Source organism: Micromys minutus, assembly GCF_963924665.1.
Source record: "Micromys minutus genome assembly, chromosome: 6".
In the NCBI taxonomy this organism is placed as follows: Eukaryota; Metazoa; Chordata; class Mammalia; order Rodentia; family Muridae; genus Micromys; species Micromys minutus.
In genome coordinates, this window is record NC_137975.1 from 51,604,836 (window position 1) to 51,749,014 (window position 144,179).

The following is a 144,179-nucleotide window of genomic DNA, read 5'->3' on the forward strand; positions in this document are numbered from 1 at the left end:
TGTGGTTCTACATATTACAAAACCATGTGAGGCATGTCTTCCTGACTCTGACTTGTTTTGCTTAGCACGAAGATCTTCAATCTCATCCCCCTTCCTGAAAACAAGGAACTTGCTTCCTTTTTTCTTCTTAATGATGGAATGGATTGTTTTTCTACAATGTGCTTATGAGTGGTGTGAACCCCAGGACACTTTAGGTCAAGGACTCATGAATAATGTGAATGGTGCCCATAAAATCTGCAGCTTCTTGACACTATAATAATAATAATAATAATAATAATAATAATAATAATAATAATAATAATAATAATAACTTGAGGTGATATGTGTTTTCTCTAACACAAATCAAGCAAGCAGAGCAAACATGCTGGGTTCAGTGGGGCCTATGTAATCATGACATGATTGCAGACTTTAACTAGCTGATGGATTTAGCTAAAAAGCCCAGTTGGGGCCATGGGAAGCTTTGAAAGGGTCTCAAAGGGTGGGAGATACGGGAGAGCGCATAGAATTCAGAATCAAGCTGAGACTTAGTTCTCTATTTGGGTTTGTATATCTGATACCTATTATATAACCACCGAGCTATAAGACCTGTCACCATCACACCCAAAAGCAGTTCTTTTGTGTAGTTTTCAGAGAGTTTGTAGAAAAAACAATGTAGGACGTGTGAGGGCAAAGACAGAAAATTGCATCAAGGTCACTTCTGCCCAAAGCCTCAGTCTGGAAGACTGCCACCCAGATGACAGAGACAACAGCGCCCTCTAGTCGGGCACCCTAAAATGACAACACTGTTCTCGTATGTGCATGTGTGCATGTGTGCATGCCTCTGTGTGTGCTTCTGTGTGCTGTATGCATGTGTGTGTGCTGTATGCATGTGTATGTGCTGTATGCATGTGTGTGCTGTATGCATGTGTGTGTGCTGTATGCATGTGTATGTACTGTATGCATGTGTGCTGTATACATGTGTGTGTACTGTATGCATGTGTGTGTGCTGTATGCATATGTGTGTGCTGTATGCATGTGTGTGTGCTGTATACATGTGTATGTACTGTATGCATGTGTGTACTGTATGCATGGGTGTGTGTGCTGTATGCATGTGTGTGTGTGATGTATGCATGTGTGTGTGCTGTATACATGTGTATGTACTGTATGCATGTGTGTGTGCTGTATGCATGTGTGTGTGTGCTGTATGCATGTGTTGTGTGCTGTATAAGAGTGGGTGTACTGTATGCATGTGTGCTATATGCATGTATATGTACTGTATGCATGTGTGTGTGCTGTATGCATGTGTGTGTGCTATATGCATGTGTGTGTGCTGTATGCATGTGTGTGTGCTGTATACATGTATGTATGTGCTGTATGCATGTGTGTATGGCTGTATGCATGTGTGTTTATCTGTCTGTATCTGTGTGTGTCTTTGTGTGTGTGTGTCTGTATCTGTATCTGTGTGTGCATGCACACATGCCACAACATGTGTGTAGAGGTCAGAGGTCTATTTGGGAGTGCTGGTTCTCTCCTACCACTCAGGGCCTGGGGATAGAACTTAGGTCATCGGGGTTGGGGGCAAGCACATCCCTTCCCCTTCTGGCCCCACTTTCTTTTTGAGACGACATCTTTCACTGAACCTGCCAAATAGCCTAGGCTGGCTGCTGAGCCCCAGAGATGCCGTGTTGAGAGTTCCAAGTGCAGACGTCATACCTGTCTCCGGCTAAAAACAACAGAACACACAAACTCTTGGGATTAAATTCAGGCCTTCGAGCTTGCAAGGTGAGCTTTTCACCAGGTGAGCTGTCTCCCCAGCCCCCAAGCGGACATGTACAGATTTCCTCGGGGTCGTTTCTCCAGCTGAACCGGGGAAAAGGCCACAGGTTCCTGAGGCACATCGGCCACAGCTTTGACTTGAGTTTGGGACGTGGGAAAGTGCCCTGCTTCACTCACACTAGACCAGTCCTGCGTTATCTCTGACCTTCTGATGAGGGGCACGTAGCTCCTTAGCAATAAAATGAGGACGATAACAGCTCAGCTGTGGGACTGCGGTTAGCCAATGAGGTCAGGGCCTGTCAGGGATCGATAGCCATCAGTGAATTAATGATTGGTGTCTTAGTGTCTTAGGACAATGAGGAGACACGGAGTAAAGGGACAGAAAAGAAGATGCCACATGTTTAAAGGTTGTACAGAACTTCCTGATAAATTATGACAAATGAAAACCATTCCTGATGGTTGAGTCTGGTTCTAATTAGCCTCTTCAGAATGTGACAGTGTTTGTTGGAAGAATTTGCTGTGGAGGGATTGCCTCGCTTCTGGAAGTGTTGGGTTCTGGGAAATGTCTACCAGCAGAACCTAGACACCGAGCCTTCTCCTAAGGTCATCCCTGGTGCTCTGCCGCCGCCGCCGCCGCCACTGCCACCACCACCGCCACCACCACCACCACTGCCGCCATCCAGCTTGGTGCCACACAATCACTGTCTCCCAGCAGTTTTGTTTCCAAGTCGACCAGAAGTACAGCTAATACCAAAAGTAGCCTTTGTAAGTTCGGTATAAACTGCCCAGGTTGCCATGGAAACAAAGGGAGCAATGGTGGAGGCCTGAGGAGGAGGTATCTATCCTTTGTTTAATTGCCGATGAAGATACGTGAGTGGAAAGAACATTTCAGATCTGGGGAAATAAGAGATCTGTTGAACAAGAGGAAATGGAAACGGGACCCTGGGGGTGGGAAGCGACCCCAGACAGCGCTGTTGCAATCACTGGCTCTTTGGAGGCATTTTGATTAGAGAGTTTAATGAACAGGACTGTCAGATTTCTGCTAGAGTGGAGGAAAGGCTCGGGTTACAGCCACTATTAAGAGATTAAACAGAGGCTGGGGGGGGGGTGGCGTACAGAACGGTCAGTGTATATGCTTCTTGGCTCCATTTTAAATCCCTTTAGATGTATTACCTGTAGTTCCATTAAGGATTAGATCAGAATGTAGAGTGTTTCCTACATTGGAGAACGTAAGTCAATTCAGGTTCATTGCTCCCGTCTTGGGTTTGCAACCCCCCCCCCCCCACTGCACCCCAGGTATCCAACCACAGCACAAACTGCACAGTTTCCTAACACCCGTAGCACCAACACTCATTTAAAGCTTAACCATGTGTCAGAGAACAAAATTATACTCGATCTGAAAACCCAGCTCTCGTTCAAAATGTTCTGGGTAAAGACTACAGGCCCCTAGAATCAATTTCTGTAGAAACGATGGCAAAAAAAAAAAAAAAAAGGCAATTTATAAAAGCTGTAGGTTATTAGGGCTTGACAAGGAAAGTGCTCTGTATATAATTTCAAGACACACCTAACTGTAACCATCTAGTTACAGAGCTAGGGAGAGAGTGACCTTAATTCTTAAAGATTCAGAGGACAATAAAATAAAATGCAATATTCATCAAGACTGGTTGGTGCTTGGTGTTATTATGATGCTGTTATTTCCAGTAACTGGCGGATCCCGAATTCTGTTTTATGACTCATTCCTCCTCTGCAAAGGGCTCTTGACCTGTCGGCAAGACTCAGAGTGCAAAAACAGAGCACAGGCTCTCCCCCGGCCGGAGAATAACCGGTGCTAGGAAAAGACCACTCATCCCACGGCCGCCCAATGCGCGGGCGATGGGTCATGGCAAACAAAATAAAACACACTTGATAGGTCTAGCTTCTGGAAGCCAAAATGAAACAAAAAAAATTATTACTTGCTTTACTGCTAAGAAAACCCTCTTGTTTTTATCTTTGTAAACGTGTGTGTTTGTGTGTATTTGCTCTGGCATTTGGATGTCTACAAAATCCAGAAGAGGGTATTGGATCCTCTGGACCTGGAGTAAGAGGTGGTTCTAAGATGCTGGGACCTGAGCTCCCCCACAAAAGCGACAAGCCACTCCCAACTGCTGAGCCTCTCTCTAGCCTCAACAAAAGGGTTTTAAAAATGACAGTGTAATGTAGATCATTTATTCAATCAAAAAAAAAAAAAAAAAAAATCCGGCTTTATTTGAAGGACGGTGGAAGTCTCTGGTGAGTCTGCGCAGTGAGCCTCATTCTTCGGTGTTTGCACTCGTGGGTCCTGTTCCGTGTTGACCCGACGTGGCATCGACAGGAGAAAACACATTTGATTGATGCATGTCCAGCCTTCATGAGTTCTTGCACATGGAAGCTTCTCTTTTTTACCATTCCTCCTCCCTCTTCCTCCTTATGCGCTGCCTCCTCTCCCTCCTCTTTCCCCTCCCCCTCTTCCTCCTTCTCTTCTCCCTCCCTCTTCCCTCACCCCTCCTCCCCTGGCCCTTGTTGTTGGGATTGTTTGAGATGGGTTTCTCACTATGTGATCCTGGAACTCACGGTGTAGACTAGTCTGTCTTTGAGTCATAGAGATCCTCCTGCCTCTGCCTTCTGAGTGCTAGAATTCAGGGAGTGTGCTACCATGCCGGGTCTTCTCTTCTTCGTTCCGTCTTTATCTCCTTCCGCCTCCTCCTTTGCTCCGTCCTTCAGTTCCATCTTGCTGTACATTCCAACTTGGCCTAGATTTCAAGATCCTTTATTCTCGGCTTCCAAAGCTGTGATCACAGATGTGCGCCACCATGCCGGACTCATATGGCTCTTTAGGGAATCTGTCTGCCATGTCATGAGAAAGCTCAAGAAATCATGTGGAGAATCCTACTTGGAGAACTGAGGCCTCCTTCATCAGCACACTCAGTGTTCAGCCATATACAGAAGCCCGTTTGGGGTGGTCTAGAAACCCCGACTTTAAATCAACAGCATGTAAAGCCCCACCACCTATGAACCAATCAACCCACAGAGACACAGGAGGGATAATTAGTTGTTATAAGCCATCAAACTTTGCTGTAGGCTTCTGCAGCAATAGGTAAGGACACTAGAAACATAACTAAGAATAGCATCCTGCCATAGAGTGTGGCATTTGCATGGCTTAGAGAAACAGGAGGGGCTGCTATAAGGAGCAGTGAGGAGATTTCCAGCTGGAGAGAGAGCCAAAGGCATGCATTAGCACTTTTCACAACTGTCCTTTTGCTAACATGGGAAACAGGAAGTGATGAAGTGGTACTAGCTCAGGAGATCTCCCAGCAGGATGTGGAAAGGGTTGGAAAAATACAGAAGAAGCACACAGAACTGTTTAGATTTCAAAGAGAATTTAGAACGGAGAAGCAGCTTACTTGCACTGAGAAAACTTACAGAATAAGAATGATTCTGAGGTCACTGTGGTGGGAAGCTCTTTAATCCCAGCAGAGGCAGGCTTAGCTCCATGATGCGGAGGGCAACCTGGTTGGATCTATACAGTTTCAGGTCAGCCAGGGCTACACAGTAGGACACTCTCTCAAGAATAAAATAAAAACAAAATAAAAGCACACACTCCCCAAACAACAACAACAAAAAAATCCCAAGCAACAATAACAAAAAAGAGAAATGGCTGGTTTGAAATGGAACCAGAATTCTGTTGTGCTGGGGGTATATCTGAGTGGCAGAGCACTTGGTAAGTGTTCAGAAGGCCAGGTGTTCGGTCCCCAGCACTTCAAACAGTAGATAGATTGATCGATAGGTAGATATGATTAGTCAGTAGATTGACTGATAGATGGGATGCTGGCACGAAATACAGCTTCCCTGTTAACTCTGTCAGGAGATAATGGACACATATCAAGATTTTTATCTCCCCTAAACAGGATAGTCTTAAATATTTTTTTTAAAAAGATCATGTTTATGTGTGTGAGAAAGGAAGAATGTATATGTATGGGTCGGTGTGTGCTATCAGGATACAGTGTTTTCTGTTGCAGCTGCATGTTCAAATATAGACACAAAAGGCTATTTTAAAATCTTACTACCTTTTGTTTATCTTGTGTGTGTGTGTGTTAAGTGGGACACATATGGATGGCTTGCTGCAGTGTGTTCTTTCCTGATACCACGTGTATCAAGTGTATGCTGTCACACTTGATAGCAAGCCCCTTTACATGCTGAGCCTTCTTGCTGGCCTAGGCTAATGTTTAGAACATTATTACATGTATGTTTATTTAATTATGAGTGTTTGCCTGCATGTATGTATGTGCACCATTACCATGCAGTGACAAGAGGCCGAAAGAGGGCATTAGATACCCCAAAATGGAGTTATAAATGGTTGTGAACCATCATGTGGGCACTGGGAATTGTTTTTTGTTTGTTTGTTTTTTAAATTATTTATTCTTTTATGTTATGAGCACACCGTAGCTGTCTTCAGACACACCAGAAGAGGGCATCAGATCCCATTACAGATGGTTGTGAGACATCATTTGGTTGCTGGGAATTGAACTCAGGACCTTTGGAAGAACAGCCAGTGCTCTTAACTGCTGAGCCATTCCTACAGCTCCCTTTTGTTTGTTTTTTAAACAAGAAGTACCCAAGGATTTTAATGAACTTTTCTTCTGTGCTTAGATTCAGCAACTGCTTTCTGTTCACATTTGCCTCATGCTGCGTCCGTTCCCTCCTCTCTTCAGTCAACTGCTCAGGTGCTCTACCCTTACTTCTCCATGCTTTGGTATATGTGCCACCTTACATCTGTCTCAGTACCGAAGGTCGATTTCAGCAGTAGGCTTCCCTGTAGGTAATTTTACTCTCTGCTACAGTGTTGTTGAGATGCTTTTGAGAGGAGGAGTGTTTGCTTAATTTAAAAGCTGTCCATTCTGAATAGACAGTGCTGAATTGCAGCACTCTGTCTGGCTGAGCAGGCTCAGCACCAACTGGTACCAGGCTTTCCAGTCTGAGCTGAGTTGAAGCAAGTGACTTAGGTTCTTGGTCTAAGAGAGGCAGACTTCCTACTTTTCACCTGAAATCCAAAGCTTGGTACCAAATCTGAAGGAGATAGGAGATGGGGGGGTGTGGCTCTGAGTCAAACAGCTTCTGCCCAATCCATAGGAGCAGGCTGGAGGGAGGATAGCATTGTCCTAGCTCAGCGAGCCTGTCCATTGGTGAAATGACCTAGTTGGTGGATGTCTTGGGTGGGCACCAAGGAGTCAGTCTCATCTTTTTTGGGGGGAGGAGGAGGAAGAGGAGGAGGGAGAAGAAGAGGAGGAAGAGGAGGAGGGGAAAGAGGAAGAGGAGGAGGAGGAGGAAGAGGAGGAGGAAGAATAAGAATAAGAATAAGAAGAAGAAGAAGAAGAAGAAGAAGAAGAAGAAGAAGAAGAAGAAGAAAAAGAAGAAGAAGAAGCAGTGGTACACAGATGAAACAGCAGTAGGAGGGACTGGGGGCAATAGTTGGGAGAGCGCTTGCCCAGCCTGCACAAAGCCCTGGTTTCAATCCCCAGTATCTGGAAGTGCACACTTGTATTCTCAGCTCATGGGAAAGTGCACACAGGAGGGTAGGAAGTTCAACATTATCCTCAGCTACACAGTGAATTTAAAGACAGTGAATTTAAAGAGACTGTAGCAAACCAAACCAATCTGGGGGTGGAGGTGGGAGTGTGGGGGATAGGGGATCGGGTGGTTGTTGGGTTGGGGGGGGCAGGAACCACCACAACAGAGAGGGCTGGATAGTTCTATCCCTCCATGAAACCTGTCTTGCTGGAAAGAAACCACTCACGGCAGGTGGGAGGCCGGGAGGCCGCTGAGAGCACACGGAGGCAGGTTCAGCTGCAAACCACTCCTCTCTCCCACAGATCACAAGATAACCAAGCTCTCGAGTGACTGCTCTTGCATCAGGCGAGGATGGGGGCTGAGAGGACTGAGCTTGGGTCTGAGCTTAGACCCAGAACTTACCACTGAAGTAAACATCCAGTCACTGATGGGGGAGGGTTCATGGGGCTCAGTACCACCCGGGCGAGCTGATGGCATTGGGGAGGAGAAACCACTACCTCCAGTGATGTAGCCACTGGCGAATTCTGTGAGGAAGGCCCTGGTGGGGGAGGATAAAAACAACTTAATTTTTTTTTTTTTTGAAGGCGACCTCCTTTCAAGTCTGTCATTATAAGGAAGAGGGGGTTAATTTCAAGAGAGGCCTGAGTCATACAGAAGAGCTTTAGTTTGAAGATGAAAGATGGTAAGCTCAGGGAACAGATGGGGTGTGGCTCAGTGGTGGAAGACCAGCTTAGTTTGCATGAAGCCCTTGGCTCTCTGCCCTCACAAAAGAGATTAATTTGTAAAGTGTAAATTAATAAAGTATAAAGTAATCTCCATAGTATAAAAAGATGATTCTTGGAATTGGCTATTTTTTTTTTATGTGAGTACACTGTAGCTGTCTTCAGACACACCAGAAGAGGGCATCTGATCCCATTACAGATGGTTGTGAACCACCATGTGGTTGCTGGGAATTGAATTCAGGATCTCTGGAAGAGCAGTCAGTGCTCTTAACCGCTGAGTCATCTCTCCAGTCCCAGAACTGACTAATTTTTAAGGGATCAAAAAGGCAAATCTACTTTGAAAAAATTATTTTATTTTTATTTCATGTGTATGAATGTTTTGCCTGCTCTTATAATGTAGCCCTGGCTCACCTGGAACTCACTCTATAAACCATGCTTTAGTTACGATCCCTTTGGGGCTTTGTTATGAATGAACCATCTGAGCTTTTTCTTTGTACCCTCCCCGCCCCCCAAAAACTAGCCCATAGCATAGTTTAGTTTTATTTATGTTCCAGTCAAATTATCATTAACCCTTTTAATGCATTAAACATAGGGATGCCAAACTTCTTACACACTTTCCATTCATTTCATTCTTTAAATTACTTTTTACATTGTGTATGCATATGTATATGTATGTATGTGTGTATATATGTATGTATGTGTGTATGTATGTATGTGTGTATATGTGTATGATGTATGTATGTATGCATGTGCATATATATTTATGACATATGTATGTGTGTATGCATATATGTATGTATGTGTGTGTATATATGTATGATGTATATATGCATGTGTGTATTTATTTATGATGTATGTGTGTATGCATATGTATGTATATGTGTATGTATGTATATATATGTATGTGTGTGTATATATGTATGGTGTATATATGCATGTGTGTATATATTTATGATGTATGTATGTGTGTATGCATGTATGTGTATGTATGTATATATGTATGTATGCATGTATATATGTATGATGTATGTATGCATGTGTGTATATATATTTATGATATATGTGTGTATTTATGCATGATGTATGTATGTGTGCATGTGTGTATGTATGTGTGTATGTATGTGTGTATGTATGTATGTGTACTGGCTGGTTTTGTGTCAACTTGACACAAGCTGGAGTTATCACAGAGAAAGGAGCCTCAGTTGGGGAAATGCCTCCATGAAATCCAGCTGTAAGGCATTTTCTCAACTAGTGATCAAGGGGGGGGGCCCAGCTCATTGTTCGTGGTGCCAACCCTGGGCTGGTAGACCTGGGTTCTATAAGAAAGCAAGCTGAGTAAGCCAGGGGAAGCAAGCCAATAAATAACATCTCTCCATGGCCTCTGCATCAGCTTCTGCTTCCTGACCTGCTTGGGTTCCAGTCCTGACTTCCTTTGGTGATAAAGAACAATGTAGAAGTGTAAGCTGAATAAACCCTTTCCTCCCCAAGTTGCTTCTTGGTCATGATGTTTGTGTAGGAATAGAAACCCTGACTAAGACAGTATGTATATATGTATGTATATGTGTATATATGTATGATGTATGTATGCATGTGTATATATATGTATGATGTATGTATGTGTGTATGTATGCATTTATGTATGAATGTATGTGTGTATGTATGTATGTGTATATATGTATGATGTGTGTGTATGTATGTGTGTATATATGTATGATGTATGTGTGTATATATGCATGATGTATGTGTGTATGTGTATGATGTATGTACATGTGTGTATATATATGATATATGTATGTGTGTATGTATATATTTATGTGAGCTGGTATTGGTGGCATCCGTGTGCCACAGCATATGCATGGAAGTCAGTGGACAACTTTCAAAGTCAGGCCTCTTCTTATGCCATGTGGGCCCCAGGGGACTGAACTCAGGAAGTCAAGCTTGGTGGCAACTGCCTTTACCAGGTAAGCCATCTCAACAGCCCTTTTCAATTTAGCTAATTAATAGGTTTCCTATTCACAGCTATACATTTTCTCTATAAGCTACAGCAGATAATCCTGGGAGATCCTCCCAGAAACACTCTCCTTTACGCCTGTCCACAACCCTCTGTGCAACTGGCAACCAGGGAAGCAGTCGATGGAGTCTTTGTAACTTTTGCTCAGAGTCTTTTTAAACTTCCTCTGTGTTACTCATGCTGCCTGTTACCTCCTCCCTGAGTGGACGGACGAAGATGCTCGGGACCTCAGGCGGCTCTGGAGGTGCACACTGCCTCCCGTGTAGCTTGTGTCAGCGAGTGAGCCAGCTGGGGCTCTTCCCTCCAGTAGGAAGACTGTGCCCCTTCTGTCTTCCAGTGGCCGTGACCTCTGTCAGACTCCCCCAGGAGACTCTACTTCCTATGGGAAAGAGACTTTGTTGACAACGTGAGGCGCTCTGTGATAACCATGTGTGCTTCTCTGGCCTGCCCTCTCGAACTTGAACTTCCTTTTCCATCTCCCTGCAAGGACTAGGATATGAAAGGTTAATGAGACCTTTCCTCTGGGCTTGGGACTTTGTTTATGCTCCAACTTACTAGGGAAGTTCCCTTCTTGCCAGTTATGTGTCTTTTTTTTTTTCTTTTTTCTTTTTTAAAGGCAGGGTCCCATTATGTCTTCCTGGCTGTCCTGGCTTTCACTGTGTAGACAAGGCTGGCCTCAAACTCAGTGAACTACTTATTTTTGCTTCCTGAGTGCTGGGATTAAAGGCTTGTGATACTATGTCTGGTTTGCTTTCTTTTGTTAAATAAACAAACAAACAAACACAAACACTTTTCATCTTTTATTTATCCTTTGAAAATTTCATGTGTGTATAAAATGTATATTGACCATATCCACCTTCAATTCTTCCCTCTCATAGCCCTAAAATTTCCACCCCTTCCTGCCTTCATGGACTTTCCTTTCTCCTCCTCCTTCCCCTCCCCTCCTCCTCTTCTTCCTCTTCCTCTCTCTGTCTCTTCCGGTCTCTGTCTGTCTGTCTGTCTGTCTCCCTCCCTGTCTTTCCCCCCCCTCTGGTGACCCCATCAGTGCTGCCTGCTGGAATGCTGACTGATCCAGTTGATTTTATTATGTGTGGGTGAACTCACCTCAGTGAGTTCATGTGTACATCGGTTCTGTCCTGTGCAGAAGACAGAAAGCATTTCGTAGCACTTGTCTCCATCTTCTGGGTCTTGTGTGGTTCCTGCCTCCCTTTCCACAACATTCCCTGAGTCTGAGGTTGATATAAATGTCCCAGTTAGGGCTGAGCACTCAAAAGTCAAGTGTTCCCAGCATTTGACCATGTTCCTGACCAGTTATGACTGTCTGTATTAACAGCTGCCCACTCCTGAGAGAAGTTTTTCTGGTCAGGATTGAGGGTAGCACTAATCGATGACCTCTCTCTCTCTCTCTCTCTCTCTCTCTCTCTCTCTCTCTCTCTCTCTCTCTTTCTATTATTTTTTTCTTAAATGGTTTTATTAGCATGCACTCTTTGTACATGATAATGGGTTGTATAAGGACATTTTATACAAGTATATAATTCACTTCAGGCCTCTTTCCCTGTATCCTCCTTGTTAGTCTTAGACTGTTTAGCTTCTGCTTTTCAGTCATATATACATATGGTTATGTGTGTCTGTGAAAAATTTAGGAACTACAAATGGGAGAAAATATGTGATATTTGCCTTTTTGAGAATGACTTAATTTATTTAACATGATGATCTACAGTTGTAACCATTTTCCTGTGAATGCCATAATTTTATTTTTTAAGGTTGAAAAAATGTCTACTCTATCTATCTATCTATCTATCTATCTATCTATCTATCTATCTATCTATCTGCCTGCTGCCTGCCTGCCTTCCTGTCTGTCTATCTGTCTACCTATCTATTTACCTATCTACCTACATATCTCACATTTTTGTTACCCAGCCCTCTGTAATGGATACCCAGTCTTGTTCTTTAACATAGTTACTGTGAACAGGACTGTAGAAAGCACTGATATACAAGGTCTCAGTGACACACTGTTTTAGAGTCTCTCATGTAAGTGCCCAAGGGTAGTAAGCTGGGGTCATATGGTGAATTTATGTTCATTTCTTTCTTCTTTCAGGAAACTATTGGTTTTCACAGTGGCTCGTCTAGGGTGTGGGGCAAGTAGACCCTGCCACCAGACAGAAGAACTGGTAACTTTGAGCAGGCTCAGACTGCAGGGGATCTCGGAATTGAGATGTGGTTGGGAGGCCTTCAACATAAACAGCCTTGCCTTAATCTCCTGGAGGCCTCCTCTCTCCCAGCCCCTCAGGACACGTGCCAGTCACTCGGAACCAAACCGGGTCCTGCCTCTGTCCTGAGCTCAGCTTTCCCCTTCCTGCCTGGTACATAGACACCTTGAGGGAAAACATGGACCTCAGACCCCTGTTCCCAACTCCCAGCAGTACCTCAGAGGTATCTGGGTACACAGGAGACTGGGAACCACAGCAAACATCCCAGATCCTGCTGTTTCCCAGCCAAGAAAATACAGACCGAGGACCTCAGTTGTGGACCGTGTTCTTCCTCCCCTGATAAGTTTGCTGGCTCTTCTCTGGTGGTGTTCTGGGCACCCCAGTGGCGAGACAGACACACGCAGCCAGGCACTAGGGTACCTTTCTGTTAGCATAGTTCAAGGGTTCTCTTTGTTATGACCTCATAGCCTAGTTTTAGCCATACCAGTTTGACCAATGAGGACAGCATCTTTACATTATTCTTAGCTGTGTACCCAGGGCCTGGAACCAATCTCTGCACCTACACACTGAAAGGTAAATGCTAACAGTCATTTGTTTGAAATAGAAATGTTGAGTGATGGACAGAAAGGTCAAAATGCCAAGCCTGTGCCACCTAGTTCCATTTAATATCTAAAACCATGAACAAGGGATTTGGTTTGATGGGCTTAAAATGATAGCGGACATTCTTGGGACTTCATATTTCCTCCTTGAAAAACTAGCCATCCCTGTCTCCATTTGCTAGTGTAAAAAGGCTTTGACCATGTTGCTATCCTGGCTGGTGAGCACGGAGTCCAGAATGATGCTTAGCCGAAGTGCTGTCAGCGGCTAACAGAACAGTTACTCGGTGCCTGTCAAGTCCAAACCTCAACTTTGGTAGCTGGAGCTGTGTTTCAGTGGTACGGTGCTTGCTTGGCACGCATAAGGCTGCAGGTTCAATGCCCAGTCCTGTTAAGAAGAAGAAAAATAAAAGATTATATTAGCCAAAATATTTATTTTTGTTTTTGTTATTATCCTCTCTTGTGGACTCAGCAGGGGACAGGCATTTAATCATTAGACGAATTTGTAATGACCGCAGGTAATCGATACCACCTCCTGTAAATGTCTTACTATGCAGGGGAAGAGATATGCATGGGCTTCTCTACATTCCCATAATATTCCTTTTGGCAAACAAGACTCCACTGGACACTTCACACATGAAGATTTTTCACATCTTAGGAAGGAGGCCCCATTTGGGAGCTGGGAGACCTCAGGCAGCGAGTCCTAACCTAAGCCCCATTCCCAGCATCTCCAAATGCCTATAGTTACATGACCCAGGCAGGCATTTGGTCTCTGGGGATTCTAGTTCTTTATCTGTGAAATAACTCTGGCTTCCTGCCTCCCAACGATACCAGAAGGAAGACTGAGTTGAGGTTTACATTGCACACTGGGAGCCTTCCAGAGAAGCCCTGCAGGGTTAGGAAACATGATACACTAAAACAGGAAGAATGTCCCTCATTTTTGATTGTTGATCTCTGTTTGGGCTCTGCGAGCCATCACTTTTTACACAGATGAAGACAGCAGAAATATAGGAAAGAAAGCTCTGAAAACCTTCTGGGTTTTCTTTGTTTTCTTGCTCACTTTGAGGGGAGGGGGTTTGGAAGCAGGCGGCTTGGTTGCTACCAAGAAAATGTATATGGCTCTGGTCTGTATTCAGATAATAGCATTCGATGAACTCTATGTTGAAAACAGCAGGAAGCTGAGTTGGAGTGGTGTGAAGGTGAAGTTTATCATCAGGATGGACAGGTTCTGGAGGGCAGGAATGGTGTTGAACGGGTCATCACAGCTTCAATACCTTTCTAAGGATGGGCACACGGTGCCACCAAGTTTGGTCCATTTAATGAGTGGATGACCTAAGATGACCTTTGCAGCTAGGAGACTCGGGAAATGGCTCCGTCAGTAAAGGGCTTGCCTTACAAGCACGAGAACCCATGTCAAATCGAGAAAGTTGAATATGGCAGTGCATGCTTATAATTCCAGTACTGGGGAGGAAGCAGAGATGGGGGCTCCCTAGGCTACTAGGTGAGTTTCAGGACACACACGGACACACACACACACACACACACACACACACACACACACAGAGTGAATGGCATCTGAGAAATGACTCCTGAGTTCTGGCTTCCACAATCAAGCACACATACATGTACAACCCTCCCTCCCCCTCACACATAAGCATACACAAACACACAGAGGACAAAACAAAATTTAGCTTTGTTCTTTACCACTGGGGCAGGAGCACAGGTACAGGGCTATTATTGTGTTTGTACCAGAAGCGACACACATATATCGATTTGCTCATGGGGCCTTCCAATCTTAGTGACGGTTATATGATGTTAGCTTTTCTATTTCTACTGGAGGTGGAGAGGGGCAGGGCTTACACAGGAGTACTGAGCCTTGTCCTGTGTAAACTTCAGGAGAGCAATGATGTAAGCCTTTTCACTCGGTCCCTTATATGAATGTCAAGGAGACAGATCTGAATCTACTTGCCAGATCAATCACTTAACTATAATCCAGTTTGATAAAGAGACTGTCCTGTAAAGATTTTTTGTTGTAACTATATGAAGAAAATATGTAAAAATTATATTTATGAAACAAAGTGAGTAACCAAGGAACTGTTACCAAGATCAAGCACGAAGCCTCCTATGTGTCCCCAAATAATCCATACTCTTTGTTCACCGATCCAATGAGCATGCCCTGTAGAATGTTTGAAAATGTAACATGCCAGTCACACCAGTACAGAGCAATTTATAAACCACTCCCTGAGTGGTGGCAATTTGAGTTCTTTGTGTACTATATGTTAAATTCAGCGACAAAAGGTCTATTTTGTTCTCAACATATGGCTACTGAGTTTTCACAATGAGCACACTATTTCAAGCACTGTATTTATATCATATAATTTTTAAAATATGAAAGGGCAATGTGTTGGCTAATTTTATGACAACCTGACACAAGCCAGAGTCCTCTGGGAAGAAGGGCTCTCAATTGAGAAAAAGGTCACCGTAAGATTTGCCTGTCTGTAGGCAAGTCTATGGTTCATTTTTTTAATTAATGATTGACGTGGGTGGGTCTAGTTCACTTGGCAGGTGTCTTGGATGATATAAGAAAGCAGGCTGAGCAAGCCATGAGGAGCCAACCAGGAAGCAGTGTTCCTCCATGGCCTCTGCTTCACCTCCTGCCTTCAGATTCCTGCTTTGAGTTCCTGTTCTGACTTTCCCTAGTGACAGAGTGTGACCTGAGAGTTGCAGTCTGTAATGAACCCCCAGATAGCTATTAGTCAAAATGACACAGTCCCTGAGCAGCGACTCATTGTTTGGATGGATGGGAAATTAGGAGAATGGCATCAGAAAATAGAAAACAGGTAAGAACGTCATCTGGGGATGTTGCAGAATGGTCACTGATTGTCCCGACATCTGTGTCTCATGTGAGTGATGACCATTGAAGGGGTTCTTAATAATTAGATCGGCAAACCCATCCTATATAGTTTCTTTACCCATTGCAGCCCTGTGGAAACGAGAGACTCTTCACAGTTCAGTACTTGCTTCATCAGGGTTGGCCTGTGAACTGCTGTTGAGAGCTTAATGTGCCAAAAAGAGACTAACACTAACCCCATAAGAATGAATCATTCACTCAGAGACTAGTCAGCCACCTAGTTTATTATATGAAACTTTTTCCATCTTAGAAGGGACAGAGATTAGGTACTTCCTCAGCCACCTAGTTGATTATATTAAACTCTTTCCATCTTAGAAGGGACAGAGATTAGGTACTTTCTGGACATAAATATGCTTTCCCTTTCCATGTTTCTGCCAGCAACACCATCAACAGCTGTAACCTTAACTTTTAGCAGCAGCAGCGACAGGACTCAGCCAAATTGGGCAGGAGTCAGTAGGAGGGATTTGAACCAACAGGGACACCAGGAGAAGTCCTTTGCTGTGCCTCTCTCAGTGAAGCCAAGAATCAGGACGAAGAAGCACTGCACAGCTAGCTCCACAAGCCAGCTCCTCTCACAGTCTGTTGAGTCCTATTTCTACTCCCTCCGAACATTGTGTGTCCTCCACAGGTCTTGCTTCAGAATGTTGAGTCTCACTTAGCGAAACTCCCTGTGAATCTGTCTCAGCTGACATCACCCTGCCAATCGGTCCAAGTCCTCAGGTTGGAAGTGGTAAGAAGCCACAGCGCGCCACCAGAAGTCTTTTGGTGGATTTCTCTGTGTGGAGTTCCTGGCAATGTAGCTCAACTATGCAATGTAAGGCGAACCAATACATGCATGCAATTGACAAAGAACCCTTCATCACATGCTTGCTTTAGAAGAACATCCTCTCACTTGTGTCTGCTTCAGCGAAATGTTCCTTAATGTCTCTGCTCTAGCAGAGCATCCTTTTTCCTGTGTCTGCATCAGGAAAACACTTCTTCATGAGTGTGCCCAAGCAAGATATCATCTGACACAACTGACTTTCCAAAGACCCTTCAAGTTTCCACTTCAATTGGCCTCCTAGAACACACTGTCTTCATGACATTTCCCAGAGCACCAGTTCCGATCACTGTGTCCTATTGTTCCCTTCATAGCCATGGGCTCATGGTCACAAAATCAACTGGTCTTACCATGTGTGCCATCACCTGGAAACACCCAGACACATTCTGAAAGGTGTGAGAGACTAAGGAAGACTCGGTTATAGGGTGAGTTGACAGTCAAGCCCTGAAGCGATGGGGTGTCTCCCTGCCTCACAGCTTCAATTGATAGGCCTTGGAATCAATGAGCAGAAATGACTTACCTTGATATAAAACCCGATAATTATTATATGGAATTATTATTATATGAAATTATATGGCATTTTCATTTTTTTCTAACTATCTCGAGCTCTGCTTATTTTGAGGATCTTATTCTCCAAAGATTAGCATATCACCAGGGAACACATCAGCAACCCAATCAGGAAGAGAAACCAAATGGGGACAGCTCTCTACCAGATTCTACAGAGAAGAAAAATGTAACTGACTGGTCTGAGAACCCATGAGGGCAAGTTCTGGGGTGGGGGGGCTTCAGGAAAAGATGTTTTGGGTCATATTGGAAGGGCTTTGATTCTGCCAACTTCCTATGAGAAAAGTAGCCAGGCCTACTTTTATTTATTAGTAGTAAAATATTAATTATTTATTAATATTTATTAATATTTATTATATATTAAATATATAGCTGTTTATTTATTGAAGGAAAAGCCAAGGTTTTAAAGGTAGTGGAGGTAGATAAAGCTTGTACAGCCAGCCCCCTAGGCGCTTGAGGATGAGATTTAAAAGACAAACCTTTAAGTGACCTTGTCTGCATAAGTTATAACATCCGAATGAAACAGAAAAGGGCTTCAGGACTGAACAGTGAACACCAGGTCAGCTTCACACTCACTAAATCTTCCCTGTGTGTGCTGATTTGAAAAGGTATGGCCCCCATAGACTCATGTTTTTAACTATTCGTCTACAAGGAGGCATGGCCTTATTGCAGTAGGTGTGGCCTTGTTGGAGGAAGTATGTCACTGAGGAATTGGGCTTTGAGGTCTCCTATGCTCACACAGTCTCCTTTTGCGGCTTTCTGGTGTAGAACTCTCAACTCCTTCTCCAGTACCATTGGCTGCCTGCATGCTGCCATGCTTCCCACCATGACAATAATAGGTTAAACCTCCGAAACTGAAGCCAAGCATCAATTAAATGTTTTCCTTTATAAGAGTTGCCTTGGTCATGGTGTCTCTTCAAAGCAATAAAACCTGATCTAAGACACTGGGGTTGGTGCTAAGTTTTTATTAACTCTACTAGTACTTCTGAGTAGCTGTGTCCAAAACACACAAAAAAAGTGACTCATGGGAAAGATTATTTGTTTTGGCTCAGGGTTTTAGAGACTGCAATCTACAACCCATGGTGTGGTCAGTTCTGGGCCTGTGGTAAGGCAGACCATCTGGGTGGTGGAGGATACGTTGGAAGGGCTGCTTATCTTGTGGTAAACCAGAAATAGAAAGAGGGATACAGAAATGGGCCTATGGTGAAGTACATCCCTAAGGGATGTGCCCGAGGATGCTGATTTCTCCATCTACTACTTCCTGAGCTTCTATGACTTCCCCAAACGGCACTGCCAGCTGGGGACCAGGCAGCCAACAAGAGAGCCTGTGGGGGACAGTTCACATGTAAACCACAGCAGTAACCATATACTTGACATAGATGCCAAGGAAAGGACCACCTTGTGCCCTTATACCGCCTTATAGTGTCTTGAAGTGTCTTTCAGTATTCACTTTAAGTGAACATACCTCAGGAGACTTGATTTGCATGGTTGACTTCTGGCCCATTTGTGTACCTGCTAAGTCATTTAACCTCCGTGTGCCCTAATGTCCTTATCTATACAAATCATGACAGCAGGTCTAGAGAAATGGCTCAGAGAGTGAAGTGCATGCCCTGCAAATGTGTGGACCTGAGATTGGAGCCCACAGAAAGCTGGTGATTCCAATGATCGGTTGGTGAGATGGGAGCTAGCCTGGGAAACATAGTAGCAAACAGCAAAGAGATCCTGTCTTAAGGTGGAAGGGGAGGACCGCCTTCCAAAGCTGTCCTCTGACCTCCACATGTGTGCCCATAATCACACACTCAAGTGTGTAGGAGAACATGTATGCATGCAGCCACACACACACACACACACACAGACACACACACACACACACCACACACACACACACACACACACACACACACATATACATGCAGAGATTTTTAAAATGAGAACAATAGCAGTATCTATTCTGGGATGTTGTTTGGCAATCGAGTTAAGATAAAATATGCACAGCCCATACAACAGTACTTGGCTCATACTTAGCGGCTGTTAATACTGTGATCTGACAATGCGTTCTCTGAGTCTGTTTGCCAGGAATATAAATTATGTCACGCTCCCTGTCTTTCTCAAGCAAACCTTCAGAACACCTGCTGAACAACTGTTGTGTCTCCAGTGGCTTCTCCTGCCTACTCCCCACTCACGGATCAGAGCTCTCTCCTGGCCCTCTGTGGGACTGTATTTGAAAATAAGGCCTTTATGGGGGTAACCAAAGCTAGACTAGTTGGTAAAGATGGGCTTGAATCCACTGGCCTGGTAAGAGAAAGACAGAAATGCACAGAGGAAAGGCCAGCTCTTGCTGCAAAGGCGCAAAATGGCTATTTACACACACTTCAGGGACAAAGGTCTTGAGAGACGCCAGTCTTGGCATCTGGAGACTGAACTTTTTAGTCTCCAGAACAGGGAGAAATAAATCTCTGTCCTGTAAGCTTCCAGCCTGCAGTATTTCATCCTGACAGTCGGAGCAGTTTGTACAGTAAGGAAAGTTCACAGCTTAAATGGCCAACGAGAGACAATGAGCCTGACAATGAGCCTGTGGTGATAAGCAGACCCTGATGTTTGGCCCGAGCGTCACTACTATTGTGTGGAAGTTTGGTATTTCCCATGGCAGGTAACTGCAGAGAGCCATCTGTCACCCATATCCTTGGCACTGCTGTCCCCTGGATTTATTTTGCCTGTAACTAAGATTTTCCTACATAATTTGTTTAGGTCTCACTGAGCATGGTGCACACTTGGCTCGTGAAGGTCCTCTTTCTCACACTTCTTTCTGCTTCCATGAGGTTTACTGCTCAGTGACAATAGTTCTCCCTCAGGTTCCTTCTACCCTATCTTCCTCCTGAGACCCTTCTGCGAGGTTTGGGGTGTGTAAGAGCTGCCTGTCAACACCTGTGGCCATCCCAAGTGGTCACAAAAGGAACCATCCAGCTGGAGTTTCAGGACTCCCTGGACGACCTGGGGCCTTTGAGGTGAGGCCAGCCTGAACTCTTCCTTCCACATCAGTATAGTGTCTTCACATTGTTCTGGGACCACGCTTCTCTCCAGATCCCGGAACAATTCCTGGTTCCAGACCTGCAAACCCCAGTAAGAAGCTCCGGACAGTTTTCCATTTTAAGGGCAACCTTGCTTATAAATCTGTTGTGAAAATGCACTAAATACAGTATGTATATTATGATAATGATATACATATAGCACCCATAAATATATGATTAAAACATTTACAAACAGGTATTTTTATTTTCTTTCTTTCTTTCTTTCTTTCTTTCTTTCTTTCTTTCTTTACGTCTTCCTTTTCTTGTTCTTTTCTTTCTCTACTTCTTCCTTTTCTCTTTCTTTACTTCTTTCCTTTTCTCTTTCTCCCCCCCCCCCTTTTTTTGAGAGAGAGTTTCTTTAGCCCATGCTGGACTCAAATTCCCTATGAAGCCTCCCCATGTAGGTGAGACTAGCCCTGAACTTTGACCCTCCAGCCTGCATCGCCCAAGTACGGCGTGTTTGCCACCGTGCCCATCTGACGAGGTGCTGGGGATTAAACTCAGGGCATGATGCATGCCCAGGAAGTACTCTGGTAATGGAGCTACACCCTCAGCCCTCTTGTGATTTATTCTCATTACACCAAGGATATAAAGGAGACTGGGTTTTGGTCTCTTCCATTTCACTCACTAACTAGGGAAACGCTTTTGTGAGTTTACGGATGGATTTGCTTCCCAGGTGTAGGACTTTCTGAATATGGGGCTGTATAAAGCAACTAAGCTTAAACCAGTCAATCAATCAAATCAATCAATCAATCCATCCATCATCCATCCATCAATCAATCCGTGAACAACAGCTTTTGAAATCTTTGTGGGGATTCTTTTAACATCATTAGTACAGAAAACGCAGTGTGTGTATGTGTGTGTGTGTGTGTGTGTGTGTGTGTGTACACAATATCGATGAGGGGGGAGGAGGGGATGATGAAGGAGGAGAGGGTGAGCGGAGGAGAGGAAAGGGGTGAGAAGTGAGAAAGAGAGCAGGAAGGGACAAGAGAGGAGGAGGGAGGTGGAAATGAGGGTAATGGGAGTAAAGGAAGGGAGGGGCAGAGAAAGAGAGACCGAGAAAGGGAGAGAGAAGGGGGATATGTTTTACACGAAGTTCTAGGACGATAAAATCAGATTTGATTTCGAGGTGCTTTGATTCTAAATCACTTGCAGAGAAAGCTTAAAGACTTAGGCAGAGTACTCCTTCACGCAAACTGAGAGCAAAAGTCGCGGTACACCTGCGTAGGGAACAAGTCTACTCCAGGCAAGCTCAGATCTAACCCAGAGAGGCAAGCTACAAACCAACTGGGTCTAGCGGTCAAGACCTAGTACACAGGTCTCGTCGACACCCTGGAGTCCAAGGGCGCAGGGGTCCGTCCCTTCCTCCGGGGAGCCCTACAAGGGCCGGTTGCAGGGTTGGCCGACTCCCCGCCCCTGCCGCGGTCCACGCCCCAGTCCCCGCCCGTCCCGTCGCGTCCTCTCGACCCTTTTTAAGCGTGGCAGGGCGAAGACCGGGGCATGGTGATCCGGGCCAGAGAGCTAGCCACGCACCCAGCTCTCCGGAGCGCGCGCAACCGAGCACCCAGGCCGCGGTCCCCAGGCAGGCGCTGCGGGCTCCCCGGCTCCCCGTCCCCCTCCGCCCCCCCACCAGGCACTCGGGCGGGCCATGCGCCGGGGCTAGAGCGTAGCCGCCGGCATGCCGCTCCCGCTGCTGCTCGCCGCGCTCTGCCTCGCCGCCTCCCCGGCGCCCGCGCGCGCCTGCCAGCTGCCATCGGAGTGGAGACCCCTGAGCGAAGGCTGCCGAGCCGAGCTGGCAGAGACCATCGTGTATGCCAAGGTGCTGGCGCTGCACCCCGAGGTGCCCGGCCTCTACAACTACCTGCCCTGGCAGTATCAAGCTGGAGAGGGAGGGCTCTTCTACTCCGCCGAGGTGGAGATGCTGTGTGACCAGGCGTGGGGCAGTATGCTGGAGGTGCCCGCCGGCTCCAGGCTCAACCTCACAGGTCTGGGCTACTTCTCCTGCCACTCCCACACGGTGGTCCAGGACTACTCCTATTTCTTCTTTGTAAGGTGAGCCTGCCCTCCCTCTGCGGGCTACCTGCCACAGGTCAGGAGCGCCCCCGGGGGCTCGCTACTCCCCCAAACTAAAACATGCCTTAGGTTCTTTTCATTCTCGCCTTGCTCTTTCCTCTACGAAGATCCTGATCACCCCTTGGCTAAAGATGTTTAAGACAGAGATGCTTTTGGGGTTATATGCACAGACGGGGTTAAAGGCAAAAAGGTCAAAGTGCTTTTGTTTATGAGGCGGGGGTTTTATGTTTTACCCCGGGTGATCTTCCTGCCTCAACCCCTGAGTCCTGGGATTACTAGCTCCTGCCACCACACGCAGCTATTAAGGTGCTTTCCAGTCACCCATTTGACATTTTGAGAAAGATGACCTTTGCAATCAGTTGTTGGGGTTCTTTCTGGCTTCGACCTTCTGGAGTGTAAATTTCCAGCCAGTTCTCGGAGTCCCCTCTCACGCTCCGCCCTACCATCAGTTTCCAGCTGGATAAAAGCGAGAAGCAAATAGTGAGAAACGCTCGCGAAGCACCTGGGAATGTTCCGTCGTTCAATGCACACTCAGGTTCTCCTTTCCTGCCCACCCCATGCTAGAATGCCCCGCCCCCCGCTGCCCAGTAATTCAAATTAGCAGCATTGGGAACCCACTGATGGGAAAGGTAAGGACCCCGGGCCACAACGTTTTGAACAGTGCAGAGGGGCATCAGGCAGGTGGTCCTCACTAATCTTGTGATGTTCCACTACACTTGGCCCGTGATCAATAGCAAATACCAAATTTAGTTTATTTTTATTGACTACTGAATTCAACCTAAATCACAGGTAGAGAACAGTAGGTGGATACCCAAGTTTTGTGGGTTGTTTCTAATTCAATTAAGATGGATCTAGAACAGCTGAGAGAGACAGAGAGAGAGAAAGAGAGACAGAGACAGACGAACGCGCGCGCGCGCGCACACACACACACACACACACAGAGGGAGAAGCATAGGATTTTAGCCAGATTTTAAGATAGTCAGTGGTTCAATCCAAAGGTTTATGATCAGCAATAGTCTCAGTCTGATTAGTTGTAGAACAGCACCGAGGTTCTGACCATGGGCTGAAGTCTCTGCGCCGCGCAGAAGGGGATCTATAGCTGCAGGCCACATGTGCTTTCCATATTGAAGGCAGGCTGGGTTTAGAGTGCATGTTCTGCTTTCTGTTGGCATGAGCTGCTCAGCCAGATTAGGTGGATTTTTTTTAAATTTATTTTTTGTAAATGTCTGGAAAGTACAGTTTCTAAATAAAATCAGCCTGGACTGTGAGGGTGCCTTTTCTTGATACGGAGGAATCTGAGTCGGCCTTTTCATGATTCTTGTTTAGGGAAAACACGGAAAGTCCAGCTACAAAACAACTGGACACCGCTGGATAAAAGCTCAAGGAAAGAGTGGATGGTGTTGGATTTTTGCCTATTGTTATACTCTTTAATCACAACATGGCTCAGTGACCGTGGGGTGGTCAGCCAGTGCTTTCTTCTTTTGAGATGATCTGTTGGCAGAAAGTCACACCATGCTGTGACCGACTGTCTTTTCACAGGGCTGTCTTGCCTCGAAGTAGGCTAATGACTGCGCAAAGCATTTCCCCTCTGGCCTGGCCTCTGCCTCTCGCTCATGAGCCCTGACTGACAGCTGGGACGGAGGGAGGAGTTATTTTGCTCCTGTATACTGAGGCAGATGATTATGGCGGTGCACGGGCAGAGGCTCTTCTCCTCACAGCAAACAGAAAGAAGGAATATAGAAAGGGCCCAAAAGTGTACCCCAAGTGATTTATTTCCTCTGGGTAGATCCAACCTCCAGAAACTTCCCACCCTAGTTGGGTACCAAGGGTGAAACAGAGAGGAAGGGAAACACCTCGAATTCAAACTGGAACACTTAGGTTATAACTCTCACCTCTTTTTTCCCCCCTTTCTCTTTCTAATAAGTATTTTACACTTGAGCATGTGAAAATGTTCACCAGTACTGCATTTGCTCTGTGCCAAGTTCTTCATTATCCTTGTGTGTGTTGGATGCGTGTGTGTTATGTGTGAATGTGGTGCATTTGCTAGAGTGTGTTCACATACAGAGGCCAGAGGAAGATGCTGGACACCTTCCTCTATTTCTCTTCACTTTATTTACCTTGAGATAGGATTTCTCATTAACCTTGAAACTTGACCTTTGGGCTAGTCTGGGCTAGCAGGCTCTCAAGATCTGCCTGTCTCTGTCCCCCAGTGTTGGTGTTACTGGCATGCGCAACCACGGCTGACTTTTTGTGGGGCTCAATGGATTTGGCCTTGGGTCCTCACACTTGATCAGGAAGAGCTCTTACCCAGTGAGTCACGTTTACAGTTTTCCAGTGTAATCCCCAGGATGTGACCTAGAAAGTATATTTTACCACAGTCCTTATAGCAGACAGGAAGAGGATGGCGCTTAAAGGAGAAACTTGTTTCATGTCACAAGCCCAATGTAACAGTGAGGCTTGAGTCCAGGTCACATTACAAGTGCTGCCTATTAACCAGGAAGCAAGGGACACTATGAGGCACAGGAAATAGACAGATAGGTGTGCATACATCTCCCTTCCCTCTTGTCTAGACTCCCTGCTTTAAAAAACCTTAAGCTAGACTCTAGCAGTGGAAAGTGGAAAACAATGAGACATGTTAAGGGTAGTGGCCCCTTCCTGAGAACCGTGCAGGACTTCACAGTGACAGTAGCGAGAGCATCTCTGTCTTTTGTAAACCAGACTGAAGCTGGCCCATTTCCAGTAGCCTCACCTACACCTTTGCTTTGACCCTTCCCCCCCTAGGATGGATGAAAATTACAATCTCTTGCCACATGGAGTCAATTTCCAAGACGCCATCTTTCCAGACACACAGGAGAACAGAAGGATGTTTTCCAGCCTTTTCCAGTTTGCTAACTGTTCCCAAGGGCAGCCCCTGATGACTTTCTCGAGTGACTGGGAGATCCAGGAAGACAACAGGGTAAGAACAGGCTACAGCCTGTGACTTGGCAAAATAAACAGTGTGGTCAGATTGTCTATGAAGATACCGCATCATGACCAAAGGCGCCAAGAATGCTCTTCTAAATTATGTATTACCCCCCTCTCTCCCAGCTTGGCACAGGGCAAATACAGTGCAAATACTGGGGGACATTATTACATGCTCCAAGGGTAAAGTGCATATAAGTAATAGAAGTCAGAAAAAAAGGCAAGAGTTATAACCTAAGTGTTCCAGTTTGAATCTGAGATGTTCCCCTTCTTCCCTGTTTCCATCTTGGTATCCAGCTATGGTGGGAGGCTGTGGAAGTTTCAGAAGATCCGTCTACCTGGAGGAAATAAATCACTTGGGGTATGCCTTTGGGGCTTGTTCCTATATTCCTCATCTATTTCCCATTTGCCCCAAGCCAATGCTGCTCATAGGCATTGGATTCCCAACGGTTAGCACTTGATACGGCATTCTTCACAAAGTAGGAATGAAAGGGGAAGAAGGCACACATGTCGCAGGTTCCCCTTCTTCAAAAGGGAGGCAAAAGTCAAAGCCATACTGCACTCATTTGATTTAAATATGTAAACCTCTTGGCACAGCACTCAAGAGTGTTCAATGTCTGTAAGCCATTATGGCTATTCTTGTGACTGACAGTCTTAGGCTGTAAAGCCTCAGTCTGTGTGGGGTGTTGCATGTCAGATATCTTGTAATGTACATTTCTGATATATGATTCATAACAGTGGCGAAATTACAGTAACAAAGTAGCAACAAAATAATTGTATGGTTGGAGTCACCACAACATAGGAGCTATGTTAAAGGGTCACAGCACAGGGAGGCTGAGAACCGCTCACTTAAGGAATTTTCTTGGAAGAAAAGGAAATAAAAAATACCCTCAGGGCTAATATTTCATGCGTTAAAAAAAAATCTTTATTTTTAGATTTGTTTTGTGTGTGCGTGTGTGAGTATTTTGCCTGGTTGTATGTATGTATACCATATGTGTACCTGGTGCCTGGGGAGGTTAGAAGAGGGTGTTTGATTCCCTGGAAGTGGAGCTTTTGGATGTTTGTGAGCCACCAGGTAGGTCCTGGCACTCTAACCCAGGTCCTCTGGAAGAGCACTTAATCTTAACTGCTGGGCCTCCTCTCTAGGCCCTAGCCTGTGATTTTTAAAGTGATGCTGTCTTCAAAGCTCGCAGGGTAGCCAAAGTGGCTGGGGTTAAGATTTCTCTGAGTATGGAAATATAGAAATCTCCCACTCTGAGCCAATTGCCAGTGAAAGGGAACTTTTAGGGCTCATCACTTTTTCTGAACGATGGCAGTGCCACAATGGCACTGATGAGATAAGGTCAAGACAGGCCTGTGGGCTGCTGGCCCTTCACTTCCTATCCTCTATGCAAAGTAGACTTGAAGTTAAAGGACCGATATCCGAAGACAGGTCTGATATGGCTATCAAATCAAACAGTTCTTTATGGTATAAAGCACCACCTTGGATGCATCTTGTGGCTCCGTTCTTTCTATCATGCACAGAAGGGTTGAGAGGCATGCCATCTTGTCTGGTGGCTTAGCCTAGGGGAGTGCCTGTTCCTATAAACTTCATCATCTTCAGCTCTGGGATCCCTTGCTCTAAGAACCATTGCTCCTATTCTAATGGAGAAGCTGTACCTGTGATGGGCAAGGCTGTCCAGACAAAAGAAGTTACTCATTTGCCTTTTCACATGGTGAGGTTCCTGCTAGAGATCTATTGTATTGACAGCATTCTGGGGAAAAGTCCTCTTCCCCTCCTGTTTTTGTGTACAGACATAGGTGTGTGCTGGTGCCCTTGCCTGCGTGGATGGAGATACATGGAAGCCACAAGACCTCTGGCTTTGGTTTTCAGGCCCGATATTAGTGGCTTTCCTATTGCTGTGCTAAAACATTATGATGGGGCAACTTATAAAAGACAGCATTTAATTAAGCTTATGATTCTAGAGAGTTGGCGTTCACAATGGGCAAGGCAAAGGCATGGTGGTAGAAATGCTATGTGGTATTTCAATCCCAAAGCAGGAGACCAAAAGAACTGGAAATGGTGTCAGACTTTTGAAACCTCAAAGCCCACCCCTGCTGATACACTTTCTCCAACAAAGCCACACCTCTCAATCCTTCTTAGATAGTTCCACCAGCTGGGAACCAAGTATTTGAACACAGGAGCCTGCGGGGGGGGGGGGGGGGAGAATGCTCATTCAAGCCACCCACTCTGTTCCTCTGTATTCTGAGACAAGGGTCTTATTGATGTGGAAGTTACCCAACAGGCCAGGCTGACTGGCTGTCAAGGCCCAGGTGTCCCTGCCACCTCTGCCTCAGCTGTGCTGGGATTAGAGGGATGTGCTATAATACCTAGCTTTTTAGATGTGGGTTCTGGGGGATAAAATTCAGGTCTTCATGTATTCATAAACACTTTGCCAACTGAGATTTCTCTAGTCCTGGTTTCCTCTCTGTGTGTGAGTGTGTGAGTGTGTGTGTGTGTGTGTGAGTGTGTGAGTGTGTGTGTGTGTGTGTGTGAGTGTGTGAGTGTGTGTGTGTGTGTGCGGGTACACGCTTGAACAACTTGCTTTGTCCTCTAGTGACTTGAGGCAGTATCTTTTATCCCTGGAAGTAGAATGGCAATCATCAAACCTGAAATATCTTCCTATCTCTACCCCCGTGAGCCCCACAGTGGGAGCCATGGATCTGCATGACTATGATTGACTTCTTACACTTCTTACACAGGTATTGGAGATTTGAACTCAGGTCCTCATGCTCTTGCAGCAAGCTTTTACCCATGGAGCCATCTCTGAGTCCTTGATTCTCCCTTCACATTTTTATTGTTCCCTGATTCATGGGTGATACATAAGATGTACTCAGGCCTCAGAATTCCAGACTCCAGTCACACCTATTCTACCAGGAACGGAATCAGCTTAGCTTTGGTTTACTTTGTGAGAACTTTGCACACGTATATGACCCACAATAGCAATAGATTTATGTCAAGAGATCAAATATTACTCCACAAAAGCTTAAAACTTTTCAGCTGCATAACTTATTAGCCTTTTGCTCACATGATGAAGCTATTAACATTTGTTTGAAATCAGATTTTCCAACATTAGAATCGGGAGAGGATAGAACCACAAGACCACAGAGAATAGCTTCAGCGTGAAGGCAGATCTGTTGCTGTTGGTCAGAGGCTGATCTCGGGGAGAGAGCTTTTCCCTTTTAGTGACCCTGGCCTCTTAGATAACGGAGTGCGGGGGTGCTGGACATATGGAGGAAGAGTAAATCTGAAGTTTGTGTGTGTGTGTGTGTGTGTCATTCCAGAGTGCTACCTGGTGCACAGTAAATTTAAAAGTTTGATTTAGAGCACTAACAATTCCGCAGATCCTTTTCTTCATTCCATTACTATTCCCCACCCTCTTTGAAAGGTACCACATCAAAGGTCAATGAAAGTGTCTGTCTGTCCATTTGTCTGTCTGTCTGTCTGTCTATCTATTCAGTGTATCTGTGCACATGTGTGTGTGTGTGTGTGTGTGTGTGTGAGAGAGAGAGAGAGAGAGAGAGAGAGAGAGAGAGAGAGAGAGAGAGAGAGAGAGAGAGAGAGAGAGATACCCGCACTCATGCCAGGGTCTCATGATGTGGATTCCCAAGCTGGTCTTGAACTAGGCCAAGCTATACTCAGATTCTCAGTTCTCCCAAGTCAGCATCCTAAGTGCTAGAGTTGAAGGCACGTGCCACGATCCCTATATCTTGGTTCCACAACAAGCACTACAAACACACACACACACACACAACCCTCAGAAAAACACATACAAAATTTAACTTAGAATCATATTTACTTTAAAAAAGTCTATTGTGAACCTTCAGTCTTTCTCTGTAGTGTGGAGTGAATCATATGGTTGTGTTGTGTGATTCAAATGGTGTATGTGGACGAAGAGCTTCAGAAAAAGTTACAAGCAGTTCCTTCCTTTCTTCCAAAACAAACCAAAGCAAACCATAAGTGAAAACTGAAAAGAAAACAAGCAACAGCAGGTGCCTTTTCTATGGACAGGCTGGTCTCTAGGTGTCATCCTCCCAGAGCACGCTTGCCTTTGATCTCAGACATACCTGTTTTCTCACAACTTCCTGACAGTTCAGAATTGTTCAGATCACCTGTCCTCCAAGTGGGAATAAATGCTGGGCTGGGAGGCTTTTGTGAATGAGAATCCACTAATCCCTGACATGCTTGGAGAGCAAGCAGCCCCGGACTTTGTTGTTCTTCTGTGTCTTATGTGTAGCGTAGGTGTGTAGCGAGCTCTTACACATCTTGCTGATACTGTTGCTCTCCAAGCTTTCTTGAAGCCTGGACAGGTGACCTAGACTCCAGTCATGAAGGACTAAGGGGATCTGGAGGTCAAGGGATTGGATAGTAGGGAAATCTTGCACGGGGATACTTTTGTGCCACACACTCATGGTGCCATACCATTCTACTGGAGCTGAGGGAGCAGAACCCTCCTCACTCTGGTTTCTTCCAAGCACTTGGCTTTTTAAATACCCCATCTACCCCTTAGTTCTTAGAGACACAATCTTGCTTTTAAGAGTTGCCAAGACATCGGGAGTGTAACTAAGTGTTCAGCTCCTCTCCACTGGTGTCATGGTGCTAATGGCACTTGAGGGGATGTCTTTGGCAATCAGTCTTTACTGGCAGGATTCTCTACACTCCAGCCAAGAATATTTTTCCTTTCTCCCCCCCCCCCCGCCCTCACTTGGATGAGTGTAACAGTCAAAACAGAAGTTGGATATTTTCCCTTCTCTGCCGGTACTAGCTCCTAGGACCTAGTCTGACCTTACTTACATCAGTCTGTCATAAAATGTCATGGGATTAAAATAAAACCTGTGAAGGTCAAACTGCCCCCACGTTCTTCTTTCCTTGTTTGGAGTGGGGAAGGAGCTGTCTCACAGAAGGAATATAAACTCTTCATCGGATCCGGATGGCTCTGTGTCAGGAAGAATGACCCTGGGCAGGCTCCTCCATTTTTTTTTTTTTTTTTTTTTTTTTTTTTTGTAGCTGAAGTGTTCTCATCTAAAAACTGAGACCCACAGAAGCAAAACTTGCTGTGCTGGGTATGTATCCAGTGCCTTTTGTAAATGATGACCATCATGACTGTAGTCATCTCAAAGTTTTTCAATACTGCATTTTTATAATTTAAAAAAAAAAAAACAAACTTTCTGGGGCTGGAGGGATTGCTCAATGGTTAGGAGCACATACTCCTTTTGCAGAGAACCAGAGCTCAGTTCCCAGAAGCCATGTCAGACCTGAGAGCCACCTGTTACCCCAACTCCAGGGAAGTGAGTACTTTATGACACATTACACACACTCACACGCACACACGTAACTCAAGAAAGCTTCCTGCAGGGCTGGAGAGATGGCTCAGTGGTTAAGAGCACTGACTGCTCTTCCAGAGGTCCTGAGTTCAAATCCCAGAAACCACATGGTGGCTCACTGCCACTTGAAATGAGACCTGATGCTCTCTTCTGATGTGTCTGAAGACAGCTACAGTGTACTCATATACATAAAGTAAATAAATCTTTAAAGAAAGCTTCCTGTTACCCCACCCCCATCCACCAGGTAACTCCTAAGACTTACTGGGACTGGTGACTGCTAATCCCAACCCAACTCTCTTGATTGATGAGAATATGTATTAGTCAGGTTTCACTGCTGGGAAGAGACACTATGAACAAGGCAATTCTCATAAGGACAACATTTAACTGGGGCTGGCTTCCAGGTTCAGAGGTGCAGTCCATTGTCATCAAGGTGGGAACATGGCAGCATCCAGGCAGACATGGTGCAGGAGGAGCTGAGAGTTCTCCATCTTCATCTGAAGGCTGCTAGGAGAAGACTGGCTTTGAGATAGCTAGGGTGAAGGTTTTAAAGCCCACACCCACAGTGACACACTTGTGTCACTCCAACAAGGCCACACCTACTCCAACAAGGACACACCTCCTTATAGCTTCCTGGGCTGAGCATATACAAATCATCACAGAACAGTAGAGGACTGGGAATGAATAAATAACTATTCACATTTTCTTCCGTTCAGCAGCATTTAATAACTTCTGGGCAGGAGCACTTTGAAAACGTATGTTAATTGAATTGCAAAGAGACAACACATTCATGTGGTATCAGCAGATCTCCCTCTCCAACGTTAGCTCCCCAGTCCTCACCTACCCCACAAACAGCCATGACTCTTAGTTTCTTGTGCAAACATTCAATCTGTGTTTTGATGCTGCAAAGCCGGTTCAGCGTGTATTATTTCCTGTTGCCTTTGATAGGCCAGTGGAGCACCGAGTACACTTACCTATGAATTGCTTTATTCACATATAGATTTTGAGGCTCTTTCCATATCTGGAGATGTGTCAAATGGCTGCACAATATTCCACTGTGTGGATATAACATGATATGTCACATTTAGTGGAGCCTACTGCTATCGGGGTTTTGAATCATTTCTAATACAACATCATTACAAATAGTGCTGACATCAATATATATAACTAATCTGCAGGACTCAGTATTGGATCTAATCCTTAGTAACTATTTCGGTACCTCCCATAATGCAGCTACTGTGTGAGATGCTAAAGTTTCAATGCATAGCAGAATCCAAAGGCCCTGATATATAGCCTTATAGTCCTAGTTAACAACAGAAACAATCGAAAGACCATATTGATCAAAATATTTTAAGCAAAAGACTATTGCACAATGTTAAATGGAAATAATCCTTCCAACTTAAGAAATTAAGCAACTCAGGGTCCTTTCCTGGAACAGAGGGGAGGGAAAACCTTCTCAGATGAACAGATACAAGCTGAGATAGGACCTAAAGTGTAGAGAGGAATTCAAGTCAACGTGGGTTCCAGCTGTTCAGAGATAGAAGAAAATGCACAACAGCCCTGTGGTGGTAGGGCACGTGAGCGAGAAGAGCCTTGTAGTGCAGCAAAGGGTATGAGTTACAGCAGGAGCCAGACCATGCTGGGCTTGATAGATCTTAAGAGGATCCAGACTTTGTTCCAGTAGTGGTGGTAAATCTTTGACTTCTTGAATGGAAGGGTAAAGAGAGATCAAGCAGACAGGAGTGGGACCTGTGGCTGCGGGGGTTAGAATGATTCCCTGTGGTGCATCTGAGTGTAATTGAGGTGATGTGAAGGTTCTGGACCAATGTTGGGCTAGGCTAGAAACAGCAGCAATGATCAAATGTGAGAGATACTTGGGATTAAAAAATTAGTCTTTTTCTTTGTCTCAGAAGAGTGGCGGTAAATTCTCACCCTGTCCTGACAGGGCTCCAAGATTGGCTGTGGGCATTTACAATTTGCCTTTTCTAGAAATTTTCTTTCTTTGGAGGGTGACTCAGATTCTAAGCACCTGAGCTGTGATCACATTTTTCACTCATAGAAATCTTATGCATTATGACAGATGCCCTTGTAGCTCTTGTCTGATATGTATCTGGTTTATTCCTACAATCCCAAGCAGGGTTTCTATGTATAGTCCTGGTTGTCTAGAAACTTGCTCTATAGGCTAGACTGGTTTCGAACTCAGACATCCATCTGCCTCTGCTTGGGAATGTCATGGGTTTTTGGAACTTGCAACACAGCCATACCTTCTAATTCTTCCCCTGAAGTTCTATCAACCAGGGACCAAATATTCAAATACATAACCTTGGAGGGGCGATTCTTATTCAAGTCACTGTGGTTTCTCTCAGGGCATTCTAATTAGTAAAATGTAAAGCATGTATGCATGACAGAGTTCCATGGAGTCACCTGTCACTGAGAGAGGCACTGCAGGACATACAACTTTGTCAGTTCTCTCTCTCTCTCTCTCTCTCTCTCTCTCTCTCTCTCTCTCTCTCTCACTCACTCTCTCTCTCTTCATCTCCTTCCCCAAAGTAGTAGTTTAGGCTTGTCTTTTTAAAAACATATTCACATAAATTTTGGAAATATCTTGATGATATACAAAAGAAATCCAGAGGCTGTAAGATGGCTCAGCAGTTTGAGCTCTCTTGGCTCTTCCAGAGGATCAGAACACCCACACTGGACAGCTCCCAACTGCCTACAACTCCAGTTCCAGAGGCTTCAAATGCTGTGTTTGCCTCTTAGCACCTGAATGCTTATATACACACAAACACACACACACACACACACACACACACACACACACACACACACACACTCACAGCCCCCCTCACACATGAGAGAGTTAGGGAGACAGACACAGACAGAGAGACAGACAAAGTGACAGGAAGTTGGGGCAGAGATAGAGAGATAAGCAAATAATAATAACATAAGAATAAATAATAACATCTTTAAAAAATTTGATTTGCATTTTACATTATTGCATCGAATTTACAGATCAATTTGCAAAGAACTAACAAACTAACAATACTAAACCTCCCACTCCGTGAACCATGTATATTACATTATCTTTGTTTCTGGAAGGTTCGACTTCTTTACTTAATGCTTTGTAATTTTCAGCATATGTATTCGATAGGCACTTGATTTATATTTCTGCCTTTTATATTTGGTGCTGTTGTCTCAGACACTGCATTAGTTATTTCTTCAGTGCCATGAGCAGCTGAAGGTGTGTGTGAGATTTAATTTGCCCCCAAGATTGAGGGGGTTTTAGTCCATTGTGGCAGCGAAGGGATGATGGTGGTGGTGGTGTGTACGTGGTGGTGGTGTGTGTGTGTTGTTGTTGTTGGTATGTGTGTGGTGTGTGGTGGTGGTGGTGATGATGATGATGTGTATGTGTGTATGTATTGTGTGTGGTGCTGGTGGTGTGTGTGTGTGTGTGTGTGTGTGTAAGATGGTGTTGTGGTGGTGTGTGTGTGTTGTGTGGGTGGTAGTGGTGTGAATGTGGTGGTGTGTGTGTTTGTGTGTTTATTTGTGTGTGTTTGTGTGTTTATTTGTGTGTGTTTGTGTGTTTATTTGTGTGTGTGTGTAATGGTGTGTGTGTGTGTGGTGGGTGTGGTAACTGGTAACAGTTTATGTAGCAAGTGCTTTAGCCTCTGTGCTATTTGACCAGCCCAAGAGGTGCCGTGTTAAACCTTTATGGCTAACCTAAGGAACACAACTCAGTTTTGTGTATTAATCTTACAACTGACAACATATTGAATGCACCAAATTCTAAAGGAATCAGTAGATTCCTTGCTAATTTCTAATGTAAATAATCATGTTGCCAATAGGGTACAGTTTTAATTCTCCCTTCAAATGTCTTTTATCTCTCTTTAAAATCCTCCTGCACTGGCTAAGACCTTTAGTGTGAGCATGCATGGGAATGGTGAGAACACACAGTGTGCTTTAAATATGATAACTACAATTTTTTAGATGTCCTTAATCGATTAGAGAAGTTATCTTCTATTAGTTTGTGGATAGTTTTAAAAATATTCCTAAAAACATTTTTACTGTGCATGTAGACAGCATGCATGGTACTGGTTATAGAAGAACTCTTGTAAGCACACACGCTGAGCACATTTGTACCCATCAGTTATCTGCCTCCCCATCTCTCCGCAGTTTTTTGCTTGTCTTCTTTTTCCCCACAGAGAGTTCATTTCTACTTTCCTGTCATGCTTGCATACATACATGCATACATACATACATACATACATACATACATACACACATACATACATGCTTATATGCAGCACTATAAAAAAGTAGGAACCACAAATAAGAGAAAATTTGTTTGTCTTCCTGAGAATAGCCTAATTCATTTGACAAGATGATCTCCAGTAGCACCCATTTTCCTGCAAGTGACATAATTTTACTTTTCATTGTGGCTAAAAGAATTCTACAATGCATATGTAGTTAGGGAGAGTGACACAATGTAGTGAATTTGTCAGGTGTTCTTTCAGCATCTATTGGGAGATCATGAGTCACTCCTTTTAGCCTGTTAGGACAGTAAATGCTCAAGCAGAGGGGACAGTCTCTCAACAAATTCCCTGAGAAACCTGAAGTCTCTTGAATGAACTTTTACTATTCCTGTATGAAAACCCATCAGTTTATCATGTGTTTGGGATTTCTTTTTGTTCTTTCTCTCTCCACATACTTTCCCTCTCTTTTTCTGATGTGTGTGTGTGTGTGTGTGTGTGTGTTCGAGTATATGTTCTTTACAGCACCTGGGGGTCAGAGTGTCTGTTGTCTTCTGCCATGCTCTACATTATTCCCTTGTATAATGTATAATCAGCCAGCAAGCTCCGGTGATCCCAATGTTGGGGTTACAGATGCTTGTGTGGCCATACACGGGTTTTTATGTGAGTGAGAGCTACTGATTCAAAGTTGGGTTCTCATGCTTGGATAGTAAACACCCTGACACACCAAGTAAGTTCTTCAGTTCTACACTTTTAAAAACTGTGTGTGAATTTGCAAAATGACACGCAGAAAGCATTGGGTCAGATTGCATAGATCCACAGGTTCTTGGCTACCTTATTTAAGAAATTATTTAATATCAATGTCAGTTTTATCTGCAAAGTCTAGAGTATTGGGAAAGCTCAAACATACAGTGGCAGTGTTCTGAAAGTGCTGACTTTTGGTGACAGCTCAAATGTTATTACTGGCAACAACAGATACAGCCCCGGTTTTCTTTGTCATGGCAGGCTTGCTTTATTCATTCTTTAGGGAAGTTGAGCCAATAGAGTTTCCCTTGAGGCAAATATAGTTTGCCACTCATTCTTTCAAGTAAAACCAGTATTTTTGTGAACAAAACAAAGCAAAACAACCCCAAACAAGCAAACAAACAAGCAAACACCCCTCTACCTTGGCGCAAAGCTTTGTCAGGTGAGCACTTGACCTTGAGACACCACTGTACGGAGAAGCCTCAGGCCTGCAAGCACTGCTGCTTCACACAGAATGCTCAAAGTGTTGTATTCTGACCTTTAGAAAAATGAATATATATTTTTTACTCTTTCATCAAAGACTTGAAGGAGAACAAGTTCATTTTCTTACTAGCACAGTATGGTGAAGAATACAGGTAGAATTTGGTGTGCCTTGGTCTAGGCGAAGTGGGGAATAGTCTGACTTGCCCACGTTATTGTAACACTGTTCAGAAGCGATATTGTAGAGACTGGAGAGGGACTCAGTAGTTAAGTGTGTTATTGTTCTTCAGGATCAATGTTTGGTTCCCAGCACCCATGTCTGCCTCACAGTCACTTGCAGAGCTGGCTGCGGGGGACTTGGTGCCCTCTTCTGGGGTCCTTGGGTACCTGTACTTGTGGCACACAGACACAGACAGACAGACAGACAGACAAAAACATACACACACACACACACACACACACACACACACACACACTCACATACACTCAAACAATACAAATAAATCTTCAAAAGCCAACATGGTGAGAAAGACAAATGATATATTGATATCACTTAAAATATTTTTTCCTAAAATACAAAGCTCTGTTTCAGTGTGAAACCTGAGATACTTTCTTTTCAATAACTCTTTCTATTTCTGTGTGAAAATTCATCTGCTTATCTTGTGCTTAGGATGTTTTTATTTTCCCTATTTTTGTTTTTAACCTGACACATGATTTTTGGTTTTTTGGAGACAGGGTCTCACACTCTGTAACCCGGACTGGCTTGGAACTCACTGTGTAGCCCAGGGTGACCCCAAACTGCTGACTTTACTGGAACAAGCACCATGCCAAGTTCAGAAAATAGTTTTGATCTCATGGGCCACCAAAAAACCATGACTTTTGACCTCATGGTCCCCAGGACTCTGCAAACTTTTAGATTTGCTGCCCAGACCAGGTGGTGGAGGGCAACCAAAGAGCAGGCAGTAGCTCCATCTGCGTGACCGGGAGCCAGCAGTTTTTAATGGTCTTAGTGGTTCTCAACCTTCCTAAGGCTCTGTACCTTTAATACAGTTTGGCATGGTGTGGTGATCCCACAACCATAAAATTATTTCATTGCTACTTCATAACTGTAAGTTTGCTACTGTTATGAATCCTCATGTAAATATCTGATACACAAGATCTCTGATATGTGACCCCTGTAAAAAGGTTGAAAACCCCTGGACACAGACAGGCACGTGGGGCTTCAATGTGGGTCTTAGAAGTCACAAGATCTGGAGGTTAATGCTGGACTTGAAATGGCTTCAGTGGCTGGTCTTTTCATTCGGAACAGTGGGAAATGGGAAGGCAGGTCGAGTGTGGTGTGGGAGGGATAAATTATGAGACCTGATCCAACCACTAGTGGAGTTCTTATGCAAGTCAATTCACCACAATGGATCATCTATGCCCAGCACAAAATCAATGTTAAGTTCAACATACATTTTATTCATTGAAATTAAATAATTCTCAATGCTGGAAGATAACAGACGCTGTTCCTTGATGGGTCTGTGCACATTGAACATTGACCGTATTTTAAAGGGGTATGTGGGTGTGCAGAGACTGGATTGAAATGGAGATGGGCTTCTTTGTGGCAAGAGCCTTGCCCTAATAAATAAAAGATTTCAGGGGACCAATCGCTGGGCGAGCAGTAGGCGGGACTTCCGAGTCAGAGAGCAGAAGAGGAAGGCAGGAGAAGATGAACTTTTGGGCAGGAAATAGGATGGAGACAAAATTTAGGTAGGGAAGGGCCCCAGGGAATGTGGGAGTACAGTGATTGGGTTGAAATGGGGATGGGCTTCTTGATACTGAGATTGTTCTCACTTCCTTTCTGTTGTGATAAAACACCCTGACCTAAAGGCAGCAAAGGGTTTATTTGACTTAAACTTCCTGGTCACAGTTTGTCCCTCAGGGAAGTCAGGGCAGGAACTTGAAGCAGGAACCATGAAGGAACATTATTTGCTGGCTTACTCACTCACAGGCTTCTGCCCAACTAGCTTTCTTAGCTTAGGACTACTTGCCAGGTTGTGCCATCAATACTGCTCTGATCTGGGCAGTGCCTCAGTTTAGACTCCCTTCTCAGGTAACTGGGCTGTGTCAAATCGATAGTTAGAGCTAATTACAACAGGGGTGTGCTGTCCCTGTGCTGGGTCTCTCAGAACTGTTCCATAACTCTTATGTTTGTGACATATCTGCTTTGTTCCTTTGATTCTCTGGTCTGGTTTTTATTCTCTAAAGACCTATCAGTAACACACGCCCATTGCTTGTGTCTCATATCATAGAATGCTTTTGAGACATTGGTCTAATATCTATGCCCCCACCTTTGTTGACAGGATAAAAAACTCTCCTTTATTTCTATGTTCCCAGGACCTATCTTGCTCCAAGGCCTTTAGTAGTAACCACTGCTGGTAAATGACAGAATTGATATGTGCTATCAGTGAATGGCAGGGAAGAGATGCTTGAGGCAGTCAGACCAGGAGCAGATTAGACCTCGAGTATTCTAGGAAGTTCTTAGGAGGGGGCTTTGTTGAGATTTATAAGATGACCTAGAACATACTGATTAGAGATATACCTAGAATATAGTACTCTTGAGATCAAGGGGCCATGATGCTGCTCACTAGTTTCGTAGTGAAGATTGATCACCTGTTTATACAAGGCCATTAATTTATCTAGGAAGAGCTGAGACTGTAAAGTAAGTAGCATGATGTGGTCTTCCTTGCCCTTTCATTTATCCATTTATGCAGACCTTGATTATATATATTATAATTTATATATAATTATTTATATATATTATATAATCGTGTGTGTGTGTGTGTGTGTGTGTGTGTGTGTGTGTATGTTCCATTAAACATCAGTCCAGGAATGCAAAATGAATCAGAGAAATGAGCTCTCTGCTCTCCTTGAGCTTAGGTAGAGGTAGTGTGAGGGAAAGACTGTTGATAAATGAGTAATTGCAGGACAGACCAGACCAGATGTTAGTAGGCGTTTGGCTGAAATTTAAGAGGGTAACATGGTGCAGAAGAGCTGGGAGTTAACCTGAGACTAAAACCATGGCCTTTTACCTGAAATCTGAGGGTCTGCCAAGCTGCAGAGAGAGTAAAGGTGCTCGCTGTCAAGCCCTGATTCCTGGAACCCACATGGTAGAAGAGAGTCCACTCCCTTAAGTTGTCTGCCCACTTCCACACTGGCTGTAGCAGGCGCCTATCCACCTTCACACAAAGACGTGTTTACAAAAGTAAACATGCAAAACTAAAATCTGAGTGTCCCATGGCCAGCCATACAGAAATCCGGCAGAAAGAAAACCCAGCCGGAAGAAGACGCCACGTGGTCGGGATGAAGACAGCTTCACACTGTTGGTTTTCCCGTCCCCATGACAAATAGTGCAGAGGAAGAATTTTTAGGAAAAACCGTTTCTTGGGTCCCCTTGTTTCAGAAGTATCAGTTGGTGATCGCTCGGCTCTGATATCCTGGTGAGATATTTGGTAAAGCAAAGCAACTCACTTCCGGGAGGACAGGAAGCAGAGACGGAGGCCTGGAACATTATACAGTCGAAGGACACGCCTCCAGCGATTCCACTTCCTTCATCTATGGCATGAAGTGCTTTTGAGCATCAAGCCATTTCTCCAGCCTCTCTGTTCATCTTTTATTCTAGTTTAGCTTTTGCCCCCCCTCGACCCCCACTTTATAAGCCACATAGATATTCCTGTATGGCCTTAGCTGGCCCCAGAGTACTAGCCAGTGATCCAGTATTTTAGACTTTTGGAGAGTATGATCTTAACATTTGTTTGGTCGACAATAAAGTTTTAGGGAAGCAAGTTGTATCCAGATTAGGCTTTGCAATAGAATTATGGGTTCTAATTTTGACTTATCACCAACTTTGTGATTTGAGTTATTTGTTGGTCCCTCTGGACTCGTGTTAGACTGCATAATGTATCTAATATAAGGTAATAGCTTAAACAGTTTGAGATCAAATGCTTCTCAGTTTATGATGTGGTTAATATTGATCAATACAACTGAAAATGTCTTAAATCACAATGAATTCAGGGGCTGGAAAGATGGCTCAGTAGTTGCATGCACATGCTGCCCCTGTGGAGGACTGGGTTTTGGTTCCTGGCTACCCACACTTGTGGCTCACAACTGTCTGTAACAGTTCTCAGAGAATCTGATACCTCTGACTTCTGTGGGCACCAACATGCAAATACATCTTTAAAAATACCAACAGTCTTAGTTTGGGTTTCTACTGTTGTGATAAAACCCTATGACCTAGAGCAGCCTTTTATGCTTATAGTTTCATATGACAGTCCATCACAGAAGGAGGTCAGAGCAGGAACCTAGAGGCAGGAACCAAAGCAGAAGTTAAAGATGAATGCTGCTTACGATAGCCTTCAGGTTCACCTGCCCAGAGATGGTACCACCCACAGTGAGCTGCCCCACCCCCATCAGTCAACAGTTGAGAAAATTCCCTGCAGACTTGTCTATAGGCCAGTCCTGTAGAGGCATCTTCTGAGGATTTCTTTCTTCCCAGAAGACCCTAGGTTATGTTAGGTTGACACAAAAACTATTCAGCACAGAAGCCCAACATCATAGCTTAATCATAACATGCTTTTGGAGTATAGGTTGTGTCCCGTGTGATCATGTGATTGGCTGGGACCTGCAAGTGGCTGTCAGCTGTGGCTGTCATTGTAAGAAGAGCTGATCAGACAGCATGGCATTAGTCTGGGATTGGATCAGAATTCAAAGTACCGTTTCTACTAAATTCCTATCACCTGTGTGCCATTGTGGAGTCAAAGGTCATAAATGGAGTTGTCATCGGGCCTGACTTTCCTGGGTATGTGTGAAACAGTGGGTCATGGATCTGAAAACCTGCTTATGGATACCAAGGCAGCCAGGCCAGTATTCTATTCATGAGGGATTTCAAGGACTTCCCTACAGTCTTAGCCACCATGTCAGGTATTGAGAAAATGCAGTAGAGGAATTAGATACTGGTCTCTGAATTCATGTAGGTTCCATTATTCCACATGGACAGAGGGCTAGGCTTGCAGCAGTGGGACGCCTTTGGTGAAAGGAAGATAAATTTGGGCAGAGAAGGACATGAATGAAGGCAGAGAGCCTGGATGCTCATAGAAGGACAGGAGAGCAGCATGCTGGGTGGGGAGTGGCCACTGGCATGCAGAGGTGAGGCTAGATCACTGCACTGAGTAGGTTCTTTTATTCTTCCCTGATTCACCCCACCCCTCCTTTTTTTCCCCTGTGGCGTTGATGATGGATCCCGAGGCCTCACACATATTAGGGAAGTACTCTATCACTGAGCTCACCCCTGGCCCACTTATCCCCCTCTTAGTACCCCCACCCCCTCCTTCAGGGTCTTATTGAAATATAGCTATGACTTCTAAGCACTGACTAATGCTTCACTAGTTACCACAAAAACCACTTGGAAGTATAGGTTCACATGCAGTTGCAAAGACAGGTTCTGGGGATCCCTTATGCACATGCTCCTGTGAGTATCAGTGTCATGGTAATATAAACCTAGTAACGACATTGATCACATCCACAGAGCCTATCCAGATGTTCCTAGTTTTACAATGTGTGTGTGTGTGTGTGTGTGTGTGTGTGTGTGTGTGAAATCCTGTCACATGTAGCACCCACCACCATCAAAGTATGGAAGTATGTCATTACTACATATTTCCTCATGCTGCCCATACCTTCTCCTCCACCAGTGCCATACCCAGATTTGGACATGGAGATTTGAACTCTGGTCCTTATGCTTGCACAGCAAGCACCCTGACCCATGGATTCACCTCTCCAGGCCTCATGCATACAGGTTTATTTTAGACGGTGCACAGCTGTAACAAAGCACTGCACACTTTGGAGACTATCTTCCTTATTCAGCTTTTCAGTAACCTAGAAGTTTATCAAAGTTATGTGTCTTCTCATTGCTAAGTCACAGCCTGAGGTATAGATGTGCTCCCATTGTTTAACCTGGGACACTAGAGAAAATTTGTACAATTGTTAGTTTCAGCTAGTATGACTACAGCTGCTTTGAATGGTCAAACAGTCCTTAAAGGTATTATTATTATTATTAATTTCTGTGACAGGGTCTCACTATGTAGCATTGGCTGGCTTGGGGCTTACTACGTAGACCTGGTCTCCAGTCCATGAAGATCTGCTTGTCTCAGCCTCCTGATTGCTGGGATTCAAGGCATGTGCCACCATACCTAGCAAAATTTACTTAAAATTTTTATGTGTATCTGCCTGTCATTGGGCATTCCTGCCCAACCCAGTTTTTCCATCAGCAAAATAGGTCATAAACTTAGGAAAACGAACTTTGTAAAATAAAAAAGTTATTTAGCCCTAACTCTGCCTAGAGATTACCTCAATTATGACATTTGTGCCTAGTCCTAGCAGAAGCTGGTACCCCTCATGGCTGAAGAGACGCCTCTGAGTGACCTCACTTCCTCCTTTGGTTTTCTTTCTATTGTTGGATGCTGAAGTTGACTCTCCCAAGGCTGTATTCCCAGCTCCACGCACACTACCTTGAAGTCATTCTGTGGAAATGTGCTAAGGCAATAGAAACAAAGGTGGATCCAGAGTCTTGCAGGCCTAGGTAGGAGTTCTACTCTCTTCCCCAAGTCTCCCACAGCTCCTGACTCCATGCAATTCTCCCTCAGTGTTTATCATCCCTGAGTGAACACCAACATGGGTGTGCCAGTTGTCTTCTCTGGGGCTCTGCAGGAAGAATGCAAGCTCCAGAAAAAAAAAAAAAAAAAAAAAAAACCAAAAAACAACCCAACTCTAAGCTATGTTTTTAAATAAGAAGTGATCCTTGACCTCTGCCCTGTCTGGAGAGCAGAAAGTAGGTCACAGTCTAAGCCCTCCTGGGGACGTCTCCTCTCAGCTAGTTTCTCTGGAGATAAGGACCTTTTTACTTACTTATTTTTAATATGTCACCTTAGTTTGCTTTCTGTAGCTATGATAAAAACGTCACGACCAGAAGAAACATGAGGAGGAAAGGCTTTTTAGTCAAGGCTGGAGGCAGGAACTGAAGTAGAGACTGTGAGACGTGCTGCTTACTGGATTGCTTCCGGTGACCTGCCCAGCCTGTTTTCTTCAACACAGGATCACCTGCCCAAGGGTGCCCAAGCTGTGCCCTCATCAATCATCAATGAAGAAAATGCCCCACAGATTTGCCTTCAGGCCAGTCCAATGGAGTCTATTTCTCAATTAAGATTTCCTCTTCTCAGATATGTCTAGGTTTGTGTCAAGTTGACAAAAACCAACCAGCACATATGTAATGTATGCTTCTCTGCGTGTATGTACCTGTGAGTTCAAGTGTCCAGTGAGTCCGGAAGAGGGTATCTCTTTGCTTGGCGCAGGTGTTCTAGGCCCTAGCATGAGCTGAGGCCACCCTGTGGGTTCTGGGAAGTCAACTCCGGTCCTTTGTAAGAGTAGAACTCAGTTTTAACTATAAGCGGAGTCATTTCTCCAGCCCTAGGAACCTTCTTTAGTTCTAAAAAGAAACAAACAAACAAACAAAAACCCCCCCAAAACTTTATTACCACTGTATACAAGTGGAGGTCAGAGGTCACTCTGTGAAGTCCCTTCCTTCCTCCTACCTTACGGGTTTCAGGGATCAAATTAAGGCCTCCAGGTTTCCATCCTCAGCTAGCACACGGGTTTTAGCCCCTGAGCCACTTTTCCAGCTCAAAGTCTTGATTTTATCCGTTCTTCTTACAGATTGTCCTTCCCTCTCGGAGGCCCTATGAGCTACCCTCCTACCCTGAAATTGGTTTCAGAGTCCAGCTTTCCCAGCATGCACTGTCTTCTTTATCTTAGGCCAGCAGGGACATTTCTGAGGTTGCTGGATAACAGTGCTTACAGATGCGGCCTGTGAACCTGGTGCTCAGGGAGATCTCCTGTCCCCCCAGGCAGTCTTGGCTTTGGCTGCTCAGACTCTCTGGGACACTGCCCAGCTGCAGAGGCCCTGGCTGTATCTCCTCTTGCTTTTAGTTAAATCAGCTGTGACACCACATCATGCACCCTCTGTGGGGGACTAAGCAAAGCCTAGATGCTGTTTGCCGGCACGTTCCAGAGGCTCAGGGCCCCAGAGGTGACCTGGGACTCTTGAGGCCAGTCTGCTAATTTTGTACAGATGTGGGATCAAGACTGTCTGAGACAGAAAGTGGTCTGGTCCAACCCTGCAATGCAACATCACAGAAGGATGTTGTGAAGAGAGGGACAAAGAGGTTAGGGAAGCCAGAAAGTAGGGCATGGCTTACCCATAGGACAGTCCTTTTAGCATGGGGCCTTTCTGCACTGCCTGTCAGCAATCCTCAGAGACTGGCAAGGGGTTTCAAAAGTGTACCGTGGGCTGTTTTGTTTGTTTGTTTGGTTTCGGATGTAGCTTTGTAGTCAAGCAAAATAGTGCTGTTGAAAGTTACCCAGGAGGCGGCTCAGTGGGGAAAGCACTTGCCTCGTCAGGCACAGTACCACTCTCTGCCTGCTGCTTGTAGATCTGGATATAGACTCCCCAGCATCCTGCCCACCCATTTGCTGCCATGCTTCCAACCGAGATGACAATGGACTGAACCTCTGAAACTGTAAGCCAGCCCCAGCTGAATGCTTTCCTTTGTAAGAGTTGCTGTGGTCACGGTGTCTCTCCACCGGAACACTGACTAAGGCACCCCCACTCCAACAGGCCCTACCGTTTCTTTCTGCTCCTTCACCATCTCATCCTCACCATCACAGGACCACACAGCTGGTGGAACAGAGCAACTGAAGGTACGTGCTAGAGGGCAGCAGTAAGAACTCGCCCCTTCCTTTTGAATATTTACACATAAAAGCCTTGCACCTTTCATCCTGAGATGAGAGTGGAACGGTTGTTGCCCGGATGATGTACTGGGTTCCTTAAACCACACAGCAGATACCACCCAGAACCCACCGTGCACGAGTCCAGGCCTGAGCTGGTTCATATGCACTGTGGCTCCAGAAGAAGGGTAACCCCATATTTATCCAGGCATGACCCCAATGGGTATTTCTATGAAGCAGCTACTGAGCAAGACTTTGGTCTTTTTATATCGGATTCTGTTGATGAACAATAGGCACTTAATGCGTGTCTGTTTCGGATGAAATATCGAGACTGCCAACGGAGGCATCAGTACACTGTTTAAAAAGCTGTTTGTGGAGTCTAACTGGGGAGGCCCCTGGGGAGCCTGGATCCTGTTATAGGAAACTCTAATTAACTGAAGCCCTCTGTGGAGGTCAATTCTTTAGCCTTGAGACAATCTCTGCCACAAATGGATCTCTCTCTGTTGCCTGGGGTGCAGCACTTTCTGGAGCTGCTGCCGGCCGTGGCTGTTAGACACTGTCTGCCACCTTCCTTTGAGATCTGTAGGAATGGCTGGTGCAGTGGGCCTGACGGACTGAGCTGGAAGAGAGAACAGACTTGGGCAAGTAGTTGTCTGACACCCACACGTGTGCTGTAGCGTGTGTATCCCCCATGCACATGTATGCATGCACACACACATACACACCAAATAAACGTAATAAGGAGCTTCATGTATGCCAGTGCCAGCGAGCATCAGGGACATCAGGACAACATTCAGAAATGACAGCCCCGTGCTCACTCAAGGTGGATGACATCTCAGGGTTTGGATGGGGACAGAGCTAGGGTAGCATCTCAGTTGTTCCTTATGAACTCCGCAAGTGTGTCTATGTCCTTCCACTTACGCCAAGCCTTAACTTTGGCTATGGGCTATAAGAACGCCCCCCTTTCTGAGTTTTGAGACCTAAGCGAGAGTTCCATACAGGGTTCAGCACAGACATTGACACATAAAAGAGGAAGTGGCCCACGGGAAAAGGGAGCTCTCAGGTTTGGTGAGTACCAAAGGGCCTGCCTTGTGACTTACGGGCCACTTACCAGCCATTGAAGAATGGGGTAGAGCTTGTGGTGGCAGAATTCGGACTTCTAGGTGGATGCCTTGTCAGAGCCTGGACTCCTGATGGTGGAAGGCGTGGGGGTGGAGTACACAAACACCTGCCGTGCTGTGCAGCAGCCTGTGCTGGTGTGACAGTCTTTGTCCGGGTTGGAACACAAGGTTGGTCACTGTGGAGGAGCATTGGTGTGGGGACAGTGTGGGGTGAGTGGGCTGACTCGGAGCCCACACCCCATTTAATCACTTTATGACTGAGAGGTAGCAGTGGTTTGGTAAAGAATAGGTTTGGGGGCTGAGAGTGTTCCGTACGTGACAGAGTGCTTGCCTAGCATGACCAAAGCTCTGGGTTTGATCCCCAGAACTGCGTGAACCGATGATGGTGGTGCACGACCAGCTGCATGGGAGGTCCAGAAGTTCAAGGCTAGCCTTGGCTATGTAGCAATTGGAGGCCAGCCTGGGCTATATGAGACATTGTCTCAAAAACAAATCAGGGGCTGGAGAGATGGCTCAGTGGTTAAGAGCACTGACCGCTTTTTTAGAGGTCCTGAGTTCAATTCCCAGCAATCACACAGTGGTTCACAACCATCTGTAACGAGATCCGATGCCTTCTTCTGGTGTCTGAAGACAGCCACAGTGTACTCATATACATGGAAGAAATAAATAAAATCTTTAAAAAATTAGATTTGGGACTGGGGAGATGGCTCAGTCAGGGGCTTTTGACAGGAGCTTATGACAGTGCTGACCACGGAACCTGACAGAGACCCCACGACCCATGTAAAAAGCCAGACATGTCTTGTGCACTTGTAATTCCCTGCTGAGGAGGTGGAGACAGGACCCTGAGGCTCACTGGTCAGTTTAGACAAACCAGTGAGTTTCAGGTTCAGGGAGAGGGAGGGAGGGGATGGGGAAGACGGACAGACTCTTGCTCTCTCTAACAAAGCAAAACCGAAGAACCACCAAGAATTAGATCAGACCTTGACCTCTACCCTCTGCACACACCTGTGCACACTCACAAGCCTACCTGCACACACACACACACACACACACACACACACACACTCCAAACTAGAAAAGAAAATTGATTTTATTATAGCACAGCAAGGTGGGAAAGAGACGCAAGAAGCTCCCACATGCCTCCTGCCTTCACATGTGCTCAGCCTCCCTGACTGTCAACATCCCCACCAGGGTGGGACATGGCTTTAAGGATGTGTCAGCCTACAGCTTTAAATACTGTTATCACTCAGGCTCCATGGATTACACTAGGATCCATGTTTGGTGTTACACGTTTGTGTGGGGCAGATACAGAATAGTCCGTATCTACCGTCAGTGTGTCTTTCAGAACTGTCTGCCGCAAGCATCTTCCATGTCCCACTGGTTCAGGATTCATTCCCCTCCTCTCTGGTCTTATTTTCAGCAGGGACTGAATTATTTTCGTAATAGACAGTAGTATGTACAGACCGGTGTGCCTGTTTTTATCTGTTTATGTGTAATGCTATGGATGAAGGCAAACCCAGGGACAAGCTGTAGAAAGCACGCTCCGCAAGATGCTGGCCCTAGAGACTGTGGAGTTTTGCTTTGATAAATCTCTTCCGATGGCAGTCTGTTTCTTAGAATTCTGGACCATCTCATTCCCCATAACAGCATCTTCCTTTGTTAGCCCATTCCCTCCTCTGAAGCAGTGCTCTTTGTAAAAGATTTTATTACATTTAGTGTGTGTGTGTGTGTGTGTGTGTGTGTGTGTGTGTGTGTGCGTGTGCATGCACATGTGTGTGCAAGCCATAGCATGTATACGGGAATTAGGACAACTTGTGCGACTCAGTTCTCTGCTCCCACTGTGTGGGTTCAACAAACTGGCATTGCCCACATAGCTCATTCTGATGCAAGGAGTCACAGAAGTTAGAGGCAAAACACAAAGTAACAATGTTGGGGTCGGCCACTCCTGTCCTGAAGGCAGTGTGGTGCACTGGGGTAGAGGACACCTTTAAGGACTGATCTGTGACCTGGCTTTTAGCCTGGCTAGTTCCAACCCACTGAAACTAGGAGAAACTAGATCTGGTGCCTATAGATTGGGAGTGGGCTAACTTATTCTTGCTAACATGGCTGGGGGATGGCGAAGCTATATGAACCCTTCTGTAAAAATCACTAGTTAAGTGCATAGTGTATATGCTCCTGTGGCAAGCTTCCATGGTAATATGTGAGGAAAATTGCTAGCAGGACTTTGTCCACTTGAGTTCTGGCTACCACACACTAGGCTATTGAGAGTCAGTTCTGCAAGCTTGCCCATCTGTGGGAGGGAGGAGTCTGCAAGTTCTGAGCTCTTAGTAGGATTATGTCTGAGTTGATTCATCTACATCTCTAGTTGGAAAATCAGCAGGGGTAAATTCAGCTAATGGGTTTATTCTCAGTTTTGAAAATCTCCTTTCCTAGGAGACTTCTGAAACACATGAGGCTAATTTGATGCCTGCCAGGTAGAGGTAGGGCGGCCCAGCACTCCAGAATGTTCCTTCTCATTCAGAGCTGGGGATTGGGGGTAAGCCTGAAGATGAAACTTGGGTTTCTTTATGGGAGAATAGTGTGTGGGCCTGAAGTGTTCTTTTGGGGAGGGTGAGGTGTGGGGTGCCGTGCATGGTAAGGGCACCTTCCTTAAGTCTTCTGAGATGGAAAGAGGCTAAGAAAATCCTGATGGGAGGATTTCACTAGAGGGTGTGGCCTTTGCTTGGATCAGGGGCTTAAGGAGAAGGTATGAGTATTTTGATCTAAGCCCATAACTCTAATTTGAACTTAGGAAAAGTTGAAACGTTGTCCAGAGGAATACACACACACACACACACACACACACACACACACACACAAACACACACACACGGGGGGGGGGAGTAAGCAAGGAAAGACAAGCTTACAAGGAGTTCTTGGCTGTGGTAAGAGTTTCCAAAGAGACTAAACTTTTCCCAGACTTTGCAACTAAGTTAATAGTATGCCCTGAGGTCATTTAAGACTGTGAACTTCTCAAGTTTAAGGTCAACCTGCCTTTAAGAGAACAATGTATAGAATTTACTATGCCAAGAATTTCACATTTGGCCGACTTTTACAACATATACTAAATGCATAGCTTTAATCTGAAATTATGTACTCTTTCATGTCCTTACCCAGAACAGTGTGTGTGTGTGTGTGTGTGTGTGTGTGTGTGTGTGTGTATTGTAGCAGTTACTGAAAACTTTTAACAGGGTAAGAGACTTTTTACAGCAAAGATTCCACACATGGTGGGTTCAGCATGTGGATATAGGTTGATAGAATGTGGTTTTATTTGCTGTTCTAGGTCAGTAACTTCTTCCCTCATAAAACACTATTGAAGATTTCTGAAAGAATTTCTTACTTCTTTTCCATCCCATGTTTTCTGTGTTGGTCAAGAAGTACAGAGCAAAGTCCTTTGTTAGGTACAGGCATGGCATATATACATATATACACATACACACACAGGCCAGTAACCACAAGCTAAGCTACAGATATACAGAAGGCATGGGGAGAAAAATGAAGAATTTATACTTGTGTTTGCTTTTGGTCAAACTAATCCAAGAGGAAGTTGCTTTGTTTTCATTCCTTAAGGTGACATTGACACATTTTGGGGCACCCCCAATGAGCTCATCTTCAATGTGCTACCTGATACAGCTGGCCTTGCTAGATATTTGAGTTTTACAAATTCCCCAATCTCAGGCTCCTCGGACTCATTTGTTTCACATACAAGGAAGTAGTTCCGCTTCTAAGATGTTGTAACTTCATGGTGTGGTGTGTGAATTTGGGGATCAAACCCAGGTTGGCAGGCTTGCCAGCAAGTGCCTCTTCCCACAGAGCCAGCTCAGAAGTCTAGACTTTGTCTTTTGTGATTGACTTACATCACTTAATGTTTGCAAGATCCGTCCGTGTAGACCAGATTAAGGGCAGATACAGCCCACATTTTATTTACACACCGGTCGATTCTACTATGCAATCACCTTCTTCCATCTCCTACCTTGTATCAGCCCTACAAGAAGCTTCCTTATCCTCAAGAAGAGGAGGACATGTGATGGGGTTGTATTCACCAACCCTTGCTCACCCGCCCACCTTGATACCAATGCACTGAGTGGGGCACATGCCGGGCAGACATAAGATCTCACTGAGAGAGAGAGAGAGAGAGAGAGAGAGAGAGAGAGAGAGAGAGAGAGAGAGAGAGAGAGAGCGATCATTGGACCTTAAGGAGGGATGAGGACGGTAGGAGCAAAGCATTATATTTGATGTATGCACGGGCTTTGCTGGGCTGCCTTGGAGAACATTTGCAAATTACTTTCTTCATTTCCTGTTCTAGATTCAGGGGGATATCCTCTCCACTGGGAAGAGCTTGGACTCCCATCCCTTCTTTCTCTGTAGAAGGATGGGGTGTCATTCTGACCTAGGAGTACACAGCCCAGTCTGGGTCTTTCTGGATGAGAGCTTAGCTCCTGTCTCCACTGTGACTCATAACTTGAACTCCATCAGTTCCACACCCTCAGCTTCCCAGTACCTCATGTTCCCACTGGGGAGTAGCTCTCTTTCCGCTCCACCTCACCCTTTGGATGGGCGGCGTGAGGCTGAGTTTAGGTGGAGAAACCAGTCACATGTGAGGTTTCCGAATCCCACCTAAATCAGCCCACCTTCAGCTGGCTTTGTCCCCTCTGCTCCTGGAGATAAGGACACTAAAAACATATTCTAAGAGGAAAAACAGGAGGAGAGGAATGCGGGCAGCCTCTGCCAGCAGGGCAGTGGAAACCTCTGGCCTGTACTGAGTTGACCTGTGTTGTGTGCTCTCTTGAGTTATGCCTCACTTGGGACCGGCCAACCAGCTGGAGCAGGCTCAGAAAGAGCCCGCCTTTTAAATGGAAACTCCAGATAGGAAGCTTGTGACTTTGGTCCTGTGTTCCTAATGGGAGAAGCTTTAAAAATATGTAAAAAAATTATACATATATAGTTTACATTATTTATCTAGGAAGGGGGATGGGGTCACATAATGTAAAGATAGAGGTCATTCTACTATGTGGATCCTGGGAATTAAGCTTAGCTCTTCATTCAGGCTTGGTGGTAAGTACCTTTACTTGAGTCATATTGTTGGCCTGGGATAAGCTCTTCCCTGTGGTGGCTTGACCTTATCTACCACCAGTGAAGAAGTTATAGATCACACTTGGCCACCTTTCTGAAATGCTGCCTAGTGTTTGGGGTTGATTTTCTTCACTTAGCCTGTCAGTTTCTACCAGAGAGGCCATAATCCTCATTTAGCCACGTGTGGTCACATGGGTTCCATGATGTAATAATGCCTTTTTGTACCGTATCACACAGCTTGGGGGTTGGAGCAAGAGTGCAGTAAGAGGCCTTGGGGATATGAAGCCTTAGTCAGGGTCCCCTGAAACCCCAGGCCAACTAGAAATTGGGAGACATGTATCGTGAGCAAAGGGGAACTTACTGCTTGTCATTAATATGGAGAAATACCCCCTTGCCCCTGTGATTCTGGGAACTGGCTGCCCTAGTTATACTGGAGGCCTCCATATTGGAAGAGCATAGTTGATGCTCACATGTCTCAGAGCACACAGGACCTGCACCAGTGATACAGGGCTAAGGTCCGTACGTTGTCTGGTCCCTGGTCTTTTCCTGTGGCTCGGACCCCCTCCCATTGGGTGACCTTTCTGTGTAGCTGCCTCCTCCTTTCACACTTGGGACTTACCCTATGGCTTGGTCTACCGTTGTTGCCAGTACCAGGACACATGGACAGGTAACTAAGGACAGTGCTCTGCTAGGATAACATTTTTGTCCTCTTGTGTCTTCCTGCCTCCCTCTCTCCATTTCCTGTGTTTACCTCCCCCCCCCTTTCTTTCGGTTGTGGTGGGAAAACAGCATTCTGCTACAAAAGCTCAGACTGATCTCATAAGCATAACCTTGCCTCAGCTTTCCAAGCATCACTACAGGCACGAACCCCCACACCAAGATGGTCCACTACTATTCTTCCAAGTACTATAATCTGTCCTTATATAGTAGTTGACATTATATAATAACTTGACATGCTGATGCACACTGCCATGAATGACTGGCTTGATGTGGGTTCTAGGCCCTCCTGCTCCTGTGGTACGAGAACTAATAACACCTCCCCCCAAACTTGATATGCACCGTTATTTAATGATGCTGTCAGAAAGAGTGTTCTGCGTGTGCCTCTCAGGTACATTGGTCTGAAATATGGTTCACATCTCGTTGGGCTGTGACTGGCTGTCCATAGTTGAAAGGGTTGGGGAGGCTGACTGTTGTAGCCTCTCCTTCTTCAGCGTCCTGAATATTTGATTTGTCTGTTCGTGGGCTATGATGTTGAGTAGATGGTCCTTTTTCATTGCTTCCTTTTCATTTTATTGAAAACATTTTCTTCTCTCACACAATACATCCTGACCCCAGCTTTCCCCGACTCCCTCTCCCCCAGATCTCTTCCTCCATCCCCTCTTTTCTATATCCCCTCCCCCAGACCCCTTCCTTCTCTCTTTCCTTTCAGCAAAGAGACAACAGTGAATGGATAAAACAAGATACAACCAGACAAGGCAACAACTAAACATAGAAGTGGGACAGGCCACCCAGGAGAGGAAAGAGTCCCAGGGGCAGGCCAGCGAGTCAGAGGCTTGCCTTTTTTTCACTTCATGTTAGCCAGAAAGACTTTGTTTGTTTACTGAACATTCTACTTCCAAATGCTGGCTATTAACATCTGCACGATATTTGTGTGCTCATGGCATATTCGTGTAATTTTAAAGTTTAGAATCTTTCTGCATCTTTTAATTTTCTTTTTGGTTTCCAAAGAATCACCAGAATATTTCATAATTTATTTTTCATATATTTTGATCATGTTATTCTCTTCCTCAGCTCCTCCCAGAGCCTTTCTACCTCCCTACCCACCTGACTTTATTTTCTTTCTTTCTTTCTCTCAAAACAAAAACAAAACAAACCCCAGAAAAGTGAAAATTCAAACAAGCAAAAGACCAATGAGACAAAAATATCACACACACACACACAAAAGAGAAAGTCCACAAAACTATTCCTGAGTTTGTTTTGTGTAGGCCCACTACTCCCAGGATGATTTAGAATAAAGAAGTGAACAATCATATGAGAAAAGAAAGAAAAGCTCCACTTCCTCTTCCCTCCCCTCTTCCCCTTCTCCTTTTGCCTCCTCTCCCCTTCTCCCCTGCCCTTCTCCCCCCCCCCCCTTCTCTCCTCCTGCCCCTCCACCCTCCCATTTCCAGGCTTGGGTGAAATAAGTCTTCAGAGATAGTTGCTTTCTGCTCTTGGATTTGTTCCCTGTGGTGTTTTGTCTTCATGCTAGCTTGTCTCTTGGTTGCAAAACGACTGTAGCAGTTCCAGGCATAACTCCACACCTAACAAGTAGCTCTTTGTGACTTTTATGGAGACCAGCAAATTAAAATGCCCCCTAAACAATGTCTTTTTTTTTTTTTCTTTCATTAGCCACCTTTCTAAAAATATATCATGGGCCAGAAATGTCACATCTTTGACCCCCAAAGGACCTTTGAACCTAAAAACCCTTGTTTTTCTTATCCTAATTGCAAAGATAGTTCTTTTGCCAGTAACCATCTTGAGAAAGAGGGTGGAACTGAGTTGGGTGGTCAATCGGGAGAGGAGATGGATGTAAGTCACCAACTTAATAAGCCTCATGGGACTATGTGACGGGTAGATGTTGTGAAGCACAAGTTAGTGAGTTAGCGTACATAACCTTGTTTAAGTGTGTTTGCCATGACGATGATGACGACGACGACGATTATGATGATGACAATGATGACGATGATGAAGGAGAGGGATGGGTACTGTAAGTCTCAGTAGATACTTGTTTGGACACAAGAGCAAGAAAGATGATGTTAAAGGTAAACAGAGGAGAGAATCTGGTTGATATCCTGTACTCAGGCAGGGAGGATGGAGTGAACAGCTGGCTTGTGCTTAGGCTTCCTACTTACATGAGAGGGACTCAGAGCAACCTCCTAAGTACAGGAGGAAAAGGGACCGCCTGGTAAAATCCAGGAGTGTGGCTTTTGCCTAGCATGCCCAAGTTCCTAGATAAGTGAAAAGAAAGTGGTAAAGGTGGCTCACTTGGTAAAGGTGCTTTACAAACACAAGGATTGGAACTGGATCCTTAGAACCCATGCCAAACATCCAAGCAAGGTGGCCCCAGAAAAGATGCAGGACAGGTAGCTGCCCAGCTAGCCAGCCTAGCCTTCGAGGCAAGTTCCAGGCTTGTGAAAGACCTGGGCCCAGAAAGGCTCTAGAAGGTGGGTGACATGCGAGTGACACCTGGATTTGTCCTCTGGTTTCCATGAGCATGTGTGTGCATATGTGTACCTACATACACAGAGAGGACAGAGAAGGGACAGTTCCTCAGGGCCTTTGCTTCTCTTCAACCATTCTCCTTTACTAGCTAAAGGTGGAAGCTGGCTGCACTTGTCAGAAACCATACAAGAGTGCTAGCAGTCCCAGCCATAAAAGGAATAGAAGAAAACTGGCTTTTTAAAAAGCCGTTAGCTTGACCTAAAAATAATCCACCCAATCTGTGCCTGCTACTCAAGAAAATTGTAAATCCTGAGTGAACTTTGAAGTGTTTGTGAGTCTTTGTTGTATCTGATTTTGTGTGTGTGTAGGTTGGGACTTCATTTTTTGTCTTGGTTACTTCATGTTGCATTTTAAAAAATCTAACAGCAGCATTCAGGTCCTAGAAAGAAAAAAGAAAGGCTGTTCTAAGCTTAAAGCCATTTCACAGAAAGACTGCATTAGCCAAAGAAACTTTGGGGATTCCCAATTCCTGTGTATTTTTTAATGGCAGACTGCACATTTGAGGTGGAATTTGTTGTATCGGATACACTAGTTATGGGGAACTAAAGAAGAAATGGAGAAATACCACTGCCCACCTTGGCAGTGAAAATGGCAAATCTGGGCTGCAGAGGTGGCTCAGTAGTTAAGAGCACCGACTGCTCTTCCAGAGTTCCCGAGTTCAAGTCCCAGCAATGCTTTCATTCTTTCTAAAGAATCATGTAGATATCTTGGGCATTCAGGAAGCCATGGGGCCAGGTCCCCTAGAATTGGAGTCCCAAGAAGTTGGGAGCCACTTACCACGAGGGTGTTGGGAACAGAACCTAGAGGTCCTTTGTAAGAGCAGCGAGTACTCAGCCTCTGAGCCTCCTCTCTTGGCTTTTGCCCAAGTTTGACTTTGTGTTTTCTCACAGAGTGACATTTGTGTTATTTACAGTCACCCTTATAAAACCCAGCGTGTACCACCCTCTCTGGCACTTGGCACACATCTAAATCCTGATCTCTTTATCTGAGGTTTAGGTTTTCTTCCACGCCTACCCTTTGGGGAAAGGTTCAAAGGGGGTTTCCTGACATCTGCAGACTTTTCTTTGAAGTTCAGGCTGCAGCAGGCCATTTGGAAGCTCCACGAAGCAGTTGATTATCAGAACCCCGAATCAGCAAGGGGAGGGCTGTGGCGGGTGGAAAGCACCCACTTCATCTGGTTACTAGATCAGTAACCAGGTTTATCGGTAGTTTTTTCTGATCCTCAGATGAGCCTGAGCCATGTTGACTTTCTCTTGCTTGCAGCGCCTTCCTTTGGAGACCAATCTAACAGATCTCACTGTCTCTACCTATCCAGGCTGAAGATACACAGAGACAGGATCCATTTGTGCAGTGGTCCATGGCCCTGGGGAATAAAGCACAGAAAGAAAGAAAGAAAAATACTCAAGTGTTTATGCAAAATCTTCTCGAGATGTGGGATGACCATTCATGTAAATACTTGGGCAACCTTACATTGCAACTAGGATACATTAACACGGATGAAGTTGTTTTCTTCTCTACTCTCAGGCTCTCTGGATTCCATTTTTATTTGATTTTAGAGATAAATAACTGGTCTGGGGGCACTGAGCTAGTCCACCTGCTTTTTCCTTTCCAGACACAGACTTGGGAAGTACCCATTTGGTAACAGGCAGTAGTGCCTTGGGATGTGAGATTTTTCTCAAGATCCTTGTGGCGTGCGCTCTCCCCTCACAGACAACAAAGCCGGTGTTTGCCAGGGGTTAAGTGACTTATACACACTCCCATGATGAGGCTGAATCAGGGTTGGTATTTGTGAGGCTCTAAGATTGTGCATGCAGTAGTTGTATATAGAGCTATTTCTGGGTGTCGGTGCTCTGCAAGCACCTTCAAAGATGCTCTGGTTGCTAAAGGAGTCTTCCCAGGCATCTCGTCCATCACTAGGCACATCTGTATCACCCTGTACCTTCTTTCTCATCCACTGCACTAGATATTATCCATAAAGAATACCAGCTCAGGCTGCAAGGGAAGGAAAGCCCAAGGTTACTGTGATGCCCTTGAGTTTACAGAACTCTTTACGATCTTTTGGATCATATTATCTGGCCACGATCCTGTCTACAAGAATGGTGGAACATTTGGTAATTAGCATTGGGTCAACAGTCAGGGACTGTGCTGAGGAATAATAAGGTTATATTTCCTATTATTCACAGGATTCCTACTGTTTACGTTTTTTTACTTTGTGTTTTCACATGTACTGTGGCAGCTGTATGTGTGACAACCTTCAGGAGTTGATTCTCTCCTCCCACTGTGGCTTCTTGGGATTGAACTCAGGTTGGCAGGCTTGCATGGTGAGCATTGCTATCAGCTTAGCCATGTTGCCAGCCCATGTTCCTACTCTGCTGTCTTGTAAAAGAGTGAAGGGCAAGGCTGGAGAGATGGCTCAGTGGTTAAGAGCACTGGATGCTCTGATCTTCTTGGAGGTCCTGCGTTCAAATTCCCAGTAACCACATGGTGGGTTACAACCATCTGCAGTGGGACCCGGTGCCCTCTTCTGGAGTGCAGACTTCCAGGCAGAGCACTCCTATACAGAAAATGTATAAACAAAGAGTGGAGGGTGAGACACGAGGGATGCCTTCCCTCAAACAGAGTGATGGTGGCAGCTGCAGGAATCAGTGGTTATGGTCTCAGTCTAGAGGTTGATATATTCTTAATCTGGTTTGTAACTAGCTCTGTAAGCTTTGGTGAATTCATGGGCTACTCCTTGGTGAAATGTGATTCTTAGGGTCACATACCCTGTCCATGTTTGTAAATAAGTCATATGCTACGCTGTGGTCCAGGATTTAAGTCTAAGATTTAGTTCTTGCCCTCACTTAGGAACACTGGCTTTCTTTTTGCCCACCTTGAGTTTTTTGTAATGGCTCCCTGACCTTTCGAAGATCATCACCCTTTCTCAAATGGTACCCTGAGTTTCTTAGATCATCTATTCTCACTGGGTTAATTGCACCCATGGAGTCCAGGCCTGGCTAATTAGAACTTCCCATGCTCCCTGGTCATGGTGTGGAGTTCTAAAGTGGTAGAGACCTGGGGAAGGCCAGTAAGTCCTTGCTGGAACTGAGGCATAGAGCATCTCTGGTCCCTTGGGGGGTTGCTGTAGGCAAAAGAAGTATCAATTCTATTTTAGTATGCAGTTTAACCTTAGATGGGACACATTCTTCTCTTGGAGGTGGGGAAGGGCCTCTATCTCTTTTTTAACATGCCTTCTGGTATCACAAAGACAAGTCTCTTAGATGTCCCTACCCCACCCCATTTCTATCTTGGAAAAAAAGTTGTATGGCATAGAGTGGCCATTGTGCCTAACAACTGGGCTCTGTGAACCACTTTCCCACTTGGGGTTGGCAAGAGGGCCTTTAAAGTTCATCAGAGCCACATTCCTGGTCCATAGAAGTGGTGGAAAGAAAGTATGTTTAGTTGACGTAGGAGATTTTGAAAGGTATCAGTGATGAGCCATGAAAGGGTTTTCTTTTCTTTTCTTTCTTCCCCCTCATCCCATCCCCCCTTTTTTACTGTAGGGTTGGTAGTTTGGCAAAAATGCAAATGAAGCAGACATTTCTGGGATGTGGTTATAAACTCAGAAATACGAGGTTTTTTTCTTTGAACTTACCTACTCCTTACATCCTACCTGTCCTATCCTAATGGTGAGAAGCTAGGAAGTAACCTATCTTTGCCCTTGGGAAGGTACATTCTCTAAGAGTAGAAAGTATCTTAGTCTCTCTTCCTGGGTCTGTGGCAAAATACAAGACATATCTTAAAGGGGCCGAATCAATTACTTTGGTTTATAATTTCAGGGTTCAGTCCTGGCTCACTTGGCCCCAGGGAGCATATAGCCAAGAATAGCTACTCACTTCATGGAGGACAGGAGGCAGAGGATAACTGGAAAGAGCCAGGTCAAGAGATTCTCCTGCACTCCCCTGCCCACCACATGGCCTTCCCCCTTCAAGTTGGTCGTACATACTAAAGTTCCCAGAACCTCCATTGTTATCAGGTGAAGGGCATTTAATAAAGGAGGCCAAGCCTTTAAGTCCCAGGAGGCAAGCAGACCTCTGAGTTCAAGGCCATCCTGGTACAGAGCAAGTTCCAAGTAGAGAAAGACTCAAATCCACGTGCGGTGGACCTTTAATCTCAGCACTTAGGAGACAGGCATGCAGATCCCTGAGTTCAAAGTCAGTGTACAGAGCAAGTGCCAGGACAGCCAAGCTTAGGCAGTGAAGGAGCTGGAAAACAGAAAGCTGGTGATAAGGTAATAGAACAAGGGGGGCATGTTCTAGCCCAAGAAAGCAGCAGAACTCAGCAGCTTCAGCCATGTTGCTCTGGCTTTATAGTCAAGAGGAGAAAGACTACTGGGACAATTGATGCTGGTCAGCTGAAGCTAAGAAATCAGCAGTGATTAAGAAGAGACCAGTATCAATGAGGTAAAATCATCTGGGAAATGTTTTCTGAGAGCACAAGGAAGCTGTGTTCCAGAGATAGCCAAGGTTGTACCTCATGCTGCAGCTGTGCTTGATAATATGTAAGATTCACCCAGGTGGTACTGGTTTTGAAGGCATGAAGGGTCATTAAGAGAAGCTGAGGCTTGGCACTGTAAGATGTTAGGGAAGGCCATTGCTGAAGGTACAGCCTCAGTTGCATTTGATGGCCCAGGACTGAAGGGGTCATGTAAAGGCTAGGATCCTGCCTGCAAATATAGCAGAATATTATTAATAGTGTCAGGCTTGAGGTCTCTCTCAACTTTTACCCTGGCATATCTTTTAGGCAAGATAAATTGTGGGCCTAAGGTTTTGTGGCTGTGTTGGTGTCCTAGTTCCTCCATTGTAATCTGGTTACTGGAGAGGGCTAGCTCAGGTCCCATATATACCTCATTGCTAGACATCTTAGCTAGGATCACCCTTATAGATTCCTGTCTCCATTGTCCTCAGTTTCTAGCTAGTTCCAGAGAGTCCTCTCTCCCTAATTAAGTTATTTCTTCAATCTCTTCCAGTACTCTCTCCTTCAATCCTTACCTCAGCTCATCCCTCTTGTTCCTATTCCTCTTCCTCCTCCTCCCTCCCTTCCATCCACTCTTGAGGTCTAATCTATTTCCCCGTCTTGGTGAGATTCAAGCATCCCAACCTGGGCCCTCCTTGTTACTTAGCTTCTTTGAGTACAAGGATAATCATGCTACAATCTGCAGACCCATAAACCTGTCTTAATATACTCAGTCATGTTCTGAGTTCTTTGTCAATCTCAAAACAAAACAAATCATAAATTGGAGCTCTTGTTCATGTGGGCATTATAGGCTATTTAAGCATATGACACCATAGATGGTAAAGCTAAGTGTCATGCTACGTTATAGAGTAGGATACTAATGCCAGATCCTGATGGACTTCTAACATCCAGTGGCAGGTTTGTTGTAGTGGCACAAGAAGATGACAAATAATGTCACCAGCACAAGCAGAAACTTGAGGAAGAACATTATACCTTCTGCTTATTGGAGACTTGATTCTAAATTCTATTTACCAAATACTTGGAAAAGCTCCCTTCAGCAGCTAAACAATTCCTCCCAACACCTAGAATTCAGCCTTTAACCTCACATCAGGCACACTAGAAACTGGACTCGAGGTAGGGCTTGCTGTTCTCTTGAAAACTAGGGGCAAGAGGCAGAATTTTTGGTTGGCAAAAAATAAGATTTGAAAGTAGAAATCAGAGGGATCCAGCATAAGAGATGTGGTCTCTATCTTTGATTTTGTTGAGCTTTCTGTGCCGTTTGTCTTCTTTCATGTGGCTTCTGTCCCTTATCCTAACAAGGAGGTAGTGGACAGATGTTAGTTTGTGGTGGGTGATGTCAGTACATGGACTACTGGAAAGTGGAGCTTTGTGGTAGTGTAAGATGAAGTTGATCCAGCCAAGTAGTGCCTATTCTGAGGGAAACTCTTACCCTGAAACCATAACAGCAGGAGTTTGAGGCTCTTGGGTCCTTGGTGATGTGTATGTAATGCTTGTTCACAAATTGAACAAGTTGATTTGAGAAATGAATAATTCATGGTTAGGCTAGCACACAGAACCAGAGGAGGTCACCAGCCCTCCCCCCAGCAGTGTTAGCAGTGAGCCTTAATAGAATGGAAAGGAGAGAAGTTACCTGATGGCTGAAGCTAGCCTATTTGTCACTAAGTTTTTACACTACCAAAGTCTATCGTTTGTTTCTTAAGAATTTCATCAGTCACTGCATTTTAAGTTCCCTTGGTTCTTCTCTCTCAGTCTTGAGAGATTGGCTGAAATGCTGGTCACCAGGGCTTCTGCATTCCTGTCCTATTGGAAGTGTTTGATTTCTGCACAGACTCTGCAAGTCATGACACAATGTCAGCTGAGGGATCTGATGGCCTCCTTGTGTGTTTTCTAATATTTGGTGCACAGTGACTACCTGTGTGCAAGCACCTGAGACACTCGGGAAAATAGATGCAGCAGGGAGATTATTTCAAGGGCTTTTAGGAGGGTTAATGACATAAAAATCCCCCACCCATAGTGACCTCTTCCCCCTCTCATTTACTGAGGAGTTGCCATCATGTGTTGGCTGAAGAATCTTGCATAGATAAAAATATCTCCTAGATGGGCACTGGTGACAATCTCTTTAGAATGCTCTCTATGCTAAGGGTCACCAGTAAGGCAGACAAACTAGTGTCTACCCAGTGTTCAGTCAAATTATTGCATGGCTGGAGGCTACTGACAGCAGAGACTGAAGCTAATGAATTTGTCATAACCACTGAGTTACTCTTTCTGCCGGTTTTCTTCATCAGTTGGGAGCTCAGTTTAACTGTAAAGCCTTCAGTATAGGTTTTGCTAATGTTAAATTTCATCAAGGAATCAGCATGTAAATCTAGAAGACTGTTGTAAAGAAGAGGAATCTATATCACACATGGATTATTGGTGAAATGAGTGGTAGGCCTTCTTGAATTTTTATTATGACCCTGGGTATATAGATACATAAAGATGAGCACAAATCAAAGTATTCAATCCCAACATTTAGAACTGGAGGCAGGCAGATCTCTAGAAGTTCTGGAAAAGACGGCACTATATGGTGAGACCCTGCCTCAAAACAAACAATCCACCAACTCCCAACTCTTTGACATACACCTAGATTTACCATTGGTTAAATATGAAAGCAACTTTTCATATGAACAAGACCATTTTACTTGCTGGATGTTTGTAGATTGTCCTGAAGCTGTATTTTAATGTTAATTCCACTTCCCCAAGAAGGGCTGCTTAGTTACTTGACTCCAACTGAACCATCCCATTTTAATTAGTAAAGTAAAGTAAGGCCAGTGACTGGGCATGGCAAGGGAGGTGGAGAGGGCTAGGAGGTCAGAGGATGGAGAGGGAGGTTATGGCAAGATGGGGGTTCCTAAGGACCAGCTAGACCAGGTGATATTGATTGGCATTAAATAGCTATGAACATTAAGGATTTTATAGGTCTAGTATCTCATATAGAAGGGCAGTTTGTATCTTTGTCTATTTGATGAGATCTTGTTGTGTAGAACTGGGTATGAAACACTTTTAAATCCTGGTTGTAGGACCATCCTTATCTGGTTTCTAAGAGATCCAGCTGCCAGGTTCGATGTCATGAGAAGGTTGGTTGTTTTCAGTCGATGGATGTACTGGCTGATTTTGTGTGTCATCTTCACACAAGCTAGATAGGAAGGAGCCTCAGTTGAGGAAATGCCTCCATGAGATCCAGCTGTAGGGCATTTTCTCAATAACTGATCAACAAGGAAGGGTCCAGCTCACTGTGGGTTTGCTGCTCCAAATCAGGAGGTGCATAGTATTAATAATAAAATGGGCTTATCATCAGCTGATAAATCATAGCTAAGGATAACACGTGCTGAAGTGTTTATTGCACTGGTATTCTTCATTAAAGGTCTGGGTTCAGGTGCACTAGGTGTTGCATGTAACTTACTTTTTTTTTTCTCTAATGAGTCTCCAGCCTGATTCCCCTCCTTTGACAAGGAGACCATTGTAACCCCCAAGGCCATTTCTATAGACACCTCCCCTGGACATGCATGTACACTCACACACACACACACACACACACACTACAGCAACATCTGAGCCTTTCCATGGTGTGAGCTTTACTTAGGGTAGCTCTCACAAGATCGTGACTGACACCCTTCCATGTAGTCTCAGGCAGCAGCTGTTCCCACGTTGCATTTTTCAGTGGTGATGTCATGTTCCCAGGAGAAAAGGAAAACTTGGTAAACAGGGAAAGACTTTCAATTTTCCTTTTGCTTTCTCTTTGAGAATGGGTGGGGGAGGGAGAGGCCTCCGTAGTTGGAATAGTCTGATGAACTTAGAGTCATTTTCTTTTCTAAGTAAATTCTTTGTTGGAAAAATGAGCCTGTCTCTGACATTCAGATCTACTGTTAATACAGGACTCAAGTTAGAAATGGTAAAGGTCCTGGAGTTGGCAGTCCATCCATCCATACGTCCATCTAATCCCTTTGATGAATAAATACTTCACAATTTTATGTCTAGGAAAATTTTAGAACTAGTCAAGAAACTATTATTTGTAATAAATACTTGGTTATAAAAAGAATTAACAAAAAAAAAGTCAGGCTCTTACTACATAGCTAAGTCTCCTTTGAACTTACTACAGGTGTTCTGCACCAGTTGCTCTAGAGCTGGGATTAAAGGCATGCATGAGCATGCTTGGCTGGTTTGGTTTTTCTTGAGGGGATCCAATAGGCTTTGACTCCATCACTCTGTAAGGTATCATGATGACTTTCTCGGAACCATGCCACCATTCTTCCATTTGGTCCTGATGGGAGTGAGGCTGCTCTTTTCAGAGGTTCTAGTTTATTCATGAAGGTCAACTGGCTTTGAGGCCAAGTCAACCCACCTCCACCAACCATTACGTACAAACAACACCTCTGACAGAACATAGCTCTTCCTTGTTCATGCTGCTTCAAGTTGGACTGAAGTTAGCATAAAGGAGCAAGAATTCATCTCACTGGAGAGAGGGGCTTCTTCTTCATCGAAGGAAGAGCGCAGGATGCAGATACATCTGAGGAATAGGGAGCAAAGTTGGAGTTTCTACCTGGGAGCCTCTTTATTTTTGCACATAATAAGAATCAAAGGTCTTTTTGCAAGACTGTAGAAAAATGGTAGCAGGCAAGGGGATGTGTTAAAGGACAGACTTGGTGGTGGTAAAGAACAGGACAGAGAATTGACTAAGAAAAGGGATGGCTTGGGAGATGGAATACCAGAAATGATAAATGCATAGTGGCAGCAGGGAACACCAGAGTAGTGGGACAAAAGATCTCTAGTTAGGTGTGGACCAGCCAACTGGCGGAACAGGAAGGTGGAAATAGAGGGTTTGAAAACACATCATTGAGTCATTGTCCAAACAGACACATTAAAAGGCATTTTTGGCTGGACACACAACCCAAAGGCTAACACATCAATGAAAGTGATGGATAAGTGATCTGGAAAGATGGAATATTTTATTTTTTTATGTTCAAACACTATGCTGGGATGCTTTACACATATAGGTTCAGCTGTCTCTCACGATAATGTTGAGATAACTTAGGGGCCTAGAACAACCAAGCAAACCTGTCCACAGTTCCCCAGCACATCCACGGCAGAGCTCAGACTTACGTACCTAGGTGTTCTGGCAACAAACCCCAAGCTCTTTCATTTACACCACACTGCCTATAGAAGGGCACGGAAGGAATGTATGAAGTGATTAACTGCCTGCAGGAATTAACATGTAAACAACACTGGTGCCATCAAAGGTCACTGGAGATGAGATTTCTCTGTACACCATCCATATGGTTGCTGTGTTAGCAGGACACAAAGGCCTGAGAGGAAAATGTAGGCTGGGATGATAAGAACGTTCACAAGTGTGGGCTGCTAGTCAGACGGCCAGTGCAGGACAAAGGGAAGAGGCGCAGTGGTCACGCAAGCAGATGGACTGGCTCCCAGAGCTCAAGCTTACGTGGGTGGAGGAATTAAGAAAAATGCTATTGTGGGAGAAGGAAAATGTTAACCCTTCTTCCCAGCCCTGCATCCCAATAGGTTGAGAAGAGCCAGGCATTTCTTAAGGAGGTAGATGGAAGATGTGTGTGCTCCAGGCAAGTTGGAGATGTTTAGAGACTCATTCTGTACACTGCAAAGTCCTGGGAATTTGGGGAGACAGAGCATGATAGTTTGAATAGGTTTGGTCTCCATAGGCAATGTGTTTGAATGCTTGGCCCACAGGGAGTAGCACTATTAGGATGTGTGGACTTGTTGCTCTAGGTGTGGCCTTGTTGGAGGAAGTGTATCACTGTATAGGTGGGCTTTGAGGTCTCTTAGGGCTCAAGCTCCACCCAGTGCAGAGGAGATCCTCCTTGCTGCCCTTGGATCAGGATGCAGAACTCTCAGCTCCTCCAGCACTATGTCTACCTACATTTTCCCATGCTTCCTGCCATGATAATAATGGACCAAACCTCTGAAACTATAAGCCAGCCCCAATTAAATGGTTACCTTTATAAGAGTTGCCTTGGTCATGGTGTCTCTTCACAGCCAAAACAAAACCCTAACTAAGACACTGATTAAAAGCATAAAAACATAAGAGCACATTTGAATGGGGGTGTCAAACATATTCCAACCACCACAGGGAAGGAAGAAAAAGGATGTGCAATGTATGGGAAGGATGTGTAGGTAATGTCTAAGGATGATGGACCCTTGATGCCACAGCCTACCTGAAACCCCCTACCTGAAACCCTGCAGGCAAATTTGTAAGGCTATCATCAGAAAAGTACCCAATCCAAGGGGACAGAGGCAGTTGGTATTTCATTTGCATATGGATAATAAACATCTCCTCCAATAGTGTGGCAGCCACCTATCAGATGGGTACCATACTTCCCTCCCTTTGTACTGGGTTTTTCACATTTTCTCTGCCCTTGAGCTCTTTCAGAGTCTGCTGAAACTATGCACTCCTTTTCAGAATAATTATAAATTATATGCTGGCTAGTTTTAAGTCAACTTGACACAATCTAAAGTCATCTGAGAAAACATAAACAAGTGTTTTAGCATGTCTACTAGACACATTAAATGCATCTTTACCTTGGGAGTCTAGTTTGGATGTGGCCCATTCATAGACACCATGCATCTTTACATGGAAATGCTACTGTCTTAGTCCATCATGTAGATTAGAAGTTGTAATTTTATTCAAACAACAAGTAAAGGACTGAGGGGAAAAACATTAAATTCATGAACTCTTCTGAAATCTGCCAGAGAAGATCACAGGGCCAAACTCTTACATCCCAAATTGGGAAGAAGAGATAAGTTGGACCCAAGAGACATAACTCAGTAGAGCACAGACATGGATAGAAGCCAACATTAGTGTCAGAATGGCTGCACTCTAGTTGGCAAAGTGCCAAAAAGAACACACAAGTTTAAGAGTCAGAAATTCCAGGGGCCAGATGCAGGGCATTTTTCCACAATAATTTTGTTAGTTTACTTTCAGGTTCTCATAATGGATATTAAAATAAAGATCCCAGTGTTTCTGACATAGGGAATAAGGAAAAGTATCATTTTATGTTCTGATCGATCAACCATGTTTTCTCTTGCTCTGTTTTGCTGAAAAAAAGTGTGTGTGTGACATATACGTGTGTAGATAGTGAATCTAGAAAAGGATGTCTGGTCCCCAGGGTTTAGAGTTACACGCAGGTATGAACCACTCAGCTTAGAATCGAGCCTGGGTCCTCTGGGAGAGCAATAATTTCTTAACTACTTATCCATCTATCTCTCCAGTCCAAAAGGTAATACGTTGAAAGAATCCAGAGTGTCTTCAGAGTGTCTTCAATCAGAAGAAACCATTTAACCAGAGCTTCTTCAACTTAGGAGAAAGGAAAAATACAGTTGTCTATAATTTTCTATGTGGAATAATAATACCTAATTATATCTCACTTGAACCGTTCTGGTCTACCTAAGGGGAAGGGACACTAAAAAGTGTGTGTGTGTGAAGGTCACACACTCCTAGAAGACCCAGGCCCAGTATTGCTTCTCATAAAGTGTATTCTGACCACTATTGATCACTATGGCTGATATGGTACACAGTTTCTTTTACCTATGCCAGCATTTCAACAAAAACCCGCCTCACATAACAAAAGATAAAAAAAATACAGCTTGAAAATGTCAACACATCACAAGGAGAATCTGATATGGCAAGAATGTTGGCTTTAGAAGAGGAATTAATATGCTGTAGTGAAAAAAAAATCAGATATTTAAGGGGCGGATAGGCAGAAACATTAAAGAATCTGGAATAATGGTAGAGATCAAGGAGGTGGCCGGGGTGGGGGAGGATGAGGGAGAAGTGTGCTGTGAGCTCCAGGGCAGCTAGAGGTATAGAGTGACCTCTCAATGACAGAGGTGAAGAGAACTATTGGAAATAAAGGGATGCCTTTCGTGCTGTCACTGTGGACTGGTCATAAGTAAGGAAAGACAGTAGATGCTGCTGAAACTGGAAAGCAAAGGGAAAGAAGACCGGAGACTGTAGCGGGAAAGAAGACTGGAGACTGTGGTGCAAGCACAGTACCCACGACCGGCTACAAGATGTAAGCAGGAGGACTCCAGAAAGAAAATAATGAGAGAAGGAACACAGATACTTGAAGCGATTACCACAGAGCATTTCCCAAGTTACCAAACCACAGACCCAGGAAGTGTGGGCAGTGTCAGATGGGATGAATGCCAAAACACCACACCTGGGAGTGTTACATTCAAATTTCAGAAAATCAAATAAAGTATCTTAGCCAGGCTTACTCTCTCCCCACAAAAGAATGCCACCTTCTCAAAATAGGAGCAAGGAAGGAGAGGGTGAGGTGGGACATTTAAGAGAGGAGAGAAACAACCAAATTAGGATTCTCTACCTAATGGGATTATCCTTCAAAATGAAGGAGAAATGGGATGCTCAGAGTACATAGGGAAGAAACTTGATGAAGAACACAGAGAAGGAGTAAATGGACGTGAAAAGCTTTGGTCCTATTCATGTCTTCAGGGTGTGTGAGGATGTGTGGCTGTATACTCGTGTGTGTGCATATAAGTTTGTGCATGTGAGTATGCACATATGTGAATGTGTGTGCATGCTGTGTACAGTTAATAATGGCAATAATGCAAGAGATGGGCATGAGGACTATTTTGTTCTGACACCCTAATACCTGTGAACCATTATGAAGCTACTAGAAACTACAACTTGTAATTTATATGCTAAGAAAGGAATCTGACTTGCTCAGACTAAGTCCACAGAGTAATATGGATTAGCAGACAAAACAGAACAAAGCACAGAAGTAAATAGGACCTGACCTGGTATATGTCTTTGATCCTGGTCCTGTCTTAGGGTTTCTATTGCTGTGAAGGGACACCATGACCACAGCAACTCTATGAAGGAAAACACTTGCCTGGGGTTTGCTTGCAGTTTCAGAGGTTTAGTCCATTGTTGTCACAGCAGGGGCAGGCAGCAAGCCAGCAGACCTGGTGCTGGTGAAGGAGTTCTACATCTGGACTGACAGGCAGCAGGAAGAGAGCAACTCTGGGTAGGCCCGGCTTGAACATTTTAAACCTCCATGCCCGCCCCCAGTGATACAAGCTCTCCAACCATGCCACACCTCCTATTAGTGTCACTCTTCATTCAAACCAGCACACCTTGCAAAGTCCACACTTGAGGATTAGGAGTTGAAAAATCTGCATGACAACGAGTGAAGAGACAGCTCACAGAGTGAGAGAAAAGGCTTTTCTGGCTGTGATTTTTCGAAGGGGTTGACACTTAGAATATATAGAGCCCAAAAAACTGAATATGCAAGCCACTTTTAAAATCAAAGTTCTATTGCATTAAAGAGACATCATGACCACAGTGACTCTTAGGAAAACCATTTAACTGGAGCTTGCTTACAATTTAGAGTTTCAGTCATCATGGTGGGAAGCAAGGTAGCATGCAAGCAGACATGGTGCTAAAGGAGGAGCTGAGAATTCTGTATCTGGAATTGCAGGGAGCAGGCAGAGAGAGAGAGAGAGAGAGAGAGAGAGAGAGAGAGAGAGAGAGAGAGAGAGAGAGAGAGAGAGAGAGAGATTCAAGCTGACTTATGCTTTTGAGACCTCAAAGCATACCCCCACATTTCTTCTAACAAGGCCACACCTTCTAATTCCTGTCAAATAGCACTACTCCCCTAATGAGCAGCTATTCAAATACATGACTCTGTGGGAGTCATTCCTATTCAAACTACCACAGTCTCAAATAATCCAATAAATAAATAGGTAAATAATGAATCAGGCATTTCTTAAAAGACTACATATGGCCAATAAACTCATGAAAATGTTTAATGTCCTTATCCAAAGAAATAAATGTAAATCAAGACAACATTGAAATTTCATTTTATCCCATTTGGAATGAATGAGGACCACCAAGAAAGCAGCAGAAAGTGTTCATGAGGATGTGAGTGCTATGTGACAGGGAAGAACCTTTGCACACTGCTAGTAAAAGTGCAAACTAGTGTAGCTCTCCTATGATCTAGCTATGACAGCCCTACAAATCAGAAAGAATCCAAGCAGCATGCAACAGGTACTTGTATATCCATCTTTATCCTAGTAGTTTCCCACAGCAGCCAAGGGTTAGATGATAGATACTATCAAAAGATGAACTAAGAAAATATGGCATGAGATATTGTCTTGGTTAGGGTTTTACTGCTGTGAATAGATACCCTGACCAAGGCAACTCTTATAAGGACAACATTTAATTGGGGCTGGCTCAGAGGTTCAGAGGTTCAGTCCAGTATCATCAAAGTGGGAGCATGGCAGCATCCAGGCAGAAATGGTGCAGGCAGAGCTGAGAGTTTTAAATCTTCATCTGAAGGCTGCTAGGTGAATACTGGCTTCCAGGCAGCTAGGACAATGGTCTCAAAGCCCATGTCCATAGTGACACACCTACTCCAACAGGTCCACACATCCTAATAGTGCCACTCCCTGGGCCAAGGATATACAACCCATCATACAGGTCATCAATGTAACAAGTACAAGACATGATTTAAAAGAAGGAGAGATTCTTTTCAGTCCATGGGCACTTGGGTAATTATGTTCTGGACAATGGTGAGTCCGGACACCATGGTGGAAGAAACTGGAGGAACAGGGTCATTCACCTCACAGAACCCAGGAAATGGGGAAAACAGGGAAGAACTTGGGAAAGACATGGCCTCCAAGGACAAGACAACTAATTCCTTTAAGTAGGCCCCACCTCCAAAAGTTTCCATCATTTCACAATGATTCCATAGGATGAAGACTCTGTCAAGAAGTTAACCCACTGATAAGGCAGAACTGAAGGCTGCTAGCAGAATACTGACTTCCAGGCAGCTAGGAGGAGGGTCTTAAGGCCCACAGTGATACACCTACTTCCACAAGGCCACACTATCAATAGCATAGCGCTAACCCCTGGGCTGAGCATATACAAACCATCACAGAAAAATGTGTACACACACACACTCTGAATAACCTTTGAATTTTCTAAAATGTCAAATAGGAAGGGCTAGGTTTTAACAGTTATGAATCTGGCTATATCTACCCAAATCCATGTTTTGCATTTGTATGTGTGCATGCACACACATGCATGTACACTCGCTTATGTACAACACAGTATTCCTCAGGCATTGCATCATTTCCAGGAAAATATACAGAATAGCAGATCATCATGTTAAATAAATTAATCCAGGCTCATAACTGCAAACATGTTTCATCTCGTATGTGGCTCTACCCTTTAAAAAGATAAGACTTGACTGGAGAAGTAACAAGTGTTTACCTATCAGGAGGCAGGATAAAAACATGGTATCAGATTAAGACAAAATCCATTCTTTTGTGCCATGATTATACCCTAAAAAAATTAAAGGGCTGATCTACTAAGAAGAAATAAAAGATATATAGCTATGTGATTTATGAAATAGGTGGTAAGATATTCTTTGTATTTAAATATAAATCAAATAAATAAAATCAAAGTAAGTTCTTTGCAAAAAAAATGCTAAGAAAACAAGACAGGGCACAAACTGGGAAGACATACTTATGTGATCTACATATCACAAATAATTAGCTAGAAGACAAAGCCCTTAAAACTTATTAATAGAAAAAAATGACCTGGCTTAAAAATGGATGGAAGATCTGAAAATACAAGTTATTAATAAAACATACCAGAGGCAAATAAGCCTGTACAAAGATGGCCAACATCATGTTGTCATGGATTCAAGTTATTACCACACATCGACTACAATAGCCTAAATCTAAGACACTCAGCCACCAAGTGCCGGTAAAGACAGTGAGCAACACAAACTCTAAGTCAGTGTTGGCAGGAATGCACAACGGTACAACTGCTGGCAGCCGTTTAGTTAGAGACATAAGCATTCTCTTGCCAGACGGTCTAGCAATGTACTCCTTGGTATCTAATAGAATGAAAACTTATGTACACCCAAAACATGCATTTGGGTACATATAGCAGATTCATAACTGTTAAAGCCTGAGTCATCCTATTTGACATTCCAGAAAATCTACATTGTTAGCTTCCAGGGGTTAGTGGGGAGGAGGAAGGAACAGGTGGTGTGGAGAATTTTGAGGTCAGTAAAAATACGCAACGTGATCCTTGGTGGTAGGAAGCCATGCTTATATATTTGCTGAAATCCATACGACATATGTATTAGTCAGGGCTCTCTAGAGTCACAGAACTTATGGGTAGTCTCTATGTAATATGGGGATTTTTTAATGACTTAGTCTGTGTCCAACTCCCCAACAATGGTCAGCAGTGGCTGTGAATGCAAGTCCAAGGATCTAGTAGTTGCTCAGCCCCACAAGGCAAGCAGGCAAAGAATAGTCTTCTTTCTTCCAATGTCCTTATGTAGGTCTCTAGCAGAAGGTGTGGCCCATATTAAAGGTACAAAACCAAGAGTGAGCCCGAGCACGAACTATGGATGTTGGGTGATAGAGATGTGCTAGGGCAGGACCAGCAGTTTAATGGATGTGGTATAGGATGCTCATTGGCCAGGGGAGACTTTGTGTGTATTTGCAGACAGGGAACATATGAGAACTGTCTCCACTTTTTCCATTCAGTTTTGCTATGAACTCAAAACTGCTCTAGAAAATGAAGTTTACTGACTTTTCCAAAAATATAGTAGCTGATAACATAGCCTCTGAAAGCTGCCTGCAAGTTTCTTAGGTGGTAAGGGCAAGAGGCAAGTCCAAGAACATAAGCAATAGAGACCAACGCCACATGACATCATCAGAACCCAGTTCCCACCTCCACAGCAAGTCCTGAATACCCCAACATACTGTTTCTTATTTGAAATCACAACTTATGATAATGTTAGAGGACTTTAAGAAGGTCATAAATAACCCCATTAAACAAACAAACAAAAAAAAAAAAAAAAAAAAAAAAAAAAATCAGGTAGAAGCCCTTAGAGAATTACAGGAAATCATGGGCAAACAAGTGAAGGAATTGAAGAAAATCATCCAGGATCAACAAAAATGGAAATATAAACAATAAAGAAAGCACAAAGGGAGACAACCCTGTAGATAGAAAACCTAGAAAAGAGACCAGGAATCATAGATGCAAGCATCACCAACAGAATGCAGGAGATGGAAGAGAATCTCAGGTGCAGAAGATACCATAGAAAACATTGAAATAACTGTCAAAGAAAATGCAAAATGCTCTAACTCCAAAACACCTAGGAAATCCAGGACACAATGAGAAGATCAAACCTGAGGATAATAGGTATAGAAGAGAAGGAAGATTCCCAACTTAAAGGTCCAGTAATATCTTCAATAAAATTATTAAAAAAAAAAAAAACTTCCCTAACCTAAAAAAAAATATGCTCACAAACGTACAAGAAGCCTGCAGAACTCAGAATATTTTGGGCCAGAAAAGGAATTCCTCAGATCACATAATAATCAAAACAACAAATGCATAAAACAAAGAAAGAATATTAAAAGCAGTAAGGGAAAAAGGTTAAATAACATACAAAGGCAGACCTATCAAAATCACACCAGATTTCTCAACAGAAACTATGAAAGATAGATCCTGGGCAGATGTCATACAGATCCTAATAGACCACAAATGCCAGCCCAGGCTACTATATCCAGCAAAACTTTCAATTAAAATAGATGGAGAAACTTACACGATATCTTTTCACAAATTCAGCCCTACAAAGGAAAAAAAATGGAAAACTCATAACACAAGGAGGGAAACTAAGCTCTAGAAAAAGCAAGAAAGTAATATTCTTTCAACTAACCTAAAAAAAAGACAGCCACACAAACAATTCCACCACTAACAGCAAAAAATAACAGGAAATAACAATCACTGGTTCCTAATATCTCTCAACATGAATAGACTCAATTCCCCAATAAGACGCAGAATAACAGGATAGATTCATAAGGAGGATTCACACCTCGGTGACAAAGACAGACAAGTTTCCAAGCAAATGGTCCCAAGAAACAAGCTGGAGTAGCCATTCTAATATCTTTTTTGATAACTTCTGATTCAAAGTCTATTTTATTCGATATTAGAATGGCTACTTCAGCTTGTTTCATACTCCTAAAAGGAAAAATCCACCATGATGAAATCTTAATTCTGAATATCTATGCTTTAAATGCAAGAGCACCTACATTCATAAAAGAAACCTTAGTAAAGTTCAAAGCACACATTTCACCTCACACAATAATAGTGGGAGACTTCAACACCCCACTCTCATCAATGGACAGATCACAGAAACTAAACAGAGACACAGTAAAACTAACAAAACTTATGAACCAAATAGATTTAACATACATCTATAGAACGTTTCATCCTAAAATAAAAGAATATACCTTCTTCTCAGCACCTCACGGTACCTTCTTCAAAACTGACCATATAATCAATCACAAAACAGGCTTCAACAGATACAAGAAGATTAAAATAATTCTATGCATCCTATCAGATCACCATGGACTAAGACTGGTCTTCAATAACAACAAAACGACAGAGAGCCCACAGATACACGGAAGCTGAAAAATGCTCTGCTCAACGACAACTTGGTCAAGGAAGAAATAAATTAAAGACTTTTTAGGATTTAATGAAAATGAAGGCACAACATACCCAAATTTATGGGACACAATGAAAGCAGTGCTAAGAGAAAAAACTCAGAGCTTCAAGTGTCTCCAAAAAGAAACTGCAGAAAGCATACACTTAAAAGCTCTAGAACAAAAAGAAGCAAATACACCCAAGAGGAGTAGATGGCAGGAAATAATCAAACTCAGGGCTGAAACAACCAAGTACAATAAGAACTATAAAAAGAATCAACCAGAGAGCATTGTCAGGCCACGCCCCCACGTGCAACCTTGGACTAAAGGTGGGGGTTGGGAGGTCTGTGAAACCTCCCAGCTACTTCCAACAGAAGCCTGAAAAGGGGTGGAGCCTGGCAACGTTTGTTGGGAGGCGCTGCTCCTTTGTGAGGACTCTGTGGTCAAGGGGGCGTGGCTACGTCCAAGGCTGCTCTACCTGGCCTGAGAATCCGTGGTCCAAGCTGGATGTATAGTGTTCCCCACCAAGAGGCTGCGCCTGGTGCCATCCATGGAGGGGGTTCGCTGGGCCTTCTCCTGCGGCACCTGGCTGCCAAGTCGAGCTGAATGGCTTCTGGCGGTGCGGTCGATTCAGCCCGAGGAGAAGCAGCGCATCGGGCAGTTCGTGTTTGCCCGCGACGCCAAGGCGGCCATGGCCGGTCGTCTGATGATAAGGAAATTAGTTGCAGAGAAATTGAATATCCCTTGGGATCATATTCGTCTGCAGAGAACTTCAAAGGGAAAGCCGGTTCTTGTGAAAGATTCGTTGAATCCCTATCCCAATTTCAACTTTAGCATCTCTCATCAAGGCGACTATGCAGTTCTTGCTGCAGAACCTGAGCTACAAATTGGCATCGATATCATGAAGACTAGTTTCCCAGGTCGTGGTTCGATTCCAGAATTCTTTCATATTATGGAAAGAAAGTTTACCAACAAGGAGTGGGAAACAATCAGAAGTTTTAATGATGAATGGACTCAACTGGATATGTTTTACCGGCATTGGGCACTGAAAGAAAGCTTCATAAAAGCCACTGGTGTTGGATTGGGATTTGAGATGCAGCGGCTTGAATTTGACGTATCTCCATTAAACATGGACATTGGCCAGATTTATAAAGAAACACGTTTGATTTTGGATGGGGAAGAAGAAAAAGAATGGGACTTTGAGGAAAGCAAAATAGATGAACACCATTTTGTTGCAGTGGCTCTTAGGAAGCCTGATGGTGTATCATATCAAGATGATTCTAAGCCATCCCAGAGGCAGTTTACCGTTCTTAACTTTAATGATTTGATAGCATCTGCTGTTCCCATGACACCTGAGGATCCTTCATTTTGGGACTGTTTTTGCTTCTCAGAAGAAATTCTAATACAAAATGGTACCAAGTCATGATAGGATTCTCTGAGTAAGGAAATTAAATGAAAAGGGTGATCTTGTGTATTCACTGAAATAAATTGCCTGATGTGATGACATTTTATCTGACAAAACATTTTTAAAGACACAAATGCTTTTTAAGAACACATTTCCAGTTCAGTGGCTCCATTGGGTATGTTTACTTCTTCCTCCCAGATTTGTAATTAATAGAAATGATGACAGAATCTTCCAAGGATAAATGTGCATTTTCGAAAGAAAGAAACAAAGTGTAAACATGCTGAAGGCAAGCATTTTACCTTAATTTTCAGAGAACTACTATAAGATTTCTGTTATCGTTCCAGAAATTTTTGTTGCAAACTAATTCATATTATATTTTCTAAAAGTAGGAACATATATTTGTCCTTTATAACTATTTATGCTGCATAAACTTGGTTAAGTTACTATCTTGTATGACATTTGTTTGGGACATAGCACAAGACTTAAGTTTTCAGTATTACAATACTCATTTTGCCTTGACTGCAGTAACACAAACTGCTTCTGGGACTTTCAGATTATATCTTTATCTTTATAAATTTGTAACATTCGTTTTATCCATGATAAATTAGCCCCCAGAGATTCTATCAACTCAGGTGTGTCTGATTTTTTTTTTTTTTTTTTTTTTTTTTTTTTAACCACTGTCAAAAGTAGACTGTTGGAGAGAAAAGACTAAGCCTATTGTCTTACTTGGGGTTTCATTGCTGTGAACAGATACCATGACCAAGGCAAGTCTTATAAGGACAACATTTAATTGAGGCTGGCTTACAGGTCAGAGGTTCAGTCCATTATCATAGCAGGAAGCATGGCAGCATCCAGGCAGGCATGGCCCTGAAGGAGCTGAGAGTTGTACTTCTTGTTCTGAAAGAAGCTAAGAGAACACTGGCTCCCAAGTGGTTAGGAGGAAGGTTTCAAAGCCCATCCCCACAGTGACACACTTCCTCCAACAAAGCCACACCTAATAGTGCCATTGCCTGGGCCATATTCAAACCAGTATACTTTTTGTGGTTTGGGAAAGATTCATTGACATCACGCTGCTATGGTTGAGGAATATGTACCACAGGGCCCTCGTTTCCGTGTTAGGAGTTTCAGTTGTCTGTGTCATTACTGTGGCATTTGAGAGACATTCTTATGTCCTGCATCCAGTTGGTAGAAGTGGGGTGATTGGTTCAAAGGGTTTAAACAAACAGCTCCTGAAGAACTGCACTTGTGCTCCACACCACGCGTGCCCTCTGACCCAAGTGCAGGAACTACTGGCTTATTATCTGAAGATTGGTTTGCTGGTTTTTGTTGCTCTTTCCTTGTATTGAATAACTATAACTGAAAAGTGATATATCACATTTAAATTTTTATTACAAGTGAGGTAAAAATGACATTGTGAGTGGTTATTTATATTTCCTTTATATGAACCTATTGCTCATCCTCAGTTGTTTTTATTTACTAAGTAGACTTAAAGTAAACAATATATTAAGATGCCAAGGCCATCATATTGATGAGAGAATCTATTTATGGTTGTACTGCGTGTCTTCAGGAATTAGTCTTGTTACTGCTAAATAGCAAGAAGTAGAATATTGTGTTTATTACCAACATTAAATATTATGTGTAAGTGCTATAAAGTTACCCAGTAAACTTTTTAAAATCTTACTGAGCATGCTTAATTGTAGAAAGCATAGAAAATCTTGTAGCATTTCTAATAGATAAAGTATTGTTTTACCCTGCATGAGTATAACACTGAAATGAAAAATCATTGGTCTTAGAATTATAATAAAATGGTAATAATTTTGGAATTTTAAAAGAAGAATCAACAAAACCAGGATTTGGTTCTTTGAGAAAACCATCCCTTAGCCAGATTAACCAGAGGGTACAGATACAGTATTCAAATTAAAAAAAGTCAGAAATGAAAAGGGAGACATAACAAGAGAAACTAAGGAAATTTTAAAAAATCACTAGATCCTATTACAAAAGCCTATACTCAACAAAACTGGCAAATCTGGATGAAATGGACAATTTTCTAGACATTCCAGATATAAAGTTAAACCAGGAACAGATAATCCATCTAAATTGTCCCATAACCCCTAAAGAAATAGAAGTACTCATCAAAAGTCTCCCAACCAAAAAAAGCACAGGACCAGATGGATTTAGTGCAGAATTCTAACATACCTCATAGAAGACCTAATACCAATACTCTCCAAACTATTCCACAAAATAGAAACAGAAGGACCACTATCTAATTCCTACTATGAAGACACAACTATGCTTATACCTAAACCACACTAAGATCCAACAAAGATAGAAAGCTTCAGGCCGATTTCCCTTATGAATATCAATGCAAAAATATTCAATAAAATTCTTGCAAACTGAATCCAAGACCGCATAAAAATGATCATCCATCACAATGAAGTAGGCTTCATACCAGGGATGCAGGGATGGTTCAATATATGGAAATCTATCAACATAATCCACTATATAAACAAACTCAAAGAAAAACCACATGATCATTAGATGCTGAGAAAGCATTTGACAAAATTCAACACCCCTTCATGTTAAAGTCTTTAAAAGGTCAGGAATTCAAGGCCGATACCTAAACATAGTAAAAGCAATATACAGCAAACCAGTGGCCAACATCAAACTAAATGGAGAGAAATTTGAAGCAATCCCACTAAAATCAGGGACTAGACAAGGCTGCCCACTGTCCCCCTACCTATTCAACATACTACTGGAAGTCCTGGTCAGAGCAATTAGACAACAAAAGGTGGTCAAGGGATACAAATTGGAAAGGAAGAAGTCAAAATATTACTATTTGAAGATGATATGATAGTATACTTAAATGACCCCCCAAAATTCCACCAGATAACTCCTAAACCTGATAAAGAACTTCAGCAACGTGGCTGGATATACAATTAACTCAAACAAATCAGTAGCCTTCCTCTACTCAAAGGATAAACAGGCTGAGAAACAAATTAGGGAAATGATGCCCTTCACAATAGTCCCAAATAATATAAAATACCTTGTTGTGACTCTAACCAAGCAAGTGAAAGATCTGTATGACAAGAACTTCAAGTCTCTGAAGAAAGAAATGAAAAAAAGATCTTGGAAGATGGAAGGATCTCTCATGCTCATGGATAGACAGGATTAATATAGTAAAAATGGCCATTTTCCCAAAAGCAATCTACAGATTCTATGGGATCCCCACCAAAATTCCAACTCAATTCTTTATTAAACTAGAAAGAACAATTTGCAAATTCATTTGGAATAACAAAACTTAGGATAACAAAATAGCAAAAACTATTTTCAACAATAAAAGAACTTCTGGGGGAATCACATCCCTGACCTTATTACAGGGATGTATTACAGAGCAATAGTGATTAAAACCGAATGGACTTGGTACAGAGAAAGGCAGGTGGATCAATGGAATAGAATTGAAGATGGAGAAATGAACCCACACACCTATGGTTACATGATCTTTGACAAAGGAGTTAAAAACCATTCAGTGGGAAAAAATATAGCATTTTCAACAAATGGGGCTGATCTAACTGTTGGTCAGCATGTAGAAGAATGCAAATTGATCCATACTTATCTCCCTGTACAAAGCTCAAATCCAGATGGATCAAGGATCTCCACATAAAACCAGACACGCTCAAACCAACAGAAGAGAAAGTGGGGAAGAGCCTTGAACACATCAGCACTGGAGAAAATTTCCTGAACAGAACACCAATGGCTTATGTTGTAAGATCAAGAATTCACAAATGGGACCTCATAAAATCGCAAAGCTTCTGTAAGGCTAAGGACACTGTCAATAGGACAAAATAGCAACCAACAGAATGAGAAAAAGATCTTGGCCAATCCTACATCTGATACAGGGCTAGTTTCCAATATATACAAAGAACTCAAGAAGTTAGATTCCAGAGAATCAAATTACCCTATTAAAAAATGGGGTACAGAGCTAAGAATTCTCAACTGAGGAATATCAAATGGCTGAGAAGCACCTAAAGAAATGTTCATCATCCTTAGTCATTAGGGAAATGCAAATCAAAACAACCTTGAGATTCTATCTCACACTAGTCAGAATGGCTAAGATCAAAAACTCAGGTGTCAGCAGATGCTGGCGAGGATGTGCAGAAAAAGGAACACTCCTCCATTGTTGTTGGGATTGCAAGTTAGTACAGCTGCTCTGGAAATCAGTCTGGCAGTTCCTCAGAAAATTGGATATAGTACTACCTGAGGACTCAGCTATAGCACTCCTGGCATATACCCAAAAGATGCCCCAAAATTACAACAAGGACACGTGCTCCACTATGTTCATAGCAGGCTTATTTATAATAGCCAGGAGTTAGAAAGAACCCAGATGTCCTTCAACAGAAGAACGAACACAGAGAATGTGGTACATTTCCACAATGCAGTACTTCTCAGCTATTAAAAATAATGAGTTTATAAAATTCTTAGGCAAATGGATGCATCTAGAAAATATCATCCTGACTGAGGTAACCCAATCACAAAAATACACCCATGGTATGTACTCACTGGTAAGTGGATATTAGCCCAAAAGCTCAGAATACCCAAGATATAATTCACAGACTACATGAAGCTTCAGAAGAAAAAAGATCAAACTTCGGATGCTTCAGTCCTTCTTAGAAGGGGGAACAAAAATATTCTCAGGAGGAAATATGAAGACAAAGTAGAAACTGAAGGAAAGGCCATCCAGAGACAGCCCCAGCTGGGGATTCATCCCATCCATACGCAGCCACCAAACCCAAACACTATTGCTGATGCCAAGAAGTGCATGCTGACAGGAGCCTGATATAGCTGTCTCCTAAGAGGCTCTGTCGGAGCATGACAAATATGGAGGCAGATGCTCAAATCAACCATAGATCTGAGAAAAGGGTCCTTAATGGAGGAGTTAGAGAAAGAATTAAAGAAGCTGAAGGGGTTTGTAACCCCATAAGAACAACAATACCAACCAACCAGAGCTCCAGGGTCTAAACCACCATCCAAAGAGTACACATGGACAGACCCGTGACTCCGGCTGCACATGTCGCAGAGGATGGTCTTGTTGGGCATCAATTTGGTCCTGCCAAGGCTTGATGCTGCAGTGTAGGGGAAGTCAGGGTGGGGAGGTGGGTTGGGGTGGGTGAACATCCTCATAGAAGGAGATGACATTCAAAATGTAAATAAAATATATCCAATAACATCAGTAAAAAAAAAAAAAAGAACTTTAAGCTAAAAAAAATTAAAGAAAAAAGAAATGAATCAGCAGTCTGTGGACTGGCTGATGTCACATTCTGTTTCTGCTACAATGGAAAACTGGGGAAATCTGAAATTATCTTCTATTATGTGTGTTTAAGAGCTATCATTTTAATATGGAAGGTACCCATCAGTAATGTCATTTCACATATTCAGCTTGTAAACTGCTATACTGGCTCGTTTTTGTGTCAACTTGACATAAGCTAGAGTTATTACAGAGAAAGAAATGCCTCCATGAGATCCAGCTGTAAGGCATTTTCTCAACTAGTGATCAAGGGGAGAGGGCCCCTTGTGGGTGGTACCATCCCTGGGCTGGTAGTCTTGGATTCTATAAGAAAGAAAGCCAGTAAGTAACATGCCTCCATGGCCTCTGCATCAGCTCCTGCTTCCTGACCTGCTTGGCTTCCAGTCTTGACTTCCTTTGGTGATGAACAGCAATGTGGAAGTGTAAGCTGAATAAACCCTTTCCTCCTCAACGTGCTTCTTGGTCATGGTGTTTGTGCAGGAATAGAAACCATGACTAAGACAACTGCTTTCTGATGTACATTCATCTAGGTACAGGAATGTCAGGGTTGGGAACATAGCTCACTTGGAAGAGTGCTTGCATTTCATGTTGGAGCCCTGGGTTTCATTATTAGCCCTGGGCATTGTGGCACATGTTCAATATCTAAAAGCTGGGGGGGTAGAGGCAGGAGGACTAGAAGTTTAAGACGAACTTCAGAACCTGAGGCTTGGCCTGGGATATAGGAGATCCAGATTCCATTTTCTTTTCCACTGTCTACTTCGAGGCCCAAAACCTTTCTCATTTCTCATTGTGTCCCCAAGAATTCTACCTCTCCCTGCAGTCACCTCAATGTCCCAGTTTCTAGTTTAGTTTTATGTATGTGTACGTATGAGTGTATGCCGCATGTATGTGAATGCCTGAAGCAGGGAGAAGACGGGATCAGATCCCTGAAGCTGGCTCTACCACTGGTTGTGAGCTGCCGCATGGGTCTGGGAACTGCACCTGGGTCTTCTGCTACAGCAGCAAGTTCTTTTAACAGCGGCCATTGTCCCAGCCCCTTAGTTCGCTTTTATGACATTTTTATGGGTTTCAAAGATCCACCCTTTACACTTCCACGATATTCTCCCCATCCCTCTCTCCCTCCATTTAAATATAAGAAACGTGACCAAGAAGTTAAGGATCCCTCAGGATCCAATAGTGTTAGGTTATTTTATATGGACTTAACCTCAAGTCAATGGACCATTGCATAAGGCATAAAAATCTGCTCTAGGGAGCCACGTGAGGGTCACTCCAGGGGTCAATAGCATGTGGCTGGGAGTAACAGAAAATCTATGGTAAAGAGGGGACAGAATGGGCTCTGTCTGGTCCCCAGAGGTCTTAGCTGGTGTCTCTGTGCAAATGCTGTCATCCATGAATACCAGGAGGCAGAACCCCCACACAAGATAGCAGCCCTTGGCCCTTTAAATCTTGAGAAGGCAGAGACAGGTTGTCAGAACGCAGGCACTAACATGTCTGAGATAAAGAGTAAAACTCAGCAAAAAGCCAAATCTAACACCGTCCCTCAGAATAACCTTTCCACCAGCCAGTCCCAATGGCTTTGATCTTTGCCTCCAGGGACTAAGCAGAGCTCTACTCCTCTTGGGTCACAAACACCCCTTCATAATGGTGGTCATGGGATAGGAAGATGTTTGTCTCTTCACTGGGGATTCTGGAAGACTATGAGTATCTTTTAAGAGACTTGTACCACCTCAGAAGGATCCTGCAGCGGCGGGGGGGCGGGGGAGGACTTCCCATCTTCGGAGGGATGGTGTAATAAGAACAAGAAATCTTGGCACTTCATATCCTACTTCAAAAGGGGCCTCTGTGCAAAAACAAAGCCCTTCCCTGCAAGATCTCACAGTTGAGGCTGGACCTTGGGTGGATATGACAACTTAGATGCTGGTATTAAATAGTCATCTCTACAGAAAGTCACAGGAAGAAGGTTCCTGAGATCATGAATTTGGTGGCTGAATTCGGTTCTACCAAGGGACACGGTCATGATGGCTCACTAGTGATGAAAGGGCTTGTGGCTGTTTCTTCAGTTTCTGGGGTGTCTGATCTTGGTTGTCAGCTTGAACATGCGGACAGATCAACTTCAGATGAAGAGCTGCCTCCATCAGACTGACCTGTGGGCATGTTCTATCCCACATTGGATGTGTTATTAAGGGTTCCCTGTGCTGCCATCTGACTAGCTTCTGTGTCCTCAGTCACAGCAGTGACCTTCTCAATCCTGCGGCATGTTCTACATTTGGTTATATTTGGACAATGTTGCTATGTTACCTCTCTGGCTTTGTCTCAACACACGGAAGCTCTGTGTGTACACACCTGAATTCCTTGACATCTCTCATATGCCCTAACATGCCTCCCGGTCAGAAGAAAGTCAGGTAGGTTACTTATGACGTGGCAGTGTTCATCTCTTGGAGACCCAGGAGGGCTCTAAGTCCCTTCTCCATTGTGTTTACGTGGAGGTGCCCTGAAGTCTGAGATAAATAAAAACCTGTATATCTTGTTTGTACCTTTTAAACATAGATTGAATTTCACTCGAAATTAAATTGAAAAAAAAAACAAAAAAAAACCTTTGTTCTGCTCCAGATGTTTCTAGCAGGGCCCGTGGGTTCTGCATGGCTCAAATTGGCAACAGGTCCCACATCTTCATTTGAGAATGGGATGCAAGCCCTTCAGAGTGTTTCAGAATCCCTGTGGGGTGTTTCTGAAACAAAGAGTGTTTATTAGCATTATTAGTATGGGAGTGGTGGGGGGTGAACTCCTAAGCTTCCAACTGATTTATTGTTCTTCACTTATGTGGAAGTTATAATCGCTTGTGGAGAGATCCTTTCTAAGTCACAGGCTTTTTGCCATCTTGAAGCACAAAAGACCCAGTTTGTCTTAAGTAGTCAGTCACATTTTTAAAAAAGAGAAAAGGAGACTCAGGAGCAGAGGCAGGAGTGCAAGCTGTGGCCTGGGGTCACCTGTGATCTCAATAAACTACGTGCAGGACCCACACCATGATGACAGAGAGGCACATCTGCGGAGTCGTCCATCACAAGGCCACAAAGACTCACACAGCGTGGGTCAGGACCGAATGCGGGCAGGCTTTTCTGATGGTGTTTGTGGTTCTCTCAACAATACCAGTGTTTGCATAGCACTCACATTGTGCCATTATACTGTACGTGACACAGAGGTTGGGCGCATGGGACTGCACATAGGTTACGTGCACACACTCCAGCATTTTACGTAAGGGCTTTGAACATCTGCGAACTTGAGCATCTATAGGGAGTTGGTGCAGAGCCATGAGATAGATTCCAAAGGGTATCTATCTCTGAAGTATCTGGGACAACCGTGTTAGCTAACACTGAGTGATGGCTAATTTGAATGTGATGGCTGTATGGTGGTTGTGCCTTAAAAATGTATTACCTAGAGATATGTAATGTTTACTGTCAATATCTTGAAAACACCAAAGCGAAAAGCACGCCACTGGCTAGACAATGCAAGGAAGGCAACCTGCTGAGTTCTTGAGGATACAAAGCAGAGCAACCAGAAGTTCATTTGACTAGTTTTAGGTTTCTGTAAAGAGTCTACAGGGGCCAGCAAGAAGGCTTGAGGGGTTACAGCACTTGCTGCAGAGCCTGGTAACCTGAGTGTGCTCCCCGGAGCCCACGTGCTAGAAAGACAGACCCAGCTTCTGTCATTTGTCTTCTGGTCTCCACATGTGTACCATCTGCACGTGTACACACTGAGCAAACAAATAAACGACCAACTAATGTTTTTGGTCAAAGGAAAGAAACAGGACTGAGAAAAACCTCATCCAGTTAATAGGAACAATAGAATCTTGAGGTTTCTTTGCTTCTAAAAACCTGAAAGTACCTTTTTTTTTTTTTTTTTTTTTTTTTTAACAAGCTAGGGATTGTTTGGGTGCAGTGACTACTTTGCTTCTTATGCTGATTCCCATGGGGATGAACAAAGGCAGTTTAAAATTGTTCTTAATAATAATGATTAGGAAGGAGGAAATAAGACCTGTGTTGTTTAGTTTGTCACATGTGCAGATCTGTGCCCGTACCCACCTGTGGGTTCACATGTATGTGAAGACCTATGGTCAACCTGTCTTTGGGACCCACGGCTCCCCATTTTGGGTACACTGGCTGGCCGGTGACTCCCAGAGACCGTCTTGTTTCTACTCCCCATGCTGGGCTTCTAAGCCACTGTGCTACTGTACCCAGCTTTTGACCTGAGTCTTGGGGATCTGAACTTGAGCCCCCATGCTTGTGCGGCTCTTTTACCAACTGAGCCGCCTCCCCAGCCCTTCATTACTGTTGTTGTCTTTACTAGCATTGACAAGTACAATCAAACCAGAGATTAATGGTTAGAATGCTTTCAAAGTTCTTTGCATGACATTCCTCTCTAAAATACCTAGCCTTTTCTGTCTCCCCTGGATTCTCCTGGTCCCTCTTTCTATGAAGTTGCATTTGCCCTTAAATAACAACTATGGTCACTTCCCCTCAGCAAACGTTATTTCTAGGACATTAGGCTAACTCCACCATGCATCCAGACCTCTGGTGACCATGACCCTAGGGCTGTTTACCAGTCATCGCCAGCTACTCTCATGTTAGTCTCTCAAAGTCTTCTCCAACACCCACACAGCTCTCGGACTTCTGGTGACTACACATTCTTGCCCAGGAGAGAGCTGTCATGTGGGTGTTGTAGGATGAAAGCCCACGAGATTACAACAGCGTTGAGAAGTCAGGAATATGGAGGGATAGGAAGACAGGCCGTGGATGGGAAGCTGACAGACAGATATGACCCCAGGCTGCCCGCACACTCTGCACCTGGCTGCTCCCCTTGGGCTATTCTCAGAATCGCCAGCATTTCGATGTTCCTAAGTGAAGCATGACAGATTGGCTGCCATGGCAACGCGGTTATAAATTCTGTTTGGGCGGTGAGTTGTCACCTCAGAAAGCTTTCTAGGATTTCTCCTTCAACCCACAGGCCTAGCATTTTCCAGAACATACCAGAAGACTATGGCAAACTCATTGCTGCTCAGAAGTGGTTGAAGGCCTCCCAATGGTAGGCACTTTGGGTCTTAAACCACGGTAAAGACAAACTCAGGAGTGCGTTCCTTATCTACTGAACAACTTTCTAGGAAATTCAATGCTTTAAAACCTCAGGGTTTCACCTAGAAGCTTGCATATATTATGCTAATGAGTGCTTAATGCAGAAATGGAGGTTGTGTGATTCTAAGCTTAAAAACCCTGTACTTGGATAAATAAAACGGAGTGCACAAATGCTAAAACCTGGCGTATGAACTCTTGTTTGCCAGGCACTAATGCCAAGTGTATCCACTGCATTGAGCAGGGGCTTCTGGATTGCTGAATTGAGGTACCTTCACCTCACCAGTGTGGCAGGGGAGGTGATGATCATCCAAAGGTTGTATGCTTGGAGTAGCATCACTGAGTACTCAGAGTTTCAGATGTAGAGGCAAAGTTCTAAAGGTAGGCATCACACAGAGAACCTGCCTTCACTGAACTCTTCACAGTACACGGACATAAAAACAAGATGCCAATGGCCACAGTGCATATCCCAAAAGGAATCCCATCTGCTGCCTAGAGCAAATTATAATAGTTTTCTCCCCCTGGATGGCTGCAAGAAAGGAAGTTCTATGAACCAGGGGTTCGGGAGAGACTAGGGGTCGTGTAATCCATGTCGTCAAGGATCTAGGGATGGCTTTGTGGTGGCAGCATCACACTAGCCTCGGAGAGGGGACCTTTAGGCTAACGGGAAGATGTTCTGGGAAGAAGCATTTAAATAAAGATTCGGAAATGTGCTTGAGTGTGTGAGACCAGTTCAGACCAGTTCAGTGTGGCTGCAGTTTAGGTTCCTGGGACAACATGCTGAGGCTGAAGAGGCAGAGCAAAGTGAGGAGCATGTCCAGTTCCCATGTGACAGAGACATGACAGGGTGCTGGCAGGTGTCCCCAAGCAGGGAACGTCATCTAGACACTTTTTCCTTCCAGAAAATTAAACTTACAGACGGTGAGCCCACAGGGAGTCTGGGGAAGGTAATCCCGGCTTGGTTTTGTCTGCTCAGTTGTTTTCCTGTGCCGTGAGGCTTTCAGAGAATACAGATGGCCCTCTTCTCCCTGACCAACTTTTAAAAATAAGTGATTTATTTGTAAATTTCATCAAGGGATTTTCTTTTTTTTAAAAAAAAAATCTTACTCAGAAAGTGGAGAGGGAAGAGAGAGGATGTTGTAGGTTTGTAAACTAAACTACTTGGCAATTCTTGGAACAAGACACTGTTTTCCCAAGTCCCCGGGACCCCAGGCTCCCTTTCTAGCCTGTAAATTGTTATTTGGGGAAGTGTCTTCTGTACATTCCAAACTTCTGCACAACAGCCAAGCCAGCACTTGGTGCCAGCTTCAGCCACAGGGAAAAGGTTAGACACTGAAGACGGCAGTGAGCCTGGCTCGGACTCTGTACCACATTCTGGAATAAGTTAAATATTCCAGTTTCCCACCAAAGGCAATGCTTCCAGGGAGTAAGGAAGGGTCCGGGTGAGAAAGAGGGGGCCTGGCAGAGAGAGCCTCGGGACAGGGCAGCTTCTAGAGCCATGGTTTTGCAACCCATGTGTGCCTATGTGTAGATGCAGATGTGTGTGTACATGTGGGTAGGTGTTGGTTAATGTGGAGGTCACAGAGCAATGTCCTGTGTTGCTTCTCAGGCACCTTCTACCTTTTGTTTGAAACAGGGTCTCTCGTTGGCTATAACTTTGCTAACTGGCCTATAACCTACAAAGATCCATTTATCTGCCTAACTTGCCTGGTGTTTTACATGGGCCCTGGAGCTCAGATTCTTCATGCCTGTGGGGCAAAGGCTTTAGCAGCCAAGCCTACAGACTTATTTGATTCTTACAATCAGACTAACAATTATTGGTGACTTCTTTTTAGGCCTTCTGAAAGTCCCAAGGATACACAGCTGCAAAGAAAGGGACAAAGCAAGTCCTAACCACTACATGGGGTTCCTGACAGTAAGGAACCAAAGGTAGGGGAAGGCATGTTGGACAGCATGGGTTGTAGCTTATGATCCTGCTGGTGAAGAAGATCTTACCCATGTCTCAAGGAGGCCCAGACACCTGCGAGAAGAGAGACAATGTGAGAGCCTATGCTTGCTGGGTAGGCAGAGACCAAAATGAACTCTAAGGGAGCTCAGCACTTTTGTAAGAAAGCAACATAGTATCTGGAAGGGGAAAGTCACTTTGTAAGGAAGGAGAAGCCTAGCAGGTGCATTAGTGCAGTGTGGGAATACCCAGGAAGTAAAAGCAAGGTGTGGTGGGTGAATGATGGCTATGGCTATGTTACAGTGGGAGTGTCCTGGGTGCCATTCAACTGTGCACATAAGCATGGATAACACAGTATACTTTCTGGCTTTATTATCTCACCACCACAAACAAAGCCAGTATAGGATTGCAAGGGGGAAGAGAGTGCCAAGGATTGGTTTTACAAGCAGGGTGAATAGAAGATAGGCTTTCTGTTATATAGTTTTATCATTGTAAAAATCCCCAGTAATGGGCTAGAGAGATGGCTCAGCAGTTAAGAGCACTGACTGTTCTTCCAGAGGTCCCGAGTTCAATTCCCAGCAACTACATGGTGGCTCACAACCACCTGTAGTGGGATCTGATGCCCTCTTCTGGTGTGTCTGAAGCCAGCTATGGTGTACTCATATAAATAACATAAATAAATCTTTTTTAAAAAACTCACAACAACACCAAAAAGATAAATTTGAGTTTTCTCCTTAGTCAGTGGAGCCTGGCTGTGGGCAAAGATTCCTCATTCAAGTTCAGAGGAATCTGGGCATACTGCTCAGGACCCACCCTAAGCTACTGGATAGAATTTGTGACTCATGGTTAGGAAGCCTAGACATCATTTATGACTAGGTCACTCTCTGTCCATTTCTGAGTAAGCCTCCTTCCTTACTTAAGCATGGCTTTTTAACAAAAAAAAAAGGCAACTGCAAAATATGTTATCCCTGCTGTGTGAGGACTTAGTCACAGCACTTGACTTGGAGGGAACATATACTTTGAATTACATTTTTAAGCATAGCTTTGCGCTCATCAAATATTAGTCTGTGGCTTTTCATACATTCAAAATATGTGTGGAACCATATCATTCAAAATATGTGTGGCACCATATAAGTTTCATATTATATTTTAAGATCTTTATAGAATCCTTCTGTATTTAAAGTTTCTGGCCAAGAAAGTTTTTTGGGGAAAAATTTTTCCTATCACGTGCTATATTATATAACTAATGAAAGCCACATGTTGGCAGATGAACCCATAGATAATCAGGACAAAGTAGGTCCAATCAGACCTTAGTAGGAACACTAAAGTAAGAATCCTAAAGGAGGAGGCAATGCAAGAGGACAGAGAAGGGATGAGGGATGAATAAAATAAAAGCAAATTTCTGGTTTGCTGTTTACTTGTTTATGCACTTCTTACCCTGTATCCAGATAAACAACCAGCAAATTAAAGAAAAAAAATGAATAAAAACCTAAACCTTTTATCAGAAGGATGTTGCTGGAAACACCTTAGTAGCATAAAGCAAAACCCAAAGAAATGTCCTTTATCTCTAGTAATTTCACCTTAAATACTAATTTTACTCTTTACTTGATTGATCAACCTTTGGATTGTTGGGAAAAGGTCTCATTATATAGTTCAGACTTGACTGGAACTCAGAGAGATCCACCTGCCTCTGCCTCTCAGAATGCTGGGATTAAAGACCTGTGCCACCAAGTCTAACCTCAAGTATCCATTTTAAGGACTAATTCTCATAAAGAAAAATGTAGCAGGTTAAATTTCTTAATACCACTTTAATCAATAAAGAATGCAGAAGCAACTCAAGAATCTAATATAGAGAATATAGTTAAACAAATGAAGGAATAATCTCGAATAAAATAATTGTGGTAATTTGGCTACTCAACTATTGGGTTGTGATGTTTTCATGTAAAAAAAAAACTTCAAAGAGCAAAATAACCAATCCCAAAGTAAGACACCACTGTGCTTTTAGGAATATAATTGGGGCCAGGGAGAAAACCCAGTGTGTGGAAGTGTTTGCTATCCAAGCCTGACAACTTGAGTTTGGACTTATATGATCCATGGAAATGTTCATAGGTCAGGTAGCCTGGAGTACGAAGTGCTAAAACAAACAGGAGAGACTGTGCCTCAAACAAGGTACAAGGGAAATACCAGTACCCAGACCCATGGTAGGCACCCCCTTCCCCACATACAGAGAGGGGAAAGGGGAGAGAGGGAGAGAAATTGAGGGAGGTGAGTCTTTTAAAAATAAGATAGAACAATATGACTTTATGGCATGTATCTCTCTCATAGAAACATCACTTTGAACAACTCTCCATATATAAAATATAACTTCACAAGAGCTAAGGAAACGGATTGAGAGGTAACAGTACTGTCTCAGTTAGGGTTTTACTGCTGTCTATCTCCAGAACACAGCTTCTTTGTGCTCTTAGAAAACATTTGCCAGAAGATTTTACCTCAGTGATGCTGGTCTCTTCTTAATCACCACTAATTTTTTAGCTCCAGCTAACCAGCATCAATTGTCCCTGTAGTCTCCTCTTGACTATAAAGCCAGAGCCACATGGCCAAAGCTGCTGAAAATTACTACTTGCTGGGGCTGAAACCTGGTCCCCCTTTTTCTACTACATTATCACCAGCTTTCTGTTTTCCAACTCCTTCTTTGCCTAAGCTTGGCTGTCCTGGCACTTTCTCTGTAGACTGACTTTGAACTCAGAGATCTGCATACCTGTCTCCTAAACACTGAGATTAAAGGTGTGGTCCACTACACCTGGATTTGAGTCTTTCTCTACTTGGAACTTGCTTTACCAGGATGGCCTTGAACTCAGAGCTCTGCTTGCCTTTGATTCCCGGGATTAAAGTCTTTATAATAGCTTGCCTGGGCCTGAATTTATCTGGGTGGGGTCTTGCTCCAAGGTCACCACTCCCTTAATGCAATTTTTCCAGCTTCATTTTACTTCCTGGTGCCCCTTTAACACTTGAAGAACCATTAATTTTATTATTTTTCCTTTCTCAGCTTGCTTTGCTTGTTCAGAATACTCTTCATTAGAGTTGACCAGAAAATAAAGTCTCTGTTGGGCTTTTTTGAGACTTCCTTTGTCAATGCAATTAATACAGATCTCTTTACCTTAGCCTCCAGTAGACTCTTCAGATAAGGCGCAAAAAGCAGCCACATTCTTCACCAAAATACCACAAAAACAGTCTCTAGGCCACATACTGAAGTTCTTCTCCACTAAAACCTCTTGGGCCAGGTCTGCACAATTTAAATTACTCTCAGCAACAAAGTCTTCCATATTCCTACTAGGATGACTCATTAAGCCCAACTTAAAGCATTTCACTGCTGTTCAAACCTAAAGTCCACAAATCTACATTCTTCTAAACAAAAGCATAGTCAGACATATCACAGTAATACCCTAGTCCTTGGTACCAACTTCTGTCTTAGTTAGGGTTTTACTGTTGTGAACAGACACCATGACAAATCCAAGTCTTATAAAGGGCAACATTTAATTGGGGCTGGCTTACAGATTCAGAGGTTCAGTCCATTATCATCAAGGCAAGAGAATGGCAGCATCCAGGCAGACAAGGGTCGGAGGAGCTGAGAGTCTCATCTCTTAATCCAATGGCAGCTAGGAGAAGAATGACTTCCAGGCAGCTAAAATGAAGGTCTTAAAGCTCATATCCACAGTGACACACCTACTTCAACAAGGCCACACCTAATAGTGCCACTCCCTGGGCCAAGCATATACAAACCAGCACAGGTGCCTAAATGGAGTCAGAGATGGTAGCTCATTTCTCTAGTTACAGCTTCTGGGAAGCTGAGGCAAGGAAATTGTCATGAAAATGGGCTATTGTTTGAGCTGTTATGTCAAGAAAACAAAAAGCATTCATAACAAATAATACTGGGAATAGTATAGAAACAAGAAGAGACATTCTGACTATGGTAGAAAGTATGTTTTTAGACCCCATACAACACTTTTTTTTCTATTCCAAGGCATACACAGTGCAATATCTTTCTACTTGGGGGAAGAGGAAGAAAATGAGTACAACCTTGTCTCAGACCCTGATCTTAGACCTTCCCCCAACAAAAGCCAGTTTTGTCATGAAAATCCATTAGCCCTGGACTCCTAGCTAGTCTCATCCCCAAGCCCAGTGCCACAAATGTCTTACCAATAGGTATCACCTATAATTTCAGCCTCCAGGGTTGCCCACTCTCGGGACAGTCCTTATGACACTTCCCCAGGTCACATCAGACATGAGATTTAGCCCAAAGAATTCCATGCTTCAGGCCTGCCCTCATCTAATATGATGCTTGAAAACACTGGGAAGGATCTGCTTACTGCCCCACCCAGAATACCTAGGCTCATTCATGTTATGATTCAAATCAAATGTCTTCTACAGGTTTCTGTTTAAATACTTGGTCCTAGCTAGTGACATTGTTTTAGGAACATTTCGAATGTGGGGACTGCCTGGTGGACCCAGAGGCATATCTCAAGAAGGACCTTATTTGTCTCCTGTCTGCTGTTAAGATATACCAGCTACTCTCAAACTCCCTTCACTCCAGTCATGAGATCTTTTCTGCCATGACGGACCATATTCTCTAAACTGTGAGCCACAACAAATCCTTAATCCCCCGAGTTGCTTCCATCAGGTATTCTGCTACAGCAAGAAGTAAAATAACTAACATACTAATATACCCATTGCGGGCCAGCCCTTATGGATGAAGATGTAGTACATCCACAGTTCAAGCTGATGATATAGATTCAAGTACCAGATACTCCAGCAGGTCTCACTGGCTGGTTCTTATAGATGCAAGCTCCAAGTCTAACCCTGAAGACTCATGCTCCATGACAGTTGCTTATGGTTAAAGGACACAGATCCACCTCTGTGGACTTGGGTTCCAGCTTTGTTCAGAATATCTAGGAACCAGGCTTCTATCTCCATCATAATAATGGCCTCTGAAGACAAAGACTTAATGGCCCCATAATGACATTTTAGCTCATAGAGACTAGGCTTCAGGTCAGTCTCCAAAGGACCTAATTAACTGAGTTATGCTAGTAGATCCAGACTTGACCAGCTTTCCCAAAACCCTTGGACTGGCTACTGATTCTAGTGAGAGGGAGACATGTGAACTCCCTGACAAAGATTTCCACATAATTATCTTAAGGAAGCTCAGCAAACTCTTCAATGAGTCAGAAAAGCAATTAATGACCAAAGCAAAAAAAAAAAAAAAAAAAAAAAAAAAAGAATTAAAAAATTCTAGAAGAAGTATGAATGAAATGAGTAATGTAAGTGAGCAGACCACAGCAGAATTGATCAAAAAGAAGAGATAACCTATAAACTCAAAGAGGATATTGAACTGTATATATTAATTATACTTTTAATTAATTAATTAAAGAATAGGATGATATTTAAAAGTCAGGTGAGAAAATATTGATAAGGAATGGAGAAAGTTTTAGAACTTCTGTCAAAGCATTCTAAAGAACAAAATGTCAGGTACAGTAGTAAGTCAAAGAAGAGAACAGAAAAGATTATAAAATGTATTTCAGAAAAATAAAAACTTTTAAATATAGACACAATATATGTTCAGACATAAGGTCAGTAGGGCCACTGGAGTGTTTGGCACTTAGATCTATAAAGTGGGCTTGGATTGTGGGTGTTCTTCTCTACATTCCAATTATATCCATTCCAAAGGAGACTCCATCAGGATAACTGTCAAGAATCAAAGACAAAGGTGAAATTACAAAAACAGCAAGAAGGATGAAGTCATTCACTTAAGGAAGTTACAATGAGGGAACAGCAAGTTTTCTCAATAGGAGCAGGGTAAGAGGATGAAATGGCATGCCTTAAGTAAGGCAAGAGGGGCTACAAACATGGGCTATGATACCCAGCAACACTATCCTTCAGAAATGAAGGTAGGTGAAGGCTTCAACACAAACAGAGCTAAGGTCATCACCACACCTGCCTTAGAAAAACTGTTAAAGGGATTTCTTCAAGCTGAAGAAGCAAACCAACCAAGTATAAAAACACATTAATGTTAAGTAACTACACAATCAAATTGAGAAGAGTCTAATAATTTAGCGATATGTAAATGTATGTAAAACTTATCTTTAGCATGTAAGAGACAAAGCATAAAATTAATTGCTAGAATAATGTGTTAAATGTCATGATGTAAAACTGTGTAAGTTGTAACATTAGAACACGAGAGCTGGCTATGGTGGCAGATGCCTGCAAGATGGGTAAGTGGAAGCAGGAGGGTCAGAAGTTCAGGGTCAGCCTGGCCTGTTTGAGGACACCTTAGCCTACAGTGACACAGACCCTGTCTCAAAATGAAAAAACAAAACAAACATAAAATGTAAGTGAGGAGTAGTCAAGCTGTAGTTTTAAAACTGCATGTAAATGTGTGTGTGTAACATACAGCACACAGACAGCTAACACCAAACAATCATTGATGGAATGGTCAAAGTTTTTCCTTCAAGATCAATAAATGTGAACACAAATCATTCTGGCTACTTGTATTGAACACAGAACTGAAGTCACAGCTAGGACAGTTGGACAAAAGATGAAATAAAAGGCACTGGAAGGGAAAACATTAAATTGCCTGTGTTTGCAATGACATCTCAGATATACAAACCCTGGAGACACCACAAAATGACTATTTGAACTAGTAAATGAATCCAGCGAGCCTGGAAGGAATGTGTACACCAGCAATGTCTCTATACACCAGTCTACCTAAGCTGAGCAGAAAATGTCCCCATTTACAGGAGCTACAAGAAACAATAAAGTTCTTAGGAATAGAAGGTTTTTTTTTCTTAACCAAAAAAGGCGAAAGATCTTTACAGTGAAAATTACATACAGCACTGATGAATAAAAGCAGTTAGAGATGGCAAGGAGAGATACCCCTGTTCTTGGGGTGAAAGAAGAACACTGTTAAAACATTCCCATGCCCTGAGAGGACCTGCAGAGCCAAGCCAATCCTTAGCAAAAGCCCAGTAATCTTTTCCACAGGATTGGAGATTCCATCCCAAGGGAATGAGGAAGAGAGTGGTAAGAGCCAGGGCACCTCTCTCATTCTCAAAAATATTCCCTTCATCACTAGTCATCAGAGAGATGCTAATTAAAACCACCACGGTTGTATCACCTGTACCTCATGAAATTTTAAAAAGGTAAAAGTTAATATTATTCGTCACTTTCTCATTACTATGAACAAATACCCAACAGGAAGCAAATTAAGGGAGGGAGAGTTTATTTTGGCTTACAGTTTGGTGGTACAGTCCACCATGGTAGAGAATGAGTGGTAGTTAGGAATTGTGGGACCCTGCTTGCTCACATCTGGATGGATCAGAAAGCAGAAAACTAGAAATACTCTCGTACATCTGGCTTGCTCCTTAGCTTTAGGCTGGGCCTCCATCTCATGGGATGGTGATACTCCTGTTCAGGGTGCTGGGGCATCTTCCTTCCTCATGCCCTCATAGACAATGAGTGTAGTAAGTATTGGTGGGCCAAAGGAGCCCCTGAATAGCTATCAATTAGTACTGTGGTTGTGAAAAGCTTTGTGAAGAGAGAGAGAGAGAGAGAGAGGACTATGAAGCCAACCAAAGTGCCTAAGGACAATATTACGTAAAATAAAACAGGCATATGGCCTTACTCATTTGCAAAGTCTAACAAGATTGAGCTCACTAGGTGTGGTGGTGATGCATGCCTTTGATTCCAGTTCTTGGGAGGCAGAGGTGAGTAGATCTCTGTGAGTTCAAGGCCATCCTGGTCTATAGAGTGAGCTTCAGGATAGCCAGGTTGTGTAGAGACCCTGTCTCAAAACAAAAATAAAATGAAATAAAAATGTAAAAGGAATGACCTCAAGGAAGCAGAGAGTGGAACGGGGTGTACTAGAGGCCAAGGGGGAAGAAGAAGGGATCTTTGATCAGAGGATACAAATTTCAGCTACATAGGGAGAATATATTCAATGGTTATTGAACATTATATGGAAAGCCTAGTAAGGTATAAATATAAATATTACATTAAAAGCATACTATATATTTGAAAATTGCCACAAGTGGAGCAGGAATCAGAAGTTAAGAGTGAGAACTGTTACACCTCTTCCAGAAGGCCTCAGTTTGGCTTCTGGAACCCACACTGGGTGGCTCATAACCACCTGTAACTAGCTCCAGGCACTCTAATGCCTCTGGCCCCCACAGGCACCTGCTCTTATGGCCACATACCCATTCATGTATATATAGTTAAAAACAATCTGAAGGCATCTTTTATAAAAAAGGAAAAAGGCTGTGAAGTTTTATGTTGTCATTACTAAAATTAAGTATGAGAGATCATGCAATTAACTCAATTTAGTCATTTATCTATCTATCTATCTATCTATCTATCTATCTATCTATCCATTCATCCATCCATCTCAAAGAATTATAAATATAGTTTTTAATAAAAGTTCATATTTTTTGTGCTGGGAATCAAACCCAGGACCTTGCATATGCTAGACAAATCATTTATCACTGAGCTTTACCCCTACATCATTTAACAAGTAAAAATAAATACTAATTGGTTTATAGCCAGATTTTAAAATACCACACAAAAAGAAAAATGAAAGTTGCCTTTGAATGGTGAGATTACTTGTTTTCTAGTAGTTTCCAATTATTTGATAATTGAAATTTTTATTCAGTAAGGAAGATAGAACAGCAGACGGATAGAAAAGTGTGCAGAAATAACTTGGAAGTTTATATATAAGGAAAGGATACTTAAGGCATTTTAAAACTCATTTATATTGTAACTTTTCTCTGACAGACAGTAACCCCCTTTCATACATCACAGGATCTGGCCAAAGCGCCTGGTAAAATGCTCTGGGTAAAGTCCTTTAATCTAATGCTTTCCACGTGGAAATTTTGCCCTGTTATTCAAGCTTTCCAGTTTACAAAGACGGAATCCAACACATGCCAGGAAAGCCAACCCTTGGATTGGCAACAGTATTTATCACTGTCCCTTAGAGTTTGTCCTCTGTTGTTTATAATGTTTCCAATCACATTTTTTACCAAATGAGTTATCAACTGGGATTTCATTCTGGGACGTAAAACTATTGGCTGAGTCTGGCAGCATGTTAAAATAACCACAGTCAACATGTAGTGACTTCAAGACTTCCAAGTGCTTCTCTTTTCCCCTCAACGGTATCAGATTGAGTAAGAACGACAGGGGGAGGCTGGGTAATAACTCCTTCAGTAAGTTGGTTGTCATGCAGGCACAAGGGGCCGTGTTTGAACCTAGCACTAAGAAAGCAGGTGTGCAGGCTCACACTCTAATTCTAGCACTAGGGAGCTGATGCAGGAAGCTTGCTGGCAGCCAGTCTAGCTGGATTAGTGAGCTCCAGTCAGTGAGTGCGTCTGTCACAAACGTAAGGTGGGGAGCCATATTGATCTCTGATGTTTATACACACACGGGTAAATACCCATCCCTCAAAGCTCATGCACATAGGAGAGAGGGGTGGGAGGGAAAAGGGAAGGAGAGAGAGGGGTAAGGGAGGGAGAACTGTGTGGAGAGGGAAAGGAGGGGAAGAGAAGGAAAGTGAGGGGATGGGAGAAGGGGGGAGTGAGAGAAAAGAAGGGAGACAGAAAGGAAGGAACATTTAGAGAGTAAGCTAGTGCTCAAGCCACGTTTGAAGCAAAGTCTTAGAAATTCCACCCCCAGCTCTTTCCAACACAGTTCTTTGCCTTCTTCAGCTCCAGGGCCACCTGTCTTAATTCAGGAGCACAAAAAACAAAACAAAACCAAAAAGCAAATGACATATCTATGTTTGATAAATTCCCCCAGATAAAAAGTCTTTGCTGAGTCTAGCCCCGGATATGGCCACGTGGGCAAAGTCACCATTCTCTAAGAAGTAAACACAAGCAGGCTCTCAGCTGCTAAGTTCCCATCACATTCCCTGGCAGAGCGGGCGGCCAGGCAAATGCAGGAGCCATGAGGAAGAAAACCAGATTCTGCTGCCTCAGTGGAAGAGCCAGAGATTGAATGTCTGAATAGTCTGAATGTCTACCCATGTCAGGTCAAGGGTGGGTCAGATCATTTGTATCAGTGGGATGGAGCACCAGTGGGGTGGATGGAGCATCAGTGGGATGGAGGACTAGTGGGATGGAGCACTAGTGGGATGGAGCACTAGTGGGGTGGATGGAGCATCTGTGGGATGGAGCACCAGTGGGATGGAGCACCAGTAGGATGGAGCACCAGTGGGATGGAGCACCAGTGGGATGGAGCACCAGTGGGATAGAGCACCAGTGGGATGGAGCACCAGTAGGATGGAGCACTAGTGGGGTAGATGGAACACTAGTGGGTGGATGGAGCACTAGTGGGTGGATGGAGCACTAGTGGGTGGATGGAGCAATAGTGGGTGGATGGAGCAATAGTGGGTGGATGGAGCACTAGTGGGGTGGAACACCAGTGGGATGGAGCACTAGTGGGATGGATGGAGCATTAGTGGGACGAAGCACCAGTGGGATGGAGCAGGAACAGAGAACTTCTACTGTAGGATTCCTCTCAGTGGAGCTGGTGCCACAGACACTTGGTCTGCAGTCCTGCCTGACACTCTCCATTACCTTGTTGCTATACCCTGACATCATAATGATCTGCCTGAATGTTTCCTGCACTAAGGTCAAAGCATGGGCATTATGAGGCATGATGCAGCATGAGGCATCAGCAGTAGGCCATAGGGTGGAGCTTAAGGAGCCCATTGGTGGCTCATCCAGGGCCGGTACACCAAGGACCAGAGCAGGAATGAACAAAGATCCTCTTACTCCAGTGACAGCATGGTCATCTGCTGGGTTTTAAAGAAGCTACATGATGCCCTTTGACCCATGCAGTGTGAGGCATTATAGAGGCTCATGTGCACTCACACGCATGCCCACACAAGCGTGCATGGATGCAGGATCAACCACCAGATCTTTACAAACCTGAGATTCCAAGACTACAAGTGCCGCCATCCCTCCCATGGGTGAACCACATCAGCCAGTCTGTAGTGTAGAGCAACCTCTGTTGCTGTCGTAGAAAGAAGCTGCCATGATATTTCCAACAAGAGTTGGAAAATGTCGTTCTGACACTGTTACCAGGAATGCCCAAGGCCATCACCATCTAAATGACTCCCTGCAAAAAGATTCACATTCCCTCTACTATAATGCTGAAGTTTTGGAGTAAACTCCTGGAAGGCCACTAAAAATGTAAAGCAACCCAACCTCCCTTTTCAGTTCAAGTGGGAGCCTTCTCTCTACTAGCAGTGAAAGGGGGTAGTGGGCACCAAAAGCAGAGCAGCCTTCCCAAGAATCTGACTTCAACATCTCCTTCCCCTAGGAGGTCTAGAGACGCACCAGGGGTCAGGAGCATTTGGGGTCAGAGAGTATTCTACAACCCAGTGCTTCCCAGTCCTCACAGATGAGAGAACATGCATGTACACCCCCCTTAGGAACACATAGGAGGTTGCTTACTCTTGTCATAAGATGAAGTTACAGATAGTGGATAACTATTATATCAAAGAAGAAGGTGTGTGAGTTACATCATTTCTGACCTATATTTGACCATGCAGACACCCAATGAGGCGAGTATCCTGTGGAACCCATTTTGGGAAATCCATTTATAGTAACAAAGACACTGTTCCATCATCCCTGTGACAGCCGTAGCTAAGAAGACCCAGCCTACCTTGACAGAATTTACTCACAGCAGCCCAGCCTCTCCCGTTTTTAGCATTCAAACCCTGGCCATCTAAGGATTCATTCCCATCCTCTTTGTTCCAAGGCATCCAGGCTGCCCACCTCAAGGCCCTATCTTCCACATGATGATCTTGAATGGCCTGTTTTCTGTTGCTGTGACAAGCACAATGCACAAAGGCAACTTAGTGGACAAAAGGGTTTATTTCAGCTCACTTCCAGATTACAGTCTATCATTGAGGAAAATCCAAGCAGGATTCAAGCAGGAACCATGGAGGAATACTGCTAACTGGCTCACTCATGCTCAGCTAGCTTTCTTATACAGAATAAGCCCTAGTGAAGCCTAGGGATGCTGCCTCCCACAGTGGGCTGGACTCTCCCACATCAATCTTTAATATAGCTGATTCTTCAGACATAGCCAGAGGCAATGTTCCTCAATGGGAGGTTTCTTCAGAGACCATATACTATGTCAAGTTGCTTGCTGGAGCTAACTATACCATGGAGTCTTATGAAATCCAGCATTTCCTCCTCAAACACTCTTTTCTCATTTCCAACATGCTCTGCTTCTACAGGATTTGACATGAGGGTGTACAAAATAACCTAGCCAAGTAAGACAAGGTAGGATCAGAGAAAGAAAATTTACTAATTTCAGGAATTCTAAAAGTCAATTCCAAATATAGTCAGAACAAGTCAAAATTAAACTTATTCTTGGGTATGAGAGACTCACAGGGGTGATGGTGGACGTCTTATAACACTCAAAAGATAATTTTCTTGGTTACTCATGTGCAAACTATTGAACCTGTTTCTGTTTCAACTTAAAACTTTTACTTCCATTATTCCCTAAGAGCTTACTATGTTCTTGGTACTGGATACATAGATCTTAACTCAAGGGGTTCAAGGTATAGGACAGAGTCAGATGACTCAGACAAGAAAAATGTGATACCCTTAAATGTATTCAAGAGGGATTACTGGGCTCTGCATGGAGAAATCAGGAAGGCCTCATAGAAGAGGTGACTCTGAAAAAAAAAAAGACTTGGAGAATTCAAGGACTGTTATCAATTATACAAAGATGTGAGGAAGGATCAATAGAGATTTTCTAAGCAGAAATACCCATGCAAAGATCTACATGTTTGAGAAACCCTACTAAGGCTGAGAAGAGCTTTCAATTAGTGAGGGTCAAGTTTACTCTTTGTCAGATGTTCCATAAAAAACTCAACATATTAACCAACTTAATCTTCCAGAAGTTCAATGAAACAGGCTTAGTCAAAGTTTCATGGTTGTGAAGAGACACCATGACCATGACAACTCTTATTTAAAACAACATTTAATTGGAGCTTCTTTATAGTTTCAGGTATTTAGTCCATTATCATCATGGCAGTGAGCATGGTGGTACATAGGCCACCATGCTCTATATCTGGATCCACAGGAAGCAGGAAGAGAGAAACACTGGGCCTGGCTTGAGCTTTTGAAACCCCAGAGCTCACTTCCAGTGACATCCTTCTTCCACCAAGGCCACAACTCCTAATAGGCCACTCTCAAGTAGTGCCACTCCCTAATAACCACACATTTAAATATATGAGCCTCTGGGAGGGGGGCATTCCTATTCAAACCACCACACGGGCCCTGTTATGCCATTCTACATGTGAGAAAACGTTGTCAAGGCAGATTCTTTGACTAAGGTTCTATTGTCAGATGATGGGGCAGGTCCCAGAGTCACAAATATCAAGTATGTAGGATGTCAAATTCTATGAACTAGGGTCCAATCTCAGTCTTGTCTAACTCTGAAGCTCCCTTTTATTAGGGGTGCTTGATAGCCCCTTCTTTGGCTAAATGCAATGGGGTTGGGGTCATGGATGGGCTCAGATGGGCCAAATGGGAAGCCTGGGGCTCCTTATTCAGTGCTGCCCAATGGGAGCTAACTGTCACTACAACTCTATCCAACCCCACAGCCACCTTCCTCTTCCCCACACAACTCGTCTCTAGGTCACACAGTCTTTGCTTCTGTTGGGCACCTGGCACAGAGAAGGTAACACTTTGACTTTGGGTAGAGCATAGGACCCACTGACAAGTCAAATGCTGTCATCAGCATCTCAGGTTGTCCCTCCAGAGAATCCTCAGAACTGGCCTCTTTGTCAGTTCGAAGGTTTGGGTGTTTCCCCAGTAGCTGTGGGTTTGGCCCAGCTTTGGGACTGCCTGCCTTCACACCCATCTCTCTCTCTAAAGGGAGTTAAACGATGCAGGCTAACTTTCCAACTGATTTGCAGAAGAGCCAAAGGGAACTGTGGGTATCGAAGCTGAGGCCAGCTGAGCCCCTGGATCGCAGCTGGTGAAGCAATCCTGGCCTCTACTGTCTACTGTTTTTAGACCTACAGTTTAAAGTTGTATAAAGTTTACTTCTCCATCTGGACTTTTGAAATTGGCCACAGTCCATTGGGCTGGGGTGCAATGACCTTTGGCGAAAGATTACTGGTACCTTGGGCTGTGACTTGCAGAAATCACATGTCAGTGTTCCAGAGTGGTATGAATGTGATTGTGGGGTGGACATACAAGGTCCCAGAAAGCTCTGATCAAAATGTTCGTCTGTTCCTTGTCTTTCCTTTACTCCTTGGCTATAGAACACCTTTCCTCCCAATCTATCCAGTGGTTAATTATCACATTTTCACCTCCATTTGTCCCTCCTGAGGTCAGGTTTCAGATGCTCCCTGCTGCCTAGCCTTTTGGAGAACTGCTTAGTAAATATTTTAAGCCTATGGATCATAACAAGGTCTTTGTGACAACTGCTTGTCTTTGTCATTGTAGCACAACAAATGTCACAAATGACATGAAAACATACAATTGTAACTGTGTTCTAATAAAACTTTATTCACGTGGGGCCAGATTCTGTGATAGGCCATAGTTAGATTACCACTACCTTCCATTTTTAAAAAAATCCTCCCCTACTTCCTTCTCATTTTGAATCCAGGAATGGAATGAGGTGTTTAAAAGGCAAGCTACTTGTCTGACTTGTTACTTTTGGATAGTCTTCTGTTTTTTATACTTCAGAAAGTACACGTTGTTTTGTCCTTGTAGGTGGTTATTTAAACTGAAACCAGCTGTGCAGAAGGGCTCTCAGGGAGCACATTCGTTAATCCCACTACTAGGAAATAGTGATTTTTTGGGCGCTCTATATTTGTTTGGCTCACATAGTGCTTACAGGTGTGCTACAAAGTAACTCAGGAAACCCTTCTACCCCTCCCGCTGCCCAGGCACACAATGGCAAGTATTTTGTCTAGTTTTGTTTGCTAAAGAGAGAAAAAGAAAGATGTGAGGGGGGAGGAGAAAGGGAAAGAGGGAGGAAAGGAAAGAATATGAGAGAGCTGAACTCCTTTGGATATGTAGGTGATTCTAGACTGTAACACGGACACATTCCTTTAACCTCTCAAGGTCTTGACTGTGAACCCTTCTAACAGAACCTGAGCTCCTAGGGGGAGTGAAAACCAGATAGGAATATGTCCAACAGAGGTTCAGACAAGGAACACCCCAGAGGTGAGTCCTGTCAATGGAGATGGGCCACCAAAATGGCTGCATTAAGGTCACTTGGCCTCAAGGATGTATCAGCACCCATCTGACCATTCTCTCTCTCCTTGGCCTATGGTTAATAGGATAAAGGATGCCTGACTGCTTCCTACACCTGTTTTTATTGAGATATACAGTGAAAGAAATATGCAGACCAGTGTCTGGAAAATGTGGGATATTTGGTCACATTGTGAAGCCTGAGATTCTGTTGGTTACTGGGGGAAAAAAACCTGTTTCTGTTTGTGGTGTGGCTCTGCCTTAGCAACTACCTTTAATCCCTCTGGCTGGAATAGACATGCCCTTAGTATACACCTCTAATCCCAAACAATGAAGGTAAAGTTAGTTTGTAGAAGGATCGATCTGATCTGTGTTTAAAAGTGATATCTAATTGAATGGCAGATAAAGTGACAAATCAGAGAAACACTTGACAGAATAGGATACACCGAGTTCTCATGAGAAGAGGAAAGGGAGGTGGGGCAGGAAGAAGGAAGGATCAGTTTTACTGGGAGAGTTTTACAGCGACAGGTTGCAGAGAAGAACAAGTTAGTCACAGATGAAGACAGAATAAGCCAGAGAATGAGGAGACAGAAGATTAGAACAAATTGCCAAAGTTAGCATGAGGCCAAGCAGAGCAATTCAGGAGAAGCAGAGAGAAGCCAGACTGAATCAGTCAGCCTGGAGAGGAGCTTGAGCCAGAAGAGCTGGGTTGACCAGCCAGCCAGAGTTCAGAAAGAGCTAGAAATGTTAAGTTTATTCACTAGTAAGTCTCAGAGGCTGAAAATATTCTAGGCCTAGGTAAGATTGTAGGGAGGCTAGAAGCTTCCAGGACTAGGCCTAGGTTATCAGAGTGAGGCAGTTGAGTCCCAGAGAATTACCAACGTCAGGCAAATAAAAGATACTTTTATAGCAAAATACTCATGATTAAATTCCAGGGGAAAATTACAATAGGCAATAATCTAGTAACAGCATGGTTCCAGTTTTGTTTGAAATATTTATTTACTTGCCTAGATCAGAAATCTAACCATAGGAATGAATACATACAGTAAAATGTCAGCAATGGCTTTCTTTACATGCAACCACAGATGATTTTAACTGTCTCTCTCTCTCTCTCTCTCTCTCTCTCTCTGTGTGTGTGTGTGTTTGTGTGTGTATGTGTGTGAATACGCATACCTGCTTATGTGAAGGACTCATGAGCACTGTGCATGTGTGTGTATAAGCCAGAGGTCAACACTGGGTGCCTTTTTATCTATTCTCTATCTTACTGTACTTTATGTAGCTTTAACATTCATATAATGTGTGTACTACATGGAGGTCAGAAGTCAGCTTGCAGGCGCTGGTTCTCTCCTTCCACCAAGTGGCTCTTGAGGGTAAAATTGCCAGTCAGATCAGGGATGCTCCTCTGTCTCTCCAACGACACGGTTATAAGTGTGCACCTCTGCATCCGGGTATTTTTAGCGTCTGGGGGAGCTGAGCTCAGGTCCTCGTGTGTGAGTGGTGCCAACTTAACATCTGCCCAGTCTTGGTTCCTTGCTTATCTTTTAAAAAGTTGATCCTCACAGTTTTAGAAGATAAGGAAGCGTGGTAACACAACCTAACTTGTTAAAAGTCAGAGAGCGGGCTCCACCTCCTGGCAGCTTGCCCATCTGCCCCGAATCAGGCATTCTCTCAGCCACATGGAAATTTCCAGATAAAATTCTGCCACAGGCCAGGGGAGGTGCTTGGGCATCTAGCTGGAGTCGTCTCCCTGGTTTAGCCTGGGGATAGTGCAGGCGGTCTGCAGGTCTGCAGGGGTGTGCTGGAGAATGTGTGGCTTCCGGGCTCCTCCCAGGATCCTTCTTGTTGATTTTTCTTCAAACAGACCGAGTAGTACCTGCTCCAGCCCAGCCTGGCCTTTCCCCTCTGCAGCTCAGACAGACTGAAAGAAACACCTCAAGGCTAAATGAGCAAACGGCGTATCTTGGCTTTTTTATTTTTTCCAGAAAATGTTAAGAGATTGAGTTCATTTGGAAACTATTCCACAAATAGGACCTCCCTTTTCTTTTCTTTTTTCTTTTTCTAAAGGTGTCTCTTTTTAATATTTTTTTTTTTTTACTTATTCACTGTAGATTCCACTCACTGACCCCCTCCCAGGCCCCTTCCATAATCCTTCCCACATTCGAGAGACCCAGGAGGGCCCCTACCTGCTCAGAAAACAGCAGTTTCTTAAAGAAACATGCATTTGAAAAGCATAGTTTTCTCCTTTTAGGAATTCTCACTTTTGGGGGAGCAGTGATGGCTAGAACCCAGGAGACCCACTTTAGCTCTTATGAGCAACAGCTTCATTATGCCATGGTACTGTCTCAATGCACACGGCATCTTTGCTGAAGAGGAAAGACTTCTGGGACAGTTGTCTTGGACTATGGCTTTGCTACTGCTGGTGCTGGACAAGTTCCATGAGTCCTTTGATGTCTTTCTTTGCTCCTTTGTGAGGACAGAGAAGCTTTGAGGATGATGCACCAAGAAAGACATTTAACCTTATTGTTTTCTGCCTTCACTACACCCACTCCAACCCCCAAGACAGCGTGGTGCCTCTCAGACTCAGCCATTATCAGGGGATTCTTGGCTGGATGTGTTATCTGTGCTCTTCTTGCCCTGGAGTCCCTAGAATAGGGAGTTTACTGCCACTGGGTCTAGGGAATGCTGGGGACTGAGGACACTCTTTGTTCATGCCCCATGATCCCTTCAACTCCTCTTTGGTGTGATAGTCTAGCATATGCTAATGGATTCTGTTCAAATGGAAAGATCTGGGTAGATGATGCTTATCTTCTTTTATCCTGTTCTTGAAGAATCTACCACAATATAAGGAGAATGGATACAACGTTTTATCCTAGTTACTTAGACATATGGAATAGTTTGTACTTACTTACACATATATGATAGAAATACTATGAGTTCCTCAGGGTTCCTGTACCCACTTTCTTGTGTGTGTGTGTGTATGTGTGTGTGTGTGTGTGTGTGTGTGTGTTGGAGAGGGTGTGTCATTTGGCCAGAAGAGGGCAGTATTACATATGTGGTCTCCTCAAAGCATTGATATTCCAGGAGCTTGAAACTATTAAATGACAATTTTTGAACATTGGCTCTTTTTTTTTGTTTGTTTTGTTTTTTGTTTTTTGTAAAATTCATATATTAGGCAACAAGAACCCAAAGGTCAGTGTTGAGTTAGCTCTTAAAGAATTTGTGATCTTCCAAGGGCACCGAGACGCTATTCCTAGTATGAATCTCTGCAGGAGAGAGAGCATGGAAGTAGGCCTACAGATCGCCAGATAGCTAGATATGGTGGCATATGCTTAGAATCCCAGCACTCAGACACTGAGGTAGGAATATCAGGAATTCACGGCTAGCCTGGGCTATATAAAATTTGAAACCAGCTTGAGTTACATTAGACTTGTCTTTGTAAGAAGGTTCAGAGAGAGCTGGGGGAGAATGCTGCTCTAGGAAGAGAGGCCGAGGCATTAAACTTGGGGATGGAAGAACCACTGTGAGCTCGTGGAAGAACCGGGAGCCAGCATGCTTTTTGGTCAAGCTTGTGATACACAAACTGTTAGCAAGAGTGGAGATGTGTAGGTGGGTCTGACCCTAAAGGTCTGGTTTTAAAACACTTCCTTGTATTTTTGACTATTGGCTGACAATGCGTATTAGGACATGAGTCCAAAAACTTAATAGGAAAAAACTCATGAAATCTTCCAAACCCAGTGTTTAATCTTATGCTATATGTGAAGAAACAGTGTGACCTGTCAGGCTTCCTGAAGGGGAGACTCTGAGAGGGGAGAAGCAAGCAAGAGTGTGTTTAGAGAATAAACCTGTCATTAGAGGCATGTCTGGGGACAGGAGGGCAAGAGATGCTAAAGAACCAGTCAAAAGGTAAAACTTTTTGTAATTCCAAGTCCACTGAGGCCCCAGTCTAGTTGTTCATGGGACACTGTGAAGGTAAGATGTCCCTTCAGAGATGTCCCAAGATAGGATGAGGGGCCCCGGAGTTACTAATCTTGTGTCATACCTAGTCATGAACTACAAATGCTGGAGCAAATGGAAGATAACCCAGGACAGGCTCTGAAAACTCAACTAAAGACTGCCCACTTGTAAAACTTCAAAAAACCTGGAGACAGAGCTCCTGGTCCCAGAGGCAGTGTGGCTGGTGCAATGCAGGGTCAAGAAGCTTGCTTGATGTGGGGAGCGTGTGGAAGCAGAAAAGTCATGGTGAGAAACTAGGACAACTGGCCTGAGGCCTTAGTTAAGATTTTACTTCCGTGAACAGACACCCTGATCAAGGCAACTCCTAAAAGGGACAACATTGAATTCCTGCTAGCTTACAGCTCAGAGGTTTGGTCCATTATCATCAAGGTGGGAGCACGGCAGCATCCAGGCAGACATGGGGCTGGAGGAGCTGAGAGTTCTACCTCTTGTTCCTAAGGCGACTAGGAGAGGACTGGGTTCCAGGCAGCTAGGAGCTTTAAGGCAGCTAGGGTCTTAAATCGCATGCCCACAGAAACACACTTCCTCCAACAAGGTCACATTTCCAAATAGTGCCGTTCCCTGGCCAAGCATATTCAAACCACGAAAGGCTATACATTTAACCACACTGCTGTACTACAGTGCAGGTGGCTGGGGCAAGATGAACACACTCTTCCCTCCGCACGTGAAGGACACCAGTCCTGGGATCCTTCGTCTGATACCAAAGTCTGCAGATGCTCGAGTTGCTTATGTATCGTGTATAGTGTCACACTGAATTTGTGCACAAGCACTCTGGATTATGTGGGACACCCTATACGACGTGTATCAACAGTGGCTGTACCACACTGGTTTCTGGCGAAAAGTCTGTATGTGCCCCAGTCAAGATGCACCCATCAAAGTACACAAAAGCAGCACAGGTAACGTGTCCTAAGTGATGGGTGTTAGAGACAGACTAAGGGTCTGAGAGATAGTGTCAGGCTGTAGCTGGGGAAGCTTAACCCCCATTCATGTAGATTCAGGGCAGTACTCAGCATGTAAATGCAAATTATGTTTTAGGAAGTTGCTTCCCTCCTCCTCCTCTTCTTTTTCTTGTCCCTCCCCTTCCTCTTCTTCCTCCTTCTCCTATTCCTTTCCTTCCCCATCCTCTTCCTTTTCCATACATGGTTGGTTGAATCTGATAAGGACGCCACATAAACAGATGCTACAGATACAGAAGACTCTTTCTAAGCAGAGAACAGTGATGCCTGTGGATCAGGCCTTTGTAGTTCAGCTCTTGATAATGGAGAACAGTTGGGGCAGATGACGTGCAGTGGAGAGAAGACCTCGTACTTCCTGCTGAGAGTGGGGTCTAGCTTATAGCCCAAGACTCAAGGAGAACCCAGAAAGAAAAGGCTCAGCCTCCCTACTCTCCTGCCACCCTCTGTTCCCGGGACAGGGCTTGTTTATTCCCTCAGAAAGGGCACACGTGTGTGAGCACAGGTATGTGGGATCAGGTACTATAGCCCTCATATCAGAATGCCCACGTCATCCTGTACCGAGCTTTCTATAGTAACGCCATGACTCAGAACTTGCTTCAACAATGTTCCTACGGAGCCATATTATTCCCTTAAAGACACAAGATATGAAGCTCTTCAACCATGTAATGATTTATTTTCCTGGAATCTCAAGCTTGCTAGATCAGTCTCTGTGTTGAGCTGTGCTCTTGGCCCTACTGTGATTTTAAGCCAGGCCTCTTTTGATGAACATTTTACAGATGTTCTCAGCCCTTTAAAACAAAACACAAACCTTGTGTTTGATTTTACATTTTAAAAAATACATATTGGAGACAGTCTGGTTTAGCCCAGTCTTACCCCAAATGAAAGGCAATCCTGGTTCAGCCTTACAAATGCTGGGGTCATAGGTTTGCATCACTATTTAAATTGCCTTTCAAATGACAGATGAAGGGATATAGCTCAGTGGCCAAGCACAAGCTTAGCATGCTCTGGGGCCATTGGGTTGAATCGTTAACACCCACGCCACAAGGAAGCAAGTACCAGACAGCATACAAGGTCTGTATACCTGATGGTTTTACACATGTGAATGCATTTCTGTGAGATGAAGCCTCAATTACCAGGTCAAAGGATGCATGCACGGTTTTTATGTCGACAAAGTCCATCTGCTCTTTATGGAGGTCTACACAGTGTCCAGTAGAGTTCTGCTGCCCACATGCTGACCCTGGCAGTCTCTATGTCAAAGGGGGGAGGGGCTGGGAATGCAGCTCAGAGCAGAATACTTGCTTATATGCCACGGGTCCTTGGTCTAATCCTTACTGTCCCCTACTATCCATAAATCTGTAGAGAATGACAACTCTCCATGGCTTTAAACTGCATTTACCTTCACAAGCAAGGCTCAGCATCTGTTTACATGTTCAAGAGATAATGATGGCTCCTCCTCGTGAACTACTCCATATCCTTGTGCACTGGTTTATGGGAAGGAGCTCCCTTCTTCCTGCTGCCAGTGACAGATATTTAGATAGCCTTTAAATGAAAATTCCTACAAGGAAGAGCAAAGTGGGGGTTCTGCTTGTATCCGAGGTCAGTCAGGGTTCCTGGGTGAAAGCCACGGCTGGCGCCATGCCTTCTGAGACTCACCTGCCCCTCCCTTTGTTCTCTATCTGCCCTCAGCTCATGTGCTCCTCGGTGCAGAAGGCCCTGTTTGAGGAAGAGGACCATGTCAAGAAGCTGCAGCAGAAGGTAGCCACCCTGGAGAAGCGGAACAGGCAGCTCCGAGAGCGGGTCAAGAAGGTCAAGAGGTCTCTGAGGCAGGCCCGGAAGAACAGCCGCCACTTGGAGCTGGTGAACCAAAAACTCAATGAGAAGCTGGGGGACGCGAGTGCTCAGCAGCACATCAATGCTCTGGGCCAGGAGCCCGCACGCGCCCCCTATCTGCATGGGTAGCAGGTGCAGGTGGTGCTGACTCAACGAACGCAACGCGGGCTCTATATGTGCACTTACTTCAAACATTATAGGAGATATCCGTTAGGCATTCGGTAGAGTCTAACTGGGTAAAGTGGCAAGTCTTGCTTTCTTCCCCATTGGGTGCTGGCCTTACTGACCTTTCGGCTTCGGATCCCATGGACAGCATGCCCTTTTTCTGCCCTGGTGCCACACAAGAGCCTTAAAACCGGAAGGTAATAGGATCTTGAGTCTGGCCCTCCGCCTCTAGAGAGTCCCTTCATTGGGGGAGAGAACATTCTAGAAACTCGGTGTGCACAAAGCTTATTACAAGACTCTGGTTTTATTTCAGAAGAGAGTCGGTGTTGAGTCTCGGTAACCAGAGTTGGCACATACCTACACTGTTCTAAAACTTTCTGGAATGTTCTGCTTTCCCCCATGTTTTTAGAAACAGGGTGCCTACATGTAAATGTTCTGGGCCCTCATACTTCAGTCAATATTTCTCCCATGGCTGAAGTATGTTAAGACTTAATGAGTTCATTACAGGCAAGGGAGCTGAGCAAGGAACTGAGGCAGCTAGTAATTGGTAAAGATAAATTATATCCATTTTCCAACCCCAGCCCTCCAAGACTGACGTGATTACCTACCGGATGTTTTCATCTAAAGAGTAATTGCTTTTATGAGCACACCATATTTCCTCACCCATATTCCCAAACTGGGATTCAGTTCAGCCATTGTGGAGTCTTTGTGTTTGTTCGGTTTGCCATGGCTTTGAGGTCAAGGTCACTGACACCAACACAGAGATTTTCTACTCTGCAAATACATCTCCTGGTTGGAGGGATTCCGTAAGCTCCATGTTCCCCACCAAGGCTCCCAATGGGCTTTGTGTGGGACACCCCCATGTCTCTGCCCCAAAACACCCCACCCCCGCTCAGGTTCCCATAAAAGGTCTATGAGTACCCCTAAAAGGTCTATGAGTACCCTGACAGAAGTATTTGCATAACAGACTTTCTTTTCATCAGTAAGAATGCTGTCACTATCCTTCCCACGGCCATGTTTGATAATGTCCCAGCTGTGCTACTAAGAAGTCAGCTGAACAGCTGCTGGTTCATCTCTTCTGATGGGGGCCCTTCCAATCGAATGCCCTTCCACACTGTCCCACCAAGAGAAGGAATCCTTTGGCTCTGCACCGTCGGCCACCCAGAACCCACTCCAGACACGTGACACTGACAAAAGTGGCCGTTACTGTCACACTGCTACCTTTCTGCTTGTAGGAAGTCCAGGCGCCTCTGTGAAAGCGCCTTGTGCTACAGGAGTATCGGTGGGGTTAAGTCTGTGCCACTAGACAGGGCCAATGGGAAGGAACTTCTATTCTGGGACCAATCCTCATCCACCCTCCCCCACTCAGTCTCTTTAAGCAGTGCTATTCATCATATGCTACATAGGTGTGCCTTCTCATTAACTCTCCCTGGGAACATTAAATTGAGGCAGTTTTGTTACCTCCCAAGGGAATGGTAAGCTTAGAGGTGCTAGAGCCATGACTCAGAACTGTGGAGGCCACAGAAACCTCATGTTCTGCTTTTCCAATAAACATGAGCAGTAGTTCCAACGGCTGTAAAAGAATGAGTGTGTCTTTGGGTTGGGAAAGCTTCAGGACTTCCAACTTGAGCTGGAAAAGTCATTTAAAGCCTTTGGGGAGATGGCTGGAGTGACCCTGGAACACTGAGGAGACTGTTCAAGCCTGCTTTCCCCCCCTCCCCTGATGGACGTGACCTGAGTCCCCCCCCCCCCCCCCGCCCTACCTCCCTTGTTCACATCTCTCAGCACACCTGTCTCCCGTGACGCTGCTCCCAAGGGACAAGCGGTATCATTAATCAATGTCCTCCAACGTGCACTGAAGTCTTGCTAAGGGAGACTTCCCTGGGTCCCATAATCTTCTGCCTTGTCATCTCGCCACAGCCCTCGCCACCTGTTAATCATACCTGTGAAATGTTTAGTGTTCTGTGAAAGTATCACTCAGAACGTGACACATTTTCTCCAGTCTGTCCTAGAACCTTCTGCACAATGCAGGCTATTGTTTCATTTCCCTTCAAGGTACCAGAAGACAAAAGGAATTTTCCAAAAGCACGTAGTGAGCAAAGAGCAGGTAGACCCATTTACTCTTTAAACGACAGTCCCTGGGAATGTCCCATTGGCAAGGTGTGGACCACTGTGAGTGTGGGGATGAAGCCCACAGTGTGCTGAATTTCAATCCCTGATCAGGACACCATCTATGTATACTGTCTACTCCATTTTAAAACACCCGTTTTAAGCACCAGGCTGTATTGCAGGGTTTGGGTTCGGCCTGATAGAAGTTACCGGAATCCTTACATCAGGAGCATAAGACTTATCTAGTTGAAAGAGACAAGACTAAAAGGCAAGTCACAATAACTTTCAACCATATGGCCGAATCAACCATTCAAAGTCTGTGAAGGGTTTTTTGTTTTTGTTTTTGTTTTTTACCAAAATCAAGCACCCTAACTGGTATGGCTGTGCACACCTAAAATCCTACACTTGGGAGGCAAAAGCAGGAGAATCATGAGTTTGAGGTTAGTCTGAGCTGTGTAGCAAGACCCTGACCCCATAGCTCTCCTTTAAAAATAATAGAGCACCCCAGTTTATATTAGGTTTGTTCAAACAGGATATTCAACTAATAGTCTTAACAATTATATAAAGCAGAAGGCTCAATTCCCATTCTCCAACAGGAACTGAGGTTTCAGGACATAAGGTGCTAACTGTACAGACAGGGTAACGGGCACTCAGATCTGCCTTCACCCCTCTCTGCATCTGCTCACCTGTCACGTGTCCTCGCCCTGAGGTTAGCTGGAGGCCTGGGCTGTCATTCAGATGTGCCACACAGCTCCGATACCCTTTTATGCCCTGCTTATTCCTTATACCTTTTGTTATCAACATTTACCAGCAAGGTCCAACATGTGTCACAGTAAGAAAGTTTATCAGACAAGAGACATGAGGGAGGGTGACAGCCATCAATCGCAGTATGTGCTACACATGCATGCAGAAGTCACAAGCCAATGATTTTGCACATTAATGTGACATAGTCAAGCTCGTTGGAAGGAGACTGTTCCGTAAGTTCACATTTAATTTTCTCACTGAGCCCCATATGAATCTTTGGCTCTTTTTCTATTTGCCATAAATATTTTACTTAAAAATGTGTGTCTAAGTATCTCCCTTTCTTCTACACAGAGGGGTTAGCAGTTTCCCCAAAGAAAGTGTAACCCAACCTTGGTGCTCTCTCCCAACCCTCTCAGCTTCTCCACTCACACCATCCAGGATGTGATGTCCTCCTTGTCTCCCACCATCAAGGGGAGGCCTGCTTCTGCGGGGTCAGTAAGATACCCTTTCCCTGTGATGACGTCATATGTGTAATAAACAATCTCAGGTTCATATGTTGAAGGTAAATTAGGAGTTGATGAGAGTGCCCTCCCCGAGATGGTATTAGCAGCTATACAAGCAGGAAGAGAGAGAGAGAGAGAGAGAGAGAGAGACAGAGACAGAGACAGAGAGATAGACACACACAGAGATAGAGACAGAGAGAGACAGACACAGGCACATACACACACACACATAGAGACAGAAACAGAGAGAGACAGATACTGAGACAGACAAAGACACACACACAGAGAGATAGAGCGAGAGTGCTAAGCTGAGCTGGTCCCATTGCATTGCTCAATATAATGACCTCTGCCATGCTTGGAGATAATCAGTACCATGTCCCTAGGCTCTCTAGTCTCCAGAACCATGAGATAAATAATCTTATATTAATGAATCACTATCTTGGTTGCTTTGTTATAGCAACAGAAAACGGAATGAAACATCTAATTCCAATATTTAACCACAGATCTTCATTATTGGGGACTCCTGATTTTTCTTCCAGACATTTCCAGACCTATCCCCACCATGACAAACCAAGAAACATACCTTCCCCAAGCACAAGAGTGGTCCATGGTGATGAAATACTCCCTGAAGTCATTGTCTTGGTCCTGCCCTTTAATCCCCAATAAACGCCGTGTCTCTGTAAATGCTGACTTGCAGCTTCTAGCTTCATGGCCTCCTCAGCCCATGGGGATTGGATTTTAGTCCAGGCTTCTGTTCTCAAGCAGCAGATGCCAAAGCTGCCTCCTCCTTTTTTAAGATGATGAATGTTTTGTTTCTCACAATATTGTAAAGCTAGTTCTTCATGGTGGAAAAATAACAGCCAACACAGCACACGGAGAAACAGACAGTACTCTCCTGCCTCTGACACTGTACACTTCCTGTAGTCCCAGGCATTTCCAATGAGAGGACACTAAGTCTCTGACCAAAACCCAATGGTGGATATGCGCAAATTACAAAATTATGTAAGATCCATCACTGTTATCCTGAACTATGAAATTCTTACACCCAGCAGGTAGGGTCTCACTGTGTAACTCTGGCTGGTCTGGAGTGTGTTCTTTAGACCAGCTTCAAATGAACATCTGTTGAGTGCTGGGATTAAATGCTGGTCCTCACCAAACCCAGCTTCATAACCACTTCCTACCACAGATGATCTAAGACCTCTAAATACCAGAGCTTAACCCCTACTCTACATACTTTGTATGGTGATTATAAAAAATCTGCACACGTGTTTATCTGCCTCCATTAGGAAGCTGGGGGTGGATCTTAAGTAGCACTGTCAAGAAGAGTTTCTTTCCATCAGTACTGCTAAGTAATTTCAAGTCCTCTCTTCTCCACTAGTTTAAGACAAGCATCCTAGAGCAGGTCATGTCGGGTTTTATCTGGAAGTGGAGGGGTGACACAGTCACACATTTCTCATGTTTCTTCACTCATTAACTCATCCGACTCAGGAGGGTCAGGCAGTGCCATCTTGACCAGCCAACCATCTTCATAACAGGATTTGTTGACGAGCCCCAGGTTTTCAGCAAGGGCTCCATTGACTTCAGTCCAGAGGAGAGTTCACTGGCAGCCTTCGTGCTCTCCAAAGCACCAAGCACCTCTTGTTTTTTCAATTTTGTCCCAACTTCAGGCAGACGACAGTACATAACATCTCCCAAAATTGTGCAGAATTGCTGATTCCCGCTGTTCCAATACCATCCTCTATTTCCAGCCAATAGAGCTTTTCTATGAATTTATGCCCTGACAGCACAGCAGATCCAGTGCACAGCAAGTGGACGGTGGCAGCTTTCGACACCTAGGACAGTGGCCCGCAGGAGGCCAGGCTGGTGGGCAGGCTGCTGGCCACAGCCAGCACGCTCCTCGCCACTCTGAGGTCCCCAGGGTCCAAAGCTGCCTTCTTATACATTTTCTCAAACTCTCAGAAAGAAGCTTGGCAGCATTTACAATGTATCACCAAGACATTCTTCTTCCTGCCTCATGCCTCTTCTTTCCATCTCCCTGACCACTGCTAAACAGATACACTAGCTTTCACCAACCAATACTGTCAATATGTAACTCCCCCAGAACCCAACATCTTTGATGAAATATGTTTTCCTCTCCCTTTTCCTCCACCTCTCTATGTCCATCGATGAAAAAAAAAAAAATCCCATTTGTGTTTGAAACTCAAGAACACGGTTCTTAATCCCCATAGTTCCAGTTACAGTTTTTGAAATTTTTTTACAGTTTTGAAATAAGTAGTGATTGAGAAGTCTTTGAATAGTCTACGCCATTTGGAAAGTTTTTCTTTTAATGTAGTAGAAGATAACAATGCAAATGGCCGAGATGACAAGATTTGTAAATACACAGGTCAGTAGTGAGAAACATTTATACCACTGTGAAAGGAAAAAAAAAAAAAAAAAAAAAAAAAAAAAAAACTATCACAGAAAGGTTAATGAGAGAAGCCAATTTTAACTTTTCCTGTAACCTTCTGTACAGCTTTCTCCATGGTCCTATGACTCTGGGGGGAGGGGCATTCCAAAACTCTAGCACTGGCTACATTTTAATTAACTAATTTGTGGTTTCCCTGAGGAGGACTTGTGGCTAATTCAACACGACACAACATTAACTAAATACCCGAGGGGGTAAAAACGTGAGGCAAAGAGGGTAGCACCACTTGCTGTACCTTGGAAGAACCGGAAGATTCAGAGAAGGGGACGGAAAATGGCTTCCTTCACCTCTAGAGAACTCAAGACCTTCTGAGTGACTGGGATCCAAGCACAGAAAATTACAGGCAGGGCAAGAACATACCCAGCCCACCTCTTGCCACCTAGGGGTCAGAAGGGATATTGCAATATCTCCAGCTCCTAGGGGAACATTTTAAATTCAAATTTTAAGAACCCTATACACACAGCAGCTGGATTGCCACCTTAAGATATTTTGTTCTGTGCATAAGGATCCAGCCTCCTCCTAGCTCCCAGCTTGCCCAAAGGCAAAAATTATCCAAACATCCATATCTGCACCATTAGCTCCTACCTTGTATAACTAACGTATAGAGGGTATAGAAAAGTCACCTCTAGGCTGCCTTGACACTATTTCTCTCAGAGTGGGGGGTGGGGCTTCAAAAATCTCATTTTACTTCTACCTGTCTTCATGGTTTCCCTTGACATCTGTAAGACTGGTTGGCTTTGCCACCAGAGGCAGCTTCCTGGGGTGGAGGAGTAAAGGCCTGATTGGATTGTCTGGGAGTTTTAGTTTATTAAGGACCTGGAACGAGGCCCCATAAAGGAAGCGAAATGAAGCTTTTCAATTATCAGAGTTTTTCAATGAATTCTGCTTCCCATTAAGAGTTCATGAGTTGGCTGTATCCTCTGTTCCTGTGAGATAAATCTCAAGTTGCCAGATGGCTGGGCATGAGCCACATAGCCTGGCATTTTGAGTCTTCCTGTCCAATTAAATGGGAAAAATCTAAACCAGATACAGAAACAGAGTTTTCCTTTTATTAAAAACTTGTCTTCATTGTGAAGCTGGGCACCCTGGGAGTGGATGTTAGTGTTTCCAGACCTTTGAGCACAGAGGAGGACAAAACTGCCACCAGGGAAGTACCATGTGATGATGTAAAATATCCCTAATGAGGGGATCTTCACCATGGCTGCCCACTGGGGACACCTAAGAGCTACAAACTAAAGGTGTCTCCCTACTCAACTTGCAGGCCTAGCTTCCCATTCCTTCTGCACAGGACTGATAAGCAGCCAGGACTGAGAGGTGACTGTGCTGAGGGCAACCTAAGCTATTGGTTTCTAGAATAAACACTTCATTCTGGGAGATAATAATTTAGTCCTCTGGGTAAGAAATTATCTGGGTATTTGGAATAGTTCTGAGGCTTTCTAGAATAATCTAAGTACTTTAGACTGACATATTAGCTACCCATGCCCATGTAACAAATCACCAGAAACTGAGTTGTATATAGGAACGAATAGTTCCTGCTTTATAGCTACAGTTCAACGTCCAGAGGTTAGTGGTACTCCCTGCAAAGGTCTGCCATTGGCTACTGTCAAAGTCAAGATATTTTCTGAAAGCTTGGTGGGGAAGGTTCCATTCCAAAGTTTGTGAGACTGTTGGTAGATCTTATCATTTGAGTCTGAAATACTCCCATTCCCCATGGGTTCATGTTTTGAACAGTTGGTCTCCAGCACCTTTGGGAAGTAGAGCCTTGCTGGAAAAGCTGATCACTGTAGGCGGGTACTTGGAGAAATACTGTCTCTGCTTTCTCCTCTGCTGCACTATGAAGTGAGATGCTGCCTCAAGCCTCTCCCTGGCCCCCAGGGACAGACTGAGCCCTCAGTGTGTGAACCAGAGCCATTTTCCCTTCTTTGTTGTTTATGCTGAAGAATTTGATTACAGGAACATGAAAGGAACAGATGCACACAGTTTAGTTTCTTGAAGTGTGTTGAGTCAAAGCCTTACTAGCTAAATAGCTGCCCTCATGCTCTTGCCAGACCTCTCAAGATTCAAACATGCAAGCTTACAGGGCACTAGAGACCATGTAGAAAAAAGACACAATTTACATTTAAAGAGGAAGTGAACACATCACATTTGCAACACTTCAGATTAGAAACAAGTCATAGCCACCCCCCCACACACACTTTAACACACAAAGGGATGGTAACACACTTGGGCATGTGTGCCAGGAATCGAGACTGTGGGTGCTATCTTAGAATTAGCCTGATCCAACTGGACTCTAATAACTCATTAGTACAAAGGCATGTCCTAAGGAAAGGGTGGCATGTCCCCAGACACGGGGATATCACCTCTCTACCATGTCTGTACCACCAAAACTAGCTTTGTAACTTTTATGAAGCGCAACTGCCACCCCTGGAGATGATCAAAAGCCACAGGAACACCAAGTCCCTCACTGTTTCCTAGATGTGGTCTAACATCCAAAGGCTGATTGATAAGTCTCAGTTGAAAACATAGGGAGAATCAGGGGAATAAGTAACTCTCAAGATTCTATAGAGGAAATTCAATCCATGTTCTCCCCTTTTCTTTAAATAGTCCTGTCTTAGCCAGCTCAGGGGGCTGGCTGTCACACACAGCTCCAGCAGGGTGCCACAAACAGCCTTTCTTTCTCACAGTTCTGGAACATAGATGTCTTAGATCAAGGCTCTGGCTGATGTGGAAGCTAGTGCCGAATTCACACAGTATTGGTTTCAAAAATACTTCCTGGTTTGCTGACCACCCTCTTCCCCCTCCTCCCTTCCTTTCTTTCTCAGATCCAGTTTTATGTGTATATGTCTTTTTTTTTGCCTGCACCACATTCAAGCTTGGTATCTATGGAGGCCAGAAGAGGGTGTCAGGTCCCCAGGACCTGGAGTTAGAGATGGTTGTGAGCTGCAATGTGGGTGTGCTGGGAATTGAACCCACATCTTCTGCACGAAATTCGAGTGCTCTTAATGGCTGAATCAATTCTTCAGTCCTATACCTATCTTTTCATTGGCTCTCTGCAGAATGAATGAGGTTGCCCATCTATGGTGTTGTATAACACCCACTCTCTGCGGGTTTCCTAAGTTTCACGAAGAAATTTCCAGCAGTAGAAAGAATGCTTTATGAGCAAAGGGCTTTCCTTGTGACATACCACAACACAGTCTGGAATTTATATTCTTGTCATCTCTTCTCCGTACCAGCGAGCAGCATGAAACCGGGACTCCAGATGTCCCTTCATCTTTGGGTTTTTTTTTTTTTTTTTTTCTGTGAGGCTTTTTAATGTCACTTATAAATTTAAAAGCAATCAACCAAGCAAACATTTTCATATCTATATTCCCTCCAACATGGCCCCTTAAGACATATCAAGGGGACTGATTTTGTCAAAACTTTCTTGCATGCATAAATCTCTTCCAAATAGAAGTTTTTCCTAAATCCCACAGTCAATTTGCACACTGTGTTTAAGTGTTTTCCTTTGTAAGCTTCATTTTGCCTTGGATTCCTCAGAGGCAGTTGCTTTAGTTGGAGTTAATATCTCAGACCCCAGTGTTTAGCTTGGAAGAGGCAAGCTGTTGCAAATCTCTGGGCTAACCAGCCCTAGGCTATGTGGAAAGTTTTTGTAAGTAACAGTTGAGGGAGGGACCAGCCTGGTCCTTCCATAGCTCCCTTTCAGGTAACTCACTCAATGTCCGAGGTGTAAATCTTTTAGATCCACCTTCTTCTGCCTGTTCGCCAAGAACTGTATATCACAGGGGAGTTCCAAGAGGAATGCATTTTCAATTTTTTCCTTTTGTTTTGTTCAAGAACATTAATACTTGGGGAGAACTTCATCTTGCTATCACCATAGACCTTTCTTTTGTGTGTTTATGTGTAGGTGTGCACACATGTGTGCGGGTACATATGCAAATGAGGGGCCATTGTGTGGAGGTCATAAGACAACCTCAGGTGTCATTCAGCTCTTTTGTCTCCCTCTAACCCCCCGACTGCCCCCCCTCCCCCCGTATCTCTCCATGGCATGAAACTTGGCAAGGAAGATACTAGGATAGCTAGTGAGCCGCGGGGATCTGCCCATCCTTCCTCCCTGGCTCTTGAATTACCAGCAACAACACCATGCCTGGATTCCCCTTCCCCCCATGGTGTCTAGAGATCAACCAGTTTCCTCATGCTTTCAAGGTGAACAAGAACTTTCTTGTCATCTATCCTCCATCTCATTCATCAGTGGGAGGCAGGGAACCCAGAAGCATCCCCCTCCTGTTCATGGCATGATTGATCACGACCAATGGCCCCCCTTGTGGCATGGAGCATGTCATGAGTTGGGGGGGGGAACTGAGAAGCCAGGACTGGATTTCGTGGGAAAATCCTCCCAATACCATAAGTCCTGTTGCACAGAGCCTGCTTCTGCTAGAAAATCCTGTGTTGGCTACAGCTGTGCATGTTTCCAACCACACAGACCTCCGATCACTTTCCCTCTTTTCTCCTGGAATTCTCAGGGGCTGGATTGCCTATCCTTTATTTCTGGGGTGGGAGTGGCCAGTAAAAGTGAGAACACACAAGAGAACTCTGGTGTCTTTCACCAAGAGCCATTCTGGACCTTTGAGAGCTCTCTGAAGTCAGCTAATTTAAATAATTCTGGTGTCCAACACCAGGTTGGTACCAGTGAATTGGACATTCATTTTGTGTCTTAAATAATCAAGGCTTTGGGCTGGGGGAAATGCCAAATCTGTTTTCCTATAACCTTAAGCTGGAACTGTCTAGCCCACCTTTTGTTGGCTTTTTCTTCTGAAACATGATAAATGCATCCAGATGTTTCTAGCACTTTATCAAACCGTTTAGTCCAGGAGAGACCGGTTTTTCATCTCCCCAAGAGTCATAGACATTGAACATGTCCTGCTTGTGTCTCCCTGAACACACCATTTCTCTCCTGCCAGACTCTGACTTGTCATACCAAGAGGGACACTGTGCTGGAGCTCCCCTCGCCTTCCTGTTGTCCCCTCCACTGGACGAGTTCCACACATAAGTCAGTTCTCTTTAGAATAGACAGAGGTGCTTGATGTCACGAGAACAAAACTTCACTATTACAACTTCTCTCTGGAATTTTCTTCTTTCCTTCCTCTCCTTCCTCAGCTAGATGCACAGTATCGGCTCTTTGTATTTTCAGTAGATTTTGAGGCTCAAACTCACAGAGAAATGGAGACCTGTGGGATAGTGTGGGCTTCCTCCTTAGGAGGAAAGCGAGTACCTCCTCCTCACTTTATTCCCTGGCATGAAATGTGAACACAGGCTGGGTTCCCAGAATTCTCCAGGGCAATGCATTGAAACATAAAAATAGACTTCTCCCTGCAGGGGACAGATTCCAATTAGAATTCTAAAATTTGCTCTCAATTTCATTTTCCACCGAAGGGACTAGATTTAAAATCAGGCAGCTGGCAAATTGCCACACCATTTTTTTTCCAGCTTGCTAGCCATGACGTCTCATGAGAACAACTCAAAATGCTTACAGAAGTCTTCCGTTTCAGGAGCTCAGTGGGAAGCTGGATTGGCTCCATCTGTCTCTGGCCCATGAGCCTGTTAACGTTACACAGACCGTGGTACTCAGTGACTGATGTGAATGCCACCCAGCATCCAGTGATGATGGGAATTTACCAAGTTTACCATGCCACCTGTTGGCTCTGCCCAGTACTGAGTTCACCTTTTTATTAACTTCTTTCTTGGTGGTATAGGGGTTAGAACCTGGGATCTTATTCATACCAGGCAAACATCTACCCAGACCTCAAGACCTTTGCACACAGAGCCCTTTTCCTTCTGATCTTTGCACAATTTCCCTTTCCTCCTGCTTTGAAACCTGGAAGCTTTCCTCTGGGGCTTCTCATTTATCATGCAGCTGATGACATTACTCCCATTTTGCTCATGGCTTCTTCCTCTTCCCTCCCCCAGGTAATCAGCTCTGTGGTCACAGGGGCCCTGGTGGGCTTTGGTTTTTGATTATATTTTCCAGATGGTAGTTCCCTGCTGTCTACCAGATAGATAGATAGGTAGATAGGTAGGTAGGTAGGTAGAAAGAAAGGAAGAAAGAAAGAAAGAAAGAAAGAAAGAAAGAAAGAAAGATAGATAGATAGATAGATAGATAGATAGATAGATAATAAGGTGGGAAACTGGAATCTGAAAGATCCAAAGACATGAAGTCACAGGCTGTGTGCCTTGAACAGTTATCACATAATTGATACATGGTGAAGATAGGAGTCAGAACTAAGAGTCTGGCTCAACTTATGTCTTTTTATTCATCTAGAAAAGCATTTTGACTTTGGGATCATTTTGGGTGACAAGTTACATAACATATATGTTATTGCATGTTGATGAATTTTGACAAATCTATACACCCACAGAGACACCACTAAGATGTAAGACAAGATATAAAATCATCGATCCGATCACCCTGGAGAGCATCTTTCCGATTCTCAGTATTGCATCACCCTATGTTTGTCTGTCTGTGTGCATGCAAAGGCACAAGCAACCTTTCACTATGAAGGCTTGCGGCTTTCCCACAGGTCAGGCCTCCTATTTGTAACGCACCTAACAAGCCATCTTTCCTATATACTTATACTGAACAGTTGACAATGCAGTGTTGAGAACGGCATTCATTGTTGTGCTGGGTTATTTGGGTGCCATAACAAAAGAGCACAGGTTGTGTGGCTTGAATGACAAGATACTGATTTCTCCATCATTTGGGATGCTGGGAACCCCAGATCAAGGCTCTGGAAGCTTGTTTTCTAGGAAAGTATTCTTGCTGACTTACAGAAAGCCAGCTTCTCACTGAGTCCAGCCATGGCTTTTCCTACAGGCATGTACACAGAGAAATGTCTGCTGTCTCCTCTTTCTATTAATAAAGACATTCACAGATCACCCATTGAACACTGATTACCTGCCAGAGTCCCTTCCTCATGGCACCATCATATTAGGAGCAGAGCTTCAATTCAATGTAGATTTGAAAGGAGGCCACGATTTACTACGTGAAGCCATTACCATCACCACAAGGTCACATGCCAGGGTGCCTCGGAGCTGAGAGTTGCTCACAGAGATTGCTTATGCCATGACCTTCGCTTGACTGCAGCCACGCCATCAAGAAACAAGATTGGTAAAGGAGAAGGTGTGATGGCTTTCTGAGCAGCCCTGCCGTCAAGGTGTCATCTCAGCTCTAGGGGAGAGGTCAGCAAGGGCCATACACAAAAGGGCAAGGTTTGGGGGTCAGCAGCCTCTGTGCTGGTCAACCTTCTATCACTACTGCAGAATCCTGAGATAATTAATTTGTATATAGAGAGAAAAGATTATCTCAACACCTTAGTCACTGTTCTATTGCTGTGAAGAGACACCGTGACCAAAACAACTCTTGTAAAGCGTTAAACTGGGGGCTGACTTACAGCTTTAGAGGTCTAGTCTATTATCATCATGGAATAAATAATAATAGCATTTCTTAGCATCGTATCGGGAGCTGTGGGACCACATCTATAAAGAACCTCTCATATGCATGGCCGTTTGTAGGTGCTTGGCCGACAAGGTGTGGGACTGCTCATACATGGGCTCTATCCCAGGGAGGGTCTTCAGATGACTTGTGTCAAAAGTACTGGCATGGGACCCATCAAGAATCATGCCACTGTTTCTATAAGGCAATTTCAATGAGCCCAATAGGAAGCTCTCCATGAAAGGAATGATGACGACAGATGTAAAGAGCAGACCACCTAAAACCCAACTTCCTTTTTCCAGGAGCCATTACTCTAGCAGAACCAGACTTTACATTACACAGAGAAGGCCGGCGGTGAAGGGAAGGCATAGGACAGTCTTTTTTTTCTTGGAAGCCCTTTTGGTCACTGGAATAGAAGCCAGACTGCAATTACTTAATTTAAAAGTGCAATATTTCATGAGTAGCCAACAGCAAGGCATTAAGAGGGAGAAGAAACATTGCTTTTCCAGAGATTAACACTTGCTCAGACATCAGAGAGCTTCGGGGAGACGGTTGGTCATTCTCACAGCAGAACTAAATTAAAAGTTTAACAATCTGAATCTGGGGCAGCTGGCCTTGTTGCTGTCCCTAAGGAGATCTTTCCTTAAAAGGGAACCGTGGGTGGTAAAAGAATAAAGCAGAAGAATCATGGCCATAGTTTCTTTGTTATTTCAAAGACACCCAGGACCGTTAAAGACAGGCACTGGTTGGAAGACACTTATCACATGAATATAAGATTACTTCCAATGGCTCTCAAGCGTCAGAGAGCATTTGGAGGAGATCCCACATAGACGAGGCCCTGGGCTCTGGCTTATTTTCCTAGTGTCATCGTTTTGAACTTTTTCAATTTGCTGGGAGCACATATTGTACAAAAACAAAACAGAATCCCATTTTACAGAAGAGGAAAATAAAGGCCAGAAAGACTAACTTGACCCCAACGGCATAGCTAGCAAATAACTGAGCTAGCAATCTGATTTGGGAGGATTATCTCAGCCACCAAATGTACTAGATTACTAAAAGCAATGGCCGCTCGGGAGTCCTCACTAGACACTGTAATACATGAGCAAGGTGGGTAGAAGTTGCCACCCCCTATCACAATAATGTAGAGATGGAGCAGTTTAAGAGAAGAGCAGGAACCGGGGTGTGCTGTTGAAGAGATCGGGCAAAGTTTCACACCCCACAGCTTCCTTGGGCTCTGAGGACAAGGACACTTAGTATACAGCTATGAGGTGCCTCCTACACAAACACAAACATTTCATTCAGTTACTCCATGTTGCTTGTGCCCTGGACTGTCTGTCGCCCGATCTTACCTGCCCGTGGGGGGTTGGAGATGAGGGGGTGTGAAATCAACAGCACATACCAAAGGAGCAGTTGAGAGACGAGCAGCAAGCTCTACTGAACAGCGCTACAAGCTTCTTTAATACCGTCCTCCTGTGCCCCATTGGTCCCAAGAAAGCGTCGCTTCTAAACGGCAGTTCCTGATTGGCTGGAGTTGTCTGCGTCAGCAATCCTGGGTCTCTCAGGCAGTCCTCCTGCAGGAGCTACCTTTGCGGCTTCATGGCCCCAGCGTTCAAGCAGAGGCAGCTGCTCTCTTTTTCCTACAATCCCAGCCTTTTGTAGAGAATACCAGTGAGCTGCTGGTGGCAACAGGGAAAGAACGCTGAGCATTTTATAGGTGACAAATAGACACCTGCCAGGTTAATGGGGACAGAATACATACATACACACATACATATACACACACATCCACATGCATATACATACATACACACATACATACACATACATATACACACTCATACACATGCATATATACATATACACACATACACATGCACACACACACACACACACTCACATTTTTCTGTTTGGTCTCAGATGTTTGATATTATCCCACTGTATTTCGGATCATACTGGTATTTGAGATACAGTCACAGTCTTCTCACACTGCATTGAGTGACTTCCTGTGGGACCTGGAAGCTTGGAAGCAGTCACGGTGAGAACATTTACACCACAGAAGCCAGCAAATGCGGCAAACCATGGGCTTGTCCTACTGCCCCCAACACCGTGGACTGTTAGTTTACCAGCATGCTGTGGTTATACGTCCGTTAAAATTTTACGTGTCAACTGGACTGGACCACATAGGTATCGGGTACCCATGAGGAGCTGGCATCTGACCTGGTAAGACTGAAGGCAGCATGTGATTCTCGGTGTGAACAGGGATCCTTCAGGTCATCCAGAGCTGATGAACAGAAGGAAGGTGGCATTTGCTCTGTCTGTCTGTCTGTCTGTCTGCCTTCAGCTGGAATGTCAATTTTCTGACATCCAGGCTCCTGGTTCTTTAAACTTTTAGATCTAGCACGCTCAAAGACGATGCTCGGGATTTTATGTCACATCATGGATTCTCCTGACCTCGCAGCCTACAGCTGGAGCCCCCTTAACTGCCAGAGCCAACAGCTTAGGTTTTTATGTTGTCAGGTTTTGAGAGTTAAATGCCCCCCCCACAGGATCATGTGTGTGTATTTTTTCAAATTGTCAATCATTTTATTCATTTACATTTCAAATGATATCCCCCCTTCCCGGTTTCCCCTCCACAAACTACACACCCCATCTCCCCTCCCCTTTGCCTCTTTGAGGGAGGCTCACATGTTTGAATAGCCCATGTGCTGCTTTGGAAGGGTGTATACATTTGGGAAAGGAGGCCTAGCTATCAGGTTTGTTGTAGAAGCGGGGCTGGAGAGTTACTGTGGTGGGCTTGGAACTCTGCTTCGTGATTTGAAGAGACACGAGGAAAGCAGGCCACAGTGCCAGCTACTACCATCCTGGACTAAGCTCACTCCAGCCATGACAGCACCCCACTGTGACAGGCTGTGTGCTCCAGCCCATGCCTCAGCGCAAGCCTTTCCTTTGTATCCTTCCTATCCGAATAGTTCAATATTTATTCACAGAGATAAGAAAGGTAACTAATGCGGACACTGTAGACGGATGTTGCAGTGGACTATTGGCTTTGTTTCCAAATACATTATAAAGCCTGAGTCACGAGTTTAATCAGCCCTCCCGAATCTCGAGGAAACACAATTTCCAAGAAAAACAATGAAGATGTTTATGCATCTGACAGGACCTCATGGTACAAGCCTGTGAAACTGCTTGGGAGGCTGAGGCACGAGGATTACAAGTTCGAGACATTCCTGGGCTCCAGAGCAAGCTCGAAGTCAGACTGGGCTCACTACCGGAAACGTTGAAGCAGGCCAGAGTTAAGTTTAACAGAGTAGTTACACTGCACACAAGGTCCTAGGTTAGCCCACCTGAACAGAAAACAACGATAACTTGCCTCTTCAAGAGTTTCTTTACAGAAACAGCATGCTACTTGAATCAAGAAGAAACTAGTTTTTTTTTTTTTTTTTTAAAGGCAAAGGAAGATCAAATTTCTAGTTTCAGGACCTACTATTAAGCCAATAATCATCTCCCTAAAATTCTAACTGCAGATGGCGTTTCCGTGGAATACGTTCGATATAAACCGAACAGGTTTTACCCCAGACCCAAGCGTCTGCCTCAGGTTCCCCAGCACCTCGCCAGCCTCAAGTTCCACGGATCAGCTCTGGGTCTCCCTCTGATTGCAGAGTTCCTAACTCAAACCCGTGGCTGTCTTCCACCGCAAGGCTTATCTGATGCTTCATTCTCGGGGTAAACAGATTTCCAGCGGGGCCTGCCAGCAGCACCGGGGACCTGCCAAGCCTGGCAGATGCTAGGCTTTGAGGTTCTTCTGTCTCTTCTCAGCTCCAAACTGGCTGTGAACAAGCTCTACTCCCCTGGGCCCCACCAGACTCTCAGCTACTTTTGCCAAACACCATCGTCTCTACTCAGTCTCCTGCTTCGCGCTGGTCACACAAGCTGGACCAGTGAGGGTCCTAATTCGCCCCAGTCACAAATGCTACCCCCGACTTCCCACCGTGGCCTGATCTTTCTCTCTTGGCCCTCCACCTCTTTTTTTTTTTTTTTTTTTTTTTTTTCTCATCTCAAGCTACACAGGAAACAGAGAATGAACAAGGGACTGGAGACCGGGTATGTCTTTCAAAGTCAACCTTAAGATCACACCAACTACCTGAAGGGTTTAGAAGTTTCTCAAATAGCCTTCCGGGCTGGACATTCTAATCTTTCAACACATGAACCATGGAGGGCATTTCATACACAAACTATAGCAAAGCCTTGGCAATGGTTCAGAGAACATGGGGCCAGACACTTTGAACCTTTTAACTCTGGACTTCAGTTGACTAGGAGGACCCTGCCTGGCATTCTATTATATACAGTGACCTCAGGACAGAGATAGTACCTCCTTCGTTCCCCTCCCCCCTCCTCCAGGCACTTGATTGCCTTGCTCTCACCAAATCCTACTGACCTATTCTTCCTTGATGATCACATTCAACTTCTGTATTTCAGTTGTGGCAGAAACTCCCAACCACATCCACATGACAGTCCCTGCTGTGTGAAGAGCCAAGCTCTATCCTTAGGAAAGAGCACAAGATGGGGAAGAGCCACAAGGGAAAAGCTGAGTCCCGATTTCTTGAGAGTGATGTAACTACAAGTGCAGAGGAGGTGCTTCAAGCTGCTACAGAGACAAGAAAGACACCACTGGTCACAGCAGTGAAATGAGAAAGTAGCGCCAGCAGCGTTCAAAGTCAAGGAGAGGAGAGTTGCATGCTGGGAGCACAGAGTCTAGCAGATAGGGATCTGTGGAGGTTTCCTTTTCTCAACATGCCCTTTGTTACCTGGAAGCTGACTTCAATATGCAAATTCTGTTCACTGAGCCTGTAGGCACAGGTCTGCAACATCAGCTACTTAGGACTCTGAGGCTCTTTACAGAGTAAACTTAAGGCCATCCTGGACAACTTAGTGAGACCCTGTCTGTCTACAAACAACCATGCTAGAAGAAATGAGGACACGGCTTATTGTGTCAGCTGAGTATGCAAGAGGCTCTGGACTCAATCCTCAGCAGAGGGAAAAATCAAGTCCCCTAAAGATCTGTGTCATGTAATATATACTTAATTAAAATGCAATTTTATTCTGAGGAAGCGATCTATGATTTAGATACCTCTAAATCTCCCAGAGATGTTCATTCAGAGAAATAAAATGACGTCTACTTTTCTTTCAGGAATCTTGCAGAACGGAAAAACTCTATGAAAATCCACAATTTGATACCCATTTCCCTAATAACTATGCTGCTGGCCCTCACCTTCTGCTTTGCTTCAATTGTGTTGGGTCAGCTCTGCTTTACAGCATCCCAAAGGTCAACCTGGGTCCTGTCCTTTATCATACAAGATCAGAGATGAAGCAGATGGTATTCGGCGTCCCTCTTATTTTCTCATTTTCCTCCTTCTCCCCACCCTGTGTGTTCAATCCTCTTCTAGTACAGTGATGCCTGCTCTCAGGCTACAGAGAGAACTGCACCACATAGAGAGGAGGTGTGGATATTGGGGTGTTTTGAACTGAGGGTCTTCTAAGATGGAGCAAAATATAGGTTCCCAGACTTGTATCCAGGAACAAGGGGAGTCTGGATCCAGGCATAGTACCCAGGCTTTAAATGGAGAAGGAAGAGAGAGGGAGAGCTAGGAAGAAGTGATTCCCTGTAGCACATCTGAATAGGCCCTGTGCATGTTGGAAAGTGATGTATAAGGCATGGTGACAAAGTCCTTTGTGGTGTTCCTTGCATTCCCTGAAAGCCCATCCTGGTTGGTTTTTTGTTTGTTTGCTTGCTTTTAGAAATATTTATTTCATGTATATAAGTACATTATAGCTGTCTTCAGACACACTTGAAGAGGGCATCTGATCAGTTTGCAAGATGGTTGTGAGCCACCATGTAGTTGCTGGGAATTATATTCAGGACCTCTGGAAGAACAACCAGTGTTCCTAACCAATGAGCCATCTCTCCAGCCCCGATTGGATTATTGTTAACTGTACACAAGCCAGAGTACAGCCAGGGAAGAGGGATTCACACTTGAGATAAGATTTGCTTGCAGGTAAATTTGCTTATAGCACATTTTCTTACTTAGTGATTGATGTGAAAGACCCGGCCCATTGTGGGTGGTGCCACTACTGAGTGGGGAGTCCTTGACTGTATCAGAAAGCAGACTGAGCAAGCCAGTAAGCAGCACTCCTCCATGAACTCCTGCCTCTGGTTCCTGTCCTGGATTCCAGGATGATGGACTATAGCAGAAAGACTGAAATAAACCCTTTCTTCCTCGAGCTGCGTTCAGCCATGGTGTTTTATCACAGACAGAGAAGCACCGCTAACCAATAGAAAGCCTGTGCTCAGGCTTCCTTCTTCCTAGTGAGATTCAGCTCCTCCATCAAAGCACCATGCCCCTCCTGGAAAGGTCTCTAAATCAGTAACTCTCCCCCTTCCACCACCTTATTTAGTCAGTGGAGGGACATCTGAGGCAACAAGACAGGCACAGGAGAGATATAGAAACAGAAGGCACTCCAGGATGGTCCCAGATTCCTCCCTTTTTTCCCCATATGTCCTCTCCTCACTCCCTGATGGTGGTTCTTTTTTAATTTTCATTTTCATTGAGACAGAGTTTTACTAAGTTGCCTAGGCTGGCCTTGAACTTACTTTGTATCCCAGGCAGGCCTTCAACTTGCAGCCTCTTGCTTCTGCCTCCCAATTTGCTGTGATTATAGGTCTGTACCTCTGGGACAGCTCTTGTTTTTGTATCTAATAAAGAAAAAATTAGCAAATATAGAATCATGCCAGGTCCAGTATGGCCACAGAACTATGTGACAGGGTTTGTGCCCATGGAAGAGGGCCAGCAGGATGTGGGTATTCTCGAGTTCTGATGGTTGCTGTTCATAAGGCTTGTTTAAATAATAATGTACATATTTTACTTTATGTTGCTCCTCCAGGAAATATTTTTCCTGCCAAGGTTATTGGGGAATATTCTCTCTGCCAAGATCAATGACTCCATGATAATAATCAGAAACAGCATGATCCTGAGAAGCAAGAATGTACCTCTGGTGTTCCTCAGCAAAGTGGTAACACTGTGACCTTCAAGGTAGCCCTTAAGGCTGTGGGAAAGAACTCTGAAAATATGAGTTCAAGAATAATATATAAAAGAGTACAAGAACTATTCTTTACAAGCTTTATCAACTATGCAAACTATAAGGATGCAATATAACTGGTATGACAGACCTGAAAGAACAGAAGCAGCTACACTGATGAGTCAGCTTAATCAGAAAAATATTAAGGAAGGAGCCATAATTTGGTCAATAGAGGCAAAACAAACAAACAAACAAACAAACAAAAAAACCCATGGATCATGGAAAGGAAAGAAATAGTTTGGACTTTTAATTGGGAATGAACTAAGATCCAGAAATGTAAAATATAGGCTATTGATCCAGATCCCTAAGGATAGTGGCCATAAAAGGCTTAGGTTTATACATGGTGTAACATACCTTTAATCCCAGGAGACAAAGGTAAGCAGATTTCTGAGTTCAAGGACAGCCTGGGACAGAGCAAGTTCTAGTTGAAGAAAAGCTTGGGTCCAGCTGTAGTGGTACATGCCTTTAGTCCCATAATTAAGGAGACAGAGCCAAGATGATCTCTGAGTTCAAGGTCTGTCTACAGAGTAAGTTCCAGGGCAGTCACGCTTAGGCAGTGAAAGAGTTGGAAAACAGAAAACTCTTGATATAATAGAACAACTGGTCCAAGTTCCAGCTCCAGTAAGCCCCAGAACTCTGGCAGCTTCAGCCATGCAGTTCTGTCTAATTCATGCAATAATCATATTCATGCAATAATCAAACCTGGGATAACTGACTAAACTGATATGCAATTCCCAAGAAGGTAGCTTATGCATATACAAGACTGGGCTTTGGTCTACAAGAGAGAGCAGTCTTGAGCAGAGGACAGAGCTCTCAGCTCACATCCAACACTGATTCTGTGTCATTCTTTTGCCACTTATGTTCACTCCTCCCTAGTAACTCTTTCTCAAGACAAGGCTTGGCAGAATCTAATATAAAATTAGGAAAAATAGCTGCCTAAAGAAAATGACACTGGGAAATATTAAAAATCCTACTCTGTTGGGCAATGGGGGTGGGATTGCTGGTTTCAAAGCCCCATATCAGACTCCAACACTTCTTCAGATGTAAACTCTCAGCTACCGCTCCAGCACCATGCCTGCTGCCTACGTTCTCCACCATAATGGCCATGGACTCACCCTCTGAAACTGTAAATGAGCCCCTAACTAAGAGCTGAATTTCAGTTTATGAGTTTCTTTGGTCATGGTGTCTCTTCACAGCAGTGGGAACAATACCAAGTCACCACTGAACCATCTCTCTAGCCTTTGCAGTTTTTTTTTTTTTTAATAATTAGAATTTAAAAAACACTTTTTGAGACAGGGTCTCATTTTGTAGCTCAACCTGGCCTTGAGCTTTCTATCCTCTTGTCTTGTCCTCCTGAGTACTGGGTTTATAGGCATGTACCATGCTTAAATTTTCTATTCTTATTTTATAATAATATCAAATCAATAAGATAAGATCAGAGAATAAGCTTTGTTACTGACTTCCTCCCAACTCTATTATTTTTCTATTTCCTACACAGGTAATATTTTTTTAGATATTAAACATTTACAAAAATTATAAAATTCACAAGTTATCTTTATTTTAGTGTGATTTTATATACACATGGAATAATGCTATAGCTATTATTTGCATGCATTTGTTTTGGTTTATTATTTTTGCATAACTTAAGATAATATGTGGTCAGATATGGTGCCATATGTCTACAGCTGTTTGTATTTCTCTCTCCATATTATAGATATGACACCATAATGATTGGATTATTGTGTAGCATTTCTTTTCATTTGTACATGCTAGGGAAAAGCCCCATTGCTGCAAAACACTCTGCCATTACACCCCAATGCATGTAGCGATTTGGGTTTTTTTTTTTTTTTCCAGTGTTTTGCTATAGTACACAGCCCTGCTAAATTAAGGGTAAATATACTTGTAATCTTGCTCTTTATTTATCTCCCATCTGGAAAAACCCACCAAATATACTGTTCTCAGATAGAGGAATAAGAGATATCATCCTGATACAAATGGATACTATACTTGATCATAGCCAGAAGGCTGATAAACAGTTTAGTGATGATGATGATGATGTTGGTGATGATTTTAAGAAAAGGTCTCACTGTGTAGCCAAAGCAACCTTTGAACTCAGTATCTCCTTACCTCTGCCTTCTGTGTGCTGGGATTATAGGTGTATGTCACCCTGTGTGCTTCATTGTATTTTTAATTCACATTTTTACTATGAAGAAAAAGGTTGATAGGTTCTTCAAAATGCCTACTCTACTTTCTGGTAGACTGCGCTTTAGGTTATGACCTCAGGGTAGGAGAAAGGAAGAATTCCAGAGACAGTTAAAAAGGTATCAAGCAGAAATTACTCTCACAAACTCGAGATGAATTCAGTTAGTCCTTACCCACCCTCATAGAGTACAAACAAGATTTTGTGGTTAGTGTAGTGTCTGTTGCAGTGATAAAGTACTATGACTGAGAGTAAAACCTGGGAGAAAGAGTTTATTTGGTGTTATGGTTCTAGGTGGTCTAAAATGGGGAACATGGCAGCAAGTAGCAGGTATGGCAACAGGAACAGGAAATCATATCTTCAGCCACTATCAGGATACAGGAAGAGTAAGTTGGAAGTAAGGCTAGGCTATGAACTTCAAAGGCTGCCCCTGGTGATGTCAAACTTCTTCCAGTAAGACCACACCATCTTCCCACAGAGTGCTACAAGCTGGTGACCCAGCGACCAAGCACATGAACCTTCAGGGACAGACATTCTCATTCAAAGTACCACAGCACCTAAAAACATTCTTCAAGAAAGAGATAAAGAAATATAGGAAAGTTTATAGTATCAGATGCTCATATTATAACATCCAGAATATATAGTGGACTCGGAATCAGCAAGATAAATAAAGCAAAACCATCAGGAAAAGATGTTGTCTTAGTTAGGGTTTCACTGCTGTGAACAGACACCAAGACCAAGGCAATTCTTATAAGGACAGCATTTAATTGGGGTTGGCTTACAGCTTCTGAAGTTCAGTCTTTTATCATCAAGGCAGGAGCATGGCAGCATCCAGGCAAGCATGATCCATTAGGAGCTAAGAGTTCTACATCTTCATCTGAAGGCTGCTAGCAGAATTTTGGCTTCCATGTGGATAGGAGGGTCAACACTGCCACCCATACAGTGACACACTTCCTCCAACATGGCCACAGCTACTCCAACAACGCCACACCTCCTAATAGTGCCACTCCCTGGGCCAAGCATATTCAAACCACCACAGATGTGAACACATATTTTTACATAAGAAAAAAAAATGAAATGAACCAAACAATTCAAGTAAAAATGTTAGGAATCAGGAGAACATAACTTGGATATATGATACATAATAACTGATGTTATTTCTTCACTGGTAAAATGAACCAGTTCAAGCCAGATTAAATATATAGAAAAGCAGGTTTATTGGGGAGTTGCTCTCAGGGGGGAGAGTTCACTGGTCCCAAGGAAGGAGGCCAGGAAAGACAGCCTGGAAAGGGAGACAGAGGGGAGAGGGAAGAGAAAGAGAGTGCTTGGGCAAGCAGAGAGAAGGAAAGGGGCAGGAAAGAAAGGAAACTAAAATGTCTGGCATACATAGCAAACAGCCTCTGGGGAAAGGGCAGCCCAGCCCCTGGGCTGGAAAGTTCAGGGTTGGTGGTGGGGTATGCCAGACAAGGACTGAGGAATGCTGGGAGGACCTAGAGGGCAGGTCTGCTTTGGTATATAAAATATGTACCTCAGCTGCTTGTTCCAAACAATAACATAAGTACACAACCCGTTGTCTAGCAAAAGTTTAAGTCTGTCAATCCTAATGTGTGAAATAGCAATTAAATAAATAAATAAATAGCAATTCTCAAAACAGAACACAACAACAAAAACAAAAACAAAACAACTTCAAGGCCATATGTAATCAGGAAAATAATTTAAGGCTATCAATTAAAAGTAGATATGTATATACCAAATAGTCTAAGTATTTTCACTCTGGGGATACACACGCACACACACACACACTCACATCCCTTAGAAATGGGAGCCCCTTCTACCAGCACACCTGAGAGAGAACGAGAGAATAGTTATTGACATAAACTGGAAGTAAATCAAACTTTCATGTACTGCAGGATAGACAAACATGTTATCATATAGTTACTGGCAAGCTGACAGGTATTTAACACCAGAGGGAAACGTGCTAATTCATAGCACCTGCCAATTTCCATGGCGTAAATAATCCTGCCAGGGCCAATTTCAAGCTCAAAGTATCCCATCAATTAGCTTACAAGACCCATGAACATTTAACAATTAGTTCTCAATCTGGGCACGCTGGCTCTAATACATTCCTGGAATGAAAGTGAATGAAACGGTCGCTACAGGCAACCACCCGGATAAGTCTCCTGGATGGTATGTTGAATAAAATAAGCAAATGGCAAAGAAACTCACAGAGCATGATTTCATCAGTCCAGAGTCTTAAATGGGCCAAATTAAACCGGAACGTTTCCGGTGCATACTTGTATGTTGCAAAGGTAAAACACAGGGTAAGTTTACCCTAAATATGAGCCCAGTGGCTAGTTCTAATGAGAAGAGGGATCCAAAATGGCAAAGGGTGCGTGGTGGGCTACTGCAGGTAATGTTCTATTTCTTGACCTTGGTGGTGCTATGTGGTGCTCTATTATGTATTCTTGAATGTGTTCTTTCACATGTATTAAATCAGTAGTGTGTTGTGCTCTGGCAAAATGGGCTCATACCAAATCCCAAGAGCCACCTGTGCACCTCTATTCTCAGCTCTGCATCGGTGATGTTCTTAAAAGCCTGACACCAGCCAGATGTGGAACATTTACAGTCTACAAATTGAGAAGTGCACACATGAAAGAGCATTCTTTCTTCCTCCTAACACATGAATTTATCAACCCACCACTGACAACACATTTGGAATATCCATATGATTCGCAGCTCTGGCATATTGAAGAAATCTTTTTTCAAGGATAAAAGCCCTCAAAAGTTTCCAGGCAAAACTAAGTAAAACAAAGGAAAATGCCAACAACCAAACATAAAGATTCCTTTAACAATAAAGAAGATGGGATGTCAGCTGTGAACGACACCTGGTTGTAAGAAACGTGAAGTGTTTGACATTCTCCATTAATATATAATAAAAACCATCAAACTGATGCTAAAATTAAGGGCTCTAACTAGCCATTCACTTTTACAGTACTTAATAAACACTTTGCCAGAGGCGGAGATGGAGAGGAGCAGCAGCCTTGTCTGCCAATCAACTTGACTATCATCAAGTTATGTGGGAATAGGACAGAGGAATGGGGATGAGAGGTGACAGAGTCACATGACGAATCCTGGAAATTAGACTCCAGAGACCAGCATCAGGGTGCAGGTCTGAGTTTAGTGCGCAGCGCATAAGCTTGTAAATAGTGTTTGGGCCAATCCCATGCTCCTAAATCCTCAGCCAATCATGTCTTGCCACACCATCACCATGCCCCAATGAAAGCCCTGTCTGGTGAGGTTATTCAGAAAGAGTTGGAGAAGGGCATCATCACCTGTTAGGACTTCCGTGAAGACCGGAAGCTGAAGACAGGAAACAGCCACCACCTGACCTCAGCTCCTTTTTGCTGTCTCATTTGTGTCCTGGAGACTTTTAAAACTCTAATGCTGTGCATCAGGATTCTTCGAGGGATCCCAGAAGCCTGTGGCACCTGCTCTCTATCTCAATATTTTTGTCACAAGGTTCACCTCCACATCCCCCACAGTTTCTACCCAAATAGGTCCCAAATGGTACCCCATGCCTCTGCCTTGGAAGTATGCTGAGAATCTAGCCTAAAGTAATTACCTGTCACAACCTGTGTCCCTATGAAAAGAACACTGACATTTCAGTCTGCATATTTACATGGATTTATGTTTTTGAAACATGTGGCTGTAAGATATGGTGTCACTTTTGTTCATTTATGCTTTCCTGGTGGTAAGCAATTTTAAATATGCTATATTAAAATAATAGTGGTCTTACAATTTAACCAATTTCAATTTCCATGAGAAGATCTGGGCTTGTGGTTGACCTCTTCAGATAACTCCTCACTGGGACAGGGAATCTGTTTTGCTACAAAGGCTTTGGCTCTTCTCTTTGCACACAACAGTAACTAAAAGCAGTGTGGAACCCTGCTCTAATGGGAAGGTCCCCTTTGCAATGGCTTAGATTCTAGGGTGTTTGTAACGTGTCATTGGATTCTGGATGTCAATCACCCATATTGATAAAGAGATTAATGGTACCTAATTTTGCTCATCCCTCTTCAAGGTTGAAGGCATAAAGCGACTGAGACATTTTATGCCAACTTTAACAGACCCTGAGAAAGCTTCCTAAGTCTCCAGTCATTGTCCTCACCCCCTTGGATTCCAGGAACAGTAGAACCTCACAAGTCATGGCACTGCTGTGACTACCCTTCGGCTAGGAGCAGTCACCTCATAGGAACTTTCCTGTCCCAGCCCTCCCAAACAATAAGGCCTTCTTCAGGGCCGTTCTGCATAAACAGAATTGAGATAATGATAAACCAGATCAGATTTCAAAGAGGACTGCTTAATTATGCATACTTCTCACCCTGCACCCCAATTTTCCTCTGTGGAAATCTAATGCTTTTGTCCAGATTCTGAAGATGGCCCCGAAAAGGCCTAGTTTCCATCCTCTCCAAGCACCCATTTTGATTAAAGCCTGTGGTGGTTTGAATAAGAACACTCCCACCCCCACCCCACCCCATAGGCTCCGCTCCTGTGTTTGAATGCTTAGTCACCATGGAGTGGACCAGTTTGGTGGGATTAGCAGGGTTAGGAGGCATGGCCTTATTGGAGGAAGGGTGTCATTAAGGTGGGGTGGGGGTGTGGCCTTTCAGGTTACAAAAGCTCATGTCAGTTCCAGGCTCTCTCTGCCTGTGGATCTATGTCTCAAGCACCATGTCTGCCTGCACGCTGCCATGCTCCCCACCATAATGATAATAGACTTAGCCTCGGAAACTGTAAGCAAGCCCCCAGTTAAGTGTTTTCTCTTATAAGAGCACCGTAGTTATTGTGTCTCTCCTTAGCAGTAGAACAGTGACTTAAGATAAAACTCTTCCTGAGTTTTCATCATTGCTTTTTTTTTCTTTCTTTGGGCAGAGTGACTGGCCCTGATATGCTGAGACCTCCAACCTCCTGGACCCCAGGCTAACAAAACCTTCAGACTCCTAAGCCCATGCCATTGCTTGGTTTTGACTCAGAGATGATTACTGTGGTGTCCCTTGTTCATTTATAATCAACACAAAGCTGGGGTATTTAGGTTTGGACCTTGGACAAGGGAATGATGTGTATATTAAAGCAGACCTGGCCTCCACGTTCTCCCAGCATCCCTTAGTTATGACAGGCATACCTTACCACAAGCCTGAATTTTCCAGCCCAGGGACTGACCTGACCTTCCCCTAGTGCTCCTCCCTATATAATCTGGACATTTTGGTCTCTCTTGCCCTTCCCTCTCCTACTCCCCCCACCCCCATTTACCTATATCGACTTCCTTGGCCTCAGCCCTTGGAATCAGTGAACAGCCGGAGAGCAGCTTCCCAATAAGCCCGCCTTTAATCTAATCTGACTTGAATTGGCTCATTTCACTGGTGGCAGAGAAATAACCTATCAGAGATGGGTACACTCTATTGTGTCTTTAGGGCTACTTTTACACTTGTGCCATGACATATGCTGCTCCCGATAAATAAATTAACTACAGTTTCCAAAAAAATACCTCATGTTTTAAAGGCTGAAATGAACAACCAGAGAAAGAGCAGAATTTGAATAGACAGGGCATGCACCTGAGCTGACACAGATTCCCCTAGGCTTTGAGGATAACGGGTCCTAACTGAATGCATCCTGTCGGAATCATGGGTATTCATTTGAGGTCTATGATGGGCAGAGAGGCTGACCAGCTCGGGGTCACCATTGCCCTTCCCCCTCACTGACTCAGTAATTCATGATTCACCATTCTTCCAAGAGTTGACTTGGTCCTGACTGTTACAATTCCTTTTAGGCTCCATCCCAGTTACCTGGCAACAGCCAGGTATGCCTGACTCACTATAAAAGGGGCTGTTTGCCTGCCCCCCTCTCTCTCTTACTCTCTTCCCTCTCTATCCCTTCTCTTCCCATTCCCCAACCCCTCTCTCCACATGTTCCTGGTCTTCCTTTGTCTCTACTCCCTCAACTCATCCTCATGCCCTAAATAAACTCTATTCTATACCATATATACCATATGGCTGGTACCTCAGGGGGAAAGGATATTTCAACATGGGCCTGCAGAGGCACCCCATTCCACCTCACCATCCTGCACCTCTACCAAACATAGCCTGGTTCTTTCTTTTTTATAAACCATAATATTGACCAAGTACACAAGAATACAATGATGGGAGCCAAGCCATCTTAACTTCCACATCCTTCCAACTACTCTTTGCAGGTCAGGCTAGTAACTAAAGATCCTGGGTTAAGAGGAAGCAAGGGGACGTTGTTGATTATCCTAAATGGAGACATTTCCCTAGCCACTTTCTGAAACAATCCCCAGCAAGTGGGTGCCAGTGTGAGTCCTTGGGAGGCTGTTTTTAAAGATACCAGGAATGAATCCACAGCTACCTTGGGAACAGTTTCACAACCATCTCACCCCCCCTGGGAATAGAAAGGGCTGTCGATATTCATATGGAATGTGTTGGGGCAATCCCTGCAGCTTTAACCAGACTTGACGTCTGCAGCTTCTCTGACCCAGAGCTTTTTCTGCTGCTATGTAGAACTGTGGTTCTCAGCCTGTGGGTTACAACTCTTTGGCAAACCTCCATCTCCAAATATTTACATTAGGATTCATGACAGTAGCAAACTTAGTTATGAGGTAGTAAAGAAATAATTGTATGGTTGAAGGTCACCATAACATATGGGCTGGTATTAAAGGGTCACAGCATTAGAAAGGTTGAGAACCACTGATTTTCTGTAGGAAATTTTTATATAGGGAGATCCCTGTAGAGAGCAGGATGATCTCTTTGTTGGTATTAGGAACCACTCTTGCCCCCAGCAGCAGTGCCACACACAGGTGACAGAGACCAGGGGCATTTGTTGCCACAGAAAAGGCAAAACATTCCCAGTGTACACCAGTTCAGATGCCCATTTACATCTGGGAGCAAGCTACATCACAGCCAACATAAAAGGCTGACTCTTCCTTTCTTCTCTCTTCTCTCTCCCACCTTGTCCCATTGTTTCATTAAATCTCTCCCACAGGAAACCATGTGGGCCTGGTGTGGTTTGACTGGACAGAAGCCATGATTTCTATCCCAAGCCCCCTGCCCCCCTATATGCGCACGCGCATACACACACACACACACACACACACTCACACACACACACACACACACACGAGTTTGAAACATTAGAATATATAAGTTTCAGCTTCTTCACAAGATCATAGAAGGATGACTCTCAAAACCAGGTTGAGTGGGAGGAACCCTAGTTGATGAGAGAGAAAGCAATGGCTGTTCCCTGTGGCTCTTGGCTCTTAACCTTGTCCATGTAGGCTGAAGTTGGAACAAATATTTCCCAGCATTCTTGGTCTGCTTGTTAGTTCAAAAGGCCAGGCCACAGAAGAAATTTCCCTTCTAGAAAGAGCTACAGGAGTATCGTGTGTACCAACAGCTCACAGAAGAGGTCACGCTTCACCCCACACCGCCTGCATTTAACCATCTCTTGAGCCAGATTGCCGGTTGGTCTTGGTAGTCAGGTCACTGCTGGAGCTGCCTCCTGCCTGCAGGGGGCACTGTGGTGCCCAGAATCCCTGATTCTCTAACTCCCTTCCATAGAGGGAATTGATAAATGCTCTTATTTGGCTGGAACTAGCATTGAGGTGTTGTTGGTTCAGTGGTGGAGATTCAGATAATTGGCAACTCAGTTCCTGTACTTTCTGTAGCTCACTGCCACCTGCCTCTACCTAGATTCTACACCTCATGGCTGTGTCACCAGGCTACTGTGGGCTCAAGGAGACTCTCATTCCTGCAGGGGATGCACACATGCCACCCTGGGTGTGAAGTGTTGGAATAGCACATCTATGACTCCTGGGTGTTTTCTAGAAAGGCAGAATCAAACTACATAAGAACAAGAAGCTCATTGGAACATTGAACCTCTTGACTTTGGGAAGCAAATTCAGGGAGGGAGGTACCTGTGCTTGTTACCCTGAGATGCTGATGGTTCTCTATGCAGTAAGTGCTTTATTCACATCTCTCTGCATTTACTCTTTTCTCTAGAAGGTCACAAGCATCAGCCAGCACACAAATGGGATTTAGTAAAAGACTTTCCATTTTAGTCAGTGTTCTATGGCTGTGAAGACACAGCATGGCCCCAGCAACGCTACAAGAGAAAACATTTAACTGAGGCTTGCTGGAGAAGAGGCTACATCTCGATCCCCAAGCAGAGAGAGCAAGCCTAGGTCTGGTATGAATGTCTGAAACCTCAAAGCCCATCTCCGGGGACATACTTCCTCCAACAAGGCTACAACTCCTAATGCTTAGAATCCTTTCAAATTGTGCTACTCCCTGAGGACCAAGCACCCAAATAAATGATCCTATGGGGACCATGTTGATTCAGACCACCATAGCTTACAGTTTATAGTGCTGGCTTCATCATAAGGCCCTTTAGTTATTAGAGCATTTGTTGCCATTTACACTACCACACTCTGTACAGATTCGACTTTGATAGAATGCAAATGCATTTGAAAAGATTTCACTTTGGGTGTGCTTGATCAATTCCATTCATTAGATAGCTGGCTGGGTCCTATGGCAAGGGACCACATTGTCTGGGAGATTCAGACCATTTCTCTAGCAGTAAGAAGTCACCTCCTCACCCTACTGGAATGAGAGACATGTGCACCTGTACCCTTCATAATGCATGCCCTCACTTCCTGTTCTCACGCTGATGCTGGAGTATAGCCCTCTATTTCTTTAATAAATCGCTGATAAAGAAGTTCTTACATGTGCATGGTTACTAAGCACCTGTGACCATTAAGGACTCTTTTTTTTCTAAAGAGTGAAAATGTCTAGGACATGTTTAAAAATGACAAAATTATTACAGCTATAGTACAAAGCAGTCACCAAGAATCCTTACCTGTGCTTGAGAGAATGGAGGCTGGCAGTAACTTTAGCCAGATGGGGACTGGACAGACCAGACACGCATTTCCTCTGTACACTTTGGCTCCTAGACCTGCATGTTCATAGAAAAGAAGCTCACTTTTTGTATTTAAATATTAAGAGAACTCCAGCTGAAAAAAGAAAAAGGGAAATTCCAAGCTCTTTGAAGTAATTTAGCCAAGAGAAAACCCTTAGTCTGTATGTGATGGTTTCTATTCCTTTGAGAATTTTAAGAAATTTAAGTTTTGACTTAAAGTTTAAAATAGAAACATTAGGCTCAATATTTACCTATTTAGAGAACGGGTTCTTTCTGAGGGACTGTTTTTATGTTGATTGCATTACATATGTTTATTATCTTAGGGTTTCTATTGCTGTGAAGAAACACCATGACCAAAAAGCATGTTGTGGAGAAAAGGGTTTCTTTGGCTCACACTTCCACAGCACTGTTCATCATTAAAGGACCTTGAGATGAGAAGGGATGAGAATTGAAACAGGGCAGGATCCTGGAGGCAGGATCTGATGGAAAGACCACAGAGGGATGTTGCTTACTGGCTTGCTTAGCCTGCTTTCTTAGAGAACACAAGACCACCCACCCAGGGAAGGCACAACCATAATGGACTGGGCTCTCCCACATCAATAACTAAGAAAATGCCTTATAGCTGAATTTTATGAGGTATTTTCTCAAAGTTTCCTTCTTTCAGACAACTATTTTGCGAGACTAGCCAGCACATTTATATAACATAACTTAGAGTCATGTTTTCTCAGTAGGACACACAGAAAAGAATGGTGGGAGGTGTCTGAGTTACTTTTCCATTGCTTCGATAAAACAACACTACCAAGGCACCCTATAAAAGAAGGCATGTAATTGGGCTTATAATTGCTGAGGGCTAGAGGCCATGACAGAAGTGTGAAGGCATGCCAGCAGAAACAGCTGAGACACTGCATTGAAAACCCAGAGAAGCCCTGGGAGTGGCAGAAGTCTTAAAATCTCAAAGCCTACTAGGATGATACACCTCCAAATCCTTCCCAAACAGGTCTACCAACTGGGGACCAAGTATTCAAACCTATGAATACTTGAACCTATATCTGTTTAGGTAGCTCACTGTCATTCACACCATCACAGAAGGAAAGGAAACACCAGTAATGGTTCTACTTTCAGTCTTTTAAACGTCTAGATAGAATTGGGTTGCATCCCCAATTATAAGCACTCTCAACAACACATTCCATTTAGGTCTATATATTTCTACAGTATAGCCCACCCTTTCTGTTAAAACATAGATTTTAGATAATCAGACTTGGAATTATACTTGCAAGTTGTGTTATAATAAACTTTACAAACAAAATTAAAAGGATAAAAAAATAGAATCCTTCAATTTGTACAAAGATTAAAAACTTAATCAAGTTTTGTCTCTGGGAAAAATTTTCCCCCTCAATCTTGTCATTTTAATTTACATTGTATATGTTTCATTGCTAATCAGTAGAGTAGTATACCTCTATAATATTCAAATAATGAATATCTATATATTTGGAGCATGGTTAAATATTTTTATCATCAGGATTCATTATCAAGCTTGCTTAGACACTTGCTCCTCTTTGGGTCTGGGTCCTAAAACCTACATTGTGGCTTATAACCTTCAGAAAGTCCAGTTCTCCAGTTCGCTCTTGTGATCTCTGTGGGCACACAGGCACACATGTAGCATATACATATGTGCAGGCAAAACACTCACACACACTAAAATTATACTGTTTAGAGATTGGCGGACTAGATTAATGATCTCTTGCTGTCTTTTGTCAACAAGTGGACAAGAAAAGCCCTGGTTTTGCTGTTATTTAAAACCAGTGTCATGCTAGCCAAAATTCCCTGAGCCTGAGTCATCTTTGCTAATGTTCACATTTGAGCTTGTTACTCTAACACAGACTTGGAAAGAAATAGCAGGAAATGTGCACTTCGCAGCGACTCAAACAATCTACCCTCCTATGCTTCCGTGCTCTGGGCTGGGATCCAAACCCTGAAATTTGCAGGTTCAACTGAAAACTTTCCATATTACTTGGGGTTTGAAGAGCTTACACCTGACTTGCCCCCCCCCCCACCCCGGTCTTTTCTCTCTCCAGGCAAAGGCAAGCATCCGTGAGCAGTACTGGAACCCAATGGCATTTTCCTGATGCACTTTAGCTGTGCGTGAGAATCGAAGAGCTTTAAAGAACCGAAAGATGCCCTAGGGGTTTTCTTGTCAAGCACATCCTGTGTAAATGGGAAATAGACAAAGATTAGTGAGAATCTTCCAGGATCACGGGGTCTGCTAGTGGCACACCAGGGACCAGGCCTTGCCATTCTTTGGGCTCTAAGACACTCTTTCAGTGGCTGAGTTGGAGAGAGGTACCATGAGAAATTTGGTGATTTTTGGCTGCTGCTGAGACAGGACTAGATAATGTCTGGCCGCTCAGTGATCCCAGACAGTATTTAAACAGAAATCTCTAGTGCACACTGATTTGGGCTTCTGTATGGGATGTAACATGAAAGATTTATGGAATCACCAATGCTGAAAAGTTGCTTCATACAGCCATGTCTCTGGAAACCGGGAAGCTCACATAATGCTTCCCCAGATTGATGAAATCTTTGTACTGGTTAGTGAGCTTCAAAGTCCAGCTTTTCCACTGGTGCCAAACATTCTGATGAATACAGAAGGAATAAAAGTTCTGAAATGAAAGGGGACAGGGCATACTGGAAATTCAAATGAAGAGTGTGTGTGTGTATGTGTGTGTGTGTATATATACTCATATATGACAAGTGAGTGTATTTGTGCATGACAGCATGAGTGTATGTTTGTGTGCACATGTACATGAGAATGAGTCTCGTTCTGTGTGTGCATGTTATGTGTGTGTGCATGTGTATGTGTGTGTCTGAGTGCACATTGCTCTTTGCTGTATCTTTAGTCCTTGGAGTAGCACCTGCTATATAGGAAGTCACAAATAAGACTTGTCATGACTATCACATTGACAGTCTAGATTTGTATAGCTGGACTCTGGCATTTCCAGGCAGATACCCTGTCAGACAATGCCATGAATGAGAACAGCCCGAGAGGAGGGAGGAATGAATAAAGAC

At 43.9% G+C, this 144,179-nt stretch overlaps 2 protein-coding genes across 2 annotated transcripts; both read left to right on the forward strand.

Annotated features, from left to right (window-relative positions):
- The first annotated feature begins 21,733 nt into the window (after nucleotides 1-21,733).
- On the forward strand, nucleotides 21,734-110,976 carry CCDC3 (coiled-coil domain containing 3). Its single transcript, XM_080917718.1, has 3 exons — nucleotides 21,734-22,292; nucleotides 25,095-25,269; nucleotides 109,180-110,976. The coding sequence occupies exons 1-3, from the start codon at nucleotides 21,919-21,921 to the stop codon at nucleotides 109,450-109,452; spliced, it is 822 nt and encodes a 273-aa protein (XP_080773844.1). The 5' UTR covers nucleotides 21,734-21,918; the 3' UTR covers nucleotides 109,453-110,976.
- On the forward strand, nucleotides 74,000-74,905 carry LOC308421288 (L-aminoadipate-semialdehyde dehydrogenase-phosphopantetheinyl transferase-like; the record flags this gene model as incomplete). The annotated part of the gene is made up of 1 exon (XM_080917601.1): nucleotides 74,000-74,905. The coding sequence occupies exon 1, from the start codon at nucleotides 74,030-74,032 to the stop codon at nucleotides 74,903-74,905; it is 876 nt and encodes a 291-aa protein (XP_080773727.1). The 5' UTR covers nucleotides 74,000-74,029.
- Nucleotides 110,977-144,179: the final 33,203 nt, after the last annotated feature.

Coding starts and splice junctions, on each gene's coding strand:
- CCDC3 (XM_080917718.1), top strand. CDS start 21,919: ATGCCGCTCCCGCTGCTGCTCGCCGCGCTCTGCCTCGCCGCCTCCCCG. Junction 22,293..25,094: donor TCCTATTTCTTCTTTGTAAG/GTGAGCCTGCCC, acceptor TTCCCCCCCTAG/GATGGATGAAAATTACAATC. Junction 25,270..109,179: donor AGATCCAGGAAGACAACAGG/GTAAGAACAGGC, acceptor ATCTGCCCTCAG/CTCATGTGCTCCTCGGTGCA.